This window comes from Labrus bergylta, chromosome 11 (genome assembly GCF_963930695.1).
Source record: "Labrus bergylta chromosome 11, fLabBer1.1, whole genome shotgun sequence".
Classification (NCBI taxonomy): Eukaryota; Metazoa; Chordata; class Actinopteri; order Labriformes; family Labridae; genus Labrus; species Labrus bergylta.
The window spans coordinates 16,458,156-16,602,334 of record NC_089205.1 but is presented as its reverse complement, the minus strand read 5'-3'; the positions used below and the strand labels follow the sequence as shown (position 1 = coordinate 16,602,334).

The 144,179-nt window shown below is 39.5% G+C and overlaps 8 protein-coding genes and 1 long non-coding RNA gene across 13 annotated transcripts in view; 4 read left to right on the top strand and 5 right to left on the bottom strand.

The window, feature by feature from the left end:
- Positions 1 to 3,491, top strand: part of si:dkey-202l22.6 (interferon-induced very large GTPase 1) — a 10,336-nt gene extending 6,845 nt beyond the window's left edge. For both annotated transcript variants that reach the window (XM_065960752.1, XM_065960751.1), the window contains exons 3-4: positions 1 to 2,099; positions 2,852 to 3,491. The exon at positions 1 to 2,099 is cut by the window's left edge and continues 2,924 nt beyond it. In XM_065960752.1, coding sequence (XP_065816824.1) covers positions 1 to 2,099; positions 2,852 to 2,990 — 2,238 coding nt within the window. In that variant the 3' untranslated portion in view covers positions 2,991 to 3,491. The remainder of the gene's footprint in view (positions 2,100 to 2,851) is intronic.
- Positions 3,492 to 11,873: 8,382 nt separating this feature from the next.
- Positions 11,874 to 20,588, top strand: si:dkey-202l22.3 (7 transmembrane receptor domain-containing protein). Its single transcript, XM_029278356.2, has 4 exons — positions 11,874 to 12,139; positions 17,563 to 18,040; positions 18,396 to 18,793; positions 19,705 to 20,588. The coding sequence occupies exons 2-4, from the start codon at positions 17,608 to 17,610 to the stop codon at positions 19,924 to 19,926; spliced, it is 1,053 nt and encodes a 350-aa protein (XP_029134189.2). The 5' UTR covers positions 11,874 to 12,139; positions 17,563 to 17,607; the 3' UTR covers positions 19,927 to 20,588.
- Positions 20,589 to 25,137: 4,549 nt separating this feature from the next.
- Positions 25,138 to 32,571, bottom strand: gpr184 (G protein-coupled receptor 184). The gene is made up of 2 exons (XM_020639312.3): positions 32,019 to 32,571; positions 25,138 to 28,836 (listed from the first exon to the last, which is right to left on the bottom strand). The coding sequence occupies exon 2, from the start codon at positions 28,787 to 28,789 to the stop codon at positions 27,752 to 27,754; it is 1,038 nt and encodes a 345-aa protein (XP_020494968.2). The 5' UTR covers positions 28,790 to 28,836; positions 32,019 to 32,571; the 3' UTR covers positions 25,138 to 27,751.
- Positions 32,572 to 36,693: 4,122 nt separating this feature from the next.
- prkd2 (protein kinase D2) lies at positions 36,694 to 70,398 on the bottom strand. The gene is made up of 20 exons (XM_020639318.3): positions 70,305 to 70,398; positions 69,381 to 70,160; positions 46,943 to 47,081; positions 46,443 to 46,574; positions 46,082 to 46,281; positions 44,904 to 45,087; positions 44,724 to 44,795; positions 44,551 to 44,568; positions 44,245 to 44,404; positions 44,043 to 44,154; positions 43,257 to 43,334; positions 42,850 to 43,168; positions 42,635 to 42,687; positions 42,460 to 42,532; positions 41,935 to 42,041; positions 40,677 to 40,838; positions 40,333 to 40,431; positions 39,846 to 40,113; positions 39,032 to 39,117; positions 36,694 to 38,246 (listed from the first exon to the last, which is right to left on the bottom strand). Exons 2-20 carry the CDS (start codon positions 69,696 to 69,698, stop codon positions 38,022 to 38,024), a joined length of 2,805 nt encoding a protein of 934 aa, XP_020494974.1. The 5' UTR covers positions 69,699 to 70,160; positions 70,305 to 70,398; the 3' UTR covers positions 36,694 to 38,021.
- A 2,071-nt stretch (positions 70,399 to 72,469) lies between these two features.
- Positions 72,470 to 88,492, bottom strand: strn4 (striatin, calmodulin binding protein 4). Of its 2 annotated transcripts, none has more exons than XM_065960613.1 (18): positions 87,864 to 88,492; positions 81,035 to 81,138; positions 80,805 to 80,881; positions 80,551 to 80,629; positions 80,236 to 80,421; positions 79,481 to 79,658; positions 79,242 to 79,398; positions 78,612 to 78,707; positions 78,117 to 78,235; positions 77,841 to 78,010; positions 77,653 to 77,700; positions 77,438 to 77,559; positions 77,191 to 77,358; positions 76,954 to 77,094; positions 76,720 to 76,818; positions 76,545 to 76,631; positions 75,757 to 75,946; positions 72,470 to 75,411 (listed from the first exon to the last, which is right to left on the bottom strand). In XM_065960613.1, the coding sequence occupies exons 1-17, from the start codon at positions 88,206 to 88,208 to the stop codon at positions 75,777 to 75,779; spliced, it is 2,346 nt and encodes a 781-aa protein (XP_065816685.1). In that variant the 5' UTR covers positions 88,209 to 88,492; the 3' UTR covers positions 72,470 to 75,411; positions 75,757 to 75,776. The 2 variants fall into 2 exon arrangements, with proteins under 2 accessions (XP_065816685.1, XP_020494975.2); XM_020639319.3 differs by having other exon boundaries at positions 77,841 to 78,016; positions 87,864 to 88,465.
- Positions 88,493 to 89,322: 830 nt separating this feature from the next.
- fkrp (fukutin related protein) lies at positions 89,323 to 93,555 on the top strand. 2 transcript variants are annotated; one of them, XM_029278360.2, is made up of 3 exons: positions 89,323 to 89,556; positions 89,696 to 90,190; positions 90,981 to 93,555. In XM_029278360.2, the coding sequence occupies exon 3, from the start codon at positions 91,102 to 91,104 to the stop codon at positions 92,698 to 92,700; it is 1,599 nt and encodes a 532-aa protein (XP_029134193.2). In that variant the 5' UTR covers positions 89,323 to 89,556; positions 89,696 to 90,190; positions 90,981 to 91,101; the 3' UTR covers positions 92,701 to 93,555. The 2 variants fall into 2 exon arrangements, with proteins under 2 accessions (XP_029134193.2, XP_020494978.2); XM_020639322.3 differs by having other exon boundaries at positions 89,696 to 90,547.
- A 679-nt stretch (positions 93,556 to 94,234) lies between these two features.
- slc1a5 (solute carrier family 1 member 5) lies at positions 94,235 to 104,358 on the bottom strand. Its single transcript, XM_065960614.1, has 8 exons — positions 103,578 to 104,358; positions 99,516 to 99,558; positions 99,334 to 99,402; positions 98,839 to 99,008; positions 98,475 to 98,705; positions 98,108 to 98,302; positions 97,852 to 97,986; positions 94,235 to 97,158 (listed from the first exon to the last, which is right to left on the bottom strand). The coding sequence occupies exons 1-8, from the start codon at positions 104,111 to 104,113 to the stop codon at positions 96,927 to 96,929; spliced, it is 1,611 nt and encodes a 536-aa protein (XP_065816686.1). The 5' UTR covers positions 104,114 to 104,358; the 3' UTR covers positions 94,235 to 96,926.
- A 10,501-nt stretch (positions 104,359 to 114,859) lies between these two features.
- On the top strand, positions 114,860 to 124,935 carry LOC136180467 (uncharacterized). Its single transcript, XR_010667119.1, has 3 exons — positions 114,860 to 115,277; positions 122,499 to 122,567; positions 124,537 to 124,935. It is a non-coding gene; the product is annotated as an uncharacterized lncRNA (long non-coding RNA).
- Positions 124,936 to 125,111: 176 nt separating this feature from the next.
- On the bottom strand, positions 125,112 to 138,729 carry egln2 (egl-9 family hypoxia-inducible factor 2). 2 transcript variants are annotated; one of them, XM_020639330.3, is made up of 6 exons: positions 138,323 to 138,729; positions 136,470 to 137,934; positions 128,454 to 128,573; positions 128,082 to 128,218; positions 126,867 to 126,934; positions 125,112 to 126,717 (listed from the first exon to the last, which is right to left on the bottom strand). In XM_020639330.3, exons 2-6 carry the CDS (start codon positions 137,706 to 137,708, stop codon positions 126,665 to 126,667), a joined length of 1,617 nt encoding a protein of 538 aa, XP_020494986.2. In that variant the 5' UTR covers positions 137,709 to 137,934; positions 138,323 to 138,729; the 3' UTR covers positions 125,112 to 126,664. The 2 variants fall into 2 exon arrangements, with proteins under 2 accessions (XP_020494986.2, XP_020494985.2); XM_020639329.3 differs by having other exon boundaries at positions 138,440 to 138,729.
- Between the last annotated feature and the right edge of the window lie 5,450 nt (positions 138,730 to 144,179).

The window sequence follows — 144,179 nt, the reverse complement described above, 5'->3', positions numbered from 1 at the left end:
TTTGGGGCATTGAAGAAGTGTTCAGAGAAGTCTAAAGCCAAAGAACTGCCTGAGTTTTTTAGCCATTTATGTGCTGTGTGGGATGCAGTGAGAGCAGAATCCTATTCTATTGGTCTGCAAAATACTGACATAGCTTTGGCATTCTCTTTGTTGTGCACAGAGCTTTCTCAGTGGGAGGATAGAGTTCTGGAAAACATGGAAAATTGGCTCAAGGAGGCAAAAAACAAGATATTTGCGTCAAAGACAAAGGCTTTAGATGCAAAAATCCAAAATGACCTTCTGAATGAGCTAAAGAATGAAGCCGGAGAAGAAGTCAAAGCAGAGGTGGTCAAACTCAGGTCCAAAGTAGATGCCTATATGATGAAAGAAGACCCTCTCAAAATGAACACATTCAAGCCAATCCTCATGAGCAATTTGGATGAACTCCAGGCGCGAGTAACTGAAGAGATGAAACAAAGGTTGGAGACAGTCACAGAGAGCCATTGCTCTTTGACACAGCTGCAAAAGTTTGAGACTTTGTTGGAAACAGAACAGCATTCAAAGCTGCATGCACTGTTGGAGAACAGCAGCTCTACAAACATTCTCCTTGAAGATACAGAACTAGAAGAAGAATTTGAGAGTGTGTGGGATAAGACAATGTCCAGTTTTGACTTCAGGCCTTCAGAAACTGATGACATTACAGCAAGAGTGACTGATATTCTGAAAGGAAATCTAATCAGCCGTGGGCTTCAGAAACACATAAAAAAACTGGAAGATATCAGCCCAAACCCGACACCTACATTCCAGGTTTATGATGAGCACTTTGGATACCGTAGCAGATTGAAGCACATGTTTGAGGATAATAACAGGCTACAAAGGTTGGAGGCTCAAAAAGTTGCAAGCGATATCATCAAAGAATATAGTCAGTTTGTAGCAGCTAAATCTAGATTAACAGCAGATTTCTCTGACAGCTATATTACTGAAATGTTGGAGAATGTCGAAAAAACTTTGAAAGATAAATCTTTCGAAATCAGATCTGCTTTTGAAGTGGATCTGAAAGCTTATCTCTGTAGCTCTGCATGTCGAGACTTCCAAAAACTACATGATCGCTATGCAAAGGACACAGAGCTTCTGATGTGTCTCACTGCAAACAAGAGTAGGTACTTGGCACAGTTTATGTACCAGTTCAGGAAAAGAGACCAGTGCCAGAAAATGGCTCAAGCATTCACCTCCATGGTCATTAAACCTACAGTCTTGGACTACATTTATAGGCCACTGGAGAAGCGAATTGTCGAGGAGATCAGAGATAATGCCCAGCAGTATCACTCCTCACATGACTTCCACCAAAGCTTACTCGAAGAGTTGTTAAAGGAGGACTGCTTTGAAAATTTCCTGGAATATTTGCTATCCTTTGACAACTTTAGACAGAAAAGGATCCAGAAGTCAGTATTGGCTCACCTCTCTGAATCCATCAACTTGAATAAATGGAGGCAACAGAGACTTGGTGAAATTGTAGGAAAGATTGCAGCAGCAGTGAGCCAAACCCTGGAAGGTACCAGTGGAGTGCTTAGCGGTACAAAGATGCTGTTGGAGAGAGTGTGCCTCACTTTAGAGGAGGATGGGGATGTGGAAGTCACAAGGGCAGTGCTAGATGGACCTCTCTTCAGTATCACTACAGAATGGGATCGTTTTGTCACTTGTCTAATGGAGTTACTGGCTGCAATTCGCTTGGACCTAGCTCAGGAATTCTCCCAAAATGTGGACAGTAACCAACTTCTTCAGTGCCTTCCAGTTCAGCCGCAAGACTCTCTTTTCAACAGAGTGAGAGGCTGTGAACAGCAATGTCCTCTCTGCAGAGCCCCCTGTGAGCTGACAGAGATGGGGCATGAGGTCCACATGGCTTTGCTCCACAGGCCAAGAGGTATGGTTCCATATAACTCTAGTTCTTTGTCCTGTATTACTTTCCCTGGAAGCATGACCGAGGAAAATGCAGGCCAAAAAAAGGACACATACAACACGTCTATGGCAGGGGATTCATGCAGAAGCCTTCATTCCTTATATCCAGAATGGAGCACCTCCACTGAAAACCCAAACGACCAGATGCCGGGTACCTACTGGAGGTATGGTTAATGAAAGCTTAAATAACATTATATTTTGTTAAAATGTTTTTCTTTCTTCATTATCTATAAGTTGAGCACTAGGGGTGTCCATGACAAAGGATTTCCATAGTCCAATCTGATTGGTCGGACTCTTCCTATACTCAACTGATCGTCAAAAGTATTTTTTATTTGGGCTCATTGATCCATATTCCAATTTGCAACACAAGAGATAAACCATGTAATTAAACTATTTCTTTTCTGGACATGAAATAACAATTTATTCTAAGGATTTGATCCATCTTTTTTCTTACTCATTAAGTCTGCTTTATGGTGACTTTATAACAATAATAAATTAAGCTAAATAAACTAAATAAGTGTTTAAATAACACACAGGCTTACACATGCCTTCAATCTTAATGTCTTTATGTTAGTGTGTGTACATCAACTATTTAGAATTGCATTAAAGTATTAATGAGTAGATATATATATATATTTATATATATATATACATATATACCGAGAGGCTATGAGTCATGATTTCTGTTTTAGAGAAAACAGGCAAATCACTGTAAAATTATTGATGAGCACCCACATATACCCACATAAGGAATTATATTTGTTTAGGTAAGGTGTTCGACTGATTGGCAGTTGAATTAGGATCTTTGGAACAAATCGTCAAATATTCAACTATTTGGGGTCACCCCTATTGAAAACTATGTGTTTTTTTTCTTGCAAATATTTCTGAAGAGAGCTAAATAAAGAATGTTTTACAGGTATGTGTTGGCGAGGTTCAATGAGAGGTTTGCACAAGAGTACGAGCAGGAGCCGGCAAAGATTTCAGATGATTGGAAGAAGATCACTAAGGAGGAGGCATTGAACAGTCTGAGGATGGGCTTCCTGATTCAACATTAATACTGTCCTGAGCAGCCTTTATAGTTTGTGCATGTGGTAGAATAATGCTCAAGTTTTATTTTTTATAAACTGGTCTAGAAGTCTTTAACATGAATAATCCAGGATGCTGTCGTTTATAATAATTAGCTCTTTGTATTTCCCATTCTGCCTCCTAACCAAGGAACAAGATAAATCTGCAAGGTCATGTTTAGTTTTCATGTTTGATGTGTCAGGTCACCATATTGTTTTTGAACCAGACAATGCTAATATCAAAAGAAAATGAAACCCGAGGAAAAAATGTATATAGAAGTGAAATTGTAAAGCAGGTTCACAAATGAACTGAAATGCAGTGAGCATTGAAGTAGAGTATAGATAAATATAAATTAGCTGCCTTTTATGTATTTTTTTGCTGTTAGTTTATGCCAATAGATATTGGTTGAATTGCATATATTCTGTGGACATGTTGTTTTGGTTTGCACTAATTTGTTTTGTTGAAAATTACATCTTCTTATTCAGCTCTGATTTTGTTGACATTTTATGAACCACTGTTTCCCTCCAAACTATCATTCCTAGGAAATTTTGTATGACCTGAAAGGCTCCAGACCATTTTTCAAATGTCAGTTCAAGTATTTGGATAAAATGTGTCATTAGTTGAAAGCTTAAACCCTGTTTTCAAAAAGTAGGAACACTGACATATTGTTCACCTTTCATTGCTTCCCAGTTGAAGGCTTTGTTATGATATTAACACTATAAAACAGTCATGTAAGCTATGGTTGGATGCTATAGTGTAAGTTCAAGTCTAAAAATAGCTGGCCATTTCTTTAAAATGTGATTTTTACCTCAATATATTAATTGATGTCCCTCTGGACTTTGTCAACCCGTTGGATTTAACTTGCTCAGTCAGAAAGTTTAACAATTTGTAGGATTACCTTCATTTATGTGTGATATTTTCTGCCATAACACAGCCATTTACCTTCCTTAAAGGGATTTGTAACATGAAAGTTTATGGGTGGTTATGAGCAGAGAGAGCTTGAATTCTCTCTTGTGGAAACATGCACTGAAGCACTGAAACATGTACTTGCATACACTTAATATAAATTAAATACATGAAAAGAATGACTGGAGGCAGAAGTCAAATACTGATAACCACAAGAGGGCAATGTTTGATGGATTCTCTGGTAGCATGAGAAGGATGTCACCTGGATTTAGTACTGCCATGTGAGCATGCATATCTAAAGGAATTTATAATTGCTTGCTAGGCTTTAAAAGCTCAGAGGGTTTTAGGCTCTGACCCAGGTGATGAAGTGTCTCTGAATTTGCAAGATTTTGTATTCCTTTATGACGTATTCCTATTTTGTTCCAGCAACGCCTGGCAGTAGAGAATAAACAATGTGCAGCACTTCAGATGCCAAAGAGGATCCAGGAGTCTAAAACCCTGTTTAACTATTAATAATTCATGCCCCCCTTCAGTTCTCTTCAGCACTTTGAAATGAGGGTGCTGTGTGTCTAACTTTGTCTTAATATGCCATACTAGTTTCAGAAAATGATCATGCATGCATATATCTTGAGATGTGTCATGAAATTTTCTTTTTCTTTTTAAGTAACATCCATTTTCTTCATTTAATACGTCAAGTAGTTTTATATTTTATTACATTGCATAAACCAAAGCACAACTGTTATTCGTTTCACAGATCTTCTGGATTATTTTTCATATCAAGTCTGTCAGAGATATAAATTGATTCCTGAATGGCATGGAAATCCAAACTGTATTAAATTCAAACATCACATTTTATAATGAAAAAAAGTATTTAAAAAAAAGATTTTTTGCACATCTTACTGACCCATACTGTCTCACTAAAACTTCAAAACAAGGTATCCCTGCTGTAGCTTTGTTTGCTGTTTTCCCTGGCCAAACAACCTTCTGCAAACCCTAGTTTCATGCATAAATTTAGCAGGTAATATAACCACCCAACCTCAATTATGTTTTTAGATTGATTTTCCCAGTACAATAGCTCCCCTAGCTATAAGTGTTTCAATGAGTCACAGCTTTGGCCAATCTGCATGTAAGTTAAATGTAGCGGAGAAAACTTTGCAAACACGGCAGCCCATGAGCAGCAGATTTCTAAAATATGAGGAGTATAGCCAATGTACATGCCAGGTTAATTCACCATAACCTTAAGATATCATATAGATATCTTTATAGAGGTGTCTTTATTTTGATAGTCCGTCTGTTGACATTCAACAAACTATCAGTAGATATTCAGTTGCATGTCAACAGTGTATCAGTTGATATTCAACAAGACTCGTAGTAGTTAGTTGAATGTATGTTACTTGTCTGTTGAAAACGTTATGTTGAATATCAACTGACACACTGTTGACATGCAACTGAATATCTACTGATAGCTTGTTGAGTGTCAACAGACGGACTATCAAAATAAAGTGTTACCTAGCAATGGGTATCGCATTATTGCAGGGTTTTGGTTGGATCATCCATGCCAAGATTCATGAATGTACCTTCATTTAAGTTAAACAATACAGACTGACACCCATTAATGAAAACTATTCCTTTTTTCAGTAACTTGTAATGCAGTGACAAAGCAGAACACTGAGGAGGCTGAGGCAGGGTTATACGGCAGGATGCAGGTCTAACATACAGATTCAGGCACACGAGTAGGAATATAATCTGGTAGGTAAAAGTGTCCAGAACACACAGGGAATAGAAATAACATTTTTAAAAAGCCACATAAAATATCACTTAGTGAAGGTTGAGTTTATAGGCTTTAACGATGGAAAATGAGCTCTGAGTAGCCTATGTCATGAGAATCTTAAGAAAATCTTTTGGAATCCGGCAGCAGATTAGATTGAAGGTTTTTGTTTTAACTGAAACATTAACACATTATCCAAACACTTTGACACTAACAAAGTATATTCAGAGTTACAGCGTTTTGCATTCAACTCCAACCACTATGTACATTTAACTAAAACTGTGGAGTTAAAAAACACAATTACCAGCCACAAAAAAAAGGGCAAGCGTTTTAAAATCCATTTTCTGTCTTTGTTTTTGTCCACACACACAACACATACACACACACACGCACGCACACACACACACACACACACACACACACGTGCACACACACACACACGTGCACACGCACGCGCACACGCACACGCACACACACACACACACACACACACACACACACACACACACTGTCACACACAGTCAAACACACACTGGAGGCGGAAATTACAGGGCACCATCTCTTTATCTGATCTGTAACTCATCTGCAGCGTGACTGTCTGCCATGAGGTGCACTGACAGTGAAACACTTCAAAACTGAAGACAAAAGAGAAGAAAAATATTAGACTGCATACTTTTCTGACTTTTGTGTTTTAAACAACAAACTGCAAATATTCTGTAAGTTGTTGTTATTAACAACAGGACATATCAGTGTTTTTTATAACCAGGACTGGTGCCTACTCTATTGCACTACTTGTGAATGTTGTGGGTTCTCCTCCGCCCTTTCTGTCAATACTAGATTCAAGGTAGAACTCCAAAGTACTTACAGTCTATCACTTTGACAGTTTAAATTGGTTCAAAAGCGGCATCAATATCAGGCCTTATTTCTTTCAAGGTGTTCATAGCTCTGACAGACTTTCCCCCCTGAATCTGTCACGTAACTGTCACTTCCTCTACTGCACTAAACCCTTTTAGTCTGGTGAGTGGGAGTGAATGAACTGACTGATTACACAACAGCTTCTACCCCACTTAGAGTAGCCATCAGCAATGTAATGAACAGACAATTTGTACAGTATATTAGCAAACCATATAGAACACAAATATTGTTTACATTTCAAAATAGTGTATTTATTTTATTCAATAAGAAATCAATCAGTTTACAGTCAGGTTGTGCAGCAAGTGGCAGTGTTTAAGTATTACTGGTAAGTCAATGCCCCCAAAATAACAAACCTTTAAAGGCTTAATAAGTTATTTTTCACACTTAAATGTAATAGAAATCAAGTATATCCTCTGAAAATAACTCAATAACTCAACAACAATGGGTGCAACACCCGAGTCCCACTGTCTGTGATGTTTTCTGAGTTTTCTTAGCCGTAGCTTCAGTTTGTTTACATCGCCGGGACGGCCGGCCGTCTCATTCCCTCGTCTAAAAGTTGTTTAATTGAGGGACTAGAGAAAAGAAGAATAACATACTGTACTCACTGCTTAATTGAATGTCACGTAAGCGTTTCTAGATCACGGTCATTGCGGGTAAATTTACATGCAGTGTTAAGATACAAGCATAATAAAGATCGCTAGCATTAGCATGCTAACACAACAATGCAGTGCGAGTTGTTTTAGTTTCATGCTGGTGCTCAAGGGCGACATCTGCTGGATCCAGAAATCACATAGTAAGCCTTTAAGGAGATTCACATATTCAGGATGTGATTAAGCTACTGTGTTGTAACTTAATCTATTTTTTTCCAAATTCTGGCAGCAAGACTAGCATTTAAAGGTCAGGACATCCTTAACATTATATCTGCAATGTCTACTTAAAATTGAAGAAATGACAGAGAAAACGTGTAGTTTCAACTTCATGCAAATTTTAGTAGAAGCTGACTTTGGAGTGATCTACAGTGATCTACATGAGGGCTGGATTGTTGAACTAGGGGTTTTGATTTTGTCATGCAATAACGGATGGGCATGAATATGCATACAGAAAACTGGATTCACTTACCCGAGCGATAGTATTTAAAGTAATGATTATAGGTGTACAAATATACAACACAAACACAATGTATTCTTCCAGATTCTTCTGTATTATAGATGAACAGATAAAAAGTATATGAAAAGAATTCAGAAAAAAATTACAATCACAAAAATAGCACTTACGGATTTCTAAAACACTTTCAGCTGTGATAAAAAGCAATTGTAGCACAACTATAGTTTGAATGATTTATGGTAGAATAGTAAAGCAAATTTATCTGGAGTTTCTAAACAGCACCTCAATACTCCTGCTAGCTAGCAGCTGCTTGCTAACTGTAGCTTAAGTTTACTCAAGCAAATTTCACATGACATAAGTAGTTTTAAAAAAAAGAACAGTGACTCAAGGCACAAACTTACAGTTACAATGCAACTTATCCAGACAGTCCTTTTTTTTAACTATCCTTTTGTGATCATGAGTAATGCAAACCTGAATCATTGCAGTCATCTGATCACTTTGCAGCTTTGTATCAAACACTTCAACTGGACATCAGGATGAAATTGCTGCTAACAATCTGCTCTTAGACAATGCCTCTCAACGCTGACTGCATTCTTGCTAATCACTTTGCCAGTCACACTGTAAACTATGGCAACCCACAGTCAAGGAAGGCTTGGAGGTTCTTTATTGCTAACCCTAAGACCCCAAAAGTTGGTCCTTTAAGATTGATTCATATGTCACTTAAGGTGAAAGTCTTACAGTTTCTTTGTGAGACAAGCATTGGTGGAAATGTTCCTTTCGCTGTCTATTGCTTTTTTCCCCCCTTTTTTTAAGTACAATATTAACTTAACTACAGAAGTTTCTGCCATTTGCACTTGTCCAACTTGAAAACTGCAAGCTATTTTACCAGTAGAGTATCCGCTGAAAGTGGATCTGCAGTCAGACAGCTCTACAGTTTCTTTTGGCTGAGCCTATGTCCTGTGCTGCTGCAATCTCAGTTGGCATGCTCAGTCAACAACAAAAAAGCAAGCGTGTAAAATTAATGAGTTACTTCTAATCACTCTTGTGTTTGTATGAGATAAAACACTTTTCAGAACCATAACAACGTGAAAATGTCTTTGAGGTTGTAAGACAGACAGGCAAGCTTTGGATTTTCCCATCATGACTTGTTTTTAATGTGGGCGCTATCCAAGCATGACATTTAGATTAACTCAGAAAATAGCTGTCTTGTAAACAGTCTGTCTCTTGTAACTGAACTATTTGAAATCTTTTAATTATATCTCTATATTTTGTTTCTTCTCTTTTCACACACACACACACACACACACACACACACACACACACACGCCTTGAATATCCCTGTTGTGTGATTATTTTCAATCTCTTGACTAATTATCCTTTGTCCAAAGTGCTGAAATCAATAGAGTAATCATGTGTTTCTATGCTACACTAAAAGCTCAATCCATCTGCTTCCACTTCTACCACTAATCCTCTTAACATGGCCACCTCAGCCCTCTCCTTGCCTCATCATTTTCTTCGCTAGCATCTCTACAGTAGGCTATTTTCTTCCTCTAGCGTGGCTCATGTAGTTACAGACATATGGAGGTGAGGGGCGAGATCGGATACGCTGCCAAGCTAATCTGCCATGACGGTTTTGGTACTGAAGGTGTTCTTAAGGGGCACTGAATCAAAATTAGACAGACAGTGACATTTAGCTGTAAAGACGTGCTGACCTACTACACCCTCCAAACATCTGAGATCTCTGGCAATCAGAATCAAAAACCCAACCTACCGTGAAATAAGGAGGTTTTCAAAACAGCTTCGGATCTCACAATCACACTTCTTATCACACAATACTTATACTTATACATTTCTTTGTCACATTTCCACAAAACCTAACAGATCTCACATGAAACAGCAAACAATAAAGTTATATCATTCTTTAAGATTATAAAACTGTTTCTTTACCCCTTGGCTTTCAAACAATAGCGGCATTCCTCTGAGGGCCAATGTGACATTTCACATTTCTGTGAAGTGTCAGCACTCCCACCCAAGAGCCAGTTTTTTTCTCAGTGTTTTTTTTTCCAATGATTGGATTTACAGAAAGTGCTTTACAGCACCATTGACTTTCAATTAGCCCTTGTTTCGCCAAAATAGTTTAATAATATCATCACAACCTCTTAATTTATGTCACAACCTTTTGTTTTTCTTTTCAGACAAAGCTCTGGACTTGACTTGACTTTGCAGTATAAGATGGTGTCTGAGTGTTTAATGCAAAGCGTTTTCCTTTTATGGACTTTTCAAAAATTAGTGTATTGATATTTTGAAAAAATATATATAATAATTTAAACTTTAATAAAAGGGTCTTTAGTAGGGGAAACTTTTGATTTAGTCTTTCTGACTTGTATGATACAATAATCAAATTGCTGGTGATAAATATTAATATTCTACTATTTTTTAAACATAAACCCATCTAAACAGATTTATCTTCCAATTGAACTCACTGCGTCACCCCTTCATGACACTCATCACATGAATGAGGGTAACATGAGGGAAGCTCTCTGAATCTTTGAAGTTGTTATGAAAGTGTTGACAAAAAGTGGAAGCACACAAAGCAGCTACAAATGGAGTTGTGTTTCTGAAGAACACCTAGTCTAGTCATCTCTCTCCTCTGTAGCTGTGTGTTAGTCTCTAGCATCTCCTGAGGGAAACAGCTGGCTCCCTGGCTGGTAAATGCATTAATATATCCTCCAGCTATAGCAGTTTCTCTCTGCTGTTTAAGGGCTGTGCAACTACAACCAGATAGTAAGATACAGACATTTTTACCACAGTTAATCACAGCTGTGACACATCACAAGGTTATCAATTAAATGCAGACTTACACCTCAGTATCTGAATGCCGAAGCTTATTCAAACATCCGCAGAGAAAAGACACAGCCGTAGTTATTATTCAGTGTAAGCGCCAGGGATAAATTTAGAAGATAATGCATGAAGAAATATATCAAAATATAAAGGGGGTTAGCAAAGACACAGAACAATTGTTAAAAGGATGAATTGTTCGAAAATCGGATTTGAATCTAACAACCAAACTGGTATTTTTGTACTTTTAATGGTACATGTTTATTTTATTTTTTTACCCTGCAGCTGAATATCTCTGCCTTTTCAATACTTCTTTCTTTGCAAGCTTTCCACAGTATCAATTTGAAACCTATTATACACTTAGTTTTTCTCCAGGCACCTATACAAAAAGACCTTGCCAGGCAGAAATGTTGCAATCCATATAAATCGTTTCACCTCTCTATGCTTTTTACTCTGCCTTTCTCTACTCAGCAGCTCTCGTGGGTATGTCGGGATATTGTGTTCTATTGAGTAGTCTTTCTTGTATTGAATTGGTCCCACAATTGATGAAGTGGGAAATGACGTGTGTGTGCGTTGAGATTCTGAGCTTAAGTGTCAGATCTTAGTCCCGAGCCCTGACAGTTGTGATAAGGAGACGTTTTTTTTTTTACCAGAGACAAATGAAGGGAATAGCTGAGAGCTGGAAAAACAGTCTGGCTTGAATTGATGCTGCTCTCAATGTTACTGCTGTTGGTGAGTTGGTGAGCCAGCAGGGGTTCCACTTAGTGGTCTTTACATTACAAAGGGTAGAACCAAGATCAATTGGTAGTAAAGTCACAGTGTCACGTCTATGTCTATGTGTATGTGGGTTGTTTTTTTTTACTGATATAACATAAAGAAAGCAAAGATGTGATTTTTTTGTTATTAATGAATTGTTAACAGAGAGGCAATATACCTCTTATTCTAACATTTTCCTAAATTGTCAGCCCTTGACTCATTTTAGAAAATGTGTATCTTTCTTCTTTTTGGTGTAATAACTGGAAAATGTAATCTTCCTTCTCTACCTGGAGAAACTGAAGACTTGATTCTGTCCCTTGTCACAAGATTGCTCTTTTTCTACCTCATTCCCCTGCAGTTGCAGGCAATCCAAGCTGCCATGGAGCAAATAAAGCAAAAAGAATAGTTTTCCCTCTTCCCAGAGGGTATAAAAAGGTTCCTCAACAGGTGTTCCAAAAAAATATGTGCAACAGGGTTTGTTTGTTTGTGTGATCGTGTGTGTCTGAATTTGGATTCAGATAAAAGACAGGAGAAAATGTGGGACACAGCTCAGTAATGAGGATTTGAAGGAGAGTGGTTATGTTGGTCCCCTTTCTTTCTCCCTCAGTCTGTCACTCTGTCTCAGAGCAGAGTGAGGCAACACCTTCTCCCTGCCTGACTCCTCTTATCACTGTGAGTCTCTATATAAGCTTCGAAAGAGCATTTCATACAAAAGAATTAAGAGCTGGAACTCGAAAGAAAATAGAGTGACAAAAAACAACAAGAAAGAGGAAAATAAGCTCATTTGCTGAATTGACGAGACATTACACCGGGATATTTCGTCTAATATCTCCAATTTCAACATCTGCACAGGTAAGAAACTCCATCTCATATCAACTTCATTTACCCAAATATTGTCTCAATGCATTTGTTTGTTTTAATATTTTTATTGTGCAATTTAATGCTTTGTATACTTTGCACACATATATATATAATATGACAAGTATCATCTTGGGCAATGTTTTACAATAGGCACAAAAAGCCTATGGCATGTACACAAATAGCATAAAGAACTGTTGAAAATATTTTGTTAAATATGTCTTAACTTTAAGAAACTACTACAAAATATGGACAGTTACCAGTTAAACTGGACATGCAGTAAATGTGGAATGAAACTAATAGAATGAGACATGTGCATGCATATTAAATTGTATGTATAGGGGAAGCACATGCAAGTTTTACACATACTGTATGTTTTGAATAGGGTTAGGGTTAATATGGGTTAGAACAGTAAAATAACACTTCTTGTATGTCTATATAATATCTTTTAATTTCATAATCTGTCCTAAGCACAAAACAAAACATTACCATACCACAGTTCTGATGCATTAGGTAGATTTTTTTTTTTTTGTGTGCACCTTTCTGGCTATATGCTACAAGTCCGTATATGAAAAAAGAACCACTTGTCTGGTACTGGGTAAAATCTCATCTGTGTCACTGAGCGTATGTGTGCACCCTGTCAGCATGAAAGAACAGCAAAAGGGAGGGCAGAATTGGAATGGAAAGCTGAACAGCAGGGCATTCGTAAGCCTTGTTATAAAATCAAACCCTGAAGACACACGAGAACACTGTGTATAGAAACGCATGGATGCACATTCCTTCCTGGAAAACAGAAAGCATAAAATTGTTCTTGCTAAGAACCACTAGGAAGTGATTGAATTTGATATAAAGTTGACAGCTAACCTTAAGACCCTTAATGATGACTTTTCTATTCATTGCACTTGTCCATATGTGTACTTCTTAAATTCGGAGTGTTCTCTGTCAGAGGGGAATCTATTAACAAGGGTTTGACTTCTCTTAATGAAAGGGTCACACAGAGATAATAACATTTAGCCTGCAGATGATCATTAGCCCTGCAGACTTACAAAGACTCTGTTGCTCGGAAAGAAGTTCAGGTTTTAATATGATTTCAATTGATTCAGTACTTTCAGCAGTGGTGAATGTGTATGTCTAGTCACAAGTTGTGTAATCAAATGGTACAGAGGGCACAAACTTTAGTCTGCAAACCACTGAATATCCAAAATCATTAAACATTGTGTGGCATACTGCAGTGTCAAAAGGAGCAGGTCTAATATATTCTCAATTCATATAATGAGGTACATCATTAAATCATCTCACCAGAATTATAGTGAACCTTGACCTAATTTGTGTTACATATTTGTCCAGCCTCTGCCTCCTGCAGTCTCACAATAATGGAAATGTATGATTTATTAAAATGCTCGGGTTAGGAAATGTCAGCTGAGTCACAGAGAGAGAGAAAAAACTGGATGGAAAAACCTAGAGGTAAAGAACAACGGTAAAAGAGAATTGGCAAGATAGGGTGTAGAGAGGGTCGTCAAGAGTAATCGTTCTTCCTGTTTTGCATTTTTAAGGGTTCTCAATTCTCATCACGCCTCGCAAATTAGGCAAAGGGACTGGATGGTTTCCACAAAGGCCATGGCAACAGTGTTTCTAGGGAACGTTGGGTTTCTTCCATGCTGTCAGATAATGTGGACAGCATTAGACCAGATGGGATCAGGGAGCATATTCCTACTGTTTTTTAAGAAGAAAAAAAAAAAGATCAATCTCTAACATGCAGAGAGCAGCAGAGCCTGTTATGGTTACTAACAGGTCTAAAGGAGGACATGGAAGATATTTGAATATGCCCTCCATGCACGTAGTGGAGCACTGGAGAGGATCCATCTGTTAAAATATTTTTAAAACTTTATCAATCATTTATTCAAAGAGTGCTTGGTTGGAAAAATCCTGGAACAATGTCTCTATCTTTCTCTACCTATGTTTAATTAATTATTTAATGTGATTCACATGCTTACTGTAAACGAACTTAGTGTTGGTTTTGTTTTTTCGCAAACCAAGAATTATGCTGCTTCTCAATGGCTTTCATAACAGTTCTAATTGGGATCATACTCTTATTCCTAATAATATTTTTAATGAACTCCCATTAAATTTGGTTGGTGATTTTTTTTTTTATGTTTTACTCTAAGGGCCTCATAGCCTTGTTTCCTTGAATTGTATACATTGAACAATCTTTACGCTTTCCAGTATGTTTCTTCATCTTAAAAGAACATCCTGGTCTTTCTAAATTCACAAATACATGACATTAAAATGTTGGCCTGCATTGACAAAACATACATGTTATTAGTTTTGATTACAAACTTGAGAAAAAGAATGAAAAGAATGAAATTCCACCCCTTATCTGATTGAGAACATATTTTGAGGGATCAAATTCGAACACAAAGTATTATTCAATAAAGGACATGCAATCCAATAAGGGGATTATTTATCAAACCATGCTCACAGGACTGAGCAGTCAAACAGGTAACATGCCTTGTAAGTAAGCCACCAGTCAGGGAGGAAATAGAAACAATGAGATGTTCACCATGATTGATGTGAGGGCTTCTATTACTACAAATATAACATGATTATGAACCATGTTAAGGCCTGTTTTTCATGCAGTTGATTAATTCAAATCAAGGCATCATGAAACTGTTAACATGTTTTTATCAGATGATTGACCAAGATCAAATGAAATTTTGGATTGGGAAACTAAGGGGGTGATGGGTTTCTGGTCTTCCATGCACTGCTGGACATCTTATTATTATTATTATTATTATTATTATTATTATTATTATTATCATTATTATTATCTGAACTAGTAAAAGAGTTGACTGCAAATCAGCATAACTTTCATAAGCTTACTTCTGAATAAGAATGTTTTTTGAAGTCATAAGAAGAACTTGCACAATATTGACCTTCAACTATTAGCCTACATTTTAAACTGCAATTCCTAACACTGCTTTAAAGAAGAAAAAAAAAACAGATAACATGACATTTAAGTCCAAGCAAATCTTTATTTTTCTACAGGATATTATGTAGATGACAAACAGTGCTCTTAAGATAAAGGTCAGGATTTCTTGTTTCTAAAGAAAAGAGAAGTTGACATATCAAAGGGACCAAAACACATCAGAAAGTCTTCTGAAAGGCTGGCAATGATTTACTCAGAGGATTGCGGTATTTCAGTGTTTTTATCATTAACCGCCAAAGCCCAAAGGCCTTACACAGTGGTGGAAAACAGCTGCTACAAGCTGATGCACAAAGATGAAATATTCCTTTCATCCTTACTCCTCAAAACATGTTTTTTTTTACAGCCTTCTCCAGAAATGAATGGTTTTCTGCGACTATTCTGAGAGATACAGTTTCATTTAACAAAGATCAGATAATGGGTGCTGGTTAAGATCAGCAGTTTGAGCATGCACCTCAAGTATAGAGGCTAAGATCCTTGTCACAGCAGCTATGGGGTCAAGTCAGACCTCAGGCCTTTGCCGCATGCCATCACTGCTCTCTCCAGCTGTCCTATCCACTAAAGGCAAAAATGACTTTTCCATCTGTAAACTTTCAACACACAGCTCATGAGTCTAAATTGGAGAGCTTGTACTGAAAAGGTTTTATTAACATGAGTCACTGAGAATTTTATTTCTGCATCCTTACAATCGACATAAATGGACTTAATGGAGAAAGAAAAGAGAGACAGTAAGCCTTTTGGATGTAAGAAGATAGTGATAGAACTGTGTATGCTTGTTCAAATATAAGACAAATTCTCACAAAACAAACCATTCTGCATTTTTGCTAAACAAATTATGAGGCATTGCAATGTAAGTATCAAGGTATCTTTTTTAATCTCAAACGTGACCTTTTTCTTAGCAGTTATTATCACGCTCAAAGGCAAGATAAGAGTTTCAAAATGCTTATGTGCCAGAATTATCCTCAAATGTTCCTTCAAATGTCATGGAGATCCCTTCTGGCAGCTGACAATGTTTTTGCTGCTTTAAAATTCCCAGTAAAGTGATATTAAAGACCTGGAAAAGACACTTTTCTAATCTTCAGGCTGATGTGGCAGCAGAGGCTATGAATGGGATTTCACAGTTATTTGAAGAAAATCACAGAAGGGTTCATAATGTTCCAATGGGAGACACAGTATATCACAAGGCATCGGGCAAAAAAAGGAAAGACCAAGTATGCTGTCTTTCTAGGCAATCACTTCTCAACATTTCTCGAGTATCAGTAAACCTGATTATGAGTCTGAAGTCATTTATTCTTAAACTCAGCTCAAAAAAATCTGCCTCTTGGTATAAATCAACTCTTCTCAGGGCAGATTCAGAAACATATCACAGGTGGGATTCAGCTGGAAGCAAGAAGATTAAGTCTGGATCCCTTCAGGGACATAAAGATAATGACTAATGATTCTGTCCTCTGAAGTCAACGCCCAGAAAGAAGCTAAATGTATTTTAGTTAGATAGTAAAGTTCTTGAAGGATCAAATAAATCAGAAAAGTTTGATGATGAGTTTTAGATCTTAACAGAATAGCTTTCTTACATACGACTGCAACATGCAATTGAAAGAATATAGTAACATCTAAGCCATTTAGTTTGCATATAGTAATGTTGTGAGATCCTAAAACATGCACTTACACTTTTTCAGAGTTATAATTCCGAGTTGGCCATAGAGCTAGGGTTTTACATCCAGAGTTATTGACTCTTCACACAATTTTCACAGTTCTAGATTAAAAAATCATGCAAAGTAGATCAAGAATCACCCTGTTTTTAAGTTTACTTTGCTATTAAATGTATCCAGTGATAGCTCTCTGATATAACTATCCAAAGGTGCAAATGAAATAAAGGTGCAAATGAAATAAAGAGTAAACAAATAGGGTCTAAAAAGAATCAGGCTGTTTTCTACTGCAGATTAAATTACTTAATCACAATGTTATTCTTGTAAAATAGCCAGAAGCGGTAAAATTATGGACTTATTTTTGTACTTCTGGATTGTTCGTGCTATTTTGTTACATATTGCGCTTTGGCTTGGTCGTCCTGGTTCCAAGATTTAGAGTCATTAAAAAGCATTTTACTTTCCTCTTGTGGCCATGCAGTCACTGAAAAGGCTTTGTTAACATGATTCACTGAGAATTCTAATTCTGCATCATTACAATAGACACAAATGGACTTAATGGAGATAGACATGAGAGACAGTAAGCCTTTTAGTTGTTACTTAACTAAGAAGAAAGTCATAGAACTGTGACTGTATATGATTGCTAAAATATAAGGCAGTGGCAGTAACCCTTTGATTTAAATTTAATAATAAAGGTAATTCATGTGACCTCAAATTAGTTCACAATGTGACGTTATTTATGAGTGCTGCAGTACTTATTGATTTATTGTTGATCAATGTCTGCCTTATAGGTTCGCTTCCAAAGCAGTGATATCTTCATTGATGAAGACTTCAGTATGATCCATAACATCAGCCATGGAAGAGGACATGAGACATTAGAGGTTATTGAAAGCTATGGACTTAACCACAGTGACCCCCTGGACATGTTTGAAGGCATGGAGCTTCTTCTGCAGTTCAAACCTCTCTTCCTGCCGCTCTACATTCTCATAGTGGTTGTGGCTGGGGTTGGAAACTCTTTCCTGTTAGCTTGCATCATGGCCGACAAGAAACTCCACAATGCCACCAACTTCTTCATCGGTAACTTGGCAGCAGGAGACCTGCTGATGTGTTTGAGCTGTGTTCCACTGACTGTGTCTTATGCCTTTGATACACATGGCTGGGCTTTTGGAAGACCCCTCTGTCACCTGGTACCTTTGCTGCAATGCGCTACAGTGTTTGCATCGGTGCTCTCACTCACTGCCATTGCTGTGGATCGCTACATTGTTGTTGGTGAGGAAATTACATTTCAATAATAATTTCTTACTCATGAAATGTATTTTCTCTAGTGTTAAAACATTTTTTTACATTTATTTTAGTATCTGAAAATGTATTTTCTGAGTTTATAATGGAAATGATATTTGGCCATCAGAGTATCCAGGGGTACTAAATTAATTGGCTGAAATCTTCTCAATGACTGAACCGGTTTCCACCGGATTATTACATTTATTAAAACTCAACCTTAGAGTAATTTGAAAGATGCTCTAATACTTTATTAAAATGTTGACTTTAATGTAGAAAAAAAACACTGCTTTGAAGCATTTACCTCCAATGCCTTAACAGCATACCTTTATCTTTTCTGTCTCAGCTCACCCAATAAGACAAAGGATCTCCGTGATGGGGTGTGGTGCAGTGACTGTGGTTGTCTGGCTTGTATCTCTGGCCTTGGCTGCACCTCCATCTCTCTACACGCGCTATTTGGATCTGCGACCCAGCGGCATTGACCTTGTTGTGTGCGAGGAGTTCTGGCCAGACAGTGGCAATCTGCGGCTTCTCTACTCCTGTTTCATTCTTATAGCCTCCTATATGGTCCCGCTGCTGTCCGTCAGCTTATCCTACTGCGCTATTACCGTTAGCCTAAAGCACTATTCAGTGCCTGGGGAGCCGTCCAATAGCCAGCAACGCTGGAGCAAAAGGAGAAAGAAGACCTTCTCTCTGCTGGTGGCCTCAGTGCTGGCCTTCGCCTTGTGTTGGCTACCCCTACAGGTGAGTCTTAAATCCAGATTGCTAGAGACAAGACCAAAGCCAGACTAAATTTAAAGGCACCTTTATTATTCCCTTGAGTCTTTTATATAATCTGTTTTGAAGAATTTGAGAAAGATCCTTGTACAAAAGACATGCTTGGGGAGGAAATTCACATGTATACAAATCTGCTGGAAACTCTCAAACTTCACAGCAGTACAGTGATAAAAATAGAGGAGCCTTAATGGTCCATGAAATAGTTTATTATTACACATCATTTACCACAGCGGGTCTTCATCCGGTAATTTTGTCTACAATAACAACATTATGTCCACTATGTGCCATGCACAAACAAATAAGGATGTCAACGTCATATTACTGAAAGAAAGACATTGTTACCTTTACAGTAGGATTGTGTTTCCAAAAAACATTTTGTGCAAACAGTCCCCTGTGGTCTAAATTAAACATCTGTGCTTTGCTTTGGTCAAAATATAACATGAATCAAGCACCAGAGGAGGTTTGTGACCCTGTATGAACCAGCTCTCTTAGAACGCTCCTTTTTGGTATCTGTCTCTTTAAATGCAATGAACCCCTCAGAGTTTTCCCGGTAGACACCACTCCTTCGCTAGAGGGAATACATTTTTTCTTCTAGGCTAGGGGTGTAGTCCATGGGTGGAGATATCAGGGGAGGGGAGGGTATATTTTTTTTACCAGAATCCCAATGTGACATCACAAGGAGAGGACATTTGAAACTGAACATTTTTCTGTTTGGTAAGACTCATGCAGACCACAAACAAAGGACTGGATGGATTTATTTCACCTTTTGTGGGTTGGTAGACACTCAAGTTACCCAAATAAATGCACTGTAAAAGTGGATTTGTCATAATATGTCCCCTTTAATACAATTCAATACACAACTTTTTTCATGTCCATAGGTGCTGAACTTGTTACTGGACCTGGACCCAGACTTCCACATCATAGGGAAGCGCTATGTGAACGTTTTACAAGTCTGCTGTCATCTAGTGGCCATGAGCTCTGCTTGTTACAACCCGTTCATCTACGCCTCCCTACACAGTAAGGTGTGCATGCACTTAAAAGGCCTCCTGTGTCCTTGTAGGCACAGGGGAACGGTGGATAGATCCACATCAATGAATTGATTTTTGACCATGACTCTAGTAAAAGCTGCTATAAAAAAGTCTTGTTTCACCCACAATCTACAGCACCTGCACCCCTAACACCGATGTTAGGTGTGCTTAAAACCAGACCTCGGCGTGTTTTCCGGCATGTTTTCAAAAACATTCAGTCCTCTCTTGTAAAAATGCTACATAAGGTCAGTTATGACACACAGTAAAAAGAAGCAGATCCAGGCCAGAGTGTTGAAAAAGAATAAGCAATGCATTGGGATGTTTTTCTGGGATAGCCAAGCTGCCAGCAAAGAGACACGAAGCAGATCCATCAGCTTTAAAAAGGCCAGCAGCTGCACAAATAGACCCCTAGAAGAGAGGTCTGTAGAAGACTTATGCTCGAGGTTTGGGCCAGGGGTGGCTACTCTGCTAATAACCTTTGGTAGCACTTGAACCGTAAACACTATGCTGAAGAGAGCTGAGCAAACCACAAACTCCTCCACCAGACATGAGCTACAGGCAAACAGGGATGTGAAATTGTGATTTTGTCTCTGAATGTCTATGCTTTTAGATATCGCTGTTGTTTTCAACATCATCAACACATCATTTATACTAAAGTCTGCTTTGAATGTGATTCTCTGTATGTATCCTTTATGCACATGGATTATTACATTTGTATGGACCGGGTGGAACAGATCAACACAGCTCTGAGGGATTAAACCTGCAGTTTATAATTTACCCTGAAATCTTATTAATACCAAATTCACACAGGTGTTAACTGATCAACACAGTCTAGGTGTTTTGGATCTGGCATAGCACAATGATCAACTTAATATTCAGAGCATGAACAATAGAGTTACACGTAAGCATCTCTGCATGCTGCTGTTTTGTTCCCATCAACATTGATTAATGGTGGCTTTGTTTGTCAAAGCCTGGGTATCACGTCAATTTCTGTCTACTATTAAAAGAGAACTGCCTAATGTGATTCAAAAGTATTTACATATCATTAATTCGTTTAAATTTTTTATTCAGAGTTCTGCAGCTTCCATAATTTATTCTATTGCTTAAAGTCTCAATGCATTACACACAACAAGTCATCAAAGTGCAAGATAGACTTTCCATCATCAAACCCAATCACTCAGTTCAAAATAGCCAACACTATTTGTGGGCAACTGGTAGGAACAAAATAAATAAAAAATGCAGCTGTAGCACACGCTTATATTCCCCAGCAAAGGCTACCGCAGGAGCACAACTGACATATTTTCAGATTACTTTTCCAAAAGTTGCCCTGATTTTTTTTATGGCGTGCTTTTAAGCAGGGAGGTATATTATTTAAAAGGGAAAGATCACCTTGCTCCAGTGCCAAAAAATCTTCTCGGAAATTTTTTTGGCATAAAACTCCATACAGTAGATGTATATAAATTTAAAGAACAATACTAAGTTTCATTTGCAATTAGTGCCCTGACAACAGTCTCTTACGGCTTCAGGGGATTTTTTTTGTTGTTGTAGTACCACAAGTGGCAACAAGGACGAGAAAGAAAAAGTATCTTCTGTATAAATAGACCCAGACATATCATATCAATCGGTAGGTAAGCTGCTGTGTTACAACCTTCTTCAAAACTACAGAAGTGACCATCTTTATTACTTTTGTCTATTGATGCCAACCATGGGCTAAGCATACATGTTGCTGTTATATGCACTGTATTATCACTGCCCCTTTAGTTGTGTGGATGGTGCATAGAGCAGCATCATTTTATTTCTTCCTTCACAATACATGGATTTTAAAAAAAGCTTGTTTGACTTGAATTAAAGGTGCGCTATGGAGTTTTGGTACAGAAATGTGAAAGTGTACAGATTCTTTGGTAAATGTTCATAACTCTATACACAAACTTTCTTCAGAGGAAAATTTAGTCCCTGGAACACAGTTTGAAGATAAAATGCTATGCGAGACGTTACGGTGGTGGGCCTGCAACAGTGAAAGCGTAACTCTCCTGGTAGCTTTTTATCTCCAAACAGTGTTCCAGGGACCCATTTTTTCTTTGAGTAAAGTTTTTGAATTCAGTTCAGAAAATATAGCATAGAATTGTTTCACTTCTCCAACTTTCAAATTTCACTACCAAATCTAGTGCACCTGCACGAAATGGGTGTGTACATCATATGTCAGGACATTATTATTATTTCAAGAGATTACATCATACACCTTAAAAAAAGAATACACTTACTTTAATATGCTTAATGATGAACATGTACATATATATATATATATATATATATATTTACAAAAGTTATTTATTTCTTTGAATGTTTCTGTATATGTACTTGAGCTGTTAACTTGAACAAGAAAGAGGATACTGTGGTTGTGTCTGTAGTTGCACATGGTGCATTGAGCCAGACATCACAGAGAAAACAAGCGTGATATTTCTTGTTACTTCCTGTCTGTAAATTAAATTGTTGTCAAATGTTTTGTGTCTGTATTTTGTATTTACTTTTATCTTAACACTTAACGTCCTAAATGTTGAGCAGAAAACTATTTCAGGTTTCGAGTTTCTTTAGTCTTCACACATTGCTGAATGAGTGTGTGTCTGTTTGAGGGTTGGTTAGATGGTGGTCAGGGTTAAGTTTGTAACAATCATTGACATGGAAGAAAAACCATTCAAGCTTATCTGTAATTTCATTGATATTTGTGAGAAACTCTTATAGAGAGAGGCTTGAATTATGTGAGAGAAATTGTGCTCAATTCGAAGTGTAAATTGATTAAACCCTTTCTGGGAAATGTGTGTAATGTATAAATGTATAAACTCAATCCAGCTCTGACACCATTACAAAACTTTTTATGCACCCCCTTCCCACTGTATTTTGTACAAGTTACAAGAGATGTTTTCATTCAGCAATATTTATAACAGCAGGAAGCAATAAAAAGGCTGAGTTTATTTTAACAGTCCAGGTAGGTACACATAATGTAGAGTCAAATCAGCGTAGCAAACATATCTAAAAAGAGGGAGTCAAAAAGGCAAAAGTCAAAAGGCAGGAAATGGTAAAACAGTAGAAAACTCATAGGCTAAGGAATGCTGGAATGAGGGAAAACACAACGAGCTGGCAACATGAGAGTGGACACACAGGGATTACATACACAGACAATAAGGGAATAACAAGACACAGATTGGCCCAATCAGGGCGGGGGGAGCTGGAAAACACAAGGCTGGAAAACATGAGGAGCAGGATCTACAAGACAGAGACAAGGGTAAGTACAAAATAAAAAACAGGAAATGACAAAAATACTAAAATAAATGTACAAAAACAAAACATAACCTTGGGTAACTCGACAGACTGTGCTAGCATTAATGGTTGTTAATTGGGAGTGTAGTGGCTATTTGTCCAAAAAACAACCCAAAAAAATCTAAATAAATTAATATAAAAAATAATCAAATGACCACTGATGCACTGTGGCTCCCGCTGCCTCTCTTGATCTGGTAAGAAACAATAGGCCCACCCAGGTGCATGCTGGTCCTCCACCTGCCTCTTACTTAAATAATCTCCGGTGCCCACAGTATTACCCAAATACCTAACAAAAATACTAAGACAAAACTAAACAAATAACTAGCAAAAAAGAAAATGTTACCCAAAATCTTCTCTAAATAAAGAAAATGTGTAGAATAATTAAATAAACAACACCACCCAAATATTTAGTAAACTAAATACAAAACTAATTCTAACCCCAATTAAATAGCTCCAACAGGGAGAAACACCTTCAGGTCATGGTGAATTTGAAGCTTGATCCAAAGGCAACTGGACTGGTTGAAGATCTTGAAGACGTTTCACCTCTCCTCTGAAAGGCTTCTTCAGTTCTAAACTGTCTGGTTCATGGAGTTAGAAATGTAAGCCTCTGTAGATCATTAGCATGATCACGGATGACTTGCATCAGAGTCGTTAGCTGAGTTGTTAACCTAGCATCAACAGTCGTCTGAGGGTCCTTGGAGTCACATGTTCATAGGATTCAAAACAGCATTGTAGGTTGGTGAAAGATGGTGTCTCAAACCACCACCTTGGTTAAGAGATGGTTTTTCTACCGTAACATAGATGGCTTCTTTAACACCCCTTTCAAACCAATGGTCCTACTTGGCCAGGATATGCACTTTGTCAACCCTCAAAGGAATGTCCTTTGTATTTAAGATGTAAATGGACTGCAGAATCCTGTCCTGAAGAGCTGGCTCTCCTATGCTGTGCCATGTGTTTTTATAATAAAACTAAACAACCACTTCATAAACGCACCAGATAGTTTTGAACTGAAGAAGCCATCAGAGTGCCGAAACGTCTTCAAGATCTTCAACCAGTCCAGTTGCCTTTGGATCAAGCTTCGAATTTACCTCGGAATATAGCAATCAGTACATTATTATTATCCTCTGTGACATTGCTATCTCTTTATAGGAACACTGATTGCAAAGCTGGCATAAAATTTAATTAGTGTGTAATATGGAAGTGGTTGGTGATAATCCATTTCAGTGGGTTTCTCGAAGTTTTGTTTAGTAGGTCTTATTTAAATCTATTAAATCTTCTGATTTTAATTTTTCCTGTCGCACATGCACACCATTACCTGTCTAAGTGTTTTTGGTTTTTTTTTATATTAACTGCCTCATTCTCTCTTAGCATTTCTGCTCTCCTCCATATCCTTGTGATCTATTTGTTAGTGTTTTTCTGAATTCTTCATAGAAAAGACAACATCCAGGTTTCGACGCATCTCAAGTGAATCAATGACAACATGCCGTACAAGAAACACAAATTGAAGCTCAATAAACATATTGTTTAAACATTTGGAACATTATTGAATTATGTACAGTAATTTAATTTAATGATGGCAGCCTGACAGTAGTCAGAGCACAAATTGAATTTAAATATCCTGCTTTTAGATTTGCTTATGTAATGTTGAAACTCTAATTATAAACCACTTTGTGTTTGTAGGTTAGAAATGCATTAAGTTAATATTTATACTTTATTGATCCGTAATAAAGCAAATATTGTAATGCTTCCTTAACAGGTCCATTAACCTACAGGAGTGGATTTTTCTAAAAAAAAAATGAATTGTCGAATTATTGTGTTTGTTTTAGTAATTCTGAAATGTGCATTACTAGCTTTACAATGCATGACCAATAAACACATTTCATTACTACTGAACAAAAATACTTTACATACTATACACATACAACAATCCAAGATGTAAAAAAATTAGATCATAGCATCACAAAAGAATCAGAATCAGAATCGGGGTTTATTGCCAAGTACATTTACATTTGAATTTGACTTGGTGTATTGGTGTTAAACAATTAACAAGGAAATAAAGCAGAAGGATGAAGGATGTGGATTTACAAAATCCTTCAGCTCTGTGCAATACAACTGTTGCAATTGCTAGAGTGATATCGTTATATTGATATATAATTAATTAATATAGAATTAAGATCCATGTTTATTCATGTCAAACATAAACTTAATCTGAGGGACTTCCTTGTGTTATGACACATCTATTTGTCTGTTTTTGATGTGGACGTAAAAGCAATTATACAATAATAACTACAGGAGTCACTGGAGTGTATTCATTCATACATTTCTAGAAAATGTTCTGTATAAGTTAAAACAGGTAGACCGAAACTGAAATGTTGTAAACAATATGTGTGCATATACAAGGAGGTATGAAATGCAGAATATATTGATTTGTGTTAAAAATGTTGCTCTGTTATTCTTACCTGCAGCACTCTCATTTGAGCCTTTCATTTTGTTAAAAGACAGTTAAATTCTTGATTTATGAATAAGACAAATTTGATTCCCATTTGCTGAGTTTTTTTTCTTCTTTTTTTAAGGTATGGCCATTTTTTGCCATTAATGGATATAACAGCTGAGGAGAGACAGGACACATTGGCAGATGAGATTGGGGGATGACAGTCAGCAAAGGGCCGAAGTCAGATTCTAACCCATGGCCTCTGTGACGGGGACTGTAGCCTCCTTTATAGATGGGAGCATCTGACGTTTAAAATAGACGGTATCTAAGTTGTTTAAAAAGCACTGCATGAAAAAAAAACAAATCCAAATGACTTTTTGTATGTCTGTTTCATTTTTCTGTGAAGTAGATATCTGACTTTTGTGAATTTTAAGGTTGATATATTAATGTTTTATAAGGTATATAGTCCTCGCTTTAGATAACAACTACTACATGCCTTCTGCCTTCCTGCGTAAAATAGTACTTTTCAATAAATTACTTTGTGTAGTATATTTATTGTTCATGGCTGTGTCCATTTTTAAATGTATCTAGCAATGTTATCTTTAATTTATTGGTAATAGAGGAGGTGTTTCTAAGAAATGGTTGCCTAGTTTCCGAGAATGTACATAATTATATCTCAGTTATTACCATCTTAAACCAGTCAGAATGACAGGATACTTAGTTGAAGAAATCAATAAAAGTGGATGATTTTTTTTAGTATTGCAGATGTAGTTCCTCTGAAATAAGATTGAAGTACCGTAATACAGTTGTAATTACCTCATCATAATGTATGAGAACTACCATGTAATTACCTGGTAAATACATGGTAATTAGGGGACTGTAAAAGGAATAATTACCTTACCTTACCAAAGTAAATATGATCAAATAGATGATTGAGTATTTATTTTTGTCATACAATGGTTGAAAATGTCACATGCATACAGGAGGAAACTTGGGCAATAGACATATTCAGGCCAAAATTTAATTTCCACTCAAGCACAACATGCAAATCATTTGAATGGGGTAGAAATAGCTACACAAGAGAAAGGTTGGCTGTATTCAGACCAAGGACTCAGCAGTAGAGGCTTTTGAAGAAATACACCTGCTAGTACAAACCTTGACGAGCTCACGTTTCATACTGCTTAGATGCAAAGTGCTCAGCTGGGGATGTATTAACGTATCCTACTAAGAGCTACTGTATGACTTATTGAAGAAAACATAATACAGGGCATAAAAGCCTCAATGTTGTCAGTTAACTGACAACCACCACACCAAAACACCCCCCCCCCCCCACACACACACACACACACACACACACACACACACACATACACACACACACACACACACACACACCGTTTTCCTTGATTGCAGTCTTTGCCCACTTGACATGTGATGCATACTGCTATGCTGATTACTTTTGCACATGACTGGAAAGGCAACATACTTGAATATTCCTTATCATTAGGCCTTATAATATCCTTACGTCTCCCTTCGCTCTGTCAGCTTAAATTGCAAAGGGAAAATATGTATCATCACATATTTGCTTAATGAACTGATGAAACTTTTACCACAAAACCACTCTTTTATTTGTCATTCATGCAACATGTTTCACTGGCACAGAAAACATACAGTCTTGCTTGTAATTATTTTGGAAGGCATGCTTAACAGTTAATGCACCTTTAGCTACACTGGGGTCACGCAATCACAATGGCAATATTCGCATGTAGATTGGAGGGACAGTACAAGGGCTCTTCAACCTCTGCAGTGTCCGACCACAGACCAGAAGTGGCTGCCACTGAAGCACCCTTGGGAGAGCGAAACCTAGGCGTACTATCCAAACACATGCTCTGAGATGCATGTTATTCAACCGCCTCCTCCATTTTGAGTTGGATATGAGAAAAGGCAGCACTGAAGTTTTCTCAGAGGATTTCTGCCGTCTCGTACACAAAAGTTGATTACAGAATTCAAAATATCCTGCTGCTTTCTTGCTAACTGTGAAAATGAAGACATGAGTTCAAACAGCTAAAATTACATGCATAATGCTGTGTATGCATGAACAGATAAATACACATAATATATGCAGTTTTCGTCAATATACAGCTTACTTCTTTATATTAAGTTAGCATTAGCCTGTTCTCTGGTGTGTGTAGTAACAGTATTGTCAGTCAGTGTACTTCGTGTGTACAGTGTCCTCCAGAACAGTTTCACCTCCTCCTGGACTCCGTTACTGACCAGTGCGTAGAGCACAGGGTCCACTACACAGTTCAGACTGGACAGTGCCAGCGTACACGAGAAGAAAAAGTGTGTCTTTTGCTCAAATACGCAGTAACTTCCATCAGAATCTACGTTATCACTTTTATAGAAGACTAGTGAGCGTACAAGGAGGAGGATGTGATAGGGAGCAAAGCACACTGAGAAGATCCCAATCACGCCGAATGAAAGCAGGCGGACTTTTCTCTTAGCCCTGGCACTAAGGCCATGACTTTGACCAACAGTGGCCAGAACCCTCCAGTAGCTCCCCGCCAACACCAGCAGGGGTAGAAGAAAGCCAATTCCCAGTCGGATCAGGTTAAACAAGGCCACAGGTTTCTTCATGGGGTACGTTTCGTAGCAGCGATCATCTTTTTCGTCATGGGCGTCTTTGAGTTCATCTTTGTATAGCACCAGGATGTGAAGCACAATCACCACAACATAAACACTGACACACTGCGTCCAGGCATAGCAGGACGTACGGTGTGTTTTGAAGCGTAGAGGGAAGGTAACAACAAGGCAGCGGTCCACAGAGATACAGCAGAGCAGGATGATGCTGATGTACATATTAGTGTAATAAACAAAGCCAGCTATGCTACAGGAAACTGCACCTAGCTTCCAGTGGTGGTCCTGCCGGTAATAATTAATCCAAAGTGGCATGGTGAAAAGGAAAAGTATGTCTGAAATCGACAGGCTGAGTAGAAATATTCCCAGGACGTTTTGCCGACGAACTTGCTGCCAGATTGGACCCAGAGTCAGCATGTTGAAGATCAAACCAAAAATGAAAGCCAGGATGTAAACAGACATTAAAAAGTCACTGATGGTGCTGTCACTAATTTCAACACACTTAGATGTAGAGTTTGTGGTTGTGGATTGTGGTGTAACCGTTGTAGTCATTGTTCCTTTAGATTTCTGTCAGTTTACTGTTACAGTAAGAAATTGACCTGCAAAAAAAAGGGAGGGGATTGTAAGTTGAAAGAGTGGAAGTGACACAAGCAACACAATTTTAATACTTTGATACTTTTAAATTCATGCAGACTTGGACATTTTTTATTTCCCCCAGCCTATTAAATGGTTCAGTGAGCTCAAGAGGGGCAGATGGCTAAAAAGTACATCATGTTTGAGAAGAGAATTTCCCACTCAAACGATATAGGCTAAGATATCACACTGCACACAAAACAAGACGGATACCTGCACGCCACATGGGACTGTACACCAATAAAAAAATTCTGGTATGACATCACTGACCACCTCTCTGTACTCTTGAGCTGCCACATCCGATGTTCACCCACACTCTGCCTACTAGGAGACATATCTACCGTCAACTTGAATATCACATCCAGCAAAATACTCCTCATAGCCTTAACCATCGCCAAGAAAACTGTCCTCATGAACTGGAAGTCAGTCAAACCAACCCCAAAACTCCGGCTGCAGTCAACTTCTGCTAAAACATAATCACAAACTCTCACCTCTCACACCACAACATTGTTTAACAACAACATATTCAACACATACCACTGCTCAACTCTTCAACTCTTTTCCACCTCTCAAGTCCCCCTTACTAAGCACCTTCTCTCCCTCCCTTTTGCTCTCTCTCTCTCTATCGCTTCTTTCACTTTTTGTATCCTTTCTTAGGTATTTCATATAATTTTGTAGTTTTTCTGTTCATAGTATGATGTGTCTGTTGATGTCTTATTTTGCTGTCTTTATTTGTCTTATTATTATTATTATTATTATTTTTGTTTTATTTACTGTATTTTGGAGCCGTTGTCCTGACCTTGTCTGTTTGTTTGTTTTTGTGCCTCATTTGTATATCACCAGTTTGTCACTTTATTGCACCTAATAAAAAAAATAAAAAAAGATCTAGTCTTGCTCCCTGACAGTAACAGCTGCACTCCTGCAGCTTGCACTACTAATACAAACTGAAATTGCCTATATTTCCTCCATATTATACCTTAACTTCCCTGTTCAGAGAAAAGAGAAAACATGTGTACAATGTGTTAATAATTTTCTTGGCCTTACGAAAATGGGAACATCAATGATTTAATGCCTTATATCAAAGAAGTTGATGTACACAACTCTGCTCCCCTAAGCCATGAGGATCACATCATGATTTCAGTGCTGTTTTTTTTTTTAAACTGACTATAAATGGTTAAAGTGTTAAATGTGTCAAATTTTATTTGAATAGGTGTTAAATGGGTCAAATTAGTTGTTGCAATGAGAGTTTTTCCATTCTGTAGAGACAAACTAACCCACAGTCAGACCCAGCTAGTTATCGCTAGTTTAAATGTATTCCTTCAGAGACTGATGGTCAGGTTTAATGTCTGATGTAATAGCCTTTAGCAGAGCTAGGAGGTGAAGCATCCTTGCAAGGCAAGAGAAATCAAAATGTTTATCATGTGAACTCATTGGTCTATATCACCTTATCTGGGATTTCATTCCTGATTTGTACGGACAATGCATGTTCTGTGCCAGTTCATCACAGAACTGTGGCTGAGATTCATGTCTTTTAGACAGATGAATCCTAGTTTGTATTCTACGTTGATTCCTATGAAAAATATCTTTGTCCTAAAATAACGCAACAAAGCCAACAATAGATAGAAATCATTAAAATAGGGGAAAGTTATCATGTAAAAATGTCGAGTATTTTTCTGATTGTTGCTCCCTTAGATCGTCGCCTACAAGGACAACTTATGTTTGATGTATTTTTTGTGTAAAATGACAAACAGGCCTTTTTTATGCAGATTTTATCATGTAAATATCCTGTCTCCTGTTGAGATTCTAGCACCAGGAAATTAAACACAAAACATACAAGCTTTGTATCTGAATACCTGTTTCTCTCTTCCTCACTGGTCTTCTCTCATTACATTTTGTTCAACCGCTGAGTCCTGGCCCTGGTGTGTTTATAGGCTCAGGAAGCATCTAATGCCATTAACTGCTGGACAAAGATAGGCTCTCCCATCCAAATTCAATAATGGAGAAGCCATTTAGAGGCAGAGCATCTCAAGAGAATGATAATGTGTGCCTGGGCTTGTGTGTGCGTCTTGTTTGATTGTGTGTATAAGAGTGCATGTACGTGCATGTAGAAATGGGTTTGCTTTAACGGGATTTTCAATAAAAAAAATTCAAATAATATGGGTTGGAAACCACACTGACTGGGGTATTCTGGAAATTCTGAAAGCTTTCCAAAAATTATTCATAGGCTGTATTTAGTCACCAGTCTGACAGCTATGATTAATCACAAATAGGTATTCCCCTCTTACAAACAAAGTGTGAAGATTTGTTTCATTAAGGTTCAGGTTCAGGTACAATTTGTACCAGCAGATCAATTTGGTAATTTGCCATTCGGATGCTTGCATCTCTGCTTTATACAACTAATGTGTGTTCTGTAATAGTATTCTACTGGTTCTGTTTTTGTTTTTTTTTCATTTTTATACCATCAGTGTTTGTCTTTCAAACTATTACATAATCCTAATAAATGTCTTCTTTACACAGCTGGTCCAAGCTTAAATCCATCCACATGTCTATCGAGCCTTCTACAGTATGTGATTGTTAACATTATAGACTGAACTAAGTTTGTTTATAATAACACAGCCTTGTCCCCCTGTAAGGTTTCTGAAAGAGCAAAAACTCCAGCCCACTCTTCTTCAAGCGAGAACACGTGTATTATAAATCAAATTTTCCAAGCCGAATGGAAAAATATGTCTCATAGCTTGCCTCCCTAATACCAAAGAAATCTTTCATAGGTGGCTGGGTTCACTTGAACAGTGCAGTTCTGTGAATTTCCCATATTTATTCGTCAGCCTGTTGTACTGATCTACGCTGGTTGAACTAGTGAAAAACATAAAACCTGAGAATAAACATTTTAACCCTAATTATTTTTTGCTACTCTGACCCATACTGCCTGAAGCATGGAGACTTTCCCTTGACAAGAGTCCACTTGAGACACAAAAAAAACAACTAGCAAAGAAAGTAAGGTTTCAAAGTAAATTAATAGCTTTAACAGCCTACATGCAAAACACTCAAATTGGAAAAATGTGTCGCATTTTTTTACCTCTTCACAACTGCTTTTTTGAATGTGGATACAGTATATAACATCTAGATATGTAATCGATAATGACCTCACCTGTTGTTTTTGGAGAAAAAGTGTGTCTTGATTGTAAAAGAAAGCTGTCCAGCGGGTGAAGACTGTCAGATGCCAGAGCTGTTTCACGTTCTGCAGAGTTCAGTCCAGGATGATCCGAGGACAAGCTTCAGAAGAGACTCTTTCTGGTTTCCTGACAAGCAGCCAAGACACAGCAGTCCCACATGGTACTCTGAAATAATGATGATGATGATCTTGATCTGCTAATACAACAACTGCAGAGAGTACGGTTTTGCTCTATCTGATGTTTCTGTTCTTCTTGAGATGACTTGCTGTTGACAGCCGCAATTAAAATGCCAGCGAGAGATGAGACAAAGTACAAACACATGTAGGAGGAGGGAGGTCTGGTTTTGCGCACGTGCATGGAGGAAGTTGACTACAGGGGTGGGGAGAAGCCCCAGACTGTAGGGAATCAGGTATGATGCAGATGGTAATACCCTAAGAGGCAAAGAACACTTCTTGTATTCCCGTATACTGTCCGTACTGTGTTTAAGGGAAATTCTGTGGCCAGAATACAAGTTCCTTTTTTACTTTTATTTTCAACCGAGTCTTTTCACAGTTAACAAACGTCATTCTTCGCTTCATCATCTTTGCTCTCAATCTGAGTTCTTGTTACACAAAGTAAGGACGATCACTTTCATTATGACTAAGTGTAAAAAAATCTAAAATACTTTGTTGGTTTCACTGCTAAACAAAAGACATCTAGATTCAAGACTTGTGAGTCTGCACTAGGCAGGGGTATGAACTGTTATTTATTAGACAGTAATTTACCCAGAACAACTCAGCATCTGTGAAATAGCCAAGATGCTTTTATGTTGTGAAAAGAATTCCTGATGGAAGCCTGCAGTTCATCTGTGAATGTGTTGAGTAAATATTTAGGTTAGCGGTGAATGCTGTGTATTTTCCTACATGGGAGTATACATACCTGATGCTAGCAAAAGGAACAGCTGAAAGAGGGAAAGAGGAACATTAGAAACAGGAAATATTAAATCATTTTTGCCATTGAGTCTAAAAAACGACTTCCTAGCCACAAAATGTTCTATTTTCTTATTTTCTCCATCACAGAGACTGAATCATCAGACTGTGGTGAATCATATTCCTCATGGACTTGATGAGTTTGGTGAAAATGCATACATACGAGGGAGAGTGTGTAAATTATTAGTTCAAATAAAAAATGTTTCATATATTTACTACTCCTAAGTATGATTCACATAATATTTAGAAAGGGTACACAGTGGTGATCTATGAGCATTGAACTTCAACATAGCATTTATTTTAGTAGACTGGTTTCAAGAAGAACAAAATAAAGCTCTTCTCTTGAAATGTTTATATTTGTTTCTTTTTTGCAAATAGTCTGTAATGTTTCACTGTTCAGTCTATAACAAAGTGCACATGAATCTCTTATTTACAAACAGCAATGCAAGCAAACATCAGGAAGCAGAAGCTCTTTCGTGTGATGGATTGATCAAATGTGCAGTGTGGAGATGTTGGCTGCCTGTTACTCTAAATTGCTGCTGCTTCTATACATCATTCTAGACATGTGTCATGTTAACTGTATACCCAATCATAAACAACAATCACAACCCTTAGTGTTTCCATTTCCAGCTACGAAAACTGCATACTGCCATGAAACATATCCTTATTGACATTTTATTATTTTGTTTTGCTGATTGATGCAGCAAATGCCTAAAGGTCTTTTTTGACGGTAACAACTCAAATTAACTATGTATCTGTGGTGTGTACTCGTACTCCTGAGTGTCTACTGACCCACAAAATGTGAAATAAATTCATCCATCAAATTTGCTCAACTTTTGATGTCACAAGTTGGATTCCGGTTAAAAAAAAATCCCCTCCCCTCCCCGCCCTGTGAAAACTCAGGGGGGCTCATTGCATTTAAAGAGACACACACACCAAACGGAGCGTTCTGAGAGAGCTGGTTTATACAGGGACACAAACCTCCTCTGGTGCTTGGTTCATGTTATATTTTGACCAAAGCACAGCACAGATGTTTCACTTAGACCACAGGGGACTGTTTGAAAAGGTTGAAAAGAGGTATAATATGTCTTCTTTAATGGAGAAAACACTTATCGGGCTGACATTTGAATATCAATGAAAGTCATATTCTGAAATGTTGTGAAAGCTTTAAGTGCATGAAAGGTGGAGTATTCTGACATTTTAAGAATGGCAGTGTGGGATATTCACCTTTCTGTCTTCTTTTTATAATTTCTCAGGACTAAGGTGGTATGTCTAAAGTCAATATGCATCTCTAGCAGCATTTCTCACATTTGGACCACTGTCAGCTGAGCTTGTGATATCCTTAACTGCCTTTGTTGAAACTTTGACAGATGCAGGACGTGAGGGCGAAAACACAGTGTAAGTATGGCTAATTGGATGAACAGTTCATAAACAAACCAGCTGTAAAATTCAGACAGTAAAATAACAAACATCAAGTCTTAATCAAACAACAAACCAGAGCAATGGAGAGATAAAGCAGAGCAGAAATGGAGAAAGGAGAAACGAGCTTCGCGCCTGGTCAGTTCTCACACGAAGATAAAAAGCCTGCCTGTTGTTGTTTTAGATTACAGTTGACTCTAAAGGACCTATTTCATCAAAGGTTTGCCCAAACACTGTTAATAAGAATGTTTCTGTACACCTTATTATTATCTGCTCTAATCAAAGTGACAGTCAATCTTTTACTTACAGTTTAAAAGGATTTTTACTTATTCTGGATTTGTTTGATGTTTTTTGTAAGTTTGAAGGGATCGGATATATCAAATAGATCATTTTACCACAAACATGTATAATACAATGCATTAAATAATGGTTTATTTTGTCACTTATAACATGTGATACGTTTTTCCTTGTGTTTTTTTTTCCTTCTGAATTCTCACAAAGTTACAGTTTAGTTTTTGTATACAAAGATGGGTGTGATGCTAATGAAGCTCTGGTGTACCTTTTAGTTTGAAATAAGGCTGACAATATGAATTGCTCTGTAATTTTCTGTAATTTCACTAAATGTTTCACACTGTTGAGTTCTTTCCTTTCAAAGTGCATTACGCTTAAGTGCAAACTCAGCAGCTAGCAGAGCTTTCTAATGCACTTATTGGCCAAACTGCAGGTCATTGGGGCTGCAATCATACCACCCCAGAAAAGTGCAATCAAATTCTGGGATCATGTTACATGATTACAGACTAAACATTTTAAGAGCAAACACATTTTAAGAGCAAACAAGGTTTTTATATTGTGTTTTCCCGGGTCATTTCTCAGTTAATGGTTATCTAGGGGGGACACAATTACTAAAAATCCCAAAAAACATCTTTTGATTACGACCACATTCACATTTTTTGGAGGCATCTGAGTCATTAATGTCACAAAATCATAAGTTCCCTCATAACAAAACAGATCTAAGACAAATACAGGAATTCAGAATTTGACTGTGCTGGAATCTGCTGTTGAAATATTTGATTTAATTATTTTAGGGTTACACCTTTTTCTCAGAGATTGCAAAACAGAGTTGTGAGTGCATATTTATTTTGTATTTATTAAAAATACAGACTTCCATATTTTCCATATTTTTCTCATTTACATTAATTAAACCCAATGAATTAATCTGTCTAACAAGTTTTTTCTGCTTAGCCTTATTCCAAATTGACCTTCAAAGTTGTCTTTGACTTTCATTTACTTGACGGCCCCTTCAGTCATCACTGTGAACCTGGCATAAAGTTATTTATTTCAAGTTGATCACGCCTGACTTTCCTGCTACTAGAAAGACTTACTAAGGCACCTAACGTGTATTTATCCACTGCTATAGTTCCCACACGATTTACACTTTACTCCTTATGTTGGCTGAAAACTACAGAGCCTAGCTCTTTAGAAAATTCAAGACAATTAATTTAGTAGAAGAAAGATGGTTTACACTTCTTTATGCACAAGTCTCTCAGGTTTGTCTCTAGTTTCTCATCTCTTCATTGCAAAGACAGCACCTTTGAGTGATGTAGCTGAATGGGGACATTCCTGCCTGCATTTGAAAAAAAGGAATAGGAGAATGCGAAACTGGTTTCATGTGGCATTATTTCTAAATAACGGCGGATGGAGTGTAGGATGAGCGAGAATGCCCTCTCCTCCAGAGAAGGTGTCTGTAGTGCCTCCATCAGAATAGAAAACAGGTCTTTTGTGTGGCCTCTATAGCCACAGAGCCCTGTTGAGTGCCACTCTGTCTCTGGGATGTAATTTTTATAAAATATTCTCCCTGGCCTCTGACAGCTGTGAGTCAATTTTCACGTGTAATCAAATGCATACACAAGTCCTTCACTTCTTCAAGATCCATGCAACATGTGTTTAAATGAGAGCATCCTTAATGCGTTTGTAACATAATGTGAGTACATTAAAGCAGAAAGTACAGCCAAAATATCTTGAATAAAATCAATCTGTCACATTATGTCAAGATTTCCTGTTATTGGAGGCAAGTCAAGTGACAAACAGGAATGTCTTAACTACTGCTGAGAAAAAGGCAAACAGTCTGTATTTTGATATAGAATCATCATCGCTAAGCATTTTAGCGTGTTTTCTCTCTCAAAGGATAAAGTGTCCGTCTCGGGATGACATACAAGTGCAGATAAATGAGATATTAAAAAATAAAGATACCACTCAAAAAATATATTTTTCAAGGTATGTATTTTCTGTTACAAAGGCTAGGATGGTCCTTCAAACATGTTCTACACAGTCTATGAATATCAAACAACGACATAAGCTTCAGGTTATACACATGTATCATGAGCCATCATAACTACAGGATGTTTAAAATGGATCTAGAGACGATTCTACTTCACAGAAACATGCAACATATTGACAACTATCAAACTACATACACTCTCCACATCCAGTTTAGTAACCTAAGCTGTCCATCTGTACACTTACATTAAAGGGAGAGGTCTGTTCTTCTAAACAATAAACATGAAGCAGGTTTAAAAAAAAAAAGAGAGAGAGAGAGAGACCATTAACCTGCTCAGTTATTAGAATTTGAATCTAATATACACGCAACTGTGAGGAAGTGTTCCCCATTAAAATACACTTTCAGAGACGGTTCATAGAGTGGGCAACATAATAGAAGCAATTTTCAGCTTTCAGCAACAGCCATTGTGGCGCATGTTGTGTAATCCGCAGGTTGGAAATGACTCATGAAGTTGTAAAGAGCAAGAGAGGCCCAGAACTACAGTTCATTTATACCCACAATGATGTCTCGACTCCGATGTTTCCAAAGAGTCTACTGTGGTTTAAAAGCAGCAGTAATTATGGGAGGATTTGCTGTCAGTGGATCAATACTTCCAGTTTTAAGGACAGGGCTTTCATTTATGGGAATGCATTTGTGAATACAGATGGGTCTGCCTCCACGTCTGCATATAAGTTATATCCAGCAGACAGAAAGTCTTTTGTCACTTTAATGCCTTTCATCACAGGAAAGAGATTGAACTGGTGTTTACTGAAGGCGGAGGAGACACTTCATACAAATGTCACTTCTCCTTTCGTTCGATGTGGTTCATTTTTTTTAACATAAACTCCTATTTGTTTTGAAAGATGCCGAAATAAGCACACCGGATTTAGACCTTCATGACTTGTGTAATGAGATGGTGTAACATGCCTCACTCAGCTTTTTGTATCAAAAGCAGAAGAGCATGCCGCCTCTTATTAGTGTGACTTAGTTTGATTAAATATGTTCTGTGTGTATCTTCACATTGAAAGATATAAACAATTCAAAACATTAAAAAAAGGGACCCACGTTTTTAGAGGTAAATGATCAGAGAATTGCTTTGATGACCTCAGGCTTGAGGAGAAAATATGATTTATTGCTGCAAAGTAGAGCACTTGCACACACAGATGTCTGGCTGCAAAAGAATAAACTGCTGGACAAAATCCTTCTTGAAACCAAATGACTTTTACCAACTTGTCTTTCTTCCTACATGAGTCCTCTTTTTTTGTCTCTGGATGTCAGAGAATACTGACTCTCTCGGTGAGGCCTTGCATGTCTGCATCCTCCCCGCCCTCCTCGTCGTCAGAGGCTGATGCAGGAGGAGGAGGCACGAGGTGAGCGGGGTAAGGCAGAGTGTGTTCATTTGCAAACATTTGCCAGCGGCTGTCGTCGCTCTCGTGGGTGATGTAACGCCCGCCTAGTTTGGTCTCCAGCTCCCGCAGGTCAAGCCACGTCTGATAGTCCTGCGAGGAATAACAGGAATAAACACAAGGATGAAGTTTCACTTTCAAGAGCCTTAAAACTAGAAGAAAGTTAAACGGGGATTTATGTGTTTACAGCACATCATCCAATAATCACTTTAGATCCTATGTGTGTGTGTGTGTGTGTGTGTGTGTGTGTGTGTGTGTGTGTGTGTGTGTGTGTGTGTGTGTGTGTGTGTGGGTGGGTGTGTGTGTGTGTGTGTGTGTGTGTGTGTGTGTGTGTGTGGGTGTGCGTGTGTGCGAAATGGGAACTGAAAGACTTCTAGACTGATCTGATGGTTTCTGAGGAAGTCTAATACAAAATGAAATTCTGCCGTGACACTGAAGCGAAAGAATGGATTTTCTTGCAACAAAAACAACAAATACGCTAGGATCACCTACAGACAACGCTGGCCTTTTTGTTTTCACTGCTGAACATTTTGTTTTGAAGTAAACATCGAGCTATGCTGTCAGCGAAAACATTATTATTAAACCAGACTGTCTTCAGTAATGTTCCAAATTGTCAGCCTTGAGCTGCTGTCTTGTGGCGCAATTATGAGTGCAGACTCCTTGTGTTTATTTTTGACATTTTCAGTAAAGGCTCTCTCTTTCTTTTTTATAGATGTGTCTCTGTCAATCAAATAAAAGTGAAGTTCTTTGGGTTACCACTCTGCTACTGGAGTGAATTGGGGATAAATGGTTTTACTTTAATTTTAATTACACGGGGTAAAATGTGTAAAATGTGTCTATTTAAAAAAGTGTGCATAGTGGTAGTGTTTATGTGATACCTGTAGGTATACATGGCTGAGACTCTTGTCCACACTGTAGCGTTTTCTCATCTTAACTTGCAGCAGGTTGTTGATCAAGTCGATTGCTGAAACCAGAAAGCACACACAAACAGCGTTTGTAAATAGACCCAGACTAGCTACAGCTCAGTGACCACAGTTATTATAAATATCACACCTTTGCATGCAACCTTAATCTGTACTGATGACTACACCTGCAAACTGTTTTTGTAGAACTCCAATAAATTAAAGAGGAGCCGCATGTTGAGAATAACCGTCATCATGATGTATAAGCAAACACTTGTGAATGATTTACAAACAAACAGACAAAATAGAAAGCCAAGTACAAATAGTTGATTCAGTAACAGCTTGACCTACTTGAACAGTTCATGTTAATCTTTATTATCACACACGCAAGCTCTGTGGCATGAAGTACATGAAGTACAGCTGATGCAGTCTAATATGGTCCTGCATAAATCTTACAGGTTAATTGTACTTTATGTTAATGTTGGAGGATGTAGTTTGTACTGTTTTGAAATCGTGTTGCACTATTCAGAATAGGTAAAAAAGGTGGACAAATTATAGGGAATGAAACTCTTTTTATAACTAAATGAAATAACAAAAAATAAAAATCTGAAATAATTATCTTTAGGTTCAATCAACACCTCCACACCTCAACACCTCACATCAGAAGCTTCCTGGAGGTTGGTTTCCTGCAGGGCTCTTGCAGGAAAGAGCACCAGCCTGCATTATTTTTAGCTACTTGTAGAAACTGTTCGTTGTCTCCCAGATGTCTTAATGTGTCGTCTGTTTTTACCATCACTTGAGATCTGTTTCCACGGGTTGGGAGGGTACATGAAGGCTGCGTTGTGGATCTGGTCGTTGATATCTTCGTCCTCATTAAACGGGAATGTCCCACTGAGGCTGACGTACATGATGACGCCCACTGACCACATATCCAGTGAGCGGTTGTAGCCCTGGTTCAGTAAAACCTCCGGGGCCAAATAGGCCGGGGTACCAACCACGGAGCGGCGGAAAGACTTCTCGCCGATGATGCGGGCAAAACCAAAATCACAGAGCTTCACCTGAGAGACGGAAACAATGAGGAAGATTAGGCAGGGAGTCATCTTGTTATTTAGGTAGGGTGTGGGAAATATATTGATGTAATGTCAGAGGCCTTCAGAATAGTTGTAGATGTGTGAAAACAAGTATGTGCTACTTTTACTTCCGCTTTAGTCACCCACTGCATATGAGAACGCGTATGTTTTTACACAGTGTGTGTTAATTTGTGTGTGTGTGTGTACCTGGGGGAAGGGATCAGCAGAGGCGAGCAGCACATTCTCTGGTTTCAGGTCACAATGAACAATGTTTTTAAAGTGCAGATGCCGCAGAGCTGCAAGAATCTACACACAGACAGACACAAACCCACAGCCAAGAAAACAGGATATGAATAACTTGTTTGATGTATAAGCAAGTATCACATCTTCAAACTGATGTGGTGACGCACTAAATATGCAGACAGAAAAACAGCAACACGTCTACGTCTACTCTACTGAGACTACGATTTCAGGATGTCATAAACAGAAACCACAGAACATGTATTTACACACACACAAATGCTCCTTTCTCTGCTCTAGCACATACACACCTGGGTGATGAGAAACTTAGTGAGTCTCTCGGGCAGTCTGCCTTTCTCACTGGAGAGGATCATCTCCAACATGTCACCGTGCAGCTTCTCCATTACAACAAACACTTTCTCCGGCGTCTCAAACATGCACTCCAGGTTCACAATGCCCAGGTGACGTAAACTCTGAGAAAGAAGGAGAAGGCGGAGGAGGAGTGGGATTTGGAAATTGGAATTTGGTTGAAAAAGAGGGGGAGAGTGAAAAGAGATGTGATGAATGAGAAATATTGACAGATTGAGAATTTAAATAACAGATTAAAAGTGAGAAAGTGGTTTTGCCCAAATAAGGCGTACAAATTTCACCTGAAGTCATTTTTGCTACTTAGGTCAGTATGACACAGGGCATACATTTCCAAAAACCTATTTTGTCTTGAAACCTTTGTTAAATGGCAGATCAAGTGAGTAACTGCAGTACTGAAGGGAAGTCAGGTCTTTTGGGGATGGTTATAAAGAGCACATAGACAGACTGCTGCACTTCTGTCTCCATCTGCTGGTGACAAATGTAACACACATCATATAAGAAGGGGACGTTTTAATGTATTTCTGGGATGTACTGCACTCTCACTCAGCCACAACAACCATCCCAGCATCCACTTGTAGGCTCCGACTGGGGGGTTTAAGATATCATTTCATCACTCCTCAAATGTCTGCATGAAAATTAAAACTGTGAGGAGTGATTGGTCGTTTTGGTTTTGGTCCATGCCACAAAAGTTGAATTTACTTAATTTTTGGGGGTTGACAATAGTTGCTTTGTTTTTAACTTGGATGTCAAATATAATTGTTTGTTGCTGACCTTTTTAAGTGTCAAAATGGATTTGGATTTCTACATATATATATACACAGTCAGTAAATAAAAAGATGATTAAGTCAAGATCATAAAATGAGTAAGGAAGCCTCTAAATCAGTCCTGTAATGTAACAGGAAATTATCGTAACTTTGTTTTATAAAGCACACAAATATAAAGCACATAAATAAATATAATGAATTAATTTAACAATCTTTCTTGAAATTTTAATGATTAGTGGAAAAGCTGGGATGAGACGATGCTAACACATGCAGTTCAACGGAGTCAAAACACTCCTCACCACTGTGAGAACACTGTCTAAGTGTTGGAGTTTTTCATATATTTTCCTATAAAAATTAAAAATAAAAAAAAAGCACCTGCTGCATTGTCAGTATTCGTGTATAAGAACACATGATACAAACAGTCCATGATGTTTACCTGCAGGATGGCCACTTCATTCCTCAGCTGGCTCTCCTGCTTGGTGGGGAAGCGAAGCTTGTCAATGACTTTGACAGCTACGTCCCGTCCTGTTTTCCTGTGCTTTCCTGATGAAGAAATAAACAATTATTAATAGTTGGTTTTAAACTGAGCCTCATATGTCAACATCCACAGGGCCCTGGTGTCTAGACTTTGTGACATACTTTAAATAGTACTCCAGTGACTTTAAGATGTGCTCATACATTCCTGTCTGAACCATGATGAAAGAAAATCTGACGCACCAGAACGAAAATTCTAAGACTAAACTCCCATTTTCCGAGAAAGTGACAGAGAATATTGGTAGGAGAGAGCCAAGGAAGATATGTCAAATGTCAAGACTTGAACCAATGATGGACGTGAGGACTAAAGCTTATGCACGTTGGGCACATGCTCTAACTGATAAGCTACATCGCTGTCTTCATTTTGACCTTTAAAAAATTAAGCCATATTTACTTGTTCATCATCACTGGACAATGATATACATACCTCCATACACAACTCCAAACTGCCCAGATCCAAGCACTTCATCAGCAAAAATCTGGTACACTGAACCAATGTCCTGTAGGACAACAATATTCCATTAAAGCGATTTTCATGTTTAGTTTTTAATTTGTTTAAAGATAGAAAAGGAGTAACTGGTAAAATTTACAAAAAGTCTTACCACATTCTCTTGGATTTGACTGTTGGACACCGATATGCTGATTGAGGCTTGTCCTGAAAATATAGAAGCAAAGAAAATGTACAGGTTATGAGATATTAGATAGATTAGATAACTTAGGGACGTAGACGTCTAGGGGTATAGCACATATTAAACAGATATGCTTATCCAGAAAAATCTACAAACACACCACCCACAATGTGGTGCCCTGAACCTACTGTGCGGTGTGTTCCCCTCAGCTGGTGCATCCTGAAAGATGGATGGCATCAGCGCCTGGCGGATTGAGCTCTCCCATGCCTTGGCCACCTCACGCCCGATGCCACTGTTAGGAGCTACTTGGCTGGGTGAGGGGGGTGTCTGAAGGGGGAGAGACTGGGGATTGTTTGGGGAGGGTGGTGGGATGGTGTTGGGGTCCTCCCCAACGAAGTAGCACATGGTGCCTGTGATGAGCTCAAAGCAGTGAGGGTTTGTGCCGGGGGGGACGAGGTTGAAGTTGCTTGCAGGACGAACCTCTAGAATCTCAGACAAAGGGAACTCCTGCAACAGGACGGATCAGTGAATTATGTTTCAAACTCTTAATAAGTGACTTATAACCTTTGCTTTTCATTGAGTAAAGTATATTTACCTTGTAGTACTTGTTGGTGGTGTTGTTCTGGAAAAGGATGATGCACTTACAGTCCAGGCGCCAGTAGTGCCTTTTTCTCTGTTGGAAGTGAAGTAAGGTGTTATGAGGAGGGGCAAAAAAGGTAGGGAGGGACATTGAGGGCAGGATGGAGAAAGGACAGAGTGTGGATTTGGGGCAAAGGTCAGAGATTCATACGTATGCATTTAAGTTCAATGTTGACGTCCAGCGAGAAAGAAGAGCGTCAGGTGAGAAGAAGTTTGGACAGGAGTACAAGCTGCAGGGAGAAAAGGTGGAAAGAAGAGAAAAAGGAAGATAAGTAAAGTGTTAGTGAAGCTGGAGAGGAAACACAAGTAAGAACAAGAATGTAGAGGCAGAAAAGTTTCCTTGAGATCTATTAAAGAGAAAATGATTTGGAAAATGAAAAGGCAGAGCTAGTGCTATTAGCAAGAATTTGACAAAACATCCGCTGAGTGCTGTTTTCAAGGTCAGTTAGCTTTTTTACCACACATCATACACACTTGTTTGCATGCACCATTATATAAAAAAAAGAAGCAATAACACTCTAAAAGCAGAAGCAAACAAAGTATATAGACCAATGCTGAGACGGCTCTTTCTTTCTCTTTTATGTTTCACAGAGAGTGCAAGTTAACACAACAACAATCTTCCTGCAATAAATCAAAGTAAAGAAAGTAAAGAATTTAAGTTGATGCATCTTCAATAAATTGCCTAAACTGTATGTGCCCACAAAAGTGACAAGACACTGTGAATTATGGGTAACATTTTTACCAGTGTGTCCTTATTGCTGTAGTGAACCATCCATCCTTCCTTTATAGCTGTACTGGATCGGCGGGTTGTTTGTCTCATTGACTGTACTACCCTCATCAGAGGGATGTTCACACTGGAGAGAGAAGGACAGAGCTCAGGAGTTCAGTTGGTCAAATAGGGATATTTGAGGAGTTCCTTTCATTTTGATATAATTTCCTCATACTTCTGGTCTCCACTGGTTCCATCCTGGTTGTTGTCAGGAGAGAAGGAGCCTGGGATGCTGCAGGCCTCGTCTGAGTCGTCCATTGAAGATTTGTCTGCAGAGTCGTACTCGGTGCTGTAGTCCATGGGCACCTCAGGGTCCGCACTGGGGCTTGACATGTCTGCACCAAAATACAGCAAGAAACCAGATTTAGTGGGATATTACTTTAAGCGAGAATCTGTTAATGATGTGCAAAAATATGACTTGCTACTGCTGTCACTACTGCTTTTAAAAAAGTGCATGGATCAACACTGAGCATATACTTACCACAGTTACTTCTGTTTTCTGAGAAGATAAAGAAAATGAGGTTACAGAATTGTTCATGATATACATCATTCATGTATGATTTCAATGTAATCTGGTTCTAATAGTGGTAACATGCGAGGTTTAAAGAGCCATAAATACATTATAAGAAGTGATATAATTATATCTTCCCTCACCTCCGATTGTCTCGCCGAGGCAGTCATTAGGGACCTTGTACGCACAGCGTTTATGGCAGTTGAACTTGCAGTCTGAGAGGTTCAACAAACATTATTCATTCTGTTCAGATATCAAGCAATCCAATTACATCAAGCTAATACTCTGCATCACACTTTACAGAATTGTAATTTTCTCCTGACCTTTGCACTGCAGGCCCTGCCTGAAGAGTCCTCGGAGCAGCCTCTTGCAGTACTGGCACACCGTCGGTCGTGTGTACGAGTGGACAGCGAATGTGTGAGGCACCTTCACCTTGCTCATCAGGATCTTGTCCAAATGAACGGGTCGGCCCGTGTAGAAGCGCCTGGCGTCACTAGGGGTCCGTGGCTTGCAGAATATGGAGGAAATAAGCAATGAAATGGATTACCTGTGGGTCAATCTTTCGCCCAAAAACACTTTTGACTCTTAGAGGCCGCAGAAACAAGATTTGTTAACATCTCAAACTTGCAAGAAAACAAGTGATTATTTACACACCTGCAGACACAGAGCACAATATCATTTATTTAGAGTAATGTTTGTGTCAACCTGACAAATGTAAGTCCAGTATTCCACTCTCTTATAGCTTTGCTTGTTGTCTCTAATAACTCCTTAGATAAAAAAAAAAAACTGGCTTTTAATCAGCTAAATGCTCCTATATACTAGATAAATGCTACCTGTTACTCTCTACTTTTTTAGCTGAGCATTTAGTGCAAAGAGGGTTTAATGAGTTTTTACACTGTCAACTTCTGTAACAGCAGCAAATCAAGAAGAACTGTGAGAGTAGATAAAAATCAATCAATTAGGATTATCACTTTGAGCAACCACTTGCACATTTTCTTATTGCTCTGCTTTTTATATGTTTATTTATTATATCTATATAATAATAATAATAATAATAATAATAATAATAAGATATCGATCATAGCTTTGCTAGGCCTATGATTTCTCTCTCTCTAAATAGCTTCCCTATCTACTCTTTAGCACTTGAGTTGTAAAATATTGCTAAACAAATTTTCTATAAAACCAATTATATCAGTGAACATAGTCACGTTATTAATTTTGCCTTTAGGTGCAGAGGTTTTGTAATTCCATCTCTAAACTTGTGCCTTTGGTGAGAAAAGTCATAGTTAAAATTTCTTTGGATTATCCCTGAAGACATTCAAAAGAAGCCGTTTGTGTGAATCACATTTTTTGACAGCAATCTCAACCAAAGAATAACTGTAAACCACTAAACTTGTTCTTTCAACTTAAAACAAAGTTACTTTGGTTAGAATGAAAACACCTATTTAATTTCAATAGCCTAAAACAGCCAAGAGCATTGTGTGCATGAATCCAGCATTACCATTTGTGTGTGGGAGCGTACAAGGCTGGCTTCTTCTGAGCAGGTGGAGGCCGTCCCGACACTGTACACCGACTCAGTGGTGGAGAGGCGCAGGGATTGGCTGCTGCTCAGGGAGGTGGTGGAAAGACGCCGTTTCCGAGCTCCACTGCAGTTGTTTGGGATGCTGAATGCACAGCGCTTGTGGTAGTTTAGTCCACATCCTGCAGGGGGCGCCATGGATTAAAGAACCAAGGAGCAATTGAAAGAAAGACATGGATCATAATTGATGAGTGTGACAGTTGATTTCTGGCAGAAATTAGAGGAGCACATCAAAGTGTTTTTTTTTTTTTCTCGTTTCATTTCATTTCAGTGTTTTCCTCACCGTCACACTTCAGTCCTTGTCTGACCAGCCCGAACAGCATCTCTCCACAGTGATCACAGAAGGCCGGGGCCCGGTATGAGTGCACATTGAGTGCGTGGGGCCGAATCTGGAAATCTTCAAATGTGGCTGCAGCTTAAAGAGATCAAAGAAGAACAGTGTGGCTACAGTGCATGTCAAGATACAATCATTTGGCTGGAGCAGGGCAGATTAAGTCTGACATGGTCGGTAAAATGCAAACAGAAAAATACATTGCTTTTCATCCTGATAGGGGAGCATGTTTGAAACGATTAAAGAGCAGATTATTGCAGTATAACCTGAAGTCAAATAAACAGATAAGAACTTATTTGAACAGTTTGATGTTAAGTAACACCGACATGGCAGGTAGAAATCGGGGGGGGGGGGGGGGGGGGGGGGGACAACAAACAAGGTATACTTAGATTATTAATATCTGAACATGAAGGTTACATGATATTTAGATGAGAGTAGAGTTGGCTTCTTACCAGAGAGCACCACCTCCACAAGATCCCCTTCCTGAATGTCACTGGCCCCTTTCACCAGCTGCAAGATGTTGTTTGTAGATGTGTCGTGTTTGAACAACAAAATCTTGTCATAAATGCCATAGAAGCCGCACTCTGGGAACTGAAAAGAAAAAAGAAAAAAATGTAGGTTAGGAGAATAGAACAGGTACAATTTTGCGAAAAGGAAAGCAATGGATTTCTTTCTTTTTTTTGGGGGGGGGGGGGGGGGGTGCCTTTATTGGATAGGACAGCTGACAGGAAATGCGAGGGCAAGAGAGTGGGGGATGAAGTAAAGGGCCATGGTCTGATTCCAACTTCGAACCCACAGCCTCTGCAATCAGTACTATAGCCTCTGCACATGGGGTGTGCAACATAACCGCTATCCGACAGCCAAAGAGATGCCTTTCTTATTAGAGAATAAATCTGCGATAGACAACTAAAAATTTCTGGTACACAATATTGAGTACAAGGAGTCCAGCGTCTATTATTGACAGTAAATGTTTTAGTTAAAAAAAATAGAGTGAAACACAATCAGAAGCAACCTTTGAAGGCAGCACTAACACTGGCCGTGGCGCCTTTTTTGTATCTAGAGAAACAAAAAGGGAGCTGGAGTTTAGAGACACTGTCTATGGCTAATTGTTGCAATTGCATGCAGATGTCTATTTATAGAGATTATTTAAAGCTAAATCATATGTAGTTACATAATGGCCACAGAGTGATTCCTGTATTGCATACAGCTCTTGCATCTCTCCACATTTGTTCACCACCAAGACTTTTTCATACATAGAGCCAAAACACAATGAAACGCCAATGGACTAAAGTACAACAAGCACAGCCAGTGCACTCCAGACATCCAAAATTCTGTCATCTGCCATCAGATTCTGTATTTATTCATTATTTATATTTCAATCTGTAAAAGGAAATGAACGTCATATTGAATCTGTGGCACAAATGCATGCTGACATGATATATATAGTAGCTGATCTGTCATTTACATTAACACTAACATCCTCTGCTTTAACATTTGGGAACAGTCAGTACTCTACATTTAGGTACACAGCAATGTGTATGTGTGCTCAAGCATATGACACTACCCTATATTCTTAACTAATACCATCACGTCCTGCTATGTAAAGCTTCTGGAATATAAAGCAGCCAACACAAAGACACACAGAAACCATACACGCACAGGTGTAAGCACTTCTAAGGGGACTCACTGGATTCATTCCACAGATTAATTAACATGGTCAATGTAGAGAGCAGGACAAGAGAGAAACGTTATCCTATCTTCCCATCAGTTATACACACACACACACACACACACACACACACACACTCACATACACTCAGGAGTTTCCATGAAGCTCTTCCAGAGATATGAGAGATGAGTGTGTCAGTCAGAAGTCAGCAGAGCAGAGGATGCTGTCATAGGGAAACCCTGCTCTCCTGAATCTTTAATACTGTCTGGTTTTACTTCAGTGGAACAACACACAGGACACTACAGCTACAGGTGGGAGTATTTAAACCAGAGAATTCAACTAGTTGAAGTTTTACACATTGAACACAAACACACAACTCTCCCTGTCCATGTTGCTGGTGTTTTTTATCATGTTGGGTCGAGATCCACCATCTGGTAGGCTCTAACAACTTACAGGAAGGGGAACCGTGGTCTCCACCTCAGAAAAAAACAATGATACACACACACACGCACACACACACACACACACCTCCTCCTTACTATAACCATCCTCCCTAAAAACAAAAACACACAACCTTTCTCCCCCCAACCCTTTCCCTTCTTTTCTCCTAAACACATACACAAATGAAATCACACACGTTCAAACAGAGTTTACCATCAGGCGCTCCACTTCACCACATCTGAACTCCAGACCTGGTTTGTACAGCTGCCAAGCTACACAGTGAGTCCACCACGCCCCAGCAGTGGGCTTCTGCTGCTGACCGCATGGGCACCACAGAGACACAAGCAGCAGAAGATTGCCCTTCTTTACACAAAGTCCTCAACCATTTCAGTGTTCCATTTTCAGGTTACACTAAAAAAAGATTACTAACCTGGAGTTTTGAAACACAACCAGGCACTGTTATAGACGCTAGAAAGATATGTCCACTGGTAATATAGTGTTCAAATACTATTTGTTACAGACAATGAAAGGTTGATTCACAGGGCAGGACACACACGAAAAAACACAAGCAGAAAGGGAAGGCAGAATAGAATGAGGAAGAATAGTGATAGCATTATTCTTTCAGCACAATGAGTTTTCTTCTGGGACAAAGTTGACACTAATATTTGAATTTAGCTAAAAGCTTGCTTTCCTTGCATAGTGTGAGGTCAGTCTCCAACAAAACCCTTATTTCAATTCAATTTCAATTTATTTTGTATAGCGTCAACTCATAACAAGTGTTATCTCAAGACACAAAAAGCAGGTAAAATACCTTATTCTTTGTCTGTTAACATTACAAAAGAGCAGGTAAAAAGACCTTACTCATTGTTATGTTACAAAAAGCAGGTAAAAGACCTTACTTATTGCTATATTACAAAGAGGTTATTTAAATTTGTTTTACTAAGTTTTACTTAGTAAGTCAATGCCAAGCAATTATAACAACTGTAATCAACATATTTGTCCAGATTACTTACAGGAAATGGCCTCAAAGGAGGCACTGCTGCAACACAGGAACGATCAAGGATAAACCGCTTTTTTTTTTTACTTCACTAGAATATTTGACCCCTTGGAAAAATAATCACCCACCATGGTATTATAAATGACACACAGCTGTCATTGATGTTAACAATAGGGTCCAGAGGCATTGTAATGGGAGCAGTTTAAAACATTCTCCACAGGAAAAAAGAAGACTGTGCATGTGCAGGTACTTGTACAGCTCAGGTTTGATGTAGTTATTTCATAAGAAGGTGACAGAGGAGCGCATTGGACTTGAATGCAGGTGGTCAAAATTTAGACACCAGGTCTACTCCAGTGGATGATTTTTCATTGATGACTGAGATGCTCTGCTCAGCTATGCAATCTTTTTAGCTGCTTTCAATATGAGTAGCATCTTGAAAACCACAGTGTGTTTATGTGTGATGTATGATTTCCTGGTGAAATCTAGTCAGAACATTGACGTTGAATCACACTTCTTCAAAAAGCTGCTTAAAAAAAAAACTTCTTAAACGTCTTTCTACCAGATAAAAATGCTCGCTGGGTTGTCATATGGATATTCCTCGGACAGGGAGAAGGGAAATTGGCTGTTTCATGTGAGTAAGCTGAACAGGCCCTTTAATCCCAGCAGATGTCCACATGCATGATTTAGTCTTGAGGTCAATTAAACAATGAAGTTACTTATAAACAGGCTCCAAAGTTTCCACAAGTCCAAACTTAAAGCCTGGTTGTTGTCTGACAGGAGTGAATCATGTAATGACTGCATGCATCAGTAGCTGGCATTACCACATGTAACACCAACTGCTGCCCCTTATAATTACAAACACCCACAGATCCCACAGATCAGAGGAGATGTTGAGCCCAGCCAGAATCCACAGCCACCCCTCAGCCTCAGTCGTCTATTAGCCCCCGACAGGACTGTTTGATGCCCTGCTATTACCCTGCTCTGTTACTCTTACTGCTTACTTACTTTTCTTGAGCAACTCAAGACACAAATCAAATCATACTATTCTGCATCTGCTGTCTTAAACATACATAATGTGCGTCTGGGCAGACCACGAGTCTTTACGGCTTGACTACAAAAACACAAATATTCCAAAACCACATTAACCTCAGCGTAAATTACCGTTTTTCTTCTCTCTCTGTTTCAGTTCGCAGCGAAAAATACAGTATGGGAAAGCACAAAAGCCGCACATAACTTCTGTCTGTGTCTAATCATGGTGAAAATGGAGTTTTCTGTCTTCTAATGACAACTCTATATGTTTGTGCACACTGTATATCTGGCTGTGTGTTTGTGCATACACTGTTTGTATAAGTCTGCAGACAAAGAGCAGGTTTTTATTATCATTCATACTGTAGTGTAGTGTAGTGTGGTTTGCCTGGAGACAGGGCTGTGTCTGCAGCCGCTTTCTTTGGGTTACCAGGGATCAGGTTGCCCTTCATCGCCGGCACTATTCCTGCTTCTCTTCAGGCCAATGAAGCCATTATGTGTGAAATGAATTATGAACTAGGCTTTCTTTTCCAAAACCCCTCCCTACAACAACAACTCTCCTTCCTTTACTTCTGCACTATACCAGCTTTCCTATATCTTATTTCTATTTTAGATATCTGTCTCGTGTTTTAACCAATGTATTTAATAAGAAACATCATACAAAACACCCATCAAGTAGCTCGAGGCAAACAGGGAGACACAAAGAAAATGTATTCTGTTATCTTTTCTGAGCTCTAGCATTCTTCTCCATGTGGTCCACTCCCTCTCCTGCACACTGATGTAATGCTTAAGGTGGGCCAGCAGTGCTTCATCTCGCCAGCAACTTGACTGACTCACTTTTTTTAAATGTTTGAGGCTGTGTTCTCTCTAGGAGGATGAAATGATTTTCCATGGGAGCAGACTGAGTGTACATTTGAGCACAGGTATCAAGAACAACACTTAAACGAGACTGGTCCAAGATGTCCTAGAGAGAATTTAAAAGTGAATAAAATCTTTTAAATCGTCAGCTGACGCTTCGCCAACATTGCTACAATCAATGACAATAGACACTTGATAAAAGCATTCACACAACTTCATCCTGATTGCACAGTCACACCTTGTTAAAACACACACACACACATTAAAAAAAAGCACGGAAACAATAACAGGTGATATCACTGTGCATGTGTGTGTGTGTCTGTACACTGCACACACAGATCTTCCTCATCAAAAAATTATTTATTATTACGTTTTTTTGAGGAAATTTGTATTGAAAAAAACATTGTATTCAACACAGACACACACACACACACACACACGCACACACACACACACACGCACACACACACACACACGCACACGCACACGCACACACACACACACACACGCACACACACACACACACACACACACACACACACACACACACACACACACACACTTGATGCAACTGTGCTAGCTGACATTTCCTTTTGTCTGTGTTCATATTGTGTTCCTGACATCCACCTCAACCTATTATCATGTAATGCAGACCCCAACCACAGAGAAGTGATTTTAATCTACTGTCTCTAAGCGCACAATTTACTACAATTTTAGGGTGGAAAAGTAATATATTGTTGCTTAAGTTATGCAAAGACAATCATGCAGTGAAACTAAAAGAACATGCCACAGTCATAGTTTTTCTTTACACTTTCGCAACAGGTAAGTGTCTCCTCTAAAGCATGGCTTGTTACACACATGCACAGCACTTGTGTCCACTTTTGTTTTGACTTTGAGTGCCTTTCAAATGGCTGCTTCTAAATATAGCCCCTCCTTAAAATAAGACACTGCACATGTGAAGAACACAAAGACTTTTATGTCCTGCAGAGAAAGACGCTTGCTTCTGCTTTTCATCCTCCCCATCACTTCCCCTCCAGCCGCTCAGTGTGAGCCACCTTCCACCACACACAACACACACACACACACACACACACACACACCCACACACACTGGCATGCACATACCCAGGCACGCACATACCCAGGCACATACAATATGAGCATAAATGAAGCAGCTTTGGTGTCAGCTCTGCATTTTTTAAGAAGCTGCATTTTTAGATGGGTAATCAAAAACGCAGTCTTTATTTTGTTGAATGGCTATCAGCCTGAATTATTATCATAAAGGAGTGTTTTTATCAAACTTATCGGAAGCTTTTCATGCTAGTTATAGTTTTACTTCTTTTTAAGGATGCAAATGGCTAGAATATAAACCTCTCAGAAGTATGATTCTTAGGACGTAACTAACACTGTAACAACTGCTCTGTCAGCTATTCAGGTTTTGTTCGTGGTTTCTCCCACACATAAAGGGAAACTATATACACAAGCTCTACAAACACACAAAAAAGAACATTTCTATTTCTCTGCGTTGGGTTCAGAGGCCTTTACTCCACTGTCACTCTGTGAAGTTTCTGTATAAATACTGTCCTAAACAATATAAACCATTTCCTCCACTTTATTCAGAAAGCAAAAGTTGCATTTTGAAGAAAATAGTTCTGTAGTGCCTGTGAGTATTAGCAAGACTACAGCAACTAATAATAATTACAACTAGGCCTATTCGTGTTATTCATTGTTTAGGCGAGACAGGAAACTGTAACTTTGACTGTATGGTTCAAAGCTCATGATAGGTGGGAAGTGATATGTATAAAACAAACACTTATGTCGCTTGAGGAGAAAGAGTAAGAGCAAGTTAAAGATAGGACAGATACCACAATCGAGAAAACCACACACACACACACACACACACACACACACACACACACACACACACACACACACACACACACACACGCTATGGGAGAATACTATGACTATGACTTGTCAAAGAAAAGCGCAGACACTGATAAGTTTGACTTAATGTGGTTTGAATAATTCTATTAAAAGGCCACCCAGCCTTCATCAAGACTTCCAAAGACGTGGTTAACATTGAGTATTCTTAGAAAATAAATTAGGTTATCACATCCGAGTTAAATAACAGAATAATAAACAGATAAATAATAAACAGATAAATAATAAACAGAGAATAATGCACCTAGAGTAAAGCTGAACTGACAGTTTTGGGAGGAAATTGTCTTACTGTCAGGTATATACACTATGACCCCTTCGGAAGTAGTATAGGACTAAAGATCTCTTCAAGCTTCTCTGGGCACTTGCTGCTCTGTTTTATTGAGGTATGTTAGAGAACGCCTGCAAACTGAGGTGTTACAGAGCTTCAGGAGCTGGATTTGTGTTAACACAGTGAAGAATGTTACAGAAACACTCCACAGTCCTGCAGAATCCATCGCGCCAAACTTTGTATAAAATATGAAACGTACTATGAGTGACACTCTGTAAACAGTGTGACCTCTGCAGCCTTACATGGTCGTCTGTGCTTATGTGTGCGTGTGTGTGTGTGTGTGTGTGTGGGTGTGTGTGTGTGTGTTATCACAACAGGATCCTTATGCAGTCATTTTATAGTCAGAAGGAAACACACTGCATCCTTTCAAAGAGCAGACATTGTTTAAAGGTCCACATAGCAAGGATGCACAGCCTCATGCATATTAGTGCCTACACACTTACATACACTTATATGTGTGTTTGTGCGTTTGTGTGTCTTTTTTTTGCATGTCCCATCCTCCTCGTTAAGACCCAAACACAAATTGTTTGACCCTGAATCCTTGTCAGCATGTCGGGCACGGGACTCGGTATGAATCCCACATTTCTGAAAGTGATGAGGTGTCTAATGAGGAGTTGCTGCGGCAACGGGCATGTAAAGACGTCAATAATCTGCCCTCATTAGCTCCTGACAACAGCTTGGCGCAACGCAGGAATTTAGCCTTTTGTGCTGACAGCATTGGGGATCGTACAAACGTGTCATCTGCCCTGGCGTTCTATTTTTAACCTGAGTGAGGTCATACGCCTTCAAGAGATGGAGCAGACAACAAAAAATGACAGCCATCCCTGCCCTCTCTGTGCCCTCAGTCACCTGACCACTTTTTTCTTAAAGGTCTCACGTCACACTTTAAATAAAAAAAGTGAGTGACAGCTCTGTGCCAGGAGGACGAGGAATTAGGCAATCCCCATGACGTCAGCTAAACACTGGGCTTGGCAGGCACAAAGAAGGAAAACAAAATGAGGATGAATACACAGAGAAAGTGTGTACACAAAGACCAAGGGCTGAAAGGCTGCATGACGTAATGACATGTTCCCACAATGTCCTCAATAAATGTACCCTCTTTATTAAAGCCTGCAGCAACTTAATAATGTTCTTAGCAGCCTCACTTTCTCTTTTGAAGGTTGTCCATATGTTCAACACTGTCAACAACCCTCACATTTGCATAAACACAAAAATAAGGAGAGATTGTGTCTGTGGAAGTGAGAATTACAAACTGAACAGAGCTTTTGCAGCAGGAAGTAGTTTATCAATTGAAATAATACAATTCCATTCAGTTTGATTGTGATCTTCGCAATGAGATATTAAATGCCAAATGCAAAACTACCGTCTTCCTGGTTGTGATGTTTTTCCTCTTGAAACTTAATGCGAGGGACTGACATGCAACATGGGAGAGGTGTTTTTAAAGTGTAAACCAATACTGGGGCAGTAAAAGACTGTTTATTCACTGGACAAGTCTCAAATTTAAGTTTTCAAAAATTGAAGAATGCAGCTGTCCGTCATTTTACTGTGGTTTGCCAGTCTGACCGACTTTCCTCACATACAATCATGGCAGAGTGAAAAGTAAATGGAGTGATTGAAGGAAAGCTCTGTAAGCTTAAATGTTTCTCTCAAGTTCAAGAGACAAAGATCAGTAAGATGCAGTGCCAGTTTTTTTCAATAAACATCAGTGGGGCACCCATCAACAGAAGAAGGTATCTTTTACTTAAGATTTATTTTGAGCTTTTATGCTTTTATTTGCATAGGACAGCAGATAGAGTAGGAAATCAAGGAGATAGAAGCTGATATGGAGATATAAAGACAATGGGGTCTGATATGTGGGAGAGGAGATAAAGGTCAAACTTGAACACAGGCTGCCTGGATGCTTGGAGGACTACATCCAACTTAAAATGGGTCGCATCCTAACCACTAGGCCCCCAAGAGCAGAAATTATTCTTCAGCATTTTAATCATTGAATAATTAAATATATATGTCCGGGTCAGTCAGAATTAATTTTAAAAAAGGGTTTCAAATCATATTTGTTAATTTATGTGTGGATTAGTGTACTTCCTGGTTTTAGGGCACCTGCCAAATGGAAGTGTATGTAAGTCCATAAACGTATAGTTCTCAGCTCTGCGCCACAAACACTCCCAGTTGCATTGGCAGCGAATTGGTATTTTTCTTGTGTTTTTTCCTCTATGTGATTGGACAACTGAAGCCGTATATCATGTTCATGTTTATTCCAATAAAATGTATGAACATTACGCCGCAACAGTTGATGCTGCCCTTTAGCTGTGGCTTAAGCTTGAGCTTAACTGAGTGACCAACGACACAACTGTGGCATTATAGACTGTAGAGATGCTAAGAAACTATTATCATAGGAAACAATCTATTAATAGATAATTTCTTCAGCTAAGATTATTGACTGTGCTACTAACTCTGTTAGCCTCTTAATGGCCATTTCTATTATGTTTCAGCATCAAGTTCACAAATTAAGATGTACAACCCGGTCCATCTGTGCGAAAACCGACTCCTATGTATTTCTCTGTTGAATGCATTTTCAGGCAGATAGTAACTTATAAACACTAAGTACATCATACGTTGATGTAACGTAAAAGTAAAAGACCTTACTCTTTGTTTTTTAATATTACAAAAGAGCAGGTAAAAAGACCTTACTCATTGTTATGTTACAAAAAGCAGGTAAAAGACCTTACTTATTGCTATATTACAAGGACCCAGCTTAATGCATCATGAGCACTTTAGCAAAGCAGCAAAAGTTACATTGGTAAGAAAAAAACTGCCTTATTAAAAGGCAGAAATCTTCAGGCCGGATCCGCCTAGGCTGCAAGTTTTGCAGACTGTGGTTTTAGGTCTTCCAGCTCCTTTATCGTGTGCAGTACCTTGTGCATATTGAGGTTTCTATAAAATAAATGGGAAAATAAGTTTTTAATGCAATTAAGCAGAAAAAAAGATACACTTAGGTCAAATGATAGACCTCAACAACACTTACTGTAGTTTTTAATTACATTAGTTGGTGTATACATTTATTCATCCTTGCATTTTCAATGTACTCTATACTCTGTGTTTCCTCTAAGTCATGGTTTTTGTATGTGTGTGTATGTGTGTACGTCATCATGGAAAACAAAGATATAAACAGGTCTGCATTCCTGACCTGCTAGTTTTCTGCGTGCCTGAGATGACTGAGTAAACCTGAGAGACTGGAGGGGGGAGTGTGAATCATAGGTAACATCCACACAGTGTGCACCAAAAACATCATTCACATGACCTGTGAACATACAAACATCCAGGGCTGAAAAGACAGAACAAAATGCAATATTGACAATGTGAATATGCAAATAATTGCTATACAAACATAACTATAGGTGGAAAAAACACACAAGACCCAAATTAGTCCTAACAGAATGGGTTCAAATACACAGACACACATGTGCATATACTGTATTTAGACAAACCCTAATTTGAGATTTTTCCAAACATAAAGAACCTTTGAGGAAAGCATGTAGATCATGCTCACACAAATGAGTGTGTGTGTGTGTGTGTGTGTGTGTGTGTGTGTGTGTGTGTGTGTGTGTGTGTGTGTGCATGTGCGTGTGTGTGTGTGTGTGCACATGTGTGTGTGTGTATCCTGTAAGTTGAAGAAGCTTAGTCTCGAGCAGGAGCGTTGGGACAAAGTGTCTCATTCTGCTCCGAGCATGAAGGAAGACGGGAAGGTAACCTGAGCGCCATGACCGGGCATGAGAGAGGGGTCCAGGGATAAAGGAGACACGCACAGCTACTCTGAAGCAGCCTTTGTCTGAAGCTCCCACCCATCTTTCCCCTCCTGCTCCTTTTCTTCTGTCCCTCCCTGGCTTGGTTCATAACAAGTAAGCTGATAGGAACCTTGGATTCGGTCCACTCTGTGCATGAACAACTCAGTGATTCATGACAAGAGGGAGAGACAGAAAACCGGCCTTCATAGGAGCTTGTAAAGAAGAATACTAAAGGTGTATGGAAAATAAATGAACGATGAAATAAGGATGCAGATGCCAAAACTGCTTTAACAGTGCTTGCTGTGTTTCAAAACAATTTTTTTATCAACACAGTCTAGTTGTTTTAGTTCAAAGTAAACAAAAAAAAGGGAAACCAGTTTCTAAAACATCAACGTCTTTATGCTGAAATTATTGTGAGATAATTTATTTTTAAATTTGCACCATATGATAAAAACTCAGAGTTTTTTCAGAATGAGCCAAACTAAAAGAAATAACATTTTAAAAAAAAAAGCAAATCATTATTTTTGCTAAAAAAAAGAACTTAACATTGAAGGAAAAGGGCTGTTTCTAAGAAGTCAACAGGATGTGTGTAGAAAGTGAGATGGATTGACCAAGAAACGATCTGGTGTTGAAAAATAAAGCTATTGCATTAAGCGCAGAAACCTGCAGTTCCTCGAGTGTCCACTTGAGGCTGTCTCCAAAAGCCCCTGAAGTCACACACACACGCAAAAAAGCCAATATTTACATAGAGAGAGAGATAACAATGTTTACATCCTGGTTCAAAGAAATAATTTGGTCAAAAGCTTATTTTAAGAGTTTATTAATAATTAGGGGAATGAAATGTACCGCCACTGATGGGCTTCAAAATTCTGCTTCAGAAGCCAATGGGTGACGTCACTGAAAGTCCATCCATGTACACATACTGTCTAAGGGAATGGCATGCAACAATAACCTCAGTCTTGACATTGCAATTTCATGCCCAGCAGCGTAATTCATAACTAGAGAGCACCACAAGCCAGAGAAACTAACTAGTTTGAATAGAAAAACATTTAAGCATTCTTGGTTGGACATATCCCTATGAAGCATTCAATTACATTTACAATTCAATGAAATCCTTGTTTCTGCAGGTTAGTATCTTTGGTGCTTTTAAGGTTTGCAAGGTAGGTTAGTAGGTTCCTCTGATACAGTGCTGTGTACAGCAAAGCCTTGAGGCTGATCAAAAGGGGAACGTTGGAAAAACAAAATGCATATTTGCCTAACCGGAAATATGTGTTTTCAACGCAGATATTTATTATCCAAAATGTTCAAAAAGAAAATGAAATGATGATACTGATTGATATGGAGTCCATATGATATTAACTGTTGATTGTTTTTTTTTATAAATCTATCGTGAGGTGTTTTTACTGGTGAAGAAATAAAACTACAGATGCATGAATTGTAAAGGTTAAAGCTGATAATGATGTTTAAAATAAAAATGTAGCCAATTGCAGTTGTGATATCAATGTCTTTTTTTTTTTTATTACTTCTTTGTAATTTTTCGTCTCTGTTTTTCAAATGAGCTATGTGATTGGATGCAGTGTTTAAATCGTTGTTAATAGTCCCTCCTCCTTACAAATTGCACATGGCTGATCTTTCCCAGAGACGGACTAAGACTCCCACATTGCAAACATTTTCGTCCAGGTTTGACAGTGAAAAATAATCAAAGTTGGTCCAATGGGTGTCTTCTTCTACCCAATAAAGACCTCTTCTCTGAACAAGCAGTAATTTACCAGCAACTGGTGATGCAACAAAAATGAATTTTCTGCAAAGGCTTCAGATCAGAACAGATTGTATAATTACAGGATGCATCTTAATCATCATATAATTGCTACAAAACAATCATTTTTAAATATACGGAAAATGAGACGTTAATAAGTTCAATGCATGACTTATCATGAATTACTCTGAGGCTTCAGATGAAGCTTCCATCACTGTGCTGACATCAAGAAAAGTCCCTACATGGTAAATTGCAGCTTCAATAACAGTAAACAAATTAATAAGGATATGAGAAATGACTCATCTAAACACAGGTGCATCTGAAGTCTTGGCTTACAAATCTTTACATCTACAAATGAAGAAGCTTTTTTTCAGATATGCCCCACTTCTCTGGTGGAGTGCAGTCTAGTGTAGAGAAGAACCACAATCAGGAGTGTTTGTACATTCTCTATTCTCCACACACATAAACTGAGCTGCATGCTGAGGGCCACAATAGGCACATTACTGCACTCTGAGTCATCACCTCTTCCTTTATGTGTCCCGTCTCCTCTCTCCACATGCTGCTTTTTCTCTCCCTCTCATCCCTCCTCTCCTTTAGCTAAAGATTTTAAGTGCAAGAAAGACAGAAAGAAAACACTTGGGGCTATACACTCACGTCAGTTGTGTGATAAACATGTGGCTATATTTATTGAGGCAAGCAGCTGGAACTCTAATTCTTGATGAGCCTCTGTACTATTGAACATTTTAATTAAAACCTAAATACTGTCTGCATATAAATACGTGCAGAAGAGCAACTGTCTCTTCTGTGTCCTACATTGCTGCAACCAAAAAATCCAATTACTTTTGATTATTCTGAAGTAATATGAAATGGATATTCCTGCACATAGGTTTAATACTTGAAGTTTTATTAACATAAATGATATGGTAAGTAACCAGAATAAAGGAAGGTGTAAATATGTGTGCATGTTTATATTCCATGCGTTTGATTTAGCATTAATAAAGTGCAAGACAAATTTTAAAAGAAAGCAATTAATGAGAACTTACTAGAAATTCTGAATTAGCTTTAGGGCAAGAAGGAGCAGTACACGTTTCATAATTATTATTATTGAGTTGAATGCCAAGTGGCAGCTTCTGGCCCTAAAGCAACTTCACTCCTTCCCTATACATTTGTAGCCTATAAGGAGTTAGACTTATTAATTAAAATGATCTAAATAAGAGAAAAAAAACATGTCAATTGCTGTTGACCTAGCCATTTAATGAAACTGTTATTTCACATGTTGTTACAATGTTTGATTGTTTGAGGATCATAAAGTTCCATGAGAAAGTTGTGTATTTTCTTAAGCATAGAACAAATAATTTAATACAAAGTTTTAACCCCCTGTATTGAAACAGTTGGAATTAAGGAGAGTTAAAAATGAATTAAAAATAAATAAATGCCAGAATGATGTTTATTCAATTATTTTTTCAAGTGCATTGTTAACTAATTTAAATGTATTGATTGACGGTTCAGACATTTCAAAATTTAATTTTCTGTCCCTTTGGCACCTAATTGGTTTTTTAATAGATATCTGGCCCTTTCTTTAAAAGAAATTGAATAGGCTTAGTGAATATAACGATGACAGTCACAGAGCTTCCTTGAAGCCCATCTTAAGAACTAAAGGTCTAATGGTTAGGGTAATGGTTATTTTCCATTTGCTTCTTGCACTAACCAGACTTTAGTACTGATGTCATGTGTTTGTCTTCTGAGGTAAGACTGAGATTTTGCCCATTTTCCCACGTAAGTTAACATCCTGTGCATGCAGACAGTTGCATATATAAACACTGGCACCTTACTATTTGTCTGGGTCAAGCTGACACACACAGCACTAGTGCCAACGACCGACCATGTCAACCCTTACACTGAGCCCATTGTCCACTGTCTCCTCAGGAACACACGAGAACACTCACGTTACACACCTGAAATCAAAACAACAAATGGTTTCAGTCCTACAACGATGTAGTTCTCTGCTTTTTCCTTAGATTAATCTGTGTGTGTGATATATAAATAGTGGCCCTTTCTATCATCTGAATTAAAATCGAAGAAAAAAACCCATTTCAATCGAAAGCAGGTCTCAATAACATCATTTTCTCTTTGTGTCATTCGCTTGCATTTGTGTTTATCTGTCCTTGATCTCCAGTGCTCTCCCTCCTCTCAAAGAGCCCTGTGTCAGGCTGTTTCTCTCTAACTGCCTGGTACAAATGCTCCACATGGTTGTAGCCAAATGCCATACAGCTCTGCTCTGTTGCTCTGAATTGGATTACGGCATAAAACCGTTTTCACCGGTGCTAATCACTGGATTAGTATCATAAGGTCTCCTTTACTCAGATCAAGAAGAGGAATGCAGGGGCCCAAGGAACACATGAACGACAAAATATGGGTTGGCCTTAAAGGATCATTCTGTTTGATTACAACTGGTGTCTCATTTTACTGGTCTTGGACATTGTTCCAACTGGTTCTGGTTATTTTAGCGTTCCAATTTCTTTTCATCAAAACGTTTTGCCTCTTGTTTTATCTTTGGAACGCATATCAAATGCAAACGCTCTGTGCCACATTTTACGATATGATGAGTTAATTTATGATCTGACATTAAACCTGAAAGAGTATCAGATTCATTCGCAGCTTAACAACACATCTTTTCATCATTGAACAAACTAAATGCAAGTACAACTCAATTGACTCTGGCTGCAGATTTGTGGTGCAGTGTATCCACTCCATGTTTATTTGCTCTATCCAGACAACAAAACAATAACTGAAAAAGTGTATGTTTGCCAAGCTATTGTCGTTATGTGTTCTTGTCATTTGCACAGCTGTTTCAAAGCAATGCGTCCAGTCATGTGACTGGCTGAGACGTATTTGTTTTTCACCACACCCTCTGCTCGACACATATTCCACTTCACTTAGTCTGTTTGTATTTTGCACTGCTGCACATACATCAAAAAAGCCAGTGCACCCAAATCTCAAGCTTTGCACTTGTCAATGAAAAAAAAGGGCCCCTAACTTTTCAAATGAACAGATAAATGTGTAAATGGTTAGCAGGACACATGAATTCAGTTTCTAAACTGGTATTGACTGTCAGTTTAAGGGTGAATAAAGCAAATAAAACCTGTAGTTTGATTGTTTCTTGCCCTCTCTGCAGCTTTTGATATATGATGTTTTGATTATTCATGAATTTGGAAGTAATAGGCCAAAACTTCTAACCTAGGCTAATGCAAAAGTTGATACCAAACCTAACTTTAAACACAATAGCCTCTACCGGAAATAAGTTTGTTTTTGCAAATTTTCATTTCAGGACCACAATCACAGCTGCAGCTCAAGATTCAAACCATTCAAATCTCCATCCATCATCCCACCCTTCTTCCTCCACCTCTGATACACATCACTGCCACTGGCCTCCAGTGCAGCCGTGTGTGTGTGCTTTGAATAATCAAATGTCCCTGTGCGGGTGTTAAGCTTCCCCTGCAGCACAGCCGCCAAAAGCCAGGGGACACCAGGCACGGTCAGTCATGCAAAGCTGTTCCGCTACCATGCAAATGTGAGCGACAGAAAAACACACACAGTTAGAGAGAGAGAGAGAGAGAGAGAGAGAGAGAGAGAGAGAGAAAAGAGGGGCAAACGTGATAAGTTTTACTGTGGGGGTTTTGAAAATAGACACCATTTCCTCAACTGCAATAATGTTTGAGTAGATAAACTAAATAAAGACTCTATAAGAGCCTGAGAGTGTCGCTTAATCTGATACATTTGATCAGTCTGCGTTTTATCTTTACTCAGTCTTAAAATGTTGTGCTGCGGTTTATGTGTCAACCTGTCAGTGTTTAGATCATTCACTATTCAAACAGCAGCCATTTACCTTTGAGGTCCTGCTTTAGGTAGGAAGCTGCCATGCTGTTATGAAAAGGATCTGTCGTTGAGGTGTGTTTAAGGTTGCAAATCATAGAAGTGTAGAGAATGTGTCACATCATGTTGCTGATCCAGATTATTCTGCAACTACAACGAAGTGGATTGTAAAAATGCAACAGCTAATGTAAGCATTCAGTGCTTGTGCTGGTGATTGTATACTGGGAAAAGGAGAGTAGTCCTATAACATACAGCTAGCTAATGCTAGCAAATGCTATTTTCCTAACTGACCGTTTATTAGCTAGTGGTTGAATGCTAACTTAGGATCCTTCCTAGGGTAAATAATGTGTTATCAAATGTGTTGTTAAAGGTTAAATTGGCCCGTTGCTGGTAAAAGAGAATCAGTTTAATGATAATAAATATCATATTCTTCTACATTGATACAGTTTTTATTTTTATCAAATGGCAAACAAACCCCTCCATAAAAATCTTATCATTTTATGGGATGCATATGTTGCTGTAGGTTACATGTGAGACAAAACATAGCTGGCGTTCTCCCCTACAAGGACACAGAACATGGATGTGTTTTCACACAAACAATGCGACCTTGTTGCTCAAACTGGGTCTTTATCTGGAAGATCAGGGCCAACTATTACTTTACTTTGCAATGTATGTTTGTGTCTTTACACGTGTTTAAATGTCTTTACACGTGCAATAAAGAGGACTGTAAACAGGGGTGATGTGTATGATCCTACTCCCAGGACCAAACTGCTTCTCCAGGGAGGGAGATTAAAAAAAAAAGCCTGTCCAAAACGGAGGTGGAAACAATGGCCAGGGGCTCTAGATGGCAGCTGTATATGTGTGTGTGTGTGTGTGTGTGTGTGTGTGTGTGTGTGTGTGTGTGTGTGTGTGTGTGTGTGTGTGTGTGTGTGTGTGTGTGTGTGTGTGTGTGTGTGTGTGTGTTGCTGATATGTCTTTGCACCATTTAAGGAACAAAAGAAACGTTTGTCCTCATTCCTCTTTATTTACAACTATTCAATCATAGAGTTTCCTGTAAAATGTTACAGAAAAAAATGGCACTTAAGGTGCAATTGATCATATTAAGCTTACCCTAAATATCATCTTTCAGCACCCAAAAGTATCTCTTCTAAAACTGTTGTTTGGCAATATCCATGACATAAATCAATTAACAGCATTTAGCCTCCTGCAAATCCACTGCTGGCTTCGGCTCAGCTCCCTGATTGTTAAATGAGTCATTACTCATCACAGATTAGCCTGCAGACAGGTTGAACAATCTAGAAATGTGATCGCAGCCGACACTGACCGGACTCAACAGGTTCTTGCTTGTGTTCACATGCTGGCACACACGCTGGCATACACACGCATTATAACACACCCACTGACGTCAACACAAATCAAGTGTATCCAATTGATGCCGAAATTATTTGACGGTGTTGAAAGAAACCGTTAAGCTGTCACACCTTTTCGCTAACTAGGTGAAGGTAGGAATACAAGGCCAGACCGGATCTTACAGTATGCTAACTGTGCTGTTCTGTAGCTCCTGCAGGCTCGGGCTAAACATGTCACTAATGTCTAATATTCACCGGAAAAAATGACTAATCCTTGCCCCTTCCCAGGTTTTTTGACTCATCAGTAAACATGCTCTGAACTTGTATAGTTCTATCAAGGCAGGAGTCTGAAATTCCCCGTATTTCTTCAATCGCTTGAAGTGCGCTCAAGAGAGCAAACAATAAAGAAAAGGTTTGAAGGATAGCGTCAGTTGGCGGATGAGTAAAAAACAGGGGGAAAGTAGATGAACAGAAGGAAGAGGATGCAGAGCGTTAGAGGAAGTTGACAATAGGACAGGCAGAAGAGGACCGGAGATGAGTGGATGAGGAGAGGAAGTACAGGATCTGAAGGGGAGGTATGGGGAAAGGCACGAGAGGAGGAAGAGTGGGAGGTAGTTCTGCCAAAGATGGTAAGAGGAAGCAAATGTCAATGGCTTTTTTATCCAAGGAAACAGAGCAGAAGAGAGAAGCAGTAAGTAAAAAGAAAGGAAAGAAGAGTGTTATGTTCAAATTATAGGAAACGATCCGGGGAACAAAAAGGTCAGGAGAAGAAGAAGGAGAATTGAAAGGAGTCATTGAGGCCTGTTCTACAAATACACCTAAGCTTCAGCATGGTTAAATACAGACTGCCTTCTGGTTACAAGGCAGTGCACTGTAAGTTATTTTACCATCAGGAGCAGAGGATGACTTTTGTCAAGGTACAGAGCCATACTAGCATTAGAAAAACATGGAAAGCCAAAAGTTCTAGTTATTGTGATTTCTGGCCGGAGAGACTAGCTAACATCAGGAGACTAAACAAGAGCTACAGCATGGCCTTAACTCTGGATTGGTGTTGGAAGTCGGAGCCACAGGAAAGTGTGCTCCTCCGCAGTGAAGTGAATGGAAAAACGTGTCAATGGAACACAAGGAGGGAGCCTGTGAATAAACAGAGCCGGTGACTCACCCTTTCTGGGATGGGAGAGATGACGGTGGGCGGGGGTGTGGGGTACCAAACTGCCTTCAATACCCCTCGAAACACTCTCTAAACTGGCCAATATAGGCATTCATGCGTGCACACACGGTCCAACTCATGTGTCGCACTCAGTTGGCGGGACCAGGACAAGATGTCTATTGTCCAAATGTCCCACCTAAAGCCGCAGTTCCTAGCAGAGCAGGAGTGTATTTAGGGGATTTAGGGGATTGTGTAGTGTGTGTGTGTGTGTGTGTGTGTCCTGTGTGTCCTGTGTGACAAGAATTGGAGAAAGATATTTCAGAATACAGTTTCCAATCATTCTATTTCTTGGTTGTTTTTTTTTAAATAATCTAAAAAAAACTGTGATGGTGAAGGAATGAAGAAAAATGGCATAAAACCAGTGAGGAGCTGTAGATGGCTAAGAGCAGAGCCTTAAACTAAATGTCAGAATTAGACTTATGGCATCTTTGATGTGTTTTTTGTAAAAGAGGAAACTATAGCACCATGCCATAGGGTTTCTCTAATATGATCTACCACAAACAAGATATCTGTACGATCCTATTTGTAGGGTTTCAATGACTCAGTCATGGTGACCATCTTTCTGCTGATCTCTTCTCTGCTTGAGAAACTCTGAAGTGTCTTAAAAGACCTCCTCACTACCCTCAACAGTGTTTCACCTTAAGGGCTCTCTTAAGGGCTAAGATGTTTTGTAAATTACTTTTAGGATTTCCAGGGTCTAGTCTTAACTTAAAGGGGAAATTCTTAAAAAACTTAATGATTCTATGAATTGTCTTAACATTTCAACACTTGCAGCAACGATTTGCACAAGGAAGCTTTATGAATACGGCACCTGGGAGTTAATATGGTTAAGACAATGATGTGTATATTCAAGAAAGTGTTATATTCTTTATTTTTTAAACTTTCCTTATTGTATCTTTCAAGTTGGAAAAATGTTCCATTTTGGCTTTTGTATCACTTGTATCAAAATGAAGCATTCTATGTCTGGAGCAAAACTTTCTGAACATATCACTGTGAAAATGTTGGATCTTCAAAACCCTCCATTTAGTTTTGTGAGTTTGTTGTTTTGTTTGATCTGAAAACAGACTTCTCTCTGCTGGTATAGAGAGAATGAAGATGTAAGAAATAAAATGAGGTAGAAGAAAACCATGAAGAACTTCTCCTTTTTTGCTGACAAGGCGGTCTTTTTTTCTAAAAATGAAACTTTGGAGCATGAACCACAAACTGGTACCTAACGTGTATTCAAAATAAATCAACATTCCTTTCTCTGAAAAGGCTCAAATTAAAGACTAAGTTAGGCTTAAATGGTTTAACCTTGTTAGACACTCTGTAAATGTTAGGCAATAATACTAAGCCTGATTTATTCTGAATAATCAGACTGAATGTCAGAGTATCTCTCTGATTTTGTACTTGCACCCATCCTGACAGCAGCATGTCAGAGCTACTGCAGAGTTACCCAGACATCCATGGCCAAACACACAAAGCGATCAATACTTAAAGAATTGAAGAAGAAACAGAGACAATTAAAGCTGAATTCTCAAAAAAACTCCAAAGCACTGCTTTTCTTTAGGAGCTGCTGACCAACAAGAGCCAAATAAACCGCCTGCAACAACTGCTGCTTTATCTCGCTTATTACCAAAGTATTATATCATTATTTATTTATATCTTTTGACGTAGAAGATGGTGTTCCAATCAGTATTGGCCAACAGTTTGCCATTGCTGTAATGAAGTTGGATTAATATTTTGCATGTTTTGGAACTAATCTGAAAAATATTCAAGAAGCTGAATGACAAACAAAAGTCTTTAAGTGTCTTTAATTAGCATCCCAATTAAGTTGTGGTCCCATATGATTCTAATGAACAACAACATGTAATCTATGTGAAATGCCTTTTAACTGTTAATAATCTTTTTTTGCTAATCAGAAATTGATACCAGGAAGGAACTTTGGATTTTATGTGAGCTCTGGAAAAGAAAAGCAAGGCATGCAGGCCACACAAGCACCAGTGTTTTTCTTTCTTATTTCACGTTAATAATGAAACACTTATAGAAGAAGGGGGAACAAAGACTGCTGTGAACAAAAACAGATTAGTGGAGTGTGTAAGCTGGCTGCAGAGAGGTACCGTGTATTTCCTGGAATATTTGCAATTGTTTGGAGTTTTTACAAAGCTGCTCTGAGTAGGCTGATGCAATCGCTAATTTAATCACCCACCAGGTTAACAAGCAAATAAAAACGCATGGCCTGTTCAAACTATAACACAAATGTAGGATGAAGAAGTGCACGTTGTTCTCAAAGCAAGACTATATTTCCCATAACACCAATCACTTCCTGTTGCAAAGAGGATGTCCCGGCCCTGCAGTTCATGTGTGTTTTGAGGTTTTCTTTTTCAGTTTTACAATAGAAAATCATTTGTAAAGCTAATGTTTCCTCAAGTCTTCTACTCATTCAGCCAACTTACTACCTAAAGAAAAACTATTATCTCAATTTGCCATCAAAAACCAGAAAAACAGTAGAGAGAGGCTGCAAATCTATCAAATGTTCATATTTGTTTGTTTGTTTTCAATTGTTTCCACTTGAATTAAGATTTCAAAACTCAAATGTGATCAATTTGAAATAAAGTTACAATTCTAAATGCCTGATTTTGTGTTGTAATTTTTAGTAGTGATAAATGTTACATGCTACAAACAACCAAAAAAAGGCAGGAAAGACTAGATACATAACGACAATGCAGACTGACACACGTAGAAACGGCTGTAAAAGTGTCCTCTCCTGAACTAGTTTAGATTTTTTTTTTACATTTAAAAAAGAAAAATCAAGGACTCGTTCAACCAAAAAAATTAAAAATAGGTCTGATATGATCTTTTGCTGTGAAATGCAAATCAGTCGTTCCATTGAGGAGAAGTGAAAGAGACTTTGAACATGACAAAATAAGTTCATCGAGTCTACTCACAGACAAAGCGTACTGCCATTATTATTACTTCAAAAATCATATTTAACTCAGATTTCTCTAAGTCTGCGTTCACTCGCAACTTTTTTACAATGGCCTTCACACTTGTTTACAATTAAATGATGCAAAATAAATTGATGTGCTCAACTAAACTCAATTCAAATGTAGATAAAGTGCTGCATTTATTGACACACAGTATAAATCCAATGTTTCAAACTATTTTGCATTTACAGCACACTTGTCTGTCTGTGCATGAACAGCCAGATGACACTGACTGTGTCACAAACCTTCAGACCATCAAACATCCCTCTGCTGCTCTGCTGTGCTGGATGTGGATCAACAAAGCCTGACTGAACACTATTTTTCCTCCAACTGTGTGAGGAAGAAAAAGCTAATTGTTGTAATTAGAGCGGAGCTATGTTGTGACAGTTCTGACATTTTCTCAGAGTCGGCCACATCAGTTGGCCTGCTGGCATTAGAACCCTTTCATCATGTTGTGAGAACAGATGGCTGTAAACAAAGGGGTTTTTTTGTGTGTGTGTGAGACTGTGACACACATACAGTGATGAGTGAAAGCAAGTCTTCAACTGAAAAAACAGCTGAGAAAGAAGACGTGAAAGATTTCCATGAAAGCATTGTAAATAAACAGTTTGTGGAGAAAGCATATGCCCTGTTCTACCTGACATGACAACCTCCCCCGCCACATGCACCTACATGCCCACATTTCATACCTTTGTGTCAACAATGGAGCAGGCGATTTGCTTCACGTAGGCCAGGTCAGCAAGCTGCGGCATCAGGACGGATTCTCTGGTCAGACCGATCTGGATGATGAAGGAAACCCCTGCTGGAGTGGGGGGCAGTGATGGTATCATAGGACCCTGCCCCAGGGCCAGGTCCATCACAGGGAAACCCACCTGAGAAGGCGTAGAGGGCATGGATATGGGGGTCCCCGGCTGCACCACAGCTGAGCCTGGAGGTGAGGACCCCCCAGGAGGGAAGAAGACCTGGGCCATGGGCCCTGAGGACATACATGGGCTAACATTAGCCATTCAGAGTCCTGTGTGTTGGCTGTTGACGGCTCTCAACACACATAAACTACAAAACACACCCAGGTGGAGTGTAGAGTTGTCAGAAAACCCCACACTCATTCAAACTCACACAGACATATGGACACACACTGAGCAGAGTCCCACTTCCTCCAGTCCTGTGTCCACCCCCTCCTAGTGCATCAAGGAAGAGCTCCTTATCCAGGAAGCTGTGTGTTTTCCCTCCTTTCAGCCACTTCTCTCGTGATCTGTCGCCGTCGGTCTTCTCTTATTGCCCAGGTATGACAAGCATGAGAAAAGTGTGTGAGAGACTCTTCAAGAAACTCACTTGAGTGAGGAAAATATCCCCCCCTGTCCTGCCTCTGCTGGTTTTCCTCCTCCTGCCTGTTCCCTCCTTTACCTCCCTCGTCCAAAGAAGTTGCTCTGCAGAGGAGAAAGTCCAAACTTGATTGTGACTCTCCCAGTCTTGGCAGAGAAGAAGAAACAAAAAACAAAAGCCAAAGTTTATGTCGTGCTCCTCTCCAGGCTAAGTTACAAAATGGCTTCCCTAAACAGGAAACAGTGAGAATGAAGGAGAACAACACACTGCTCTGCTTTTACGAGTCTTACCCTGTTTCAGTTTCAGCCCCAGTTCTGTCTTTTTTGTGAAAAAGCACAGAGAGAGAGCGAGAGAGAGAGAGCTGTGTGGGTACCTCCCTCTCCCCCTCCCTCCCTTCCTCCCTCCCTCCCCCCGTCCTGCCCTCTCATCTGAGCTTTCTGCCACAGCCAAGGCGGAAGTGAAATGACTGACATAGCCTGGAGCCAATAGACTCTCAGAAAGACCCGCCCTTTGACTCCATACACTCCCACGCATCTCCCCCCCTCCTTTTCCTCCCTCCCTTCCTTGGTTTGTGGGACTTGTTTGCCTCCCTGCCTGACCGGCAGAGATCCCCTCAGACTGCCTGAGGGGGGCAGCTCCCCGCTCAGAAATCCCTCCCATCTCCTTCTTGATCCATCCCTCTTTCTGTCCCTTGTTTTAAAAAACCTTTATCCACCTGGTACATCTTTTGTCTTTGCATTTTTAATAGATACATGAAGGTAACACGTAGGTTGAGACCACACCTTTTCTGTAGGGTTGTTTTCATCTAAAGGTGGTTGCATGTTTCAGTAAAAAAGGGAATCTTTCATGACACTTTGCACGCACCAGGACACACAATGCATGGGCTTGTAAATCAGGCTGAAGTTACCACTGTCGTTAACATGAGTATGACTCTGCAACACTAATCTCATGTTACATACCCAGAATGCACAAGAGAAAAGGTGTATTTTCTATCTTTGGCTTTTAAGTCTTCTCTGGATTGTAATGCTACTAACCACATTAAGTTCATAATCTTTGGCTCACCTTCCTTTGGCCGTTATATCAAGCTTCTCTCTGTTCAACGTTTTTTTCTTTTCAACTGCTAATTCATGAAAACAGGCTACAGTATTCTGCTGATATAATGAGAAGACAAGGGAGTGTTTTAACCTTGCAGCTCCAGAATGCCTGTTAGGTTCTTTTTTTCCACCACAAGAGGGCGCTTTAAATTGAATCATTAATTCCAGAGTGAAGAAAAGGCCATAGGGCTGCTTTGTTGAAATTTTACCTGGTTTGGTTGTCATGGAAGAAATTGATATCTCAATTCAAGATAAAGGACATAGATGAATGAAGCAATCAGGTGCAGTGTGATAAAATATGGTAAAATGTCAACATTTGCAGCAGAAATGTATCCAAATATTTTTCAACATTAGCCAAAGGTAAATCAAAAACTGTTTATGTGTCTAGGCTGAAAGGTGAAGCAATATACTTGTTTTAAATCCTACATACTTAGGTTCCTTAATTATACAGCAAAGATTTCAGGATGTAGAAAGAGGCTCTAAAATATAGATAATATGCTCATTTGAGTGCAGAGTGAGCGAGCAGCGTGATTGAAGCTGCAGAGTGGACATGTTTTGTTCATAAGCTCACACAACCACCGGGCTGAGAAGAAGCAAATTAAAGATGTGTTCTCTAAAAGCCGGCCCTTGAAGAGATTCTTCTCTGCCAGTTTCAGGAACATGTTGTGATTTTGAGTGTTCACATTTGAAGTATAATTACAATAAAGATTTGTTCGCTCACCATGGGGAGTCCTAACGTAGGATGTGAAACTTCTTTCTTGACATGTGAAACAGCAGACTTTCACTTTTACGTTTGAGCTTGAGTACAGAGTATTGTACTTGCACAGTTTCACACCAGAAGGTACTTACGTAAGTTCCTGAAGGGAATGCTTCCCTTTTGCCTAACAACTCTGTGTACCAGCGAAATGTTCTTCTAGTTGATGGCTTGCTTGATAACACATGGTGCAAGTTTCTAACCTGACGAATGTGATGTGAAAACTGGAAACAACTAAAGCATGGGGACAGAGAATGGCTTTTTCAATCAAATAGGACACATACTTCTCTTTTATGGCATTTAGCATGTGCTTTGATTTAATAGTAGATATAAATGTAATACCGTTAAGGAATAGCACTTTCACATTCTTGTAGTATAACTGTTTGAATAGTTCCAGTGTAATTAACACATCATGGAGGGGAGGTGATTACCTTAGTTCAGTTCACAGGTTTTGTTTTTTTATTTAATCGAACAATTTTGCAATAAGCCAGAGAAAATGACCATAGTGATGTCACCTGGGTTATCTTGGCTATTGCTTGAGACTTGTTTAAAGCCTGTGTGAGTAATTGGACTAAGAGTTGTAACAGACGAGAGGAGTCTAAACAAAGATGATTAAAAGAGTTGTATTTCAGGGACATTTGACATTTGGAACTTTTATTATTCTAGGCCTCTAACCCAAAACATTGAACCTCTGAAGCATGTGAAAAATCCCCCAAACTTTGTCTAAGTGCTAAACCCTAGCTCTATGTATTGATGGTGCACTGCTCATTGTACCATGAGGATACTTCTACAGCGTGTTCTCATAAATAATAACTGGCGCTTACTCCGAGAGTGGTCAGTGTTGTTTATGCAACTTTTCTATCCCATAGAAGGCAGAAAAAAAAAAAAAGACAACACAAACACAACTCGGAATTCACTGTACAAAATTTTCATTTTTTTTCTTCCTTAATGACATAGAACAGGGGACCCGTAAACAAAAAGAAAAGGTCATTTAATACAAGCTAGAATGCAGTTCAAAAATATATGATAAAAGAAAATCAATAAAAAGCAGGTCTCTTATCCCTTGTAGTTGGAGGAAATAGTTTGAATACAGCTTAATATGATGTACAAAATATCACACAGTGATAAATTGCTAATAAAAAAATAAAAACACAAAGAAATGAGAGTCCTTTACCTTGGCCTCTGACTGGTAACACTTTTTTTTCTCTTGTTTTTCTTCGTTTTTCATGTTTTTTAATCGTTTTGATTTTTTACAAGTTATACATTGCCATTATCAATCACAAGCAAGATCTATGCCTAGCAAGGAAGAATGATTCACTTATGATACTACAGTATTCTTACATCTTAATAACCATATCATAAAGAAAAGAAATGCAAGAAAGGAAAACAAGGAAATGATGGACATTTACAGCACATTATGGCATCTCTAGTCATCATATACAACCTCGGTTTTGATTTCTTTTTCTCTTTTTTTGAAGTGTCGTACTGATTTGTCTTTAACATGATAGATCTGAAAGCATTAGGAACTCTCACTGTCAAAGAACGGAGCCATCCCAGGCTCAAACCATGTAGTATTTACTCCAGATTGTAGTAGAAATACCTGCAGATCACATTTTCTTCACCCTGTTTGTCACATGAGCATCCACTGTTAGATGTAGTGCAAAGTGGAGCCACTTAGTATTTAGTGAGCAGCAGAAGTACAATTACATAGTTGCACCCAGTTGTTCTTTTGTTTTTCTCCAGCACCCTTTTCAGGAATTAAAAAAAAAAAAAAAAAAGACCTCCGATCTGAGGTCTGACCACTTGTGTGACCCTGTAATCTTCAGGAGGTGGAGGCTGCACCTTAACCAACCATTTCATCAACAGACTGTATCAGTCTGCTGAAGTGAATTTAAAATAATTACCTGTTAAAGTAACATGCCACAGATCAACTGTTGAGGGGAGTGTTTTACTCTAAACAAACGCACGTGACCTTCTGTCATGAATGTGAGGTTCAGACTGAATAGTTTAGGTTCTGAATATAATTGGACCCTTTCGCTTTTCCATTTATTTTTTATCACCAAGTAGCTTCTTTTTTTTTCTTCCAGCATGCCTCTCTCTTAAGAGAAAACCAGCTTTACAGCATTAGTAGCTCAGTGGGTAATGTGCCAATAACTTGCAACTAGAGGACATCAAACAAGGAGAGAGGAACCCTCACCTTCACACATAAGTGACGGTCATTTTCAATCTTTCTCTTTCTGTGAAATCCAGAATAAATAACAAAAGCCTGGAGTGAGCTCCATCTGAAAACTGGCACCAACTTCAAGATGAAATAAAAGCTGATTTTTTTTTTAAAGCCCAGTGGTCCTCACTCTACAGTAAAATCATCTCTACAGACTCTCCTCAGCTGGAAATGAATCCACATCGCTCTGAAAGCGATTGTTGATTCTGAAATGTGACGACGGATTATGAAATGATCCATTGAGGAAATGTCGTTTAATAAGTCTATGTGGATCTAGAGGCCGGTGAATGAGAATCACAGTCTCTTCTCTGTCTCACAAGCACACAAACACAAATTCACAACAGGTCCCTGATTCTGATTTAAGACTGACAAGGTCTTTCATAGCACCGTGATTGAACTAGTGCACACACACACACACACACACACTTCCGTAAAGTAAAAAGGAAAGTGAGTGTCAGCATCAGTCTGCTAAAGTCCAGATTAATCTGTACATACTGTAGAAATGGATCATGGATCATGGATTGTGGATATATTCTTATTAAATTGTACAGCAGAGTGACATTCAATCCAACACACACACTAATGTAGAAGCAGAGTAATGGAGGGGGGGAAAATACTCTGACAAACAATGAGACTTGTTGTGTTGGCCATAAAGTTAAAATTAAAGCTATTGGTTCAAACACTCGTTAGCTACTTGCTCGCGCCGCCTCACATCACACACACATCCAAGTCCTCCAAACCAGACACACACTCTGCCCGCCAGTATCTTTGGAATGTAATACATTGATTCCCATTGAAGAGGGTGGTCAGGTGTTTTCTGCCCACACTGGGAAAGGTTACTGTTGTTAGTCATGCTTTTATAAGTGTGTTAGCCACAAGCACTTAGTTAACTATTTTTAAAAAGGTTTTACATGAAATGTAGTTGAGCGCGATGTGCAGTATGAGTGTTTTCACGGGTGTACTCCATCTTATATAGAGTGTAAGCAGTTCAAGCACACAGAAAACAAAACACACCGTGCTTTGCTATAGCAGGTATAGTGACCAAAATAAAAAAAAAAGGAGAAGATATTGTAGTGTAGAAAACTGTTTGAAAACAGAGCAGCCGGGAGTTTAAAGTTATAAAAAAAGGAGTGTGGTTAGTATTACAAGAAGTCACTGAGGCATCAGAGGACAGGGAGAGATTACAGGGAGGGGACGTCCTGGAGCCATGACCCAGCCAGTGGGGTGCAGGACAAGTGTGTGAGAGTGCTTATGTGTGTGTGTGTAAGCAGGTGGATATTGTCCACTGTAGTCTTCAGGCTCGTTGGCCCTGTTGTTTGAGTAGGAATCTATAAAAAAGCAAAAAAGAAGGTAAAAATATTAGACCTTCAGAAGTGCTGATGACACAAACATTAAAAGGTAAAAGTAGAAGTGTCCCTTGTAAAAGTATTACAAATGAATGATTATGTTTTTTTAAGGTAATATTCTGGATGATGTCATCAAACTGATCTTAATGTGTTAAGTCACAGAATTCTGCAGTTAGATTGATCATTGGACATTGGGTTATAAATAATCACATTATTTAGAGAGTATATGGAAAGAGTAAAGATCTGCAACCAGTTCAATCTACTGTAGATGGACTTTTGCTGGAGCTTCACTGGTTTGTAACCACAAACATCTCAAACGGAACCCACCAGAATGACAACGTCTGCTGTCAGACAAAGATCTTGGCAAGTGCATCTGCGCCGGCGCTGGCAATGAAGGGCTGCGAGGGATGAAAGGCGACGTCATGGATGGCCTCGTCGTGCTTCTTCCTGTGAGCCGTGATCTCCTGCACGCACGTCCTGTTGTCCAGCATCCACAGGCGCACTGAGCAGTCGTGGCCTGCAGGGGGAAGAGAACAAGTGGAGACAAAAGACTCAGAGATTATGAGGGCCAGAGATCACCGCAGCACACAATGTAAAGGAACCTTTAACATCTTTTCCCAAACCAAACATAATGCACACCATCCACTGAAGTGCATCACTTTGTAGTTTGAGCCAAGTCTGTACAATGAGTTTCATTTTATCTAAACACGTCCTTCCCTTTCCTCAGTCAGACGGTTTGTTGTACAAGGTAAAATATGTATGTTAAGGTATAATTGACATTTGTACCTTTTTACTTTCAGTTGTGTGTGTTTAAATATCTCCCTGGGTGTGCTGATGTCAAGTAAACAGGGTGTGTTGGAAAGTGATTATGGGACAGTTTTACAGTAGATGCTTTTCTTTATCCTAAATGTAGTTATGTATGTTTTGAGATATTTCTGTCTTTGTTGACAGGAAAACTAAAACAGACAGAACTATTTTTGGAGGGGGGTTGGAACTGCAGCAAGGAGTCCAGAGTTCAGGGACTGTGGCCGACTTCCACGGGGCAAACACTGCAAGGCACCCATGCTAAAATGTGTAGGTACACAATGTAAAATTAAAAGCTGAGTGCTACTCACTGCCAGAGATGAGGTAAGTGCCTTTCGGGTCTGTAGTGAGACAGGTGACTGCATCCAGATGAGCGACCATCGAGTGAACCACTTTACCTGCACAAACGCACATAAGGAGCTCATTTTGAAGCGTTCAAATTATATTTGTTTAAGTCTTCACAAATTAAACAGTGCCTGCTGGTACCTGTCTTGTTGTCTAGGAAACGGATGGTGCGGTTCTCATGTGCAGTGATGGAGACAGACTCAGACGGGTGACTGACCACACGGTTGATGAGCTCACTGCCTGCAAAGGAAGACAAAAAACAATACTACTCAGAACATGTTCCATTTTATTATGCAAATGTTTTCAACTAATTTCTGAAAAAAAAAAAGGTTGAAAATCAAGCATTACAATATGGGTTCTTGGTCTTTTACATACCATCCTTAGTCTGTGTCTCCAATGTGGTCGTGCTTTGCTCCGTGTTGAGGTCGTAGAGCAGCGTCTCGCCGCCGTCAAATGAAACCACCACCTGATTTGGGTCGGTGGCAACAAAAGCCACTGAGGTCGGGGTTCCGTGCTCTGGGAGCAAAAAATAAAGCAGATTCAGTTGTGGGACACGGACTTGAGACACAGCTTTAAAAAAAAAAAATCTACTTATTCAACACAGATGTGTACCTCTCTCCTTGTTGAAGACAGAAAGGCAGGGTGATGAGTTCTGAGGGTCCCAGAGGCGAATGGTGCCATCAGCCGAGCATGAAGCGAGACGATGGTGAACAGCTGAGTAGGTCAGACCCCAAACACTGTCCTCATGGCCTGCTAGGACACTGCTCTCGATGCCAGGATCTGCAAGACAGATGCATAGAAGAAACTTCTTAATTTTATCATAATTGTAACAAGTTGGCTGCAGTTGAGGACGACTTACCGTAGTTATCATAAGGATCCACATTGAGGTCTGGCATTTTCCAACATCTGACGGTTCCATCTAAACCCCCGCTGTAGCACGAATCTCCATCCTCGCCCATAGTCAGTGACAAAACAGCTCCACTAGACGAAAAGGAAGAGGTATCACAGGTTGTAAGGCATTTTTGACTATGTGGGATGTTTTTTGTATATGTCCTTATCTCACACTCCACTCACCTGTGTGCTCTGAATGTGTAGATCGGCTCAACATCTAATGCTGCATTCCTGTGGAGGAACATAGTATTTTAAATTTACTTATTGTTTATATTTCTGTTCTACAGCTGCTTGGAAAGCTTTTGTTTAATTTACAAAAAGTGCTTTATAAATTTAATCTGTTCATTTTTTTTTCCTCCAAGTTTTCTTACTTTTTAGAGTGCATGGCTTTGTTGAGGTTCCACAGTTTTAATGTGCCGTCCTCCGAGGCTGTAAGGAGCACCGCCTGGCTGGGATGAAAAGTCAAAGCTCGGATGGCGTCAAAGTGGCTGCGTAGCGTGAAACGAGGGTTCCACGTCTTCTTGAACTCCTCTCTGTTATCCTGCATCTGGCAGTAAACGATCAGAAAGCAGTCAGTTTTTCTGTGAGGGCACATGAAGGGTTGTACTGAATATCCTGAGTAATAACCAGAGCAAATGTGTCATTACATCCATGGAGAGATCGTTGTCATTGGCGACGGTGAGGTCAGCCAGTTCACCAAGGTTCATGTCCCCTCCTCCAACAGCGTCCATAATAAAGACATCAGAAGAGAAACCAAGGGCGCCACCTGCAGTTTGGGGATGAAAAAGAGTTACTACTCAATCTAGACAAAACATCATGGCTCTATATCACAATATATACACACAGGCTTTTAATAACTGTCATATCCAGCAATAAATCCCACATCTCTGGCAATTATCTATCTTCAGTTTCCTAACTCCCACACTGTGTACAAGTAGACATATCAATCAGTGTAGGAGATACTTTGTACGTTTGTAAGTTCACCCCTACGCAGGATTTAAAACAGCAAAAAAAAAAAAACAAAAAAACAAACAGACAATACAGTATCTACATTTTAGAGTCATCATCCGAGTTACAATCATGTGCGTAGGAGTGGATGGACTTTGGTTTTCTGAGTTGTATATTTGCTGGGAAAGTCTTACCTTCACCGGAGCGAGCCTGTCCCGATACAGTGGGGGGAGGGCTGGGTTTAGGGGGGAAGTCCGACATCATTCCTTGTAACTTGTTCCTGCGGTTCTCTGAACCCGGCAGAGGAGAGAGTCACAAAACATCCAGTCATGCAGACAGGACACGAACGGACGGACCAGCAGATGAGAGACAGACGAATGTAGACAGAGGCAAAAATACTTCATTCATAACATGCATAACATCTACACAGTTTTTTAGATTCTCTCTTTGAAGATGAAATCAATCAGAAGCACAGGCAAACAGTGTAGATATGACTGAGAGTGAAATGCAGAGAGAGAAGGCAGCATGCGTGAGAACCTCTGACATGACCCTAGGGAAAACATCTACACACAATGATGACAGCTACATAACTGTATAGAGTCACAGACTGAAGTGACAGCTCGTGAAACAGGACAGAGAGACAGGTGGTTGGGAAAAGAGGTTGGTTTTATTGACAAGAAGAGATGCCAAGACACAATGAGAAGTAAAGGGTAAGGAGGTGAGCAGGAAGGAGGGAAGGAGGAGGGGGCAAAAGAGACAGATACACTGGTGGCAGTGATTCTGGCAGTGCTGGTGCTGATGGTGTTGCTATGGCAACAGCGTACCTAGCTCCCGTCCGTCCCCAGAGATCCTGGCCTCTCCCGCCCCCTCCCCATCCTCCCCCGAGCCCAGGAAGTCAAATTCACTGAGGGCGTCTTCTGAGTCGTCTTCATCCTCCTCATCCTCGGGGTCCAGGTCTGTGGTCATGGGCTCTGAACCCATCTGGACACCAGAGCATAGTCAAGGGTTAAATTTGTGTCATCAATGTCTCATCTATCAGTTTTTATTATTGTCCTAATCCCACCTTTACACGAGACTTCTTGTTCTTCCGCGGTCCATCGATGCAGTCTGTGGTCATGCCTTGGAAGTCCTCATCCTCGTCACTGTCGTCTTCATCATCGTCTTCGCAGCCATGCAGGAAGGGGATCTTATCCAGTACCGAGCCACCCAGACGTTCATTTGAGCTTTCTTTACCCGCGTTCCTACAAAAACACACAGTTATTCCCTGCATTCATAGAATTGACGACTTTTCAGTGCAAACGCAAAGCAACAGCCTACATACATTTCTGTTGTTTTTTTTTTTTAATCGTACCATTTATCCATGATGGAGGATGCTCTTCATTTCAAACACATTTTGTGCATCAAAAAAGCACAATCAATTGCTTTATGATAACTAGACATAGGTCACCTGCACATTTTCTGAATAGTAAATGTACATTTTAGTTCTAGAGTAGCACTGTACATAACAGTAAAGAATCCATCGATACATTACGAAAAAGCAAGAGTTCACACTATTATTTCAATTACACAGAAAGATTGCAGTAAATTACAGGTGGAACTCCACTCTGCTTTACCTAAGAGGTTAAAGAAAGTCTCACTCTTAACCGAAATGTTCATTTCAAATATTTCAATATCATGTCTGTGTGTAGAATGACATGCTAATTTGACAACGTCTTTAAAGAGGTTGTATAAGCTTGAGGACTATTATGTCATCAAAACATCTGCCAGACAGTTATAAAAAAAAAAACTAAGAAAAATACAGTTTTTTCTCCATCTCACCTCTTTATTTGTTCCTCTATCTGTCTGACCAACAACGACTCCCCACCTGACCGGGGTTCAGGCTCAGGACAGGTATCAGTGGGTGGGGGCCCGTTAGCCTCAGGACTGCTCCGCCCGAGTAGTGAGCGTACACGCTTTGACCGCATGTCCAGGATGGTGTCTGAATAACCAACCTCCTCCAGATATCTACATTCACAGGAAAAAAAACATATAATATAAACCTGCATCCATATAAATAAACCTTACATTACAGTTATGATTGAGGACATTAGTATGGTACTGAGATAACAGGCGCTGATGACATAGAGGTCTTACTTGCGTAGTAACTGACGTCCCTCCTTCCATGACATCTGATTGGCTGGCTCAGAGTCAGACTCAGCAGGCCCATTGGGAACTACAGAAAATAGATTGGTCAATAGTGATGTAACAGCAGCACATGGGCAGAAAAGGAGAAAAAGCAGAAACTTTAGCGTTGCTCTGAAAGTGCAGTAACAGTTAGAGACACAACAGCCGTAGGTTATATAATACTTCCAATAAGAGAGAATATATATGGGTTTGCTTAAACATACGCTGCTCTGCCTCTGTTTCTGGTTTCTTGTCTCCGGGACTCTGGTCATTTCCTGTTTTCAGCTTCTGGTGCTTAGCCCTGCAACCGCACAGAAGACCACAAGAGGGCAGAATTAAAAGTAAACAGTAGAAAATGTTTCTGTATCAATTTATTATGCTACAAACGTGCAAAACACAAGGACAAAGGGTTAAAAGAATAACAGACCAAGTTGTCACCTGGCGTTCGTCTTACCTCTCTTGTTTGAGGGCATACTCCAGCATTTTGATCCGCCTCACCAGGTCCTGTTTCATATTCTCCTGCCCTTTCCTCTCTCCCTGTAGGAATGCTACCTGAGCCTATAAAAAAAAACACACAAACAGGACAAATAGGTTACTTTAAAAAGACATACGCATACAGCAAACCCTTGTATGAAATATGTATGATAAGAAAATGAATCAGACAAACAACCCACATTACCACTCAATCAATTAACAGGGAAGAGTGAATCAGATGATTTTAACCTTGCTGTAAATACGAAGGAAATAAGGTTGACATGGGAACCATGGTGAAAATTATTTCTGAGAAGTCAGAATAAGTAGAGGGTTGTGGAGCAGGGGACTTATTTTTAACCTATCCTGACCAAGGATTCTCTGCACATCTGCAGAAGGGGAAAAACACGAACGCACACGGGCAAAATTCAAATACTCTGTTTTTAAAACACATCCTTCCTTTTTGTGCTTCCTCTCTGGTTTTCCGTCTGTTTCCTTCCTCCCTTAAAAAACTGAACCTTGAGGAAAGAGCTGTTCCCTGCCCATTCTTGCTATTTGTCAAAAAATTAAAAGGATTGCTGAGAAGAGAACAAATGTTGATGATGAGAGTGAGAATGACGTAAATGTCAGTTTTTATGGAGGACTATCCTTTGCCATTTTCGTCCCTTGGGAGGGCCTTGAACTGGGATTTGCACTGTATTTTGAGCAAAACTTGGGCTCATATGAAGCAGAAAACATTCTGTCCACTATTGGGTGAAGTACAGAAATACTCCAGTGGCAGAACAAAACAGAAATTCCTGTGAGAGGTAGGTCACAAAGACATACCCACTCTTTAAACTCTCAGGTTTTGCATGCAGATGATTGTCACAGTAGTTTGATCTCTCTCTCTCTGCCAAGTGGTACTGGAGCATTAATACCAATTGTTTAACAGTCCATTTCTCCTCAGCACATCCCGAGTGTGTCCATGAGTCTGCTCTCACACACATACACAGCTCTGTAAAACTAGAACAGTCTAAAAACAATATCTCATGGGGCAGACACTAGGTCTACTTGAGAGGGTAGTCAATCACCAGGAAAGTGCTCGTTCTCTCTCTCACACACACACACACACACACACACACACACACACACACACACACACACACACACAGTCATGTGGAACACCGGATAATCTGCCAAGTAAACCTTACTACTGTTGATGCTGCTGCTGAGTAATCCTGATTAATGCAATGTGATTTCATATGCTTATCTGAGAATTTTGGAGATAATTCACAAAGCTAGCTTGTCAGGACAGCAGGCACAATCTAAGAGGTTTTGAAATACAGATTACAACATGTGGCTTAAAGTTGGCCAAGCCTCAGAGGAGAATTCTGGTTCTTTTAAATTATCAAAGGCCCTTAAAATAAGGGAAGAAAAACACCAAGTATCTTGGTTGATGCGAACGGCACACTGAGAAGATTGGTTTAAATCATTGTGTACATTTAACAAGCTACAAAGTGTGGTAGTAAAACAATAAGAAAAATCCTCTCAGCCTTTTATAAGTCAGCGTAATAAAAAAACATGTCATTTGCTGTGGTTATGTAGTGTATAAATACAGATAGCATGAGGTTAGGTTAAACTCAAAAACAGAGACTAGAGCAACACTCAAGAAATCTGCTTTGAAATATCATACAGTTTGCTCTGGTTATGTTCTTGCTAAAAGCAGCTAGCACAGGGTTAGCTACAGCTGGTTAGTTAGCAATTTTGCTGCACAAAAAAACATATTCTTGTTGTGTAATTGCATGCAGACGAAACCGTGGATTTATAAGGTATATATAGAACAATGTGAATAGGTGAATACCAGTGTGACCTCATCAAATATAAATGTTAAAAACATGCTAAAACACCAGCAAAGCACGGCTCGGTTGTTAAGCTATGTGGGCACGCTCACAGTGTGTGAGGTTCAGGTATAGGAAACATCATGTACATGAAAAAAAAGAATGAACAGAATTAAAAAAAATCGTACGCAGAGTAAATGACATCTTTTTAGTTTAATGGTAGAATATAAGAATATGTTTAGCATATAAGCTTGACCTACAACCCACAATAGTGACAGTGAAACATCAGTTTAAACTTTTTATCTGTTCCACTAGGACCAATAGTTACTGTGGTCTGTTGTAGTTCATGTAGAGGGCCAATCCTGCATAAGGCACCTATGACCAGGGCAAATCATTTGCAGTATCAAACTAGTTCCAGATCAGAGGGTGACTCATATCTAAAAGGCCACTTAAAAAAAAAAAATTCAACACAAATTTGAACCTTTTTTTCCCCCAACAAGATAGGATCTTCCCAGTTTCAACATCCTAAAGGAATGTGTCTTCGTCACCCTTCAGGGGCAGGGCTGGTGTTTCTCCTCCTACTCACCCACGGACGAGCTACAACCTGCTCACACACACAGTTAAGCATCATATCCATCCAGTGTCACACTGAGCTCCAGGAGCCACAGGTTCCCACTAGTGCCCAAATCCTCAAATCCCTGACCCTGCTTTGTTTGCCAAGATAAGTGACAAGGCTGCATTGTGCAGAGAGTACACACACATACACACAAACACTAACATGGCTGCACACTGCAAGAATTGTATTTTCCTGATCTAAAAATGTAGGCAAACCGGAGGGATTATGTGTGTCAAAGGGTTTATTGCTGTATACCAGTCTCTATTGCTAAACTACTCATTCTTTGATGCTGACCTGGTTTTACTTGTACTTCTTTTATGCAGCGTCTCTCTTTTATATAGCAGGAGATACCAAAGTGCATTGAGTAAAATACGATGGCAAAGTGGATTTGCTTCTCACAGCGTGCACTGGATTTGTAAGTTTTAGTACAAAAGCTCCTTTAATATTAGCTTTTATGTAAAGTAAGGTTCCATAACTAAAGCTCTTTTCAGGTTTTGTAAATAATAGTACATTAACAAAATACATAGAGGTACATTTTTTGTTTTTAAATATGCATATTTTCTGCTTTCACCGTTATTTTCCTCGATCAGGCTTGTTTTCACTCATGTGTGAGGCAGCACAAGGCATCCCATTCATCAGCTAAAGGTGTTCTTATTGAGTGACTAGCACTAAAAGCAGGCCAAAAGCATTACAATGGTTAAAAATAAAGCTATATGTAGGTGAATATGATTCCGAGTTTAAAACGCACCCATGTCAGAGACATACAAACTCGTAAGTTAAATTTTCTGCCATGACATACAATCTCTCTCCAGCTTCTCTGTGGGTTCGTTTTGCATTATGTTGGTAAATTAAAGTGAAAAACAACATTGCTGCAAAAACAAAAACTGTCCTGCCACCTCTGTCCTGTGGGTGGGTTTTCCTTCATGTGGCCTACCGCTGCTGACCTTTCCACAGTTTACGGCAGCTTGGAGAGCTGACACATTTAGCCTTTTCTGCCAGTCCCTCTCTGCTAGCCGCAGAATGGGGTCAAGGGCAGCTTTCCCTCCTCCACTGGCCACCCCCCATCGTCTCATCCCTTCATCCCCAAGAGAGAATCCATGCGCCAACAAGTAGAGCAATGAACTTTTCTGGGACAGTGACGGAGGGTGACTGAGCAGTTGGGACTGTATCCAGTGTGCGCTCGTGTAGTATGACATCCTAAAAGGTTTGCTTGCTGCACAAGTTGATCAGAATATGTTTCATGAGCAAGGGAATGAAAAAAAGAAAATCATAGTGCCTTTTGTTATTGTGTTTGTATAACATAGGGTATTATCTATTCATGAGGTTTTGAAGATTTCAGCATAAGAGATGGGTTAGAAACTAGAAATAAAACAATAAGAGAATTGTATACTGAAAAAGAGAAAGGGAAAAATATTAAAATAGAAAATAAATCTACTCTTATATAAGGAGCGCAGCATGACTGCGTCAGAGGAGCACACAGTAATAATGCAGTACATATGGATGTCATATGTGTTTAGTGGCTGAGAGCACAGAGCTATTAATTAGAGATGTGTACCCAGGACCCTCGGGGCCACACTCAACAGGAAGTGATGTAATGTGGGTCACCAGTAATCCATTCTTCACAACTACTGACAAGTTTAATGAAATTAAATGGCTAACTATGAGTATAGTGTTAAGAAGAACAGGTGAAGATCTGCCCGTTTCCCTGAGGAATAAGTGTACTTGCTTCACAGTTTGTGTATTAATTTATAATGAGAACAAGTTCACTACTTCAGGCTTGTTCTGACACAGTGCATTAGTGTGATTTGATAGAGTGCGCTGCGAAAAACGTATCGAATATCTGAGGGAGGACAAGGCCAGAGCCACCTGTCTCCTGTGCTGCTGGGACACCCCACCTGGCCTGGAGTGGGGAGGGGGTCTTCATACTCGGCCTGTCACTGGAGACACGACAGCACAGGTGGCTCTCTGTCGAAAACACACTCACAGAGACAACATGTGCTGCGGTCTCAGGCTAAAAACACAGACATCCACGCTGCCACAAAAAAAAAAAAAAGAAGCATAGACTTGTGGTGATAATCTTGATCTCTAAAAAATTAGTAATGATTTTTGTACACATAAACAGTTTGCTGCTAACTTTAATAGACATAAGAAGCAGGGAGGGCATGTTATCTGGCATGATGAGAGCCCTGCGAGCATGCTGGCAACAAAAGACAGAGGCCTGTGGCCCGTGGGTGTTAGAATGTAAGCTAGGTCAATGTTTCAGCCTGGCACTCAAGCAATCCTCGCTTTCTCTTAGCACCGGACATGGTGCTAATTGTGCCCATGCAACCAGACCATGTGCGGCAAATACTCACACGCAAACAAAGTTCCATCACAAGAGAGTTAATGGCATGTTGGACATAGCAATGGCCTGCTTCTGACTTCCAATACCGCTCTTCCCCCATACACGACCGTAAAAGCAGTGAGCGAGGCCAGTTTGTTATTGTTCATCCATATTTTATCAGGCTCCTATTTATAACTAGGCAGGATTGAGATGAGGGCAAACAAGAAGTAGAGTGACAGAGAGAGCCAGTGATGGGTTTTTCTGAGGTTTTATCATGAAGTTAAAAGCCTAGAGAGTAAATAGTGATAAAAATGAATTACATGGAAACTGCGGCCACAAGAATAAGCTCATATATGAGCAACACGATTCAGCACCAGCACTGCCACATATACGAATACAAATATGAATGGTTCTTCAGCCGTTACACACAGAGAGAAAACACCTTTCAATGTGAGGATGTTACCCTAACTTATCTTAATCCTGGAACAATTTGATGAGTAAGCACACTCTTTCCCAGCAAAGCTCTACCTCATACAGTTGCACACAAATGCATTTAGGGAAGCTGCATAGTACAGCCTCTGTCTTCTGCCCGTTAGGCTGCTAATAGTTGCAGTTATACAGAAACCGACGGGTTTCTGTATAACTGCAACTATTAGCAGCCTAATGCATTGCTCAGAAGCATATCTACAGCACTCACTCACACATTCACATCGATTTTTCATGACATTTCACATATCCAAGCTGATTCACTTTAAAGACACAAGATCTTTTCTCTGACCTAAAAGGCATACATGCATTTTGGTAATTGGTATGCCCTCTTATATTGTTTAAAAATGTCACACTCATTTAGAATTTACTAGTACCACTTACAGGTTGTTGATAAAATGACGCAAACTGACTGACAGTAATAAAGTTCAGTAAAAAGTCTGATTGAATCATAACTCAGTCTTACACATCTTTAAAACCCTAAATGAAAACAGAAACTTCTGAGGAGATGAATTGGTAAGTATAGGTTGTAGTTAAAAAAAAAAACTCTAAGCCGTCATAGTGGTTGAACGATAAAGGCTACATCAATTTCAAAAGGTCAGCCTGAACCGTTCTCCCTCATCAGATTGAGAAATCATTACTCAAAATAATGTGAAAAAAAATAGCAGTTACTATAAAAAGGTCCTGTAAACGTCTACGTGGGAAACTAGAATCTAATTAGTTCTTCCCTGGATTTTTAGAATATTAGAAAGTAATCAAACGTTATCAAAATGTAATAAAATGCAGAATGAAAACCGTAAAAAGTACAGTTGGAAACAAATACAACTCTTAAATTAAAAATTGTCATCTTTCCCTATGAGGAGCCTGATGAGAGTGAACGCCTACGTTGATCAATTTCTCCATCCCTGCTGGTTTAACTGTAAATAAACAGAAAATCAATATATCCCTTATTGTATCTATTATCATTATATAGATTAAAGACACAATTTGACACTATGACTTGTAGGAAGCCTGCACACAAGTGCAGTGATTTCAAACCTGATTATTGTCTATATTTAAACTACGTGACCACACAGGGCCATTATACTGTCCATGTCTCTGATGTGAAGCTTCATTGTCATCAATAAAGACAGTGAAGGTATCCATTAGCCACACCTGAACTCTTTGCAACTATCTTTTGAATTTGCGGGATAGCCTTTATGTGTGTGTAACACATCTCTGTCATGCAGATTATGTCTAAGTGAGTGAATCAGTGTAGGTTTTACTGGCAGGCAAAATAAGGAACATATTTGTGCTTTCTGTTCATACACTTTATTTTAGTTTGGTGGCTATGTGCCTTTGTGAATGTAATAGAGCATGTACTATCTTATCTGTCTAGTAGTATTACATCCTGGTCAATACACTGTGTTAGGATGTTAGCCCGTTAGCATGTTGTCATGTTGAACCAGAAGGATTTGTAGGGTATGTATACTGTCTTAAACCGACTCTATTATGAGCTCCTGCAGTTTGCTTTGTGGCTTTTATTCGCTGGTATACGGTCTATACTGAAGGAGTGAAAAAGCACATTTACCCTGAGTTCGTCTCTCTCAGCCTCCCAGCGGTATTTCTCGGCCTGGAAACGTCCCCATTCGAACTGGATGAAGTGCAGGATCCCAGGAAGCGACATACCCGAGTCACCGTCCTGCAGTTCTCGTGTTTGCGACGACCCAGGCATACCCCCGGCTGCTGCTGCTGCTGCTGCTGCCGCTGCTGCTGCCGCCGCCGCCGCTGCTGCTGCCATCGCCCCGTTCGCTGCAGCTGATGTCGACTGGCTCGGTGCTGCCTTGGGCCCGTTTGGGTTGCGCCCCGCTCCGCTGCTGCTGCCGCCGCCTCCGGAGTTCGGGTTTGGTCCTCCGCCGGATCTGTCCGCCTCCATTTTAACCGTTCAACCTCTCGCCAGGATAAGGAGGTGGAAACGGACAGAGTGTGCCAACTAATGTAATAAAATAATACCTGGAACCTCCCAAGCTAGCAGCACTTCACTAAAAAGCGACCCTCTTTTCTTCCTTTTTCTCACGCGCACAGAGCAAAAAAAAAAAAAAATTACTATTCAGGTGGTAAATACTACACTTCCGTTTCCGGACCTTCAACATAAAACTCAGTCGCGCTAAACATTTTTAAACAGATTGGCCTGTTCATTCAACAAAACTCAATTTTCTGCATCATTTTGCACTTGGATTCGTTTGATTTGTTTACACATTAATGTGACTTTAATATGTCTATCAGTCAAAATAAGCATCTTTGTAACATAGCAATAAGTAAGGTATTTTTACCTGCTTTTTATAACATAACAATGAGTAAGGTCTTTTTACCTGCTCTTTTGTAATGTTAACAGACAAAGAGTAAGGTATTTTACCTGCTTTTTGTAAAGTGTCTCGAGATAACACTTGTTATGAGTTGACGCTATACAAATAAAAATTGGTTGATTGACTGACTGATTGATTGATTTTACCGATTTTTTTTTTTCGGCTCTTATTTTGTCTTTTACCTGCTTTTTTGTAACATAACAATAAGTAAGGTCTTTTTACCTGCTTTTTAAAACATAACAATAAGTAAGGTCTTTTACCTGCTTTTTGTAATATAGCAATAAGTAAGGTCTTTTACCTGCTTTTTGTAACATAACAATGAGTAAGGTCTTTTACCTGCTTTTTGTAATATAGCAATAAGTAAGGTCTTTTACCTGCTTTTTGTAACATAACAATGAGTAAGGTCTTTTACCTGCTTTTTGTAACATAACAATGAGTAAGGTCTTTTACCTGCTTTTTGTAACATAACAATGAGTAAGGTCTTTTACCTGCTTTTTGTAAAATAACAATGAGTAAGGTCTTTTTACCTGCTCTTTTGTAATGTTAACAGACAAAGAGTAAGGTATTTTACCTGCTTTTTGTAAAGTGTCTCGAGATAACACTTGTTATGAGTTGACGCTATACAAATAAAAATTGGTTGATTGACTGACTGACTGATTGATTGATTTTACCGATTTGTTTTTCGGCTCTTATTTTGTATATCCCGGATCTGTTTCCCTCCTCTTGTGTTTGCTGGAAAAGCCCAGTGTGGGTGACAAATAAAGGTCCATGTTTGCTGTAATACACAAACATGTCGATAGGGAAGTTCATTTCCTGCCATTTTGTCAGCAGGGATGATGGACGACAGTAAAGGAATATACACCAGTGTTTGGAACTGAAAATAATCGCCATGATATAGAGTGACCGTGATTTTAATAGGTAGATCATTTGTTTCTGGGTTTAGTCTGTGCTGCTTCTGCGAGGGTTATGCATACTTGATGACTAGATCCTTAGATATAATTCGGGTTATATGAAGTCAGATTGTATGCTGTACTTACGTATTTTATTTTATATCCAGGCTTCTCTGAACTGGGGGGTCGTGCTGACTGCTGACGGTCTCGACTCCGGGCTCCCTCCTGGATGCAGTCTGACAGTCTGCATTGAGTAATACTGTACCCTTCTGAGTACCCGAACTATTCCTTGGACATGCAGTTCTTTAGTTCAACTGATTGAACAATTCATTTGTGCATACCACCAGAGTTTTGACGCAGGTCTCTAATTGGGCTTGCGGAAAACTCGTTTCCATAACAAAGCTTCACAAAATATTATGAATTATTTTCAAAACTTACACCACAAAGTTGACCATGTTTACAAGTATGAATGAAACGACTCTGTGGAGCGCAAACCATTTCCAAATTATGTAACACGTCGTTGAAAAAAAAATTCTTGGAAGGTTTTATTTTGAAAATTGTCCTTTTGTTTCGAAGGGCCTTAACCGGATGTCTTTCTGTTTGTTGCTGCGGGCAACAAGGACGGCAGCGTGATAGCTTGATGGTGAATTCGTACAGTTTGGGTAAATAAATAGTCGAGCTTGTGATAAGCTAAATACTAATAACATATATTCTGATGCGATTTGTGTGGATTAAGCCGTGGATTTCTTCATAAAATGTTGAAACCCGATTTCAAACAAAACCGCACACATATAGGAATACAATATAGACTAAACCGTGTTTTTCTCATACCGATTTAGTCAGATTTGCTTCCGTTCTAGTGCAGCTTGCTGTGATTGACCACCATGAAAACAAAGTACATTACAACAAGGTTAATGAGCTTAACGTTGCTGAAGCTTGTCATTTTATGGCTAATGCATGATATTACAGACTGTACCATGCTGATGGTTGTGTCATGAGGAATCAGACGGAAGTCCAAGGTGAGCTGTGCACTTTACTTGACCACACAACCATTTAAATGATTCATAATGCTGCTTGCTATGTGCCTTTAATTCAAACCTTGCACGGAGATATGCTTTGTTTTCTTGGTGTTGTGTTAAAAGTCATGTTTTGTGTTTTGTTATTTAATGACTTGTGAAAGAGGGGCAGATTAAATAAGATTATTTTTCATTCAAGATTTGAGATTATGTTTGTATACTGGTTTTGTTTGTCGATGATTGAAATATTGAAATAAACTTACAAATAAAATAACAAATTGTCATGGATTGGATAAATCAGTGCATTGTTAGTTATTTAAATCAAAGTAGGCTTTTTAAAGTAGCATAGAATTGCAGTCTAGGTGTTTTTATGTTTTGAACATTTGAGATTTTGATCTTGTGTTTCTCTCTCTCTCTCTCTCTCTCTCTTTCACAGTTTGTCCATACCTAATTTCTCCACTGTAGCACCAGTACAGATCTAAGCCTAACAAATTTATTCCTTTATTGAAACTGAAAATTTTCTCCAGGGAGAAACTGGAAGGTTAGCATTGGTTGCCATGCGTATCAGTCTCTGTCAGGGCCTGTTAACTGGCGCCATCGTCCTCAACCTCCTCATCCTCTACTATGTATCCAGAGCACAACAGCAAATGATGGAAAAGAGGAAGGAACTTGGCAGGGGTACAAGGAGGGCTGCCCTACCAGCCTCTGGTCTAGGGGGAGGCCTTGGGGCTCTAGTTGGAGCTGGAGGTGAGCGTGGAGGGATAGGAGTTGAGGGGCACAGTCGCAGCCCGCGTGTCACAGTTCTTCTTCGGGAGTTTGAACACTTTGAGAATTATGTTGGGGACGTGGCTAATTCTTTCCTCCGCCAGAGACCTGAGATTCCATTTTTGGCTGTTGCCGACACAAATCCGTACCCTCCCCTGGCACTTCCGGAGGGGGTGCGGCTCTTAGTGCTTTCCCCGAGCCCAGAGCAGCCGCCTCAAGCTCACAGGCCAGAGTTCCACGTTCAGACTGAGTTCGTGCTGTTGGTGCCTGATGGGGCGGAGTTGGAGCAACCGCGGTCTATAGAGAGGCTGATCAGGGAACTCGAAGGTGAGGGTGGGGGACCTGTGAGGTTGGTTGCTGCACCTGTGCTGGCTCGATCTGCCGTGCAATGCCTCCACCTGCGGGTGAATCTCAGAGAGTGGACAGCCACCTACTCCCCTGCTGCGTCTGGGAGCAGCGGAAGTGTGTGCACGGCTTTGCAAGGAGATGCGATCATCCTCATTCGCACTGAGGATCTTTTTAACCTCTCGGTGCCTCTGGGGCGGCCCCTTTTCTCCTCGCTTTTCGTCCAAACTGCCCTGAGAGGCTGGAAGGTGAAGCTGCTGGAGAGCCCCTGTTTCTCTGCAAACCACCGTCCACTCTTCAGCTCCGCTCACAACCAGTGGAAGGCTGACACTCGGCTCAAGGAGGCAACTGGAAAGCTCATGAGGAGCTTCGGTTTGAAGCGCCTCCTTCTGCCTGATGGGAAGGAACAGTGGTATGGCTGCAGTAAAGAGACATCACGTTGCTTTGGCACAGTGCAAGATGACACTCCAGACTACCTTTATCTGGATCGCTGGACGCCGCCCTGCTGCCTGCGAGGTCTGAGAGAAACTGCCAAGTATGTCATCAACATCCTGGAGACCTCAGGTGTACGCTACTGGCTCGAGGGTGGGACTCTGCTTGGTGCTGTCCGCCATCAGGACATCATCCCCTGGGATTATGATGTAGATTTAGGCATCTACCTGGAGGATATACCCAACTGTGATCACCTGAAAAGCCTGGACTCGGGCTCCCTCGTAGATGCTAATGGCTATGTGTGGGAGCGTGCAGTGGAAGGAGATTTCTACAGAGTCCAGTACAGCGAGGCCAACCACCTGCACGTTGATCTGTGGCCGTTCTATGCACGCAACGGCGTCATGACCAAAGACACATGGATCGAGCACAAGCAAGACGTGGAGTTCCCGGAACACTTCCTGCAGCCGCTGGTGCCAATGACGTTTGCCGGCGTCACTGCCTCGGCCCCCAACAACCACAGAGCCTTCTTGGAGCTCAAGTTTGGAGAGGGAGTTATTGAGAACCCTCAGTATCCTAACCCTATGAAAAAAAGGCTGGACAGAAGCAAATTATGAGCCGCATGATAGAGACTCAGAAACTTTTAAACTTCATACTGACTTTGTTTACCAAACAACACAGATTTTTACCTGAACTTGTTTTTCTCTTTTTTTTCTGAGGAACTGCCTAAAAAAGTTGCGTAAAATCTAATGAGGTCTAATATAATAAGATTTATAACTGAGATGATTCATTTTACCAAAATATCTGTATGCTAGTGCGTCTCCATCATGCATCTATATCAATCAAAGACTGGTTAAGGTACGAGTGTGCTCAATCTGCAAGTGTTCTACAGAGGGGTATAATGACTTCTTTAAATTATATAGACCTTCAAATGATTCTTGTTACAAGCTGCCGTGTACATGACCTTAAGCAGGATTTAAGGTTTTGTGCAAAATTATTTAAAATGATGTGGTTTCGCACAAATGTCTTTGAATGTTACATTCATTCTATCAGTTTTTGCACAGTATATTAATGAATTCATTATTTGTACACTAATTTGGTCCCTGGCAGCTGTAATAATGTGAGTAATCTCCACATGGGGAAATGAGAAACACACTGTGGTACTCTTTGTTATTGTTCGCATAAGGACAGGCTGAAATGTTGCTCTACTGCGCCTTAGTATTCAGTTAGAAACATAAAACTATGACTGAATGTGTAAATTGATATTTACCCTCTGTGCAATCACATATATATATATATATATATATATATATAACTACTGAGCGACCATGATGTATTTATTGGAATAGAATTTAAATTAAGCACCAGCGCCTCTAGGTCCGACATGTTTCCTGTAATGTTCTTACTTGTGCGTGATGTATCAAGATGTCACTCCGTCTCATGAACTGGTTAAATAAAGAAGTGGATACAGATTATGGTAGTAATTTGATTGGAGAACTGTGGGAGAATGAGTAGAATCTGTTGTAAAAAAAAGACGGTAATGTACAATACAGGTTATAACTTTTTTTTAACACTAGGTGGCACAAGACACCCAGTTAGTCTCAGCTGAGTCCATGCTGTCAAATGCAGTTTGTGGGTTCAGCCATATGGCAAGAACCCAGAGGGGGGGGAGGACTTTATGACAGGACACAGGAATTTAGCTTCACAGTAATGCAGCTTGCTTGTTGAGGATAACCTCCCCCCCTCCCCCCCCCCCTCCTCCCCCCAGTGATGTGAAATAGGTTCTCATTCAATCCATGCAGAAATGCAGAAGTTCCTCTGCATGTTTAAGCTACCTTTCACCTGTTGGTGCAGCATGTATCACAATCTTAATGCTGTTTGTTTTTTCTCTTAGCCTTAGGATATCCTTGTTCATGAATGGCCTGGTAATTAGATAGGCATCAAGATACAATTCAAACAAGTGGTTATTTTCGGATGCAAGAACACTGAGGGCCTCAGTGCATTTTAAATATGTCTCCCCTCTTACATGTGACGAAATCTGAAGATGACTGACTGCAACATAATGTATCTACACACGCAGCCACAAGCGCTTCTGACTTTGACTGCAGCGCTGCATTTAAGTCTTAAACAGAACAAAAAGTAACAGACATGTATAATAAAAAAGGCCTTTATTTTTTAAATCCTCTGGACAGTATATTCAGAGTGCAACCGTGTTTGTTGAAACAGAGCTCCACTTTAATAACATTGTTACAGCTACCATATGCAGACGACACACACACACACACTATGATCAAACCAGATAGACATCCAAATGGTGAAAGATCTCAGAGGAATGTTGACATCTTGTACCGAAAAGGCATTCAGAGGAATCTGCAGCACTGCCGCCGTTTGGAGGATATTATTCACCCTTTTTGCATGGTCTCATAACATAAAACTGTGAAAGTGATTAAGCACACATTGATTTCATTTATTACCATCATGGGAAATAGTGCAGATCTAGCACAAAATAAAGATGGCAAAGAATATAAATTTGAACGCACTGAAAAGATAATAAATGTTCATGTCGTATTTCTTTTGACCCCTGTTGTATGGTGGAGTTTAAAGCTTTAAACGTGATATGGATGGAAGATATAAACATTCTGTAGTGCAACTGTACAGTTCATGTTACAATAAACGCATATGATGCATTTGAGAATAGGATTGCTTTAGGATACAGTCAATACAACTCATCACACACATTCTCCAGGGTGTGTGTGGTTTCCTAAACTAAAGAAAAATCACCAAATTGAAGCACCTGGCACCAAGAAGCCTACAGTAGACTCAGACCCAAAAGACACAAATAAGAGCAAGACCCAAAATGAACATAGAAATAATAAAAATTAAAATAAAATAAAAAAAACGCATTCACCAAGCAGTTAGCACATGAAGACTGAAAAAAAATGGAGTTGCTTACATGTTGAAACATTGGCTTGACAAAATCTTTGGATTCTGATTAGGGAAATAAATATGATTAACTACAAACATTAATCGGATAGGTCAACTATGACACAAGGCCTAAAGCCCATACAACTAGAATTTCATGATTCTGGCCTTCACAGCAAGAACATTAAAAGGTTTAAGTTGTAACATTTTATACCCCACACATCACTTTACACATGAAATAAGTCTCCTTGCTGCGACAGACTGTGCCTTTCATACCCATCTGTGCTTTTTTTTTTTTCTGTGATGCTGGGACCTACACAGTGTATCAACACGAGTCAAATATCTCCCTGGAAATGTCATTCAATTCTAACAGGAGTTCAACGGTGTCCTTTCTTTGTGCAGAGATGATGTGATTTTTTTTTGGTCTCAGAATATTAAGGAGCAGTCTTCAAGCCATAGTTAAACCTGAGGTTATGATCCACGTGAAGAGGCACAAACGCTGCGAGGTCGGTCTGTGTTCATGCATATTTTGAATCCCTGGGGAAAAGTTCCTTCATTCAAGCCTTGGGACGTTATTGACATTAGAAAAGTGTGCTTTAGAGTATAAATACAATCTTGAGAACCGGTAACAACTATAATGCTATTCCTCATAATGAGGCATTGTAGAGAAGGACATTGACATGGAGTAACAGCAGATTCAATAACAGACTGATAAAAGCTCTAAAAAAAAAACTGAAGGAAATATATAATATAGGAAATATTGTCGTGCTTTTTATCATAAGCCACATTTCGCTCAGGCCAAGGAGTCAGCACAAAGTCTGGGCCTCTTTTTAAAGGACTAAACGGTCTTCCAGTCTTTTGTTGTCTGAGTTTCTAGTTAGGTCTAAAAACCAACGAAGACTTTGAAAATAGGCTGAGATGTCAAAAGCCAAACCTGGACTCTACGGATTAGAAATTTACAGCGCCGCAAAGCCCAACCAGACCCTGGTTACAGGTGGAAGAATTGCTCTGAATTCCCGGAGAAAAGTGTTCAGCCATAGACACATCATCATAGCCAGTTTCATTCATACACATTATAATCAAACTGATGTCTGATCATATTGAAGATCTATAGTTCAAAAACATTAGATATAATGTGCATGAAAGTGCCCAAAATCATGTGTAATGACAATTTATATAATCTGAAAAGATTGATTAAAAAATAAAGTGACAAACATTTTGAAGTTTTTGGGTAACAGAGGGAAAATATGGAAATTTCTTGCTAACAGACCGAGCTCAGCAGCTCAAAGTAGGTCTAAAGTTTTAAATTAACAGGAAAACTGGCCGAATGGTGAAGACCAGAGCTTCACTTAATAAGACCTGATAGGATTGGAAGTGTACACACACAAGTAACAGAGTGCCACAGATGAATATGACCATATATCTTAAATTTCCTCAATATATTTCAATGCAACATCACTTCTGCTTGTAACCCATCCAACATTATTGCTTATTTTAACTGGTCTAGTCATCAACTGGACATCAAAGTGGATGTACACACACACACACACAACAATAAATTGAGTTTTTACATGATACAATTCTGACATTAAAAATTGATGAGGACGCACTTTGATTAAAGACAGCAGCCTTTCAATGTTCTAATTCCTCAAAACGGAAGAAAAAGTTACTGCATAAAATATGGATTTTAATTGCCCCCCCCCCCCCCCCCAGTTCTTATTGCCCTCATCCCAGGAAAGGTTTGAAGAAAGATTGTTTGTTTGCACAGTTCTTAAAATGTCTATACTCATCGTCTCTCACAGACCCTTTCCATCAGGGCTGAGAAAGAGGGTAAAAAAAAAGGTGGCCTGTACCTCAGGTTGTGGCTGATAGGAGTGTCAAATAAGTGAGAGGATTGTTGTTGATGTTGTCAGCAGCTGGATTACATGACAGACTCGGACAGGACTGTCTTTGGAGCGTCTGCACTGTCATGTCCACCTCGCTTCTCAATAAGGGGGGAGTGCTCAGGGGCAGCGGCTGATGGTTCCCCCTCCAGCCGGACGTCGCTCAGCTCTGTTCCTTCTTCTTGTTTTGAAGTGCGGTCCACAAAGAACTGCAGGAGCCCGGCTCCAAAGGCATCGCCCTCTACATTCAGCACTGTGCAGGTACGGTCACTGCGGGACAACAAATTTACATTTACTGTTAAGATATTTAACAAACGTGTTAGTACTGATCTCAAAGAGTCATTGAGCAGTAAGATGTACACCCCAAGTCTCATAGCAGCAGTTTTATACTTGCACAGCAGCTGTAATAATCAAAGTAGAATGTTTAGTCTCCGTTGAACACAAAGTTAGCTTATGTTACTGAAATGTATCAACAGTTTCTGCACTTCCAACTTTTATCAGGAGCTTTAAAGGGAGTTCAGTGCCCTGAGGAGTACCTCTTAGGAGCACTTCTTTATCCAAATAAAATTCATGTTTTGTTAAAACCTTTGTAATTCAAGGCCTTTTTGGAAATGTTATTGGGAGAATTTACCACACAATATTCACATTCTCCATCAATTTCCTTGACAATAAAAAACACAATTTCATATCAATTCTATGATAATTTTTTTTTTTTTTAATACCTTAGTAGTGAAGTCTTTCAATGATTAACAGACTTTTTGTGATCATGAAATCAAATGTCTGATTTCATGATCACAAAAAGTCTGTTAATCATTGAAAGACTTCACTACTAAGGTACTGCATATGGATGGAAATTGTGGAAGTGTAGATGTCAGGGAAAATAGTCATTTTGGACTCAATAATTGGAAAATTACAATTACTGTGATGATCTATATCCATATTAAACACATGAATTGTACTCACACAAGCCAGTCAACAGCGAGGATGAGAGAGATGTCATTGGTTGGCAGACCTACTGCCTCCAGGATGATTGCGAGAGTCAACACGCCTCCAGCAGGTATACCTGCAGCTCCTACACTGGAGGCTGTTGCTGTAACACTAAAACATTCAGAGGGAAGATGTCACAGTTCAAAATTAAACATTGTACTTTCTGTTTTACAAAAAGGACCTAGACCTAGTTGTGTAACTGCGGACGTGTTTCAGTAGCTAAGTGACTCACAGGATGGTAATGACTTGGATGAAGTTAAGAGAAACGTTGTTCAGCTGAGCGATGAAAACCGCAGCCACACACTGGAAGAGAGCGGCTCCGTCCATGTTGACTGTTGCTCCGATGGGAAGGATGAAGCGGCTGATGTGCTTGGATACGCCGTTATTTTCCTCCACGCACTTCATCATCAGGGGCAGAGTGGCAGAGCTGAGAAACAGGGAAAAAGAAATATGTGAGCATATTGAAGTGAAAGGTATGCACATTTTTGTTTGCAGAGAGGAAAGTGTGTGATTTAGAACAGCAGAACCTCAGTATTTGATATTTAACAAGCAGGGAGAACAAACATTTGTGTATCTGGGAGACGCAGCGAGTTGACTACCTGGAGCTCGTTCCGAAGGCTGTAGCCAGAGCAGTGAAAATCCCCCAGAGGAAGGTGTACGGGTTCTTCCTTGTAATAATGAAGTAGATAGCTGGCAGCACTAGAAAGCCGTGGACAGCATGTCCGATGATGCAACAGGCGATATATTTTCCCAGACTGGCAAACAGAGTGCCGACGTCCTCCATCTCCACGATCTTACCAGCTACAAGGAACATGATACCAATAGGCATACCTGCAGAGACAGGAAGAGAACAGAGCATTACTGTAGATTATTATGATTCTAGAAAATAGCCTGTATTCAGCAGTTAGCTTCATACTGATTCTATTCCAAGCACACCTAACCAAGAAAATCACAAGCCTGTCTTACCACATGATCCAGGACACCAACACCATGGTGGCCTCGTTGAAGGAGTTGAAAAACTTGATGAGGATCTCTCCTTCCTCTCCCAGCTTCCTTAAAGCAACGCCAAACACAATGGCAAACACTACCAGACCCAGAATGTTCATGCCGTCCTGGTCAATACCAAAGGGCACCTAGACACACACACACACACACACACACACACACACACACACACACACACACACACACACACACACACACACACACACACACACACACACACACACACACACACACACACACACACACACACACACACACACACACACACACACACACACACACACACACACACACACACACACACACACACACACACACACACACACACACACACACACACACACACACACACACACACACACACACAAGTGCATGATATAAAAAGTCAGGACAAACAAAAACATAATACGTGGTATTTTTCAAGTGAATAACTGGGCAATTTATGTTACACACCCTCTCCACTGTGACATTCAGGGTTCCATCTGTGCCATTTTTTGTCACCAGCTTGTAACTAGTTGCATACTGGGGAGGAAAGAAAATAAGTTAATTTCATGGCGACATCACATCTAAATATGTCCTCTTCAATTTCAACTGATCATTTGGTAAAAATCATACAATCAAGCTGTAGTACTCACTGACTGAAAGGCGGCAGACACTAGATTAGAGGGGAAGATGTTCCTGTGGTGAGGAAGGGGAAAAAAAACAATACTTTAAATTGCTGTTCTCAGTGAGTACAATGTGCCATTTAAAGAGATGTAGCTGTAACTGAAAGGGGAGAGATCACATATTTGGTATGTCATTTATGTAATAAATAAGTCACTGCTCTTTGTTTGGTTCTTCCTTTGTCTGCACACAGACCAACCCGACCACTTGTATGCATAAAGGGGCAAGGCAAGGACACATTCGTGGCAAAATAATTACAAAGAGTTGGGTTCTTACGTCTTTAAAGTCTGAACTTTTTTCACCACATCGAAGAGTTCAAATCAAATACCAAGCAGCTTTGGGTCACATTACTACGTCAAGCCTAACCAATAAAAAAAAAAAAATATTCTATAGAAGTCTATCACAGGTTTTAATATAAAGACAACATCTATGCCTGCCGTGCATCAGATATAATTCAAACATCACAAGGTCGATCAGGTGGCAATAACAGAGACTTTAATATTTTGTTTTCATTCCACCATTTCTTGTTGCTCAAAGGGATACTTTATCTATTTGCATTTGGCTTTGTATCATTAGAAACCTGGTAGTATTTTTGAATGGTCTTGCATCCCGCCCTCATTTTTCCATGAGATGGGAAATCTTCTGTATTTCTAAGTCTGAAAAGGAGCTTCCAGTGACGCAAAATGACGATTTTTGCGTCACTGGAAGCTGTAGGGGTTAGCGGGGTGAAACTACAACGCTAGTTCCTCATATTTTCAACCACTGACCTCTTGGTCTGAAGCCAGAAATGATGGCCTTAGACCAACTTCAAAATGTATTTCACATTACTACTACATATATGACCCAATGTCAATACAGATTCATGTTTCAACGAATCATTCATGTTTCTCAAAGAACGCATCAACCCAATGTTGCCTCTGATAGCCCTTTTACTCAGCTTTCTGTAATAGATTTGGAGTAATAAGGCATTAACTTCACAAGCTCTTTGCAACTATTCATTCCCTTTCAATGGAATCAGAACATCAGGATTAAACATCATGTGATTGTGTGGTAGGGCAGCATGCTACTGAATCACAGGCTGGTCGTGCTGCAAAGCCCTGAGACAAATGGCTGTCACATTGTATGTCAATGTTGGACTTTTTTGGAATATTCAAATGTGTATGAAACTAATCTTTTCGAGTGCCTGGTAGGACTACAGATGAGAAACTGAAGCAGTGTGTGACTTTAGTTTCATTATGAGACTCAGGATTTTTAAAACGGTCTTAAAACAATGCTTTTTCCAAACTTTTAATCACAACCTGGTGGGAGTAGTTTACATTACTAATACCGAGCTGAAACCTCAAAGTATGCTCTTCCACTTATTTTTTTTTTCCTTCCTTTCTGTGGGTTCTACATTCCTGGCACAGGTACAAAACTAAACTCTAATGAGAGAAAACGACATCCTCTATTCATTTTTACAGGCATTCAAAACAGCAGCAACCACACTGGAAAAGTAACACGTCCTTCTTTACTGCTCCTTGTGTTTTTTTTTTACAAGCAATAGCACTTTGTAAAACACCTTTTTAGGAAAACAAATAAAGTTTCCAATCCTTAAATGTAGAATAGACATTTACTACATTTTTCTTTTCAGTTTACTTTATGTGGGCTTTTTTTTTCTTTATGCAAATAAGGAGCAAAGTGGGTCATACTTGATGATAAGATTAAAAGGTAAGTGTGATCTCTGGCTCTGAAATCATCATAAAACAAAAAACATAAACAATGTGGTATGACAAAAATGCACACACAGTTAGTATTTAACTCCATTAGTTGGGTGTGTTTTTCTTTTGTTGAGAGCAGCAGACTCTTTCAGACACACACTGTTCTGACGTCTCCCCAGTCCATGAAGAGCAGGGAACACCTTGTGTTGGTCTACGTGGAATGACCAAAGGTAAACTTCCTGCTAAGTAACAATTGAACCGGCAGATCAAAAAAAAAAAATTGATGACAGTCTCACATTGGCTACCATGTTGTTAATATTTGAAAAGTAATTTCTCCCCATTAGCTCAAGGTAAATATTGTACATGGTCAATGAATCCACGAGTGACTCTTTCACAGTGACTGATAGCTGGAGCCTGTGAACGCTGAACCTGTATTACTGTTTAAAAAACCATAAACAGGAGATAAGGTATGTCAACAAGGATGTGTACGAGTGCCTTTAGTCTGAAAGTATACACATATATCCTTGGGCTAACATGTTAGAAAGGAGTGTGTGTCTGTGAACAACGACACACACTCTTTCTATTATTACACTTTGTTGAATAGCTCTTCAGTCAAAGTCTCAAGTCGTCTTTGTTGTCAAAACTATCCAGAAACCGACTGAGCGGACACGCTCCCGTGAGAGCCACGGGTTCTGCCTGCTGATGTCCTATTAGGATAATGTGTGTGTGTGTGTGTGTGTGTGTGTGTATGGTGGTGTGTGTCCTGCACAAGATAAATATTACTTTCCTGGTTGTTTCTTTTTTTAGCCTTCTTCTACAGCAGCCAGCCATAGTAGGTAAATCTAGGCAGCAGTACTAAAGTGTTGCATTCAGGAACACCAGTTAACTAAAGAATTGGAGAGTAGCACTGATTTTAAAAGTAACTCTGCTCTTTGATTACCCATTTTATGACAGAGATGTCTTTTTCCCCCAACCCAAGACATGCCCAGAACGTCAACATGCTTAACCCTGTTTAATGTTTAATTTTTAAATCGAACCATTTTGTTGCAAAAATATAGACATTGTTATCCAATAGACAAATCAGGGTAACAATGTTAATCCGCAAGGGTTGGGGGAAGGGGGGGTTGGTGACCAATGAACTATGGAGACAATAGTTTGCTTATACTACATACAGGCCAATTTCCTATTTTTGGCAAAGGAAACATCTCTGACTCTTTCAGCTCTGACATTGCATAACAGTCTGAAGCAATGTTTTTTTTTACAAAAGGTTGAGCCTGAATACAACTTTTTAGTGGACTTATCTAACGAATAAGCTGTTTGCTCAGATAAGCTACATCTATTTTTTGGGGGGAAAAGACGTGACATGTAAAAAAAAAATGAAAACACAAACCCCATAGAGCTTATTTTGTTTAAAAAAAATGTTACTTAAAATACTTTCTTGTGACATCTGACTATTTTAGGGTCTGAGTCAATTTATTGCTTAGTCATGCTTAATACTGTAGTCTGTGGATGAGGTGGCATACATCTTGTGAATGTCCCATGAATGTGAAGGGCTGATAAAAAAAGACATGCTGTTGGCTACTGTTTCCCAACCAGTATAATGTAAAGGCTTTAGAGGTAAGAGGCTGAAGGGCAGCTTCCTCACAGACATGTTTGACGACATTTCTCCCTACCACGTGTCTTCAAATGAGCTACTTTAGCCATTCTTTATAAAGTGTTCCCAAAGAAAGTGTGCTACATGAGTGGGGTCAATTCAAAATGAAAATATCCATAAAAACACCCACAGAGTGACATTAGAAGAGAAAACTGTGCTGGTTTTATATATACATTTTTTTTTTTTTACAAACAGGGCTGTCCCAAAAGCAAAGTTTCATCACAGCTCAACTTAGGAGGGAGAAGTGTCACACAACTTTAGCAAGTAAAGTGTGAAAGAAACCGCAGCCTATACGCTATTTTAGACACTTAAATGTGTAAAGCCCATTGTTAGAAAAGACCGTGGCCGTTTCATTGAGCTTTCCCGTGACAACTGGCACTCTGTCCGGGTGAGTTAACCCTCCGTGTGAATACAGCTGAGCTGATGCAACTGCGTAATGTCATTACAGCGCACACAGCAAGGGGTAAATTAAGCGACAGGTTTCATTTGGCTACCGTCCAATGTTTACCTTTAACAGTCACAAAACAAGGTTAAATTACTTTAATGTGTAAGTCAAGAGAGCTGTGTTTCTTTCTCTTTTTTTTATTGAGAGCCATTATGTGTTACTGAGCAACAACTTCGACACCTGGCTACATCTTACCACTTTGGAAGAAAAGAGGCAGTGTTGGAGGGGAGTCACTCACCTGATTAAATCTAAAAAGGAGTCTATCACTTCTTTGGCTTCAGGTACTTCGTCATCAATTCCCTGCACCTTTGGTTTGACTATAGACACGGAGCCCGGCGTCAGGATGAAAGCCATCACAACCCCAATGGAAGACGCGATTAATGTTGTGACCAAGAAGAAAAGCATGGCCCAGCCGCCAAGTTTGCCCAGGGCTTTAGGGTCTATGCTGGCCGCCCCCGACACCAGACTGCACACCACCAGAGGGATGATGATCATCTTCAGCAGCCGGATGAGCAGCTCCCCGGGGAACCCGATGTAGATGATCTGGGTCCTGCTAAGCGCCACGTTGCGCACACCGAGTCCGATAAAAACCCCGATGATGACCCCGGCCACGGTGAGAATCACCAGCAGGTTGGCCATCACTATCCTCTGCACCCTCTTTGACAGCGGCTCCGGGCTCTTCTTCGGGCAGGTCAGTCCGTTTGTCACCGGCTCATCGAGGTGAGCCTCGCCGTTGGATGCCTTCCCGTCCTCCATGTCAATCTTCTCAGCCATTGCGCGCGTTGAAAGTTACCCTGAAAGTATCCTTAAAGGCGCAGATACTTCCTCAAAATACACGGATACTGGTGCCGGGGCAACTTCTTTTCTTTTTTTTTAAATTTTACGCTGCCTGCTGTCCTCCACAGTCACGAACACTGCTGCTACACCGCCTATGCTACTTATCTATCCAAGAAGGCTGCTGCGGTCCCCCGCCCTGTGACGTCGCAGCTGGGCGTGCCTGAGTAGGAAATAATGGCTGTTAATCGCTTAACATTTATTCCATTGATGCAATCTAAAAACAAACAAAAAAGTAGTTTAGTCTGCGGATGTTTTTGTTTGTCAAAAAATGAATTGAAGGCGCACTTAATGCACCGTTGTGCGTTCATTTCTAATTTAATATTATGTTCATCATATTAACTGTCTCAACAGGATTGTAGAAGTTCGGTATGTTTCTTAAATATTGACTTAGGCTATACAATTACGTCAAAATATAAACTCATGTGAAAAGCAAACTAAAAGGTACACGTTTTTTGCTATATAGAATACATGGGCCTTGTTAAACTCCGATTTAAGATATGCTTTGTTCACTAGGCTATTTGATTATTTTCTGATTAAACTGGAGGTAAATGCATATTATTTGTTCTTACACAATGTATGCTATTACATTTAAGAGGATCTATGTCAAGGTAAAGGTGTTGCTCTGATTTCAGTTATATAATGTAATGAAAGGCTTTTTGTCTGAAATGAATTAAGGCCATTACCGGTAAGTATAAGCTCAAATGGTTGGGCCTATGCTTATGCATGAACAATGTACTGTACATTATTTGAAAATGCAACAATAGATACAAGATTTAAGTAGAATGGCATTTTTTTTTTCCAAATCAACCACATAAATCCAGTTCATTTGGGTCAAGCATTCTGGCCCAAAACACTTTAAATATAAGACATGAGAAATAATGTCACACTGCCTCAAATACTCTCCTTAGTCAGTCATCATGTCTTTCACTGCTGCGCGACTTCTTCATCTTCATGCTCAGATAGAGAATATTGTCACAAGCACATAAACTATACTAACATCCGCTAATGCCAAGTGTTCTGTGTATTTAATAAGAAGTACAGCTCTGACTTGACGTTCACGGATCTGAAACAAGTGACAAATGTTGCACCATGCATTCAAAAGCTCCACAGTTCTTTAAAGCACAAGTATGCAAATCATGTCACTGAGTTAGTATTTATAAAACCTTTAGATAGATTAAAGCTGATAAAAAAAAAAAAACTTTAAAAGAATAACAATCAGTGATCTGTTCACAGACTTGATTAGAGAGGCAGTGAAAGTGGTTGCATCAGAGGTAGAGGCTTTGCCTTCACATCTGTGGTACAGACGGCCACTGGGCTTTGATGAGACCCCCGTCCTCTGTGTGTTTATATTCTCTCCTCTAAGGAAACAATTCAACAAGGATGCCATTATTGTTGTAGTTAAAACATCAAAGGGGATGCATAAGGAGCCAAATGAACAGCAATAACATTAATCTAACACTTGTTTGAATGACAAAGAACAGTTGTTGATGGGCAGGGCTTTCATTCATGATTAAAATGTCTAAACTAATCAAAATGGAAATCGTAAAAATATAAAGGACCATTTTCTGTAACATCCCTTGATTTTTAGCGGTAAGTGTCCCAGTTTGATTTGGTTTCAAATTAGTAGAAATGTCAGTTTTCCTGGGGAGCACCCTGCAGGTTCTGGCAAGGTGTGCCAAACTGTAATGAGAGACAGACTCTCGATTGTCTAAAATACTGAAGCCTAGAGTCTCATAGCTTAAATTCTGTGTGTAGGGGTCCAGGAAAGCCTGGGGTTAGCTTACACTCAAGCAACAACCCAAGCCCTTTTTAAACAGGGTCCCACTGGTCGAAATTTGTGGGAAAAGCACCTTTAACACCAAAGAGAACCCACAGGACCAGAGCTCAGGCTGGTAGGAAGCTGACCTCTCAGTGCTCAGTTTGTTATCTCAAGCTTGTTCTTTGTTCCCTCTGACTGTGTGAATGATAGCAGGAATCGCTGTGATTCTGTGAAGAAGTGCATTACTCTGTGAGGAGGGACAACTTGAATAGCTGAGCCCACAGACACATGAGAGCCAAGAGAGTTTTTCTAGAAAAGGTTACATCTATAAAAACACACAATGCACACACACACTATGCACACATGCTGTGGAGAGGAGTTTTTGCTGTTACCATTTACAATTAGACTGCTCGAATGCAGACAGGACATGTATTCCTTTCTGTCCCAGGGTTTAGATATATTCTCCTTAATTTGCATACCTCATCTCAGGTTGTTAGTGTGCGTGTGTGTGTGTGTGTGTGTGTGTATCAGTGTGTTTCTGTGGGGTGGGGGATTGATAGGTGTTTATATCCATGGGTTGGGTTATGAGGTTTTTTTGGGGGGATTATATTGTCATTAAAATGTGTCAATTTTGTTAAATATATAATGCACATTCAGATACAAATAGAAGCATTCAGTCAAATATTTTTCTGCGGACACAAGCACACTTTGCCAGGGTTAACAGGTCTAATCTTTCCTTTAGATATTATCGATAACATCAGCTGCAGAGAGTGCCTCAATCTAAAGGACCACTTTGTTCACAGCATGTGGACACAATAACTGAAACACCTGAACAAGTGAGAGCTTTTTTTAAAAAAAACCTATGTACAGGTACAAACCTTCTTGTCCCACTGAGGATGAAATATAATCTATTTTGCTCAAATGTGGTTATGTTCAAAATCTACAAAACAAATTCAATGTGCTTTAGCCTCAGCTGCTGTATGTTTGGCGCTTATTAGCCATTGTTAGCCTGCTAGCTAAATAAAAAAGGAGGGAATTAAAAACCCCAATGTAACATCACCATGTCATGATGTCAATGATAAAATTATTGTATTACAATAGTTCTATGTCTGATACTACATGCATGTAGCCATAAAAATCGTCAATTGTTAAAAAAAATAAATAAATAAATACTCGCTCTAAAATGCCAATTAAAAGCTATTTAATTGGTTTTAGCTCAGACTTCCAACAGCTTGTTCTGTGTTCTTAAGCTTCCCTTGTGGTTAATCACAAAGCCCAAGCTGTTCATTTACTGTCCACAGTGAACTATTTTAATTATATCGGGTCAAGTTACTGCTTGATAGTGTAGACTATCTGAATAACATCACGCAAGCACAAGCATCATGTGACCTCTGAAAGTGGGACACGAAGAAAAGAACATGTCAGACAACAAAGCACAGCTGTCTCAGGTAGCTTAAAAAGCAACAGGTGAGATCTAGAGACTGACAAACGAAGTGAAAAGTTGGAGATCAAGAGGAAACCTGATTCTACATCTCAATGTGACCATCTAGTAACTCCTTACCTTTTATATTCTTTCTATTTTTTGTACAGCTGAGCCCAGGTGGAGTACAAGAAGGCTTTCACTGTCTGTAAGTTGTTTTTTTCATCTGCCAGAAGCGATGTATCTGGAGGACTTCTCTGAAAAACCAGGCTTTCAAGGAAGGAAAAGCCAAAAGGAATGTGTGTACATAAGCAGGCATGACAGCTGAGAGGCGCTGAGTCATGATGAGAGGGCTAAAGCTTAAATTTAAAACAAATGTAGGAAAGAGGAAAGGAAGGCATGACAAGGCTAAGTAATGATACAGCAAAACTTTACTCCCCCACATTCAATTATTTTGAATGTAATTTGGTGAGAACTGGATGAATATGAAGCTTTTGGCTTTACTTGCTGCATTAGATGGATTGCTTTGAATTGACTTTTGTGATTCCTCGTTATTCGTTTGGCAACACAGCAAGTTGAAATTAGCTTAACTTTCAGATGGGTTCCCAATGTAATTAGGTTCAAACAATGAAGTTAATAATAATAATGTATACTTTATTGATCCCATGAGGGGAAATTTGTTTTTACACTCTGTCTAGTTAACATGCTACACAAACATAGGCCGAAATACACACACATGCACAAACAGGAACCTATAGACATGCACTAATGGAGAGGTTCCAGAGTGAGGAGGCTGCCTGCAGTGGGTGCTCCTTAGGTGCTTTGCTCAAGGGCACCTCAGCAGTGCTCAGGAGGTGGACTGGCACCTCTCCAGCTACCAGGCCAATTTCCAGACTTGGTCCGTGCTGGGACTTGAACCAGTGACCCTCTGATTCCCAACCTAATAATCAAGTTCATTTGAATTATTCCTATACCTTTAATGTTAATGATCATGTGCTAGGTGCTTAGCAACAAATAGCATGCTAAAACACTAAAATTAGAAGAGAAATTAGGTAAACAATTCAGCCTCTAATGTACCCATATGTAGCTTCACAGAGCTGCTGGCGTGTCTTTCTTTTATGATACGCAATAAAACAATGAGTGAGAATACCAATATTCCACATATGTTGCTTTTATTTCTTTGTGTTTCCCCACAGATATGTGCATAGACTCAGATGCACTGCCCCTCTGTAGAACCAGAAGTGACGGTAAGGCCCCTAAACCCCCGTCTGATCTCCTAGAGCTTTATGTGACCAGGAGGGGCCTCCCGAAATTATTTACGGATTTACACTGTGTAATCACACTCACATGCCCTGCCTACCACTATCCTCCCGTGTCTGTTGTAGCCTGCTTGAATTATTCCAATAACTGTTGACTTCTGTAGGCACCTGATAGGCAATGGTGGGAAAATGCTCAACCCTAACTGTATTAACTTACTACATCAATCACATCAATCATACTCTATACATGTAAGTCATCTAAAGTCTTCCTAAGCTATTTTTTTTACAAATAATCTTGCAGTCATATAATACTTTATAGAGTATATGGTGCAAACTGGAGAAGCAGTTGTGGTCTTTGTGAGAACAAATCATACATGCGACTTTCAGGGTTTTAACTGTCCATCCATCCATCCATCCATCCATCTGTCTGTCCAATATCTGTACCATTCATACTTTGAGGGCCCAGCTGTCATTGGGTATTAAAATGTGTTTCAGAACGTGTATATTTGGGGATAAGCAATAATTACTACATTTACAGGTAGATTTATCTTGTATCATTTAAATGCATTAATATGTTTTCTTCAAGTTAATCAGTTTTTGAATGTCTCTGCGATAATTCTTCTACTGTCCTTCAGACCAAGCGCTTCATGTAGCTGTGGATCTTTTTTTATCATCCCCACACCCCATAACACATTTGTATGCGACCCTCCCCCATTCACAAACACGGACCTGCATTTCTGTTAATCATCCACACTCTACGTACAGCCACACAAGGGATCTATTTAAGACGCACCTTTATACCACACCATGTGTTGGAAAGCTGTTTTTATGCCCCACATATTTGAGCTTCAAATGTTTAACCTACTCCTCCCCACTTTTTTCACACCGCCATTTCCCTTTGGCTTGTTTGCTCTGAGGCTCGGTCCAAAATGCTGACAGAGTATTTTCCCTCATAGCTTATGGTGCATTGGTGCTTGGAAAAGGTATTCCCATAATTTATGCACAAATGTTTTTGGTTTCTTGGTTTGGAGAACAGGATGAGCTACACATTCTAGCTGAGCTGCTCAGCTAGTGAGATGGCAGAGAGGACATGCAGTCTTAAGATCATGGAAGTATTTGTAGTGTTCAGTTCTCCATCACACCTGGACTCAGATCGACTGCCTTTGGTTTACTTTCCAACAGGGTAGACAGGTAGACCCTTGTGCAACATAAATTTTTTCTAGCCGAGTTCGCACTGAAAGCAACCAATTCGTCTGCATTGGCGTCGCCCTGCCTCTTATTGCCTTGAATTTAGATTTATTTTTAAATAAACCAACACCTGCTAAGGTTAATTTAGTAAACAGCAGATCAGTGTTCTTTGCATGGATGATTCTGTGAAAAGAGCTGTTAAAGTGGTGACCCCTGATCCGTCGCTAGATATCCCAGATGATGGTATTGGCAAAGAATGAACCGCCATTCTCAGTCTATATATATTCTTAGCCAACCAAGCAACCAAGGCAACTATGAGAAAAAGTCAAAAAGAGACAGGGGGGGGGGAAAAAAATTGCTGCATTCTACTGCATGGTGTGCATCAGAGGCGATTTAGAAGTTGTTTATCGAGACTGAAAAATACTTTGGTATACACCACCTACCTGCATAAACCCTGCACTTCACCGCTGCCCATAGGTGATGTAGGACTATTGAAGCGTGTCTGATGGGATTTGGTTCATCTCTGTGGTGTGTTAGATTTAACAGACAATATAAAGATTACATAATTTCCTAACTCTTTTGGAAACAGGGTTCTAATATGTAATAGCTCTTTTTGCAATCCTTCTGTAATAAGTAGAGTGAGCTAGCTGCAATAGTTGAGGTCATCATGTCTGTATGCTTTGCCTCTGTGCTTCTCTGCTGTCAGAACAGGACACCACGCACTACAATGCAGGTCATTTGCATGCATCAAGTTACAACATTGTGTAATCGTGCACATGTGCATATGTTTATGTCACTGTGTATCTCAGTGAGACTGAATGACCTGCATTCAGCTGAGGTCAATCAATAACTTACAGAGAGGACAGAGCAGTCGGTTGGGGCCTGATTTCCTCCATGCAGACTTGTGCGCAGTTAGGTCGTCTATCATTTAATGAATTCAGCCAACTCAGGGGTGGAGATTTAGATTTATTCGAAAGGAAATCAAATCATTGACTTTTCTGCATCAAATCATTGACTTTTCTGCATCAAATCATTGACTTTTCCATATCTCTTTCCTTTAGAGATGCTCTACATAAGGCCACAATAATGGTCTGACAGGGAAGCAACAGACATTTAACATTCCTCTCAATTATTGGACTCGAGAACACATTGGATTCCAACTTGTGTAATGTCATCGTTACTTGGCAGACCGCATGGGAAAAGGCTCTTCAGACTTGAATGAAGAGCAACCAAAAAGGAAAAAACAATAACACAGTCAGTACATTTTGTTGAAACAATTCCAGTTTTTATTTTAGAACGGACACACCCAGCAACACTTTTCCAATAATATGGTTTATTTAAAGGTAAAGTCAGTATCATTGTTGATTGCAGCTTAGAAAAACACAACATTCAAATTGTCACCAGAAGCGCACGCCCACTGTAAGTGTGTATGTTTTCTGCTTGTACCAACACTGCAAGCTACCTCAGAATAAAAAAGTTGGTGTATTGGAAAAGCCAATAATTTAGCAAGCTAGCACAAGCTAACTGCTGCAGTTTGGGACATGCCTGTCAAACAGAAAGCAGACCAACTCCAAGTCAAGGGGAGAGAGCCAACCCGAGGTTCCCCCCTTATTTTGGATCAAGCTTTATCCAGTTGACGTTTCACCTCACTAGGATCACATTTTCTCTTCTTTGCCGCTACATCCTCATCCGCAATATCCGCTGGTTTATCCATTCCCAAAGTCACCTGCGCACTGTCATTGGCTGGGTGAAAGGCCACCACTCCACACCTAGAAACGTCCAGAGTCAACCACAACATCAAAATACAGGCAGAGGACAGGGTCTCTGCAGACAGTCACAAACACAACAACTAACAAAAAGAAATGTATCTTGTGATAGGGCTAATGATTTTCTATGAAAAGAGGGTAAAATACATAAATCATCGGCGGTTTGTGGGCCACACAATACGTTGTCAATGAATGGCTACAAGTAACTCCTACAATTAAAGAATGAGAATTTAATGATAAAAGAAATGTAAACAAATGAAAGAAAGGATAGATGGCAATGGTAAAGAATAAATATATTTGTTTATTAATTGTCTCAACTGGCAAAACAATAAATGATTAGCTTTCACAGACATTTTTAAGTTTGTCGTTTGTTTCAATTTGGCCAGCACCAAGTTCAAATTCAGGCTCCCATGAGCAGATTGCAGTTGCAGGGAGGTTGCAATCGCAATGTAAATACATCACATATGTGACCATGTGCTATTGGTTCAGTTATATTGGTTAGCGCAGTGTTACATAAGTAATGTTTTTTTTAAACACTCTTCTATCGGCCCGTTTTTTGTCATATGTCATAATGTAAAATCAAATGTCTGGTGGTGACTTTTCTCCATCATTTCAGTCTTCTCTTGACCATTAGCCAGGAGTCAACATTGAGTCCGAGGTAACGTTAAAGAGAAATATGTAGACCTAAAAACACTCGCAGAACACAATCTTCCCACAGGACATCTGAGGGAACATTCAGGCCTGACCAGCATAAACCAGACTGAGCGAGCGAGGACTCTGATTTGCTGAAATCAACACGCCCTTCTCCCCATACGTCCCCTCCCTCCACTTTTCCAGCTCCTTTACCCGCAGTGCTGCTTCGGAAGTCATACGATACTTAGTGGCATGGAGGGCCTCAGATATTTCTTCTTTTCACCAGCCCACCCTCTCTCTCTCTCTCTCTCTCTCTCTCTCTCTCTCTCTCTCTCTCTCTCTCTCTCTCTCTGTCTCTTGTTTCTACCTCCTACTCAGTTTTTGGTCACTACATGTCTTTGTGCAGATAAGGAGCGGGTCAGAAGAACAAAAACAAGTGAGGGGAAAAGATGTGCTTGTTCTGTTTCTCATATGACATTTTCTGGTTTCTTTCAAATCTGAAATGTCAAGACTCTCAAAAACCACATCTTCTTTGATAGTCCCACATCTTATGTTCAAAGAAAAGTTTGAAGTCACAAATCGGGCCCTCTTTGTGCAAAAACAGTTAAAGCCTATATTGCTGAGTCATTGTTTGATTCAACTATGTCAGTCTATATCACTGACCCATTGTTTGAGTTGCAAACAGCATTGAAAAGGGTAAATATGACAGAAATTATAAAAAGTAACCATTATTTTTTGGTCTCTCTTGTGTACAGTGCACATGCTCAAGCTTGCCTTTTCGTGCATACACAGCTTGGGCAAAACAGAAAAGGTGCTCTGCAGATCCAGCTTTTTTTTGTTGCTCGTATATGCTGGGGCTACCATAGGGGCAACAAAAACATTTGGTACATGTTGAGGAGAGACCATGCTCTGCCTGATTGTGGAGTCATGCATTTAACACATGAGCACTGGAACTACCTTTATTGGCGGACTAATCCAACCAAGTGCCCGAAGATTTCGCAGATTTTGTTTTGGTGTTGTTGCAACATAAAATGCCTGATCTAACAGCAGGGGTTATTTTATCTAAAATGCAAGTTGCATTGTTTTAATTCCTTTTGCAACTATCACAAGTTTTCACCAACATGGTTTTGGATCATAAACTTCTACCAGAAAAAGACTGTAAAGAAGCAAACCTTTGAGGTCTTCCACAAGGTATCCAATCCAGCGAGGACTACTACTGACTACTACTTTCCTGTCAAAGCGTCTTCGAGTATTTAGAAAAGCACTATATAAATCTAATTTATTATCATTATTATTATTATTATTATTATTATTATTACTGTGAGTGATTGGTCTAATATACTGAAAGGAGATCGGGCAAAATTGCAATCTCACGCATACATTGGAAGTGGTTGACTTCATGTTCATTTTGAGAGCACAACATTGTGACTTCTTGGAGGGTCTGCTTAATGTACTGACAGTAGCTGTGCTGGGGATGTTTCATTTTTATGTTTTCCAGTAACTCTTCAAGTTAAGCTTTGAAAAACCTACTGAAAGAGATGAGCACAATACAACTCAATAGGATACCTTCGAGAACAGAGCACTGTATTCAGTTTTTCAGGGTTCCTGCAGGCCAACTGGCATTTCCTGATATGATATGTGATCTGGCTTCTTGCAACACAGCCAAAGGACTGAGATGAAATCAGCTGCAACATAATATGAGTAACATTTCAGGTTCAGATAGTCAGAGGCTGCAGGGTTTACTAAACCCCTCTTAGATATTTACTCAACAACATCTAGAAGAACGGTCAGGAAAATACAAAATAATAATGTTTAATAATCCAAGAGTATACTTTACTTAAAGTAATCATATGACACTGCATGAAAATGTCATTTTAGATAAGGTTTAGATGTTGTCCTAATGCAGTTTATAGTGCGGATTTGCAATCATACATGAAACGATATATGTAAGGCAATGATTTAGCAATATATGACATTGGAAGGCATACGTATATTGGTATGTGCATCTATAGTTGTGTGTATATGAGAGGTATCTTGCTGTAACTGTGTCTGTGCGGTGTAGAGATCATTCTGATTAATAAGAAAGTTAACACAATGTTTGAAAATGAGAAGTAGGTGTGACTGCATTGTTTAGGCTTCCTCTCAAAGTGTTTCTGCTGTGTTAAGACTCATCCTTCATGCGGCCCTGACAAAAGAATAGTGCAATCACACCTTGTATGGAAACACTGAAAAGGTGCAGGTGAAGTAAATAGCTTTCAGCAAAACAGCTAAAGGTTAATCAAGGTTGATCAAGGTTATAGATAAAGGAGCTCAATATGATCAAAGTGGATTAATCGAATAAAGAAGAAAACGGTTTGAACAGTGACTTACAGCAGAGATTTAAATACTCTCCTCTTAAAGGGGATGTGGCTGACCTTGAGTTTAAATACGTCAGTGCTTCCATGATGATGATGTCATCAACACCTCTTGGGAGAATTGCTGGTTGCAGGGAGGAGGTTCTACGCTGCCATAACAACTATGGATTCTTTAACTCTAATGGTGACATCACCTTGAAAATCGTTTCTATCCTGGTGAATTTTCTTTAAATGCATTCAATTATGAAATACAATGTAAAGAAATGAAACAAAAAACATGTAGTGCATATTAATCATAAACAAAGCAAGTGTTCATCTACTGATAAGAAAACAAAGGGATGGAAGAGGGAATTAGTCCTTAGAAAGATAGAAAACGGAGATGCAGCATGAAAATATGGTCGGTAGGTACAAGACTATTTATACATTTCCAAGATATAAATCCCTCTGGTTGTCTCTACTGATGCAGCAGGAAATTAAATATTAATCAGCCATCACCGCACATGTTTTCTTTTCTCCAGAACGAATGTTAATTTTCTCCTTTCTGCCTCTGTCTGCCCTTCTCCAGTACCAGCCTCTGGTCACTTAGTCTGCTCATTGGCATTGTCTTCCTCGGCTTCTTGTCAATTCCTGTGGTAGGTTAGTCTGTCACAGTACGCCGTGTGTTTAGGTCTGCCAGGACAATTGAGCTGAGGATACCGCTTTCTTTGTTTGACTCTTGGCAGGTAAGGGCTTTTACTGTTTTAACAGAGAGGAAGGCTCATTGTAATAAATGTTTGATGGATCTCCTTGCATAAATAATTTACATAATTATACTTTACTTATGATTTACACATACATTACTTTGCATGTATTACTAATATAGCATTGAATTAGCCAGGTTTCACAATTGATTCTTCTTTCCTCCTGCCCTAATAGTTGGAATACTTTCCCATGCTTGCTTATTCCCTAAATAATCCCTCAGTTCATCCACAGATACTTTTCTCATAAAAATCACAAGCGTCTTAGGCCTTCAATATTAAGGATGGAGGGCTCTAAATTCAGTCAGTTTAATTTCATTTCACTAGTCAGCACTATTAAAGGATTTTTCTCAAAATGAAAACACAGTTGGAGGTCTTTATGCTGACATGCTACACAAGCACTAGCTATCATTTTCCCAGTAATAAACTCTAAGCAGGATTCGCCTTGTGCTTGTTTTTGCTGGGATTTCCCTATCATGCAGAGAACCGTGAGTGAGTTTGTAAAATGAAAAGAAAAATCTCTTAATCTCTACTCCCTCAATCTCCATACCCCCCACTTCCTCTCCCCTGTATATTTCACTTCCTGTTCCCCCTGCCCCTCCTCTCCCTGTCAGTGTGTGAACCCACATGGCGGCTTAATCCCCTTACTGTAGCCGATAATGCCTGTTGGCTCTGGCCGTTAGCTGCAATAGTAGATTGAATGCACAATGCTGCCATGCGGCTTAGATAAACTGGTCCTGCGCCCACTGACACAGTTCCCCACTGTTACCCCGACAGATGTGTGCATCTCTAATCTGAAAGGCCAACGTGAAAATGTCACTCGTAATTTAACTAGCACTCAGATATTTCAGGAAGCAAATGTGTCTGCCTTATCTGCTTTATCTGCCCTACTTTCTTACTGCACTAATCCTCCTCTAACGCATGCTGTACATAGTAAACTCCTGCCTGATCAAACATTGGCTGTTGCAGTTGGACTATATGTCAAAACCTTGGGTCATTGATTCTGCAAGCCATGAAAGTAAATAAATTGAAAAAAAGCAAACAAGGGCAGAATTTGTAACCAAATCCTCTGTAATCACTATTGGAGATCCAAAACCTTGCACAAACATTGGCTAGCAACATGTGCAGCTTAAATCTTGTAAAAGGATAGGTTACAGCCAAAAACAAGACTAGGCATTTACAGCTATGTTTCTGTAAGACTGTGCATTGGCACAGCGTTGCTTTGAGATGCATGTCAGTGAATCTACATTTCAGAAAACAGGATTTAAACTTCTCTGACTATACCTAGCAAATGTTTCTGTCTGCAGTTTTGGACTGATGGTGGTCCTGTTTCTGTTTTTTTTTCCCTCTGTGATGGCCTCAGGGTTGGCCTCTTGTTTGTGTTTTTCTTTGGTTGGTTTTATTTTCCTTGTTGCAGGTAGATGTGGGTGGAGTCTGAGAAGAGTTCACCCACATGTAATGCAGTACATCTGAGCAGGCTGGTTTCAGGAAGCTATAAAGCCAAACTACTCAGTCCTCTCTCTTCCCTGGCCTGCAGACTCCCTTCAGCATTTGTTTGTATTGTGTTGGACTCATATTTATACACACACTTAACACTGCATACACACAACTTCCTCACAAGCTTAAAACCTTGTAACTGGTTAATTTAATCAAAATATATTGCATATTAAGGTTGCAGACTGTGTGTGGTTTCCCTCTTTTGTCACGTACTGTTGATCCAGGTTGTAATACCTTGTTCACATGAGGAAAAAGGAAATAAGGCAATTCCAAGTAGTGCTTCTACACTCCAAAGTTTAAAACTGAAGAAATATATGCAAATATTTGATGTGTGTGATATAAGTAACATATCTCAATGTTGACTGTCACTACTGACATGGCAGCCTTTTTCTCTCTGACATCACAGTCGAGGTTGTAATCTCAAATACTGCTGAAACTCTCATACTGCTGTGTTGCAGGTTGCAAGTCAAACATTTGTAGGGTTTCCAACAAATGTTTAATTATTTTCACTACATCCAGATTTTATCAGCAACTGAAAACACGATGGATTATTTTTTAATCAGAAAAGATTGGTGGCCATATTTCAAAGTAGACGCCATATTTGCTACTGTTTGACAGTAAGAGGTAACTTTAGCATCAATAGCCTAGTAGCTAATATTACTGTAAGAATGTGTTACATGATACAATAGGAAAGGCAATAATCCCCAGCTAACACTACCATTAGCTGCTGTTGCAGGGTTAGCATTAGCACTGAAGTTTGTTGGCTTACATTACTGTTAGAAAGGTATTTAGGACTATATAAATAAAGTCTTACTCACTTACTTATTAAGGCCTTGCCTCTAGAAATATTTATCACCAAGCAAGGAGAGGTTGTATACAAACATTAGCTGTTGTCCAATTGTTGGAAGTGAATTATTAACCAAGGTATTCTATTATGACATTTGGCTTAATGTCCCTCTGGATTTTGACTTTACATTTTATTCTCAATAGATGTAAGATCAGGAAGCGATGACATTTTAACAATTTGTTGGATTGCTTTTGAAAAATATTTTCAAACCCTTTAACTCAAAATGACAACAATTAAGTGGCATTTTAGCTTCAACATCAGAGCAAAATGTCTCTTATCTCTTAATTTTTTTTGCTCCTGACATAATATCGTTGATACTGATGCTAATCATGTATATAAGCATATTCACTATCACACTTTAACTTTTTAGCATGCTGACATTTGTTAATTAGCCTTAACCATAAAGCAAGAATATATGGGTAAGTTTAAAAGTATTCAGTAACAAATCATTTGAAATTTTGATCTGATGATGCTCAATAAAAATTGAAAGAGGACTATTATTTCATTCATACTGTTTTATTGAGGGGGTACACACAATCTTGTGAAACAACAAAGCCTCAAACTTGTCTGTGTCACTTTTAAAGTTGAACTTTGGTTGTCAGCTAGAGCGCAATTCCGTATGTTTTGGTTGTTTCTGAGGAAATTGCTTGATTGGACACACTTGAAGTCAATATGAGTTTTCAGCCCTGTTCAAAAGCTTTCTGAGACTTGATTTAGTTTTCACTGTCCTGGCTGCTTTCTGCATAGTTTGTCTGATATTGTACTCTTCAGAAGGTAAGTGTATGAGTGACAGAAGTATCTTCTACTTTATAAACTAGACCTGAAAGAATTTTGCCAAGGGGGCTCAAACAGACGCCAACAAGGGCAGGGCCTGTGGGGCCCGATGGAGGACCAGGCAGGGGTCAGACAGAGGGGTCAGACAGACTATCTAAGCCCAGGCTGTGTTGGGGATGCCCCTGGGATAGGTGCTCAGACACACCCCATCCCGTGAGAACAGTCACACTGCATTGCTCTCCTGGGACACAGAGACACGTATACATCCACGTAGACAGGCTGCCTAGCCAACCGTCCATAACTATATCTGTCAGTCTATATAGACACATGTTCACACAATAAAGGTCATTATATACGGTGATGTGAAAGCATTCAAAAAAATAGTACACACAAATGCTCATGCATAATCACACATGCACATCAAATACAATATTATTATACGCATCTATACTGTGCATGCTCCATGTATGCAGAAATGTGTTAAGACAGTCTATTGATTTTTATTTTTTTATTTTATTTTTTTCAATATTTCAGCCCAGGAGAGCTGGTAACACCAATCAGAAATCACTTAATTATTCTGAGGTGTGCTGGTCCATCACCATGGCAACCAAAGATGTGACCTTAGAGTAGAGGACATGTTGAATGCAGCACTATGTATTCTGAACATGCGAGACATAATCCTGTTGTTTCAGCTTGGAGCGTCAGACACTGAAGGAATAAAAAAATTTTTTTAAATATAGCAAATTTATGTTTTTTTGTGATTTGATTTACGGCTGAATTGTTTGTCTCCTGCAGGAATGTATGATTACAGTGTTGTTTGGATGGGGGGAGCGATAACAGCCAGCTATAATCACATGTCTTTACTTTTTTGAGCTGTAAAAAAACAGGATGCGCAAGGAAAAACAAATTTACTGTTTATTGTTTATGATGTCTCAAAAAAATTACAAAATGAAAATCTGGGGCTTTATTCTCCAAATATGGACACAAAAATCAAATACATCAAATGACAAATTACATCAAACAATTTAGTAAATATAAACTATACATTTTTTATAAATAAAAAATGTATGTACACAAGATGCACTAAAAAGTTTGAATACACAGAGGCACTGATCTGTCCTCAACAGTAACTAAAGATGGTAATAAATGTCAGTGACATTTTCAGTGTCAGTGCCTTCTAGCCTGTTATTAGGCATCTATTACCTGCCATGGAAAATGTATTCATATTCCAATTATGGAAGAGAAAACTTTTGGCAGTAAGAGTGTAAAACACTAGCGTTCTGTTCTTGAAACTATTTTGAAATGATTAATCACAAACCTGGAAAAAAAGTCTGTTCAGGATTTCTTGCTTTATATGACTGAGTAGTTCTGATCTTTCCTTTCAAAAACACTTCAATCATTGTTGTCTTCTAGTTTCTTTGCATAATGGGTCAGGTTTCAAGTGGCACACAAATAATGACATTTGTTTTACATCATCTGCCAATGAAGTCTCAATTTAAAACCAAACAAAAAGTGAATGGATGTCAATCAAGAGGGGCAGAAGTGTGTCCAAACACATAGCTAAGAAGGAAAAAGAAAGCAATGTAAACATAGAAAACAGCACAATGATGACAAAGAGAGAAAAACAACATCAAGATAAAGAGACAGGTCAGGAGTAGTAAGTGAAAAAAGCAACGCTCAACTGAAGATGAACCTGGACTGCATTGATTGGCCATTCGTTCGCCAAAGTCATCGTGGTGAAGTTGAAACCAGACATCAAAATTCCTGAGCTAGTGGTTGCTTCATGATAAAGTGTGATTGTCTGAGTTCATTGTAAGAGACAGAGCAATGCCTCAACATAATGGAAACTAAGGAGTGACAACTTATAAGAACTTTCAGCGTTATAACCCCAAGCCTACATTCAAAATATGATGTAAAGACAATACATTGAAAAATGTCGCAACTTCCTGCTGCAGGGTGTTTGCTACTGATATAATTGTTTATGGTCATTTCTGAGCAATAAAAGCACTCCCTGCATTGTATAAAGCAAACTCTTAAATCAGGTATCGTCTTCCACAAGTCAAACAACTATGTTTACCCTAACACTCTTTGCTGTGGAGCTATTATACCTTAATAATATAATATTTTAACTCTGAATTTCCGACTTCTAACTTCTGACTTCTGAGGTAAATGGAACACGGCATAACCTCAGAAGTCGGAAATTCAGAGTTAAAATAAATAGCATAAGACTATTTAGTTTGTTTAATAAAAGGACAAGGTATAGACCTGTTCTATAGGAAGGGTATCTTTATGACTTCTGTTGTGATCTGGCGGTATATAGAAAATAAAATTAAATAACTGCAATTCGTTTTGCAGAGGGTCGATGTGAACCTTGACACCTTTGAATCGATTTTTAACTGCCTCGCGATTAATCTTTACATGCCTAACTGTTACCCAAGAGCTCACTTACAGTGGATTCATTTCGGGACTCTTAAATATTACAAACACTACAGTAAAGATCTGCTCTATATGTAAAGTGTTCTGAGATAACTGATTGATTGAAACCATATGCATTAAAATTTCAATGGAGGAAGGGTGAAGATAGAAAACTATAAAAGAACAGAAGTTTGGTTAGACCTAAATCATTGTCCCTTTGACATCCAAATATGCACAGAAGATGGAAAAAGCATTCCTGCTGTTTTTGCTTTGATGTTTTCATATTGGAGGTACTTCCTCAATAAAGACAAGAATGTCCACTATCTGTACAGAATCAATCACACACACACACACACATACACAGACCCACAAACACAAATTATCTCGATTTCAATTGTAATGTGCTTGTTGAAATCAGGATAAATGGCACAACCACAAATTTTTAAAAAAAGTTGCACATTTCATGTTTTTTAAAATAAATTAGTTAATTATTGCTCAGTGGTCCCTAGCAAATACAGCCAAATCACAGAACCTCGAAACTTAAAAAAACATTACTGATATCAGGAAATAATCTTTATATAGTTGAGAATATCTGATTTAAATACTTTTCTGAATAGCCAAATAAAAGGGTAAATCAGGAGAATATAACAAAAGGCTTACAAAAGACAAAGAAAACGAAACATTTAAGAAATGTTGTACGGAGGATGTGGGAGTCTGCAGTAAAGCTGTATTAGAAAGAGTAAATAAGGAGGAGCCACTGAATCAACAGCAGCTATTTACACACTGAGACAAAGAACAGCACAGTCATACTATCATTTGTACTTAGACTAACTTTGACGCAATGTGGAAGGATTGCATCATTGTAATTAAAGTGCAAATACAACGTAAAACACGAGAGAAGGATGTCTTAAACAGTTAAACTTCTTTTAGATGAGAAACTTCATTATATGAGAGACGAGAGACTTTCCATGTGTGCTGATGAAGAGTAAAACAGCCCCAGGACTTTTTCAATACGTATCACTCTACCTCCGGTGTTCTTTTAACCGTTCATTAAGCAGACAGTCTTTATCTAGATTGATCAAGCTTTTACTCTAGAATTATACAGTAAGTTAAGACATTTAGTTTTGTTAGTTGCCATTGGACTGTATAAATCATGTTTGATATTTAGGAAGTTAATTTCCAGTATTTGTGTTTGCAATGAGGCAGCTTAACAGCAAACTTTTGGTTGAGTGAAACAGCTCCTGTTTTGTAGCAAAGTTTCATTTTTGGCATAGATAGAAAAATCGGTCAGCTTGTGTCCAGAGGAACTTACGGTATGCAGCTTTGGTTTAGTGCTTCATCCATTACAACCAATTATGTATAATATTTTTTTGGTGGGGTTTTTCTTGGAAATTTGGTGAGGTTTTTCTGTAATTTTTTGCATCTGGAAGAGATGCACAAAATTGTGAAATGTCTGTTGAATGTCTAATATCATTTTTATATAAAATATAAGAATTCAAAAGTAGTTTTTTGACTTCTTTAATCCTCCTTGAACTGCAAGGTTGAGCTAGAGTGGTCGAGTTAAATTGTTCATTGTGGGTATAGTATCTTCCAGTTCATATTTTTCAATGAATTAGGTATAAATTGAGAGAGTTTTGTTTGTCTTAATGTCTTTATGTCTTCTGTGCTTGAAGGTTGACCTTGTAAACCACAGCAGATACTTGGTTGACAGTGGAGGGTCGTCACATTGGGACTTCGGTTATGTAAGTTTGTTATTGTTGTTGTACCAGCTTCTGTCGTCCAAATACTGACATCCACCCTACTGCATCTATTTTAGTTTGGTTTGCACCATCAACACCTCCAAAGCACATCGACCACAAAATAAAAGATGAGTCCTGTTTCAAGTAAACTTCAGGCTCCTTGTTAGATGGACAAACCTTTACTGTGAGAAATTAGTCACAAACAAGTGACATTACGAAGTGCTTTTTCCTATAAAAACTGAAAAAAAACTAAAAACACATCTGCTCCTCTGTGTGTGTGTGTGTGTGTGTGTGTGTGTGTGTGTGTGTGTGTGTGTGTGTGTGTGTGTGTGCGTGCGTGCGTGCGTGCGTGCGTGTGCGTGTGCGTGTGATCCCTCACAATCTGTATATAGAAGGAAAAAGGTAAATGAAGTGAGAAGGAGCAATTGCGAGCAAATCTTTCACTGCCATACACAAAGCGCTCCTTTTTACTTCTGGTATGTGGTTCAAACGTTGATACTTTTCTTGTAATGTCCTGACCCCTGGTGGTTAAACATGACATTACAGGAAGCATTGGACTTCAACTGCTGTGAAGCAAATAGACCACAAGGTGGAGGGAGATGACAGCAACAAAGAGACAATATAATGCCCCTGGATAGATAAACACAGAAATAGAACATATTCATCATGAAAGGGGATAATTCTTTTATAATATAGCTACGATTAAAGAGATACAGAATTGGCTGATTTGCAAAGTTTTTACAAGATAATTTGAGAGTTATGGGCCTCTTATGATAGATGGAAAGATGTAAAAAGAGATGTTATTAATTCTCAAATCATTTATAATATTATAAATTATTAGTATTATTTTAGTATTGATGTAAATATTCTGGTAAGGAGATACTTTTGAAAAGTAAATTTAATCAAAATTAAGATTAGACAATATTTGAGCAATCCAGCTCCCACAAAGGGCTACATTGCAAATATAAACATATACCTGGTATTGAATAGTCGCACATTGTTTTTCCAAGGGACATTTTTCCCCCTGCAAGTGTTCGCCACACTCCAGAAGTGTGTGAAGGCCAGGAGGAAATTGGAAAAGTGCCCCTAACCATGAGCCAGAGTCACAAAGAGCATTGTCTCTTTGTTTGTAATTACAAATTGTTTCAACTTGTTTGGCTTGTGATAAACAATCCTATTTATGTTGGGAGAGAAAGTGGAACTGTATTGCAACAATATTTTCTTCTGAGGGAGATAGATTAAAGTAGATTGTGTAAATGTGCTGTATTTGTGTAACTACAGTAATAAATAAATAAAGCCTGTGCAGTGTCACTGTACTCAGGACCATTTATTTTGGCAGAGTCTAATGTGTTAACACTGTTACAGTGACATGAGGAACAGAGTGACATGCATGTCAGAGTTTTCCGTTATGTTAATGGTTATCCTGTGTGAAATATGATAGAATAGAATAGAAGTGACTTTATTGTCATAGCACAAGAGTACAACAAAATTTACTGTGCCATGCCTGAAACTTTGTGTGTGTGTGTGTGTGTGTGTGTGTGTTAGACAAAGGGAGATGTTTGGAGTAGCCATTTGTAACAGTCTCACAATACTTAAAGTGTCAATTTGTTCCATAATGACATTATGTGTCAATGTCTAATAAAGCTGTTGATCAGTTTCCATTAACTTTAAATATTTTGTTCATGTTTTCATTAATAATGAAGTCAGTAAAGATAGCTAAATGTTGGACTACAGTTAATCTGTCCCATAGACCCTGCTGTCAGCTAAAAAAAAAGGGAAGTTATGTCAAACAAAAATGAATCATCCAATTTAAAATGATAACTAATAGAAAAGCTGTCATATTTGCTGATTAGATGACTCAACCATTTAAAGAATGATTTATGTCCTATTGAATAACTAACTCTTTAAGTGCTTCATTTGTTTCCTACTGTTAGGCTCAGTCTGATGTTCTTTATATTCTGTTTGTTTTCAGTGAACAAGATCAAGATTGTACATCCACCATGCTGAAGCTAACCTTCGCCACACCAACAGGCTGTCAAAAACCTTGCTAGCATCTAGGACGCAAGTTATAAAAAAAACAGCCATCCAAGGGGCTGAAGAACCCGATGTTTTGTTCATGGAGGGCAAAAGAGACAGAATGAGAGAGTATCTGTAGATGACACTTATATGTGTAGACTTGTAGGTCGCCTAAAGACTACTGGTCAACTGGTTTTGTGAAAAGGTGTTAGCTTAGACAACTAGCATATGTCTTTTAAAAAGAGGAACTTTTAAATAGTTATTAGTAGTTATTGTCAATTAAGCCAAAACGTAAATATAATAATGTCACCACTGAACTTAACTGATTTAATTGTTTACTCTGCATCCTGTCAAGTGTACAAAAATGACTGAAACAAACTGGTGGCTGCTGGTAACTTTGACAGGGACTTATTAGTCACCGGTATTCAGCTCAGATTTTTTTCATTAAATCCACTACAACTTCTGTGTATGAAAACAAACAGGTTTTAATTAAATACTCCAGAATTTAAAAAAAAGACAATAGGCAAACAATTTCCATTTGATCTCATTTGTTTTAGTTTCTATTGCATTTGAATGACATTATCCACAGCATAAAGGCATTAATCTACATTTTTGTTATATTTTTCAAACATTCACGCATGGCATTTCAAACAATAAAGTGCTTTTTAAAACAGCCTTCTCTTCAACCATTCTGAAATACACTGACACAATACCTTAAACCCTCTTAGAAACAGTATCAACCGTTCACAAGTTCACATTTTCAAACACTCCCACATGAGCAGGCAATAGTTTTCATCCTGCAGTTCACATACAGTGTAAGCTTGACCCTGTGCTTTATACTGTTAATGGTTATGAGTGTACTTTATTGGTGTAAGTACAAATTTGTGTGTGTGTGTGTGTGTGTGTGTTTGGGGAAAACGGTTTGTATGATAACGTCCACAATGACGCTACACGCTGTTTGTATCTAGTAAAGTACAGGTAGAGTCAAGTCCCATGTGCATACAAACTAGCACACACACAAACACAAAAAAACCTACGGTCTGATTCATCAAACCCAGCTTGCCTCTTGTCTCATGTGCCAACAGTGCATTTCAATTATACAGAGAGCACTTCACATCCGTTATGTAGAAAAGCTTCTAAAAAGGCTTTAAGAATTGCAACTACTTAAATCAAAACGAGACAGAATCGTCCATGCTGCATTACGAAGTAATTTTGTTGCAATGATTTTTGATTTTATGTTTTAAGTATTAGTCTGGTCTTGTCATTAAGTCTTTCAAACTCTCTGAAACCTTTTTCAGTGTGCTTTTTTCTTTTTAAATCTACAGTAGAGTTGTCCTCATGCAGGTTTTGAGTATATTCTTGTAATATTTTGGTTTATTGCTTAAACCAGGACTATCTAAATGTGTGCTATATAACAGCTTTCCAATGTATAATGGCCTACAATCACTTGATGATGTTTCTTTTTCTCGGCCTCTGTCTTCTCTCTGACTTTAAAACACTTGCTCACATCATGAGACAAGGGACAACATCCTGGATAATGGGGGATTAATGGATTTCAGGAAATGGAACAACACCCTTGATTTTAACTTCGTACACCCCTTTATCCCCCCAACAGTCCCCAGGTTCTTCATTTTTGCTCTTGTGTTTGAATTGAAAAAAAGACACTGGAGCATTGTAAAGCAATAACTTCTCAATACACCACAACACCACTGAAAACCGAACAGGTAAAACTGCAACAACCAAAAAGCTATAAGTCTCTTTTTTTTCAGTTTGTTGTCCTCATACATGATTCGGTGAGACGTCAGAGTTATTTTCTTCTTTTTTTGCCACCGCAACATGTATTTTTGATCGTCCTTTGCCAAAATCCAGTCCGTTTTCTCTCTATCTGCTTCCATCAGCGGCCCAATCACATGGCAGGAAATCATGACATCATAGCCTGTGACGTGAACCTGACAGCCGACACTGCAGGAGCGGCATGAAGCTGAAGTGATCACTGACAGTTTGACGTGTCTGCCTTTATGATCACGACGTCAGTAAGTGTTTCAGGAAGGCACATAATACTTTCAGAGACTCTCAAATGTTTTTTATGTCCTGCTGTTTTGAGTGACAGGCACTTGAACACCTTTCTGTCCTGTTGCTATGGACACAAGCAAAAGACAAAGAGGCTGTTAGTCACATATAATAATAAGCCATTATAAACCAAATACAACCAGAGGTGATAGAGTTCTCAGCAAACAAAGAAATTACATGTAAATGACAATGAACCACAACTGTGTGGAAGCTTACCCAATCTGTACTTCTCCTTAGCTTCAGCTCTCTCTTTGGCATCAAAGTACCAGACTGTGATAGCATAGCTGCAAGACAAGAGGGACAAAGACACATAGATAAAAACTTATTTATTTTGTCAGTAAAATATAAAATATGAAGTAATAAAGAAATGTTTTTCAGGGAAAAGTTTAAAGTATATCACAGATAAAAAAAAGTCATTAAAATAGCTTGGATATGAGGCAAAGAAAGTCATAATCTGTTTACAGATAAATATGGTGAGTGTTTTTTTGTTTAATAGATGTTTATTCATGCATGTATCAGGCTTAGAATAACTTTTTTTTAAAGACTTAAAAACGTTTTACCCATCCCAAAATCTGACAAAAATTTAGGGAAAATGTTTTTGACCCAGAGAGACAAAAGAATACAAAAATAATTGCTAGTATGAAACGTCCTATTTTGCGAACGGCAGACTGTCTGGGGTAGCAGAGGGTTAATTTCTCAGTTTCTAGCCTCTCCTGTGGGGCTGTGTTGTTTATTCCTGTCTCTCATGTCTCTGCCTCTCCAGCACGAGTCCTGCAATCGAACCTTCCTCCCCACTCCCTCCCACTGACCCCCTCAGGAAACACATACTTCCTGCCTGTAGCTGGAGGAGAGGAGAGGAGAGGAGAGGAGAGGGTCATGTGTCCTTGATGGACACAACTGTTTGGTGCTATAAGGTAAATAACAGTATGTGTGCAAGAGCTTACAAGAGACCGATTATGTCAAAAGGTGGTTCTATCTCACAGGAGCATCAAAAAAAGTTCTACAGATTGGGCTGTTATCACCCGCTGTTTTCTACCCAGTATAATTTTATTTCTGTAAAATTTTAATTCATTAGAAATCATGAAAACTGGGCCCTCACATTCTGAATTTAAGGTATGAAGTAAAAAGAGGAGGAAAGATGAAACACAAAGGCAATGTAATCTGCAGGGCTTAAACAGGAAAATGACTAATAATTGTACCTTGTGTGGCAAAGCATGCTTAATTATTCAGAAACTGATAATAAATTCAGTAGACCCAATATGGTTTTAATTTTATTGAACAAATGTATACACTGCAGCATGCAAACTTCCTGTTCTGGCAGTGTGCCCAGCCTCTGTTAAAAACCTGACATTTTTTTTTTAAATATGTGTTTGTGAGCATATTTGCAAGTACTGCGCGTACAAGACCCCGCCAAGTATGAGAATAACTGACCGAGTGGCGTAGGCTGGCTTGACTTCGTGTGGGTTCCTGCGGTCAGACCAGAAGATGAGCAGCCGGTCAAACAGAGGCTCGATGTTGGCTACCACATTTTTGCCTTCAGGGTAGATCTGCAGCAGCCCTCCTTGCTTCTACAAACATCAAAAACAAAAAAGCCCAAACACAGGCAAATTTAACGATAGAAATCATTCTAAAGAACAAATGGTGTTAAAAAGTTAAACTGAAAGGCCAAAGAGTTCAAGTGGTTTGATACCACACGCATATTTAAGCCTGTTTCTAAATGACGGGCATTTCTTACTTTACCACAAATGCATTGTTTTGTGACGCTCCTCATTGGCTATAAAAAACATTATTTCATACATTTACCTTAACATCCCAGTTCTTGTTGAGATAGTAGATACATGTGATGCAGCGTCCGTCCCCATTAGGGTTGTCAACATGGCGGACATACCCTGCTCCATTTCCTGGATAACAGGCGACCATGGCCTAAAAACAGAGAATGGGAACATTAGTTTTTCATTTCTGACCATCTTATACAGTAAAAATAAACCTTATTTTGTCTAACTAAAAAAGTTCTGACACTATTTTTATAAGGGTGAGATAGAAGTGTTTTTTCTCTTTTCCAGATTAGCTAGCTTTTTAACGTAGCTTGCCCTCAAGATTGTAACTTGCCCTTATGCGGAATAAACTTTTGTCTAGTTGATCTATTTCCATAATGTAATTTGTGAGCCAAACAGTCTTTGAGATGGAGAAGAGAAATGTGTGAGAGTTCATCTGGTTTCCTGCTACATAATGACCTGCAGATAGAGTATCCAGGTTCAAACAATGGATACTCGCGCTGGTATTTCCCCTGCTTGACGTTGCGTTTGTGAGGCTATGAAGCAGGAGAGCGCTGCTTTCTCTGGGGACTCCGAGGGGAACCGAGACCTGCGTAAGAGCTCTTCACTCACATTCCAGACCTGGGGCACTGCGGGACCATGTGACTAAAAAACATACCAGGCTGAAAAGGAGCAGCATGTGTGTCACTGTGACATATCAGACGTAAATTGTGTCCATCGTTTATCAAACTGTCTCCACAGGCTGTAGAACACACCTTTACAGCTGATTCGCATACTGACTGACATCAGTCTATATCCTGGAAGATAGGGCCACTAGTTGATGTAAGCTGACAGCATGCTGAGCAATAACTTCCCTGTTATCTCACCAGCCCGACTAGAAAGGAAGATACTGTCACTGTGTTGACTTATTTTGCTCTGAAAGGGAAGAAAAAGTCACTGCATCACTTCAGCTCAGTTGTGGGACACTATTGTTCATGACTAACAGGTTCTGCACTGCTGCAGTATGGATTTGACGTCCCTGACCCTATGACTCAAGCCCCCCCCCCAATCTATGGTGTGAGATTGTTCACCACAAGGAAATCAAACAACTCTTTCATGCGTTTTTTGAAACAATCACACATTCTTGTCTGTGTGCTGTTTGTGAAACACAAAAGTGTCGGTAGACTTTCTGTGTCAGGGATTCGGTCAGAGCAAGAGTTTTTTCTCCTCCTCCATCTCGTGTCGTCTCTCTCTGCTCGCTCACAGCCCAGTGAGTCTGTGTTGACTGCGTGTGTGACTCTGTTAAGCTGTCATTGTCAGCTCTCATTACTGACCGACGCTCGCAGTGAGAGCTCATTAACCTCCGGACCTTTTGCTCCAGGCTCCAAGTGACAAACAGACCTGCTGCGTCCAAATGAGTGCAACACAAAAAAGGAGAAATATATGTACATGCACATGAGGACCATTAGAGGCATTAATGTAATCCAAATTGTGATTCGGGGGTAATTTGATACGACTGATCCGTTTCTACACTGATGGGGTCACAGATCATTAAAGAGAATCAATGAGGTTCCTTTACATTTTTCATCATTTGGTGCTTTCAGTTGTGGGTTTTATATTATATCAGTTATTAGAAATAGTAATAATCAAGTAACCCTGTTGATAGAATAACTAACAGGGTTAGATTGTGTGTAAGCGTCTGCCATTGGCTGCTATACTTTTCTTTACCAAGACTTGGATTGCTGCAATAAGGCAGCCCATTTCTCTAAACTTCATTGTAATGTTTAATGTTAAAATTGACTTTCTTCTTTACGATTTAGCCCATTTGTATCCAGGTATGGCTAGCATCTATAAATGCCAGAGTTCAACATGAACAAGTTCCCCTCCTCCCTCTTATTTGCCACAGCATCCTCGCTGCATTCTGCGCTTAGTGGCCCCCTTGAGGACTCTAAATGGCTTTAGACAAATACAATTAACACAGGACCTTATTATCCGAAGTGCAACATCATTCTTGGTTTAGCCAGACCTCTTTTAAGCACGTTCACAGCTCAGTGCAGAGGAGCGTCAGGTTTTGAGACTTCTCATTGGAGTTTTCGCTAGCAGCAATATGGAGCAATGTTTTTATAATTCGGTCTAAATGTCTTCTTCATGCACAAGAATTCTTGCATGTGTGGTTGCAGGGATATGATACTGTTCCAATTTAAACATAATCCGAACTCTAACCCTATCTCTATACAGTGGTTTGTGACAATCTGCTAGTCAGAAGTAGAAGGCAGGTAAAAGCAAGACTGCAACCAGTTAAACACAACTACAAACAACACAGTGGGTATCAAACACTTGCAAAGAGATTAACTCTTAATGTTTTATAAGGAGGAAGAATCATTGATATACGGGTTCTTCTTACAAATATACTCTGCAGTGACCTTCTAATAGTTTTAAAAAATACATCATCATACCAGAACTTTAGATCAAAAAAACATGGACATAAAAACAAATGAGGGATTGGGCTCTGCAGAGGGTGGTCTGCTTGCACTATGATATGCTGCCAGTATCAAGTTGACATACGACCTGCTGCTGTGGATCATGTACCAAATTCATAACTCCTGACATTTGTGCATTTATTTAAGAAAGAGGTTTTTTTTCTCTACAAAAAGATTTTTTCAAACCGGTAACAGCATTAACAGATGTAATTAACTACAATTAAAACACAGAGAAGATAGCTCAGCCCATTCCTGCAGCATTAACACACAAGCACAATGTCTATATTAAAGCTTAAAGGTCCTCTGAGGAACTTTTAGTTCCTTTTGGGGCCCTGTGTGGACAAAGAAGTAAATCCTATCTCTTTATTGATTTAGTTCTGTGCACTGTAGTATTTTCTGATGAAAAAACTTGTGCTGTATTTTTTAACAGTCAAACATAGATTGATTCAAAGATTCACTTTGAATCTTTGCCATGGAAAACGTAAACAAAGGTCGTTCTGCAGTAGATGGCTAATCCACCCGTCTCTCTATCCCACAGTTTACAGATAATTATAAAAACTATATAGAAAAAATGATGGTCTCTTTTTCTGTGTGGCTTCTGTGGGTCATATAGAGGTATTTCAGTCTGTTTCATGACCAGCTAAACAACTTCTCAGAGGAGCTTTACACTAGACAGACTACTTTTGAGTCTAAACTAACTCCAAGAAGAGGTTTAAAGATGGAAATTCATCACACATTAAAAGCATTACAAAAAAAAATTCATACACATCAACTGGGTTTTCTTCTTTCAGTAACTTAGACACACAGTCACACAGCGTGAAACAGCTGCCCAACTCCCTCTTCATCACCGTCAGTACCCACAGCTAGCTGAAGTCATTAATGAGGGTGCAGGAGTTGCACCCACCTGTGCTGCAAAGGGGACCGCCACATGGGCAGAAAGAAGAACTGGCTGCTCTGGACAAAGCAAAAAATACACTCCAATCTTGCATGCATACTCTGATAAGAGGAATGATGGTGTTGAGAGGAGGGGGAGCAGGGGGAGGGGCTAGATAAGTTCGTGCGAATACCGCCATAACTGCTTGGTAAGCAGAAAGAGCGAGGGGGAAGAACATATGTCTGTTTGTGAGGAGAAGAGGTTACTAAGTTGGTTAAGTATTTAAACACTGTAGAGGTTGATCTTTTGGTTTTACAACACATCGACTTCATTTTTGGCATTAAGAGTTAAACAGCCAGAATTAACACTGTTTAGTGTAACTTCTTCATGAATCAAAAAGAGAAGCAGAAGTTTACTGCTTCACTTTCGTATACGTCACGTCGATTAGTTTGGTTCTGAACTTTAAAAAAGCGGTAAAATGTGCTCAGCCATTATGAGTCCTGTCTGCCCAGCTCTGGCCTCAATTGTGCTCATTGTAAATGTATGAGTCACCACTGAATGTTAGCAATGAAGAAAAGCTGTGTGTGTGTGTGTGTGTGTGTGTGTGTGTGTGTGTGTGTGTGTGTGTGTGTGTGTGTGTGTGTGCACTGCATGCAATTAAGCAACTTGCTTAGTCATTTATGTTTCTTATTATTCGCATGCAGTGTGATGAGACACACCCAAACGGGAAATAAATATTCCGTCCAAACCAATGAAGGAACTGAGCCCATTTTTTTTTTTTTTACTTCTAAAAAAGTCTAGTCTAAAAATTTGAGTGTCAAAGATTCTTTTTAGGGCTGCAAGTCTGAATCATTTCACCATGATGGATATTTTCAAAAATTAAAGTAAGTCTAATACTGAGTCATAAAAGTTGAAAAAATCTATTCAAATTTCAGAGTTCAAAGAAATGTAGTAAAATTGCTTTTTGTACTTAATGAGTATCCATCAGTGAGATGGCTTATCATCTCCATAATGTTGTTAATGCCTGTAACTGCTACCACTGGGTAGATGTCAGATGAGGCGAACAAGAGCAGCAGTGAACAACTATCAGCATCATGTGTGCTGCTACATTGGACTGCACTTAACACAACATATGGATACTGCACCATCAGGAATGCCATTAATACCACCGAAGAAGCAAATATGAACTGATAAATCAAATCATTGGTATTTCATTTTCCAAATCTGTCTCTTTCTTATCCATCCCTCCCTGAAAACAAGCTAGCTGTGAGCTCTGCAGCTGCATTGTGCGTGAGAGCGGATGACGTCTCGCTCCTGTCTGCATGATGGCACTGCTGAGCTCAAAGAGGGGCATCTGAGGACACACTGCTGCAGCACGCATTCACATAACACCAATGCTTCTGCTGCATCGCCCCCATCTCACTCTCTATCCTCCCACTCCTTACACACACTCACTTCCAGTTTAGCCCCTCCCCCTTCACATGTGCCTTTTTCACGATTACTCTCCACCCTAAACGTAAGACTTTCCACCTTAAACCTCGGCTGTATTAAGTGAATGTATCCATCCATTGTTAACACCGCAACGCTTCCTCCTGTAGTCTCACAGGCAGCAGAACCTGACTTCTGCTGACTACCACCGTCAGGGTACACAGAAATTATTTCAGGCATTGCCAGCCGCTCTCCATCTCTTTCATACATAACGCAGAGCCCTGTTCTGTATGGGCCTGTTACCAGGGTGACGGCAAGTAAAAAATATTTTGTCCAAGTACTGAACAAGGAGATTGATAAGAAGGAGAAACAGGGTGACGCAAAGGACAGGCGGAAGGAAAAGGAGGTCAAAAAAAAAATGAAAACATGTTGCTACACAAAGAGGAGGATGAAAAAGACGCAGTGACCTTCTATCTGGATGCACTCCTCCCTGATCCTCCTCCTTACTTTTCCAATCACTTCCTTGCTCCCTCATGTGCACTCCTTCATTGAAACTTTGCTGTCTCCATCCAAGGAAACACCCAGCCGGGACATTATATGCTGTGTGGCATTCAATCTTCTTTTGAATTAACTACAGGGACTGGGAACAGTTAAGATGACTCTGGATTTAGTAATTCATCATCATCATCATCATCATCATCATCATGCCAAATAAGAGAACACGTTAGCAACAATTAGTTAACACAATACTTCTGAAGTTAAGACATATAAACAGAAAAGCTATCTTAAAAACAAATCAGGGAACCTTTGAAAAACTCTCGCATGCAAATCCAAGTGGTACAATGACAGACATGTGTCCACAAATGTATGTTATAATGACTTTGTTAGAGAATGGACAAGTGACATAAGAGAATGTAAAAGGAAATGAAGCTTCTCTTTTTTACAAACAGTCAGATCAGCTGAAGTGTGTTGTTGATTTTACTGATTAAATCCACTTCCACAGAGACAGGAAGCTGTAGCTCAAAGAGAAAGCAAGATGGATTGAACACACAATATGTTGAATGAGACCTAGCAGTGGGCAGAAGTTCTGAGTATTTTTAATATTTAAACACGCGTATACAAAAGAAACATGTGCTACAAGAAGTCAGTTCAACAGCTCTGTTGCTCACTCTCCTGTTCTTTGCTGTCATTTTGGCACCGGCTGAGCATGGCTTTAATGTGAAAGCAGCTCAGTTTAAGAGAGCAAAGGCCTACCAAAGCCTATGTAAATTAAAGGTTCTATATGTAACTTTTTACATGTATAAATCGTTTTTTATCGCCCATTAATCAGCAAACGGTTAACTCATGTGAAAAAGTAGATGTTCACTGTTTATCAGTGTTGCCTGTATAAAGTTTTTACCCGGGTCATATTTTCCGCGAAAGCTCCAGGAAGTGATGTTACATGCGCGTTCTCCATGTCCTCCTCACTCCGCTCCGCCTACAGAGATCAACAGTACAAACTCATCACACACTCCCGCTCTCAGCCAGTGACCTGCCGATGGAGTTTGTGGGATGGAGAATGAATCTAATATGGAATAAACGACCGGCCTCAAGCACAACACAGACTCCTTCACAGACTTTCACATGTGTACGACCACTTACCTCCTCTGTAAACATTATGCTGGTAAATATCCAGTGTTTCGCGGCCGATGATGATGCTCGTTTGTGTACGTACGAGCACGTATGACGAGAACGCGAGCGAGAGCGAGCAACAGGTTACTGGTGCAGTTTCGCCTAACGGCCTACGGTGTCACTATACAAACACAGTATTTTTGAAAGTTACATATAGCCCCTTTAAAAAGTGGGCGAGAAGAGCAGGCTGCTGCAATAACAGACCTGAAGACCTTACCAAAATAAAGCATGAAGATGGGTGACCACATCTTACATCTGTGTGTACATAAGGTAACTGAGTACAAAGCAGGGCTGCTACGCTGCATAAGTATAAATGTGATATATAGTGACGTTGTAACCAAACCCCAAATTTTTAAACTTCAATAAACTTTGAGTAAAAATCAGACCAAATCAACAACAGTTTGATACCACAGCAACAAAAATATAAGTCATAGGTACTTAAAATGCCATCATTTTTTCACAATTGTTTATAATACAAATGTGCAGGGCAAAATACTTCACTAGATCTGTATTGCACAAAGTATCAAAATTATTGACAAACTAATAATGTATGTTCCTAAAAAATCAATCGAAAGATCACCTTAAAGCTCTGTGACTGCAGAAATTAACCTTTGGTTGTTAGATTGCAGGTAAACAACCTCCTAAGTTCCTGTGCAGTAAAGTTGCGTCTACTTTAGATCAGATCCCTGACCTCCTCAGAAAGTAAGGAATTGAAAAAACTTTCTGAACATGGGCCTGCTGACCAACCTGAACATATTGGGTAACAGTCTAGACAGGCATGCAATGATTAACTCATGACTGATAAGGGAACGCACATAGATAGTTACACAATACAGTTACACAGAGAGGTGGAACAACTGAATATCAAGTTACTTATTCTAAGTGTTCTTTCGCTGTGTTGAACAACTACGGGCGGGGCGGGGCGGGCGGGCGGGGGGGGGTGGGTAGTGTTATCTGTCACGACAGAAGAAGCAAAGCCAGCTGTGGACTGTGACAAAAAGGAGTTTACATGCTAGTCCTTAAGAGTACTAACACAGGAGCTCTTTTATCTTTGCACGCCATTTGACAAATATCAATGGCAAAAAAAAGTTCACAAAGAGTGGTAATGACAAAATAAAGAAATGAGGCATGACATAAAGCAAGCAAACAAACAAGCAAGAAGTAGAGAAAGTTGTGATAAAAACAAGTTTTCTTCACAGGCAGAGATACAGTGATGGCAGAGAAGATACAGCCCCACAGTGTTTTCTTCCCCTTCTGAGTACCAGTGGTATGAAAGCAGGGACAGGGACAAACTTAAAAGGCACGCCAAAACCCTGGCACAGGGCCAGTTAAAGGGAGGGGAGGTTCAGCCTGCAGCCCCCCTTATCAGGCTAACATGTCCCGGAAACACAGCAGGGCTCATCCTGACATCCTACCTGGCTCTCAGCTTGCCCTCCCTCTGTGGTGTGTGTGTTTGTGTGTGTGTGTGTGTGTGTTGCCCTGCCTGCATGTCTGTGTGCAGGAGCAGCTAAGATATGATGGAATGATGTCATCAGCTTCTTTATTTCCTTGCATTTAGACTTTAAACATAAACCCTGACTCCAACCAATCCACGCCCTCTTTCTTCTCTTACCTTTGTGCGTCCGTTGATGACACAGTCCCCCAGCTGTCCACTGGCAGCGCTATACATGACGGCCTCATCTATGTGAGCCATCAGCGCCCCAATACTCTCGCAGCCGGGCTCCAGTCCCTCCACCCAGGCAATCTGGTCGCCCCGGATGCTACGAGATGGGATGGTCTTCTGGCTCACCAGCTGGCCACCCCGAAATTTCCCGCTTCGATTTAGGACCTCCACCTCCTCCAGCACCATGTTGCCCAGCTGAGGCCCCAGGAAGTTGTCCTTCACACAGATGCCGTAGTATTTCATGCAGGGGACAATGTACTGCTGTGCTATGCGCTCTGCAGACCAGCCACACTCTGCAGAAGGAGGTGGGGTTGGGATGCAGTTAGCCTCTAATGGGGAGGTCTGGCTGGGGGCGGCTGATTGTCCCGGGGAGGCCACCATGTATCCGTTGTGCTGGTTAGTATGAGGGGCAGCAGGGGTGAAGGGAGATTGTGGAGTGACCCCATGATCGAAAGTCATTTGCTCGCTATGGGAACTGTTGCTACAGTTGACTGTGGTAGCTAATCGGGCGACACCCCAGGGCGCTGCGGAGGTCTCTGAAGACTTGTGAGCAACACTGCCATCCACTAATCGTCTCCTCTTTAAGTCCGACTCACCCAAAGCAAAAACCTGGTCTACCGAGCTTCCTAAACCAGTTGACCCCACCATGAGATCACTAACAGCCCCTGACCCAAAGTCCCGGTTCTCCCCACCTCTTCGTTTCTGTTGTTGTACCTGTCTTGCTTTCAGGTCCCCATTGGTCCTCCTCATCATCAAAGAGCACATTTCTTGAGCTGTCCAGTCCCCGCTCTCCACCGGACATGCCCTGCTGGTGAGGGGGTACACAGGGCTGCACAAAGCCCCTGCCGACCCCTTCATATGCGCCGGGTAACCATTTGGTGTGTGAGCCAAAACGTCTGAATGGCTCCCCTCTACCGTGGCAGATGGGGACACCACCCCGCCGTTGTAGAGCGGCACGCCGGTTTTGGACAGCTTCGTCGGGGTTGTGATTGCGGGGGAGTCGGTCTGAGAGGCGAGACCCGCGAGTAACTCCGCAGCTGTTGGACTTCCGACTGGCCCCATGTCCGCTCGGTACGTGTGGTGAATCTCTGCCTGTCCACAGACGAGCTGCGCCGCGCTCGTCCTGTTCTCCACAGACACACTGGCAGGGCTTGGGTTTAAAAGGTCCGTTTGTCCCAAGCTCTCCATTTCATCTCGTCATGTGCTGGATGCGCACGTAGCACACGTCCTCGCTTCATTTTTCAGCTGAGCCAATGCTTTCTCTGACGGAGAGGATCTTTGCCACAGATAGCAGAAGTTTCATGACCAAGTCTTTTTTTCTGAGAGCTTAAATGTCACCCTGTACGTCTCATTCAGTCCTCCAGAAATTACTTTGTATCCGTCTTCTAAACATGTTGGGGGCTGCGTATTGTTTCTGTGGAGTAAAACGAGACACTTCAGGTCTATTAATAGCCCAGTGAAGACCACTTGGCACAGTTTGCTAAAGTCCATAAATCATCTGTATCTTATATTTTGCAACACACCTACATCGTTTATGGACCCACTAAACATTTAAAAAAATAAAATAAAATAGAAAAAACATTTTAGAATAAAAGCCGACGAAACTCACTCATTTACTCAGCATTTATCTTAAAACTGAAAGCTTTTCGCATTATGAACCGTTTTTTTCTATTATATATTCTCTTATCTGTTGTGAAACATAGTCCAAATTAAATACTTAATATTTCGTCTTAAATAGCTTTTGATTAACAACTCAGCAGCCCTGTCATCACTTTTCATTAACCCACCCCAGATTCACTCACTCAGTTGAAACACAAATGTCGCAGCCTGATGTAAATAACACTTAACATTCCGCTTTAAAGTCGAAACGACGGACGAAACAGCTCAAGGAGAATACACAGTCCAATGCCGGAGCTTACCTACGGCCGCCTACAGCAATGCAAATCCAGTGAGCGTACGTGACAGGCTGAGAGTACGCATGTTATTTCCGGGATTGTCTTGCTCATGTGTACGTCCCAGCCAATTTTCTTGTCGGTTAAAAATAATTTGCAGCGGACTGAGGGCCGACAAGAGACGGCCTGACACATTAAACTTAGCCGGGGGACGGAGGGGGACGCTCGACGCCACACGAGGTCCCCTCAATCACCCCCCAACAAAAAAAAAAAGTGTTCTCCTAGTCAGCGAGTGCCCCCACCCTTTCTGCCTCCCTCACCTCCCGCTCCTCCTCCCACAGCCCGCTTTCCCTCTCTCTCTCTCTCTCTCTCTCTCTCTCTCCACTCCCTCCTGTCGTCTACACGCTCACAGGTCATGTGACCACCAGCCTATATCACCGACCTTCAGCTGACAGTGTTAGTTACATTTTGAGATAACAATTTAAAAACAGATTTCACCCATATTATTCACATCAGTTTAAATTATGCAGTAACACATATATTCGTGAATTAGGCTTTAACTCATAATTGAGGATTTTTAATTAGGGCCCTACTTGAACCAGCTTGCTCGTTGTAGGTTTTAACCTTATTGTTTACAGGACAAGAAAAATGACAGCAACAATCCACGAGGCTTACAATGACCATGATACACAAAAAGACCAAGAAAAGACTAGGGAGGTTTCCTTCTCTATGGGGGACAAATGCATGCGCAACAGGTCAACAATGGTGCAGATGCTCATTATTATTAATGCCTTACATTCAGAAGCATGCCTAATCTGGGAGCATCTTACTATTCTGTTATTCAACTTTTGTCTAATAGCAGTCCATGAGGTATCTAGTCCACTTTCATAGTCATTGAGAAGTGAGGCTGTACTATCCACCCCTGTAAGTCTAAGAAGTCAGAAGCCAGTAATGTATTTTATAGTAGTCCAGTTTGTGAATTTTACAATTCATAAGTATTGTCCTCTTTACAGACAAAGGAGTGAATGCCAAAGTCTGTAGTGTAGCTCTTGAGTGTATGCCATCATGTTTTCCAAGTATACATGCGTTAGGGCAGTAAGAAATATGAAAATTCATCAACATCTGTGAAACATTAATTGCATGATATCAGAGTTTTTCTACCATTGGACAAGACTGCAGTAAGTACACAAGTCCCAATCCCACCACAACCATGCCACCACAGTTTAGAAGTCTTTGGATCCATTTTTTTTAACTTATGTACGTGTGTGTAAAATGGTGTAATAAAAGCTGTGTGTATAATCTGCATTTGGTTGATTAAATATCTCACCAGAGACAGATGTTGAATGCTTCAGTATTGCACCCCACTGTATCTGTAATGAGAGGTGAAAATGGCTGGCAAAGCTGGATAGCCCAAGGGTGGGGCAAAGTTAAACTAAAGGCCTTCCTTCAGTCAGTTTAACTAATAATATGTTTCATAAACAGATCATGTGTTTTGCATGATACATCTTTAACTTTTTTAAATTGACCATAAAGCTTTTAAATAGATATAATTAATGAAGGGCATTTCCCTCTCTGAATTACACAGTAGTATAAAGTAGCATTACATGGGTATATTCAGACTTAGTATTAAACACAAATTACATAAGTAGCCTACATTAATTCAGAATCAGAATCAGCTTTATTGACCATGTATGCTTCAACACACACAACGAATTTGTCTTTGGTAACTGTGCTCTCAGTGTACAAAGAATAACATTAAATATAAACGTAATATAAGCAAAAAAAAAAAAAAGACTAAAATACAAAGCTAAATAAGATAATTGAGTCAAATAAGTTACACATGACCAATATTTTTGTAACATTAAATGTGAATATTATAGACAATGTTAGAGATTGTTTAATTGCTTTAGGAAATACATCTTATTGCCATGGTAATGATTTTATTGTGGTGTACTTACTAGATATAGATGTAGTCAATTGCAAAAATGTTTGCTGAACTATTTTAAATGAAATATTGTCTTTTCTTGGCAATATGGTCCAAAAGGTCATGGTAACACAATTGGCGGAGTGCAAACAAGTACTGAATTTTTTTGGAGGGAAATTGCCCATAATTCACTGTTCATGTACAATATATGAACAATCACTAAGTCTTTATATGTTGTTTGTTTTCTTTTTGTGCCCAAACCACTTGTGTGTTTAGTTGTGTTTAACTGAATTTCAAATTGGAAACTGGGTCATTAGCTGCAATTTAGTTTCTATTATGCACTGTTAATTAAATGTGCCAGATTAATTTTGCCTTTGCACTACTATTTTTTTTTTTTGATTATTAAAAATGAACAAAGTGGATACAATGCACTATAACAACTTTTTCAGTCCTTATGCATTACAATTGCAACATAGCATTTTTTGATTACAGTGTTGGTCAGATGTTGATTTATTTCTTGTCAGTATTTGGGTTGATTGATTTGAACACATCAGTTGCTGAAAGCGGTCATGTCCTCTTCACTAAACCTCAGGCTTGTTATACATCATGGTGTAATATCAACCTATGTATTTGTATAGCAAGAGGAAGTGAGGTATGTGCTGTTGGGTTGGGGTTGGTGTGTTGGATTAGTGCCTCACCTTAGGGGATTAGGGAAAGACTGTATTGACACAACACTGGCCTGTCACATCCATCTGTTGCTTCCAGTGCAACTCTGGCTTCTCCCATAAATGGACCTGGAGGGACGCACGCACGAGCGTGTTTATTATGATGTAGAAGAGGTCAGCCTCATCAGTCATCAGCATACAACATTACCCACAACAAGACTAAATATCACAAATATAACATTTATGGACATTTATAGGTAAGCAATCAACGTTTTTCAAATACTGTACACTGTCCACATAAAGATAAACCTTTCTATGCCAAATACTGTAAGTAACTATAAGAGCATAAAAACCTTGCCTTGACAACAGTTAATTATATTACCATGACACAACTCTAATGTCTGAACAGAAGTGATGTTGTTATTGTGAGGTTGTTAGGCAACCAGCAGAGACTCAAGGCAGTCACTCCACTCAGCACGTAACCTTATGGTGACCCTGTTTTTGCAAATAATGAATTGTACAAGAATAAACGTGTTAATCAGAGGGCTGTGGTCTGTGCTAAACTATCCTAAACTAGCTGGCTGTGGCATTAGATTTACTGTACGGACATGAAAATACTATTTAGAAATTGGAGTAAGAAAGGGAATCATTACCTAAACTTGTAACAGTTTGTTTAAACTCCATTCACTATAATGTTTTCAATGAATTGTAGAGGAAGTGAAGCAGAAGATTTTGGTCAAAGACTTTGAGTTTTCTCTCAGACTCATTCAACTTTGGATCGATTATGTCCGACTACATGCTCATGCAGTCATTGAACTCCACTGAGCAAATAACATTTTGCAGTTGAAGATCAAAATACGATTCTGTTTTACTGTACCATTGATATATATATTTTTTTTTTTTCTTTGGGGGGGGGGGGGTCGCCTGCTTGGAGGACTATAGCCTCTGTACATGGGTCGCGGCCTAACCGCTAGGCCATACTGTATTATGCAACATATGAATAGCATAGAAGAACAAAATAAATGCACAACCACACATACATATAAGCCTGAGATGTTTTGTTTCATTTAATATTTTGTTTTGCTTTTCCACACCCTGATTCTGCATTATTTTCAGAATTAACTAAGAGAAGTTTAATAATAAATATGTGTACGTGTAATTGGGTTTGTCTGTGTGTGAAAGAAGTGTGCTACAAGTGTGCAAAGTTTCTGCTACATGACGACTCTGGGCAACTGTAAAGACGCCTGCATTAAAGATCAAAGTTTATTGGAACTTATCTGAGAACAAGACATTGAGTATGTACAGTATTTGAGATTTATTGTAGCTGATATGGCCATGTGACACATTATTACTGGTGTTAATCTGAATTTGATGTGACCAGGGAGTTTTGAGTGACACATGGTGCAGCTTTTCCTCCAGTTGGCCAAAGGTTGACCCTAATAAATGGTGAGGAAATAAGTAAAGACATTCTGCTTAAAGGAACACACTTTGTCAGAATAAGTTTATTTTGTAGACACACAACCGACATGGTGAGTGAAGTTGACAGGATATAACACAAACCCTCTAAGTTTTGCCCCTACCAATCAACCAGAGCACTGAGTCTGTAAGAGAGATGATTCAGTGTTCGGATATTACTGTAAGAGAATCTGAACACAGCTCCTGCCCTGCCAGGAGTAGTGCTGAGACAGCTGACAAAGTGTGTGACCCAGAACTTAGCGTTGACTTGATTACAGCCAACATATAGATGGTGATATAAGTCTTGCATGCAAGTACAAACATGTTCCAACCATTAGCGTGAGTTCTATAGGCTCCAACAATGTGGTTGACATAAGAAAAACAACCTGAAATAGGCCTGATAATAAATCCAGGCTCCCATGTACCAGGAGATCAGAAAGAAAGCTGTACCATAATTAAAGGAAAAAACAAGCGTGGAAACACTCACATTCACACACCTGCAACATTCAAGAACCCAACAGCGTCCCATCCTGTATCCTGTAGGGTTTGTACATTAGGGTATTGAACTAAAACAAACAGGGGCACTGGTGGCGCAGTGGTTAGTGCACGCGCCCCCATGTATGGAGGCTGTAGCCCTCCAAGCGGGCGGCCCAGATTCAAATCCAGCCTGTGGCTCCTTTCCCGCATGTCATTCCCCACTCTCTCTCCCTGATTTCCAACTCTGTCCACTGTCTTATCTCTCCATTAAAGGCACAAAAAGCCCTAAAATAAATCGTGAAGAACTAAAACAAACATGCAAAGTTCAGTTTATGTTATGAAATATGACAAAACAGAATCAAATAGCATTTTTAGAATAGATATTCTAAGTGGATTAGTATGTGTTCATGCAGTTCACTGACTTGTTACGGCTCTGCTGTAATTAATGTCAGTAAATCATTTGTCTGCTACTTGACACTCGTATCCAACACTTGTTTGTCCCAGAGACTGAAAAACAGTGTTCTCTCTGCCAAGGTCAGTGCTCCGAACGCAGCTGGCTGGAATCCCCCAGACTGTGTAACCAGTGCAGCTCTGCACGTATACACACTCTCCTCCTCCTCCTCCTCTCTATCTCTCTCTTTCCTCTTTTCCGTCGACGCCACAGGAATCAAGCAGATAGGATAACAAAGAGTTAACACACAGAGGAGGCGCGTTGGTAGACTTTTTTTTTCACTTTGCCTTTAACTGTGGCATCTGAAAAGGTCAAAATGACATGATAACATGTAACATTTTTGTTATATTTGCATGATATGTGAGTAAAAATAATCCCAACATTTTGGATTTACATCATCTTATCTTCTGTGTTTGTCATACATGCATATTAAGCTTGTGTTCTTTATGTAAACAAGTAGAAATATATAGCCTACCGTTTGTGTACTGCAAGAGTAAGAATGAAATATCTGCTGCTAGATGCATGACTTCTCAAAATGATTAAAGTCATGATATCAGGTAATCCCTTTCAAAAAAAGACCCCAGCAGTTAGGCGTCAACAATTTGATGTCTTTTTATTTATGTATGAAGATGTTGGGAAAATAGATGTGAGAGAAATGATAGAATTGTATAAAAGAAAGTTGGTAAACACAGAGACACAGTGATGGAGAAAGTGGCAGTGGGAAGGTGAAAAGAAACAGAATGGGGTCTAAGCCAGTTATGAGACAAAATGCAAAAGTTTCAAGCAAAAGACAGA

What these genes read in the sequence shown, in the direction of transcription:
- si:dkey-202l22.3 (XM_029278356.2), top strand. Translation starts at nt 17,608, where the DNA reads ATGATCCATAACATCAGCCATGGAAGAGGACATGAGACATTAGAGGTT. An exon ending in GGATCGCTACATTGTTGTTG is followed by an intron (nt 18,041 to 18,395) that starts GTGAGGAAATTA and finishes TTTCTGTCTCAG; the next exon opens with CTCACCCAATAAGACAAAGG. An exon ending in TGTGTTGGCTACCCCTACAG is followed by an intron (nt 18,794 to 19,704) that starts GTGAGTCTTAAA and finishes TCATGTCCATAG; the next exon opens with GTGCTGAACTTGTTACTGGA.
- gpr184 (XM_020639312.3), bottom strand. Translation starts at nt 28,789, where the DNA reads ATGACTACAACGGTTACACCACAATCCACAACCACAAACTCTACATCT.
- prkd2 (XM_020639318.3), bottom strand. Translation starts at nt 69,698, where the DNA reads ATGGCTAATGTTAGCCCATGTATGTCCTCAGGGCCCATGGCCCAGGTC. An exon ending in GCAGGGCCTGCAGTGCAAAG is followed by an intron (nt 44,796 to 44,903) that starts GTCAGGAGAAAA and finishes TGAACCTCTCAG; the next exon opens with ACTGCAAGTTCAACTGCCAT. An exon ending in GGAACCAGTGGAGACCAGAA is followed by an intron (nt 44,155 to 44,244) that starts GTATGAGGAAAT and finishes TTCTCTCTCCAG; the next exon opens with TGTGAACATCCCTCTGATGA.
- strn4 (XM_020639319.3), bottom strand. Translation starts at nt 88,208, where the DNA reads ATGGAGGCGGACAGATCCGGCGGAGGACCAAACCCGAACTCCGGAGGC. An exon ending in CTGAGAGAGACGAACTCAGG is followed by an intron (nt 81,139 to 87,863) that starts GTAAATGTGCTT and finishes TTTTTTTTATAG; the next exon opens with GCTCAGGTAGCATTCCTACA. An exon ending in TATGCCCTCAAACAAGAGAG is followed by an intron (nt 80,882 to 81,034) that starts GTAAGACGAACG and finishes GTGCGGTTGCAG; the next exon opens with GGCTAAGCACCAGAAGCTGA.
- fkrp (XM_029278360.2), top strand. Translation starts at nt 91,102, where the DNA reads ATGCGTATCAGTCTCTGTCAGGGCCTGTTAACTGGCGCCATCGTCCTC.
- slc1a5 (XM_065960614.1), bottom strand. Translation starts at nt 104,113, where the DNA reads ATGGCTGAGAAGATTGACATGGAGGACGGGAAGGCATCCAACGGCGAG. An exon ending in TGTCTGCCGCCTTTCAGTCA is followed by an intron (nt 99,403 to 99,515) that starts GTGAGTACTACA and finishes TTTCCTCCCCAG; the next exon opens with TATGCAACTAGTTACAAGCT. An exon ending in CTCGCTGTTGACTGGCTTGT is followed by an intron (nt 97,159 to 97,851) that starts GTGAGTACAATT and finishes GTTGTCCCGCAG; the next exon opens with TGACCGTACCTGCACAGTGC.
- egln2 (XM_020639330.3), bottom strand. Translation starts at nt 137,708, where the DNA reads ATGGAGAGCTTGGGACAAACGGACCTTTTAAACCCAAGCCCTGCCAGT. An exon ending in TCATCAACGGACGCACAAAG is followed by an intron (nt 128,574 to 136,469) that starts GTAAGAGAAGAA and finishes CTCTGTTTTTAG; the next exon opens with GCCATGGTCGCCTGTTATCC. An exon ending in ACAAGAACTGGGATGTTAAG is followed by an intron (nt 128,219 to 128,453) that starts GTAAATGTATGA and finishes TGATGTTTGTAG; the next exon opens with AAGCAAGGAGGGCTGCTGCA.